The 106,445-nt window shown below is 40.8% G+C and overlaps 3 protein-coding genes and 1 long non-coding RNA gene across 7 annotated transcripts in view; 3 read left to right on the top strand and 1 right to left on the bottom strand.

Moving 5' to 3' along the window:
* Window positions 1-4,165: 4,165 nt before the first annotated feature.
* Window positions 4,166-32,476, top strand: LOC119479512 (Na(+)/H(+) exchange regulatory cofactor NHE-RF1-like). The gene is made up of 6 exons (XM_037755235.1): window positions 4,166-4,918; window positions 22,978-23,151; window positions 26,761-26,914; window positions 27,124-27,170; window positions 30,103-30,198; window positions 30,537-32,476. The coding sequence occupies exons 1-6, from the start codon at window positions 4,424-4,426 to the stop codon at window positions 30,684-30,686; spliced, it is 1,116 nt and encodes a 371-aa protein (XP_037611163.1). The 5' UTR covers window positions 4,166-4,423; the 3' UTR covers window positions 30,687-32,476.
* Window positions 32,477-34,758: 2,282 nt separating this feature from the next.
* On the bottom strand, window positions 34,759-101,499 carry si:ch211-119c20.2 (caskin-2). Of its 4 annotated transcripts, none has more exons than XM_037755228.1 (22): window positions 101,367-101,499; window positions 95,707-96,153; window positions 72,163-72,214; window positions 68,601-68,698; window positions 66,355-66,500; window positions 65,742-65,837; window positions 63,427-63,560; window positions 56,916-57,024; window positions 56,590-56,698; window positions 56,331-56,425; window positions 54,743-54,860; window positions 52,296-52,424; window positions 50,963-51,049; window positions 48,926-49,053; window positions 48,675-48,756; window positions 43,556-43,629; window positions 42,060-42,170; window positions 41,206-41,307; window positions 40,877-41,015; window positions 37,021-39,270; window positions 36,660-36,897; window positions 34,759-35,411 (listed from the first exon to the last, which is right to left on the bottom strand). In XM_037755228.1, exons 2-22 carry the CDS (start codon window positions 95,798-95,800, stop codon window positions 35,315-35,317), a joined length of 4,488 nt encoding a protein of 1,495 aa, XP_037611156.1. In that variant the 5' UTR covers window positions 95,801-96,153; window positions 101,367-101,499; the 3' UTR covers window positions 34,759-35,314. The 4 variants fall into 4 exon arrangements, with proteins under 4 accessions (XP_037611156.1, XP_037611157.1, XP_037611158.1 ...); XM_037755229.1 differs by lacking the exon at window positions 101,367-101,499 and adding an exon at window positions 101,124-101,294; XM_037755230.1 differs by lacking the exon at window positions 50,963-51,049.
* Window positions 56,919-58,860, top strand: LOC119479513. Its single transcript, XR_005204692.1, has 3 exons — window positions 56,919-57,052; window positions 57,208-57,297; window positions 57,395-58,860. It is a non-coding gene; the product is annotated as an uncharacterized LOC119479513 (long non-coding RNA).
* A 4,861-nt stretch (window positions 101,500-106,360) lies between the features above and the next one.
* The window catches only part of wu:fb74b10, a 5,662-nt gene continuing 5,577 nt past the window's right edge, over window positions 106,361-106,445 (top strand). The window contains exon 1 of the mRNA XM_037755234.1: window positions 106,361-106,445. This exon is cut by the window's right edge and continues 213 nt beyond it. The gene's annotated coding sequence lies outside the window, so the exon portion shown is untranslated.

Genomic DNA, 106,445 nt, shown 5'->3' with positions numbered 1-106,445 from the left:
GAAACACCTATGTACATTTTTCTATTTGTGAGTATGTGAGCAGATTTGCTGCATTATTTCCCTCCCAATATGTGTAATATAAAAAAATATATATTTTGCTTTTACGGCTTGACTTTAAAGCTCAGTTGCATGTTTACTGGTTTGCATGTACCAAATCTGTGCGCAGTGCCTCCAGAACATATTAAACTCTATTTATATTTGTATCAAGACAAACAAAAAGTATAAGCAAATAATTAGCATTTCTCTTCAGATTATAACTCAAGACTCAGGGTTAAATTTTAAAGTCCACTTCAACACATTAAAGCTGCATTAATGGGTTAAAAGGTTTTGGGCCACTTAGGGAGCAACGAAACGAGATTACCGCCTTGAAAAATTGTTTTGGCAAACCTGTTAGCAAGCAGTTGCCTATTTGCACATCCATTTATTTAGAGAATTATTGTAAGTCTACTCTCCTTTTAGCTCCATTTTGGTCTCCACCAATTCCCGAGGAAAATATCTGGCTATTTAGCTGCTAAATGCTACACTTTGTTCAGCAGCTAGTTACTTACTTTTTCTGACATTTCTTGTTGGGCAGGTATCGTACGTATGTTGAGTTTCAGGCCAGAAAACCAAAACAATTAAAGGGCGCTAAAACACTACATGACAACATGTGTCATTGAAAGGAACAGTGTGTAACATTTGGGGGCATCTATTGGCAGAATTGGAATATAATATTCATAACTATGTTTTCATTAGAGTATGAAAACCTGAAAATAAGAATTGTGCCCTTCATATCTACATAGGGAGCGGGTCCTCTTCACGGAGTCCTCCATGTTGCTCCACCATGTTTCTACAGTAGCCCAGAACGGACAAACCAAACACTGGCTCTAGAGAGGGCCTTGCGCTGTTACGTTACCTGATCTGCAGAGTGCTAAACCGTGTTACCGCCAGCCACCGTTCTGACTTCCGTTGCTCCTAAAGTAGTGTTATTAGGGTAAGGACGGCCTCTGAGCGAGGCGAACAGCGTTACCACGGATTTGCACTTTGCAGCTCACGTTACCGCAGTCTTGGAAAGAGAGGAGTGGGTGGAGGGGTACTCAGTTGGTTGCAATCTGCAACCACACTGCTAGGAGCCGCCAAATCCCAAACTCTGTACCTTTAATGCCACGTCGTTACCGTAAAACGGCTGCAGTTAGGTTTAGGCAACAAAACCACTTAGGTTTAGGAAAAACATCATGGTTGGGCTTAAGTACATAAACTTAGTAAAATACTTACGTAAACAATTTAACATAAGTACGGACAACACGCCACTAACGTAACTTCAAAATAACTCAACACATACTCGAACACATGCTGCATCTAAAAACGCGTGGAAAACGCCAGCTGTGCTGCTCTTTTTTTCTTTCCAATGTGCTTGGGAGGTTGCGCCGGCTGTGATTGGTGTGACATGACATGTGGTGCGCTGAAGGGTTCCAAAAGTTTAAAAAATGTTATCTCATGGCACAGCCGTCGCGGCCCAAAAAATAGGCGCTTGGGAACACTTGCGCGCTGCGACAGTGTCGCTCTCGCGTTTGACTGTGCCTGCCACGTATCTATATTGACAACAATGGATTTGAGCATGCAAAAGACACGGCATGTGTACGGCCCCTTATTCTACGTCACTAGCTCTGAGCGTAGCATATTTACGCGGATGCGTTTGCATTGCAGTCAGCACAGACTACATGGAGTACACATGACACGCAAACAGCAACAAAGCTCTTGTTATTGCACGCAGAATGACTTATAAATTACCGCATCATTCACGATTTGGTGAGACCGGTCCGAGGTTTGACAGTGCAGGCCATAACTTTTACATTAGACATAGTAATTTGATCCATTAAAAATATTTATTAGTGCAGCTTTAACTAGAACTAATGATGTCAGAACAACAGCTCCATGTTCAGGTTTTACTGTAACACAAGCAAATTTATGAACTTCTGTTTTGCAGTATGCAATGTTCTTTAGCAAATATTTCCTACTGGTAGATTACTGTATGGATGCTCAGGTCTGACACAGTTTATAATCTAAATGATTGAGATTATTGCCTTTAGACTTTGTACATATTGAACAGTTGTTTGTTGTCAGACCACGCTGCCAAAAGTTGTCTATGATGTGTTGTTGTATGCTGCATAAGAAATAAACTATTTTTAACTGAGCACACTTTATATGAACAGTAGTCTCCCCCGCAGTCACCCACAGTAGAGTTGTAGCCACAATGGTGAGAGAGTGTGTGAGAGAGAGAGTGTGACAGAGAGAGAGTGTGAGAGAGAGAGAGAGAGAGATCTATATCAAATTACCACAAACCAACTGACAAACAATGCATATTGGGTCTTCAGGGCCCCTGACTTATCTTTGCCTGTTGTTTTTTGTTTTTTATACTTCCAAAACAAAAAACATGCCATGACCAACATTTAATAAGTATGTGAAGCTGTATAGTTATAAAAACCAACAGGAATAAATACGATCAAACCTTCCTATTTGCAGGTGTAGCCTTCAAAATAAAATAAATGATATTGCCGCTTCAAAAACGTGGATTTGATTTAAAGGTCTTATTGATAACATTTTTACGTAGACAAATATTTAAAAAATCCACAGAGCCTTCAGAAAGGCGTTGAATAAAAGTATGGCTTTTCCTAAAAAATTAAAAATATTAGGATTGTGAATTAATAATTTTTTTTTTAATTTTGGTGGGTCCAAAATGAATGTTTTGTTTACCTCTGTGGAAGATATCTCATGTTTGGTTCCCACTTCTAACAAGGCTTGTGAGCCAATATTAAAACAACGTCGGTATCACGTGGTATCTCTGGGTTGTCAGTTAGTGTGGAAAAAACGAATAAATGGCTGAGATTGACGGTAAGTGTCTGGCAACGACTTGTTATTAATGTTACTAATAGCACCTTTAAATTTATTTTCATTGTTGTTCTCAACCTTGTACCAACTCCAACAAGGGAGACGTTGTTTCTCAGTGCTTTTATGGTGCACTTTTTGGAGGCCATGTTACATCCCTATTTAGCTATTTTGCTCTCTTATGTTGAAAAGCTAAGTGAAGTTGTGACCTTTAATTGACAAAATTGTGCTGCAGTTTTTGATTGTTGAAATTTGTTGAAAAAGTTAAGATGATTTTTTTTAATAATCTGCAATGTTCTATTAATTAGATTTTTTTTCCATGTTTACTTATCCACCTGTTCAATTACTTATTTTTTTCTAATTGTGTTTTTTTCATTTCAGATCACTGTTTCCAATATGAGTGTTCTCTCTCAGGACCTTGAAAAGATTGTGCAAGAAACTGCATTGTCCTCTCGCCCGTTTTGTTGGTTGCTGGTAATATGTTTTCCTAATATTACGACTTTTTTTCTCGTAAAGTTATGACTTTATTCTCGTAATATTACGACTTTTTTCTCCTAAATTTATGACTTTATTCTCATCATTTTACGCCTTTTTTTCGTAAAGTTATGACTTTATTCTCATAATATTACGACTTTTATTCTCCTAAATGTATGACTTTATTCTCCTAATATTTTGACTTTTATTCTCCTAAATATATGACTTTATTCTCGTAATATTCCGACTTTCTTTTTCGTAAAGTTACGACTTTTTTCTCATAAAGATACGACTTTATTCTTGTAATATTACGACTTTTTTCCCCGTAAAATTCCGACTTTACTCTCGTAATTTGACGACTTTTTTCTCGTAAAGTTATGACTTTATTCTCATAATTTGAAACTTTTTTCTCGTAAAGTTATGACTTTATTATCGTAATATTACGACTCTATCCTCGTAATTTCACGACTTTTTTCTTGTAAAATCACGACTTTATTCTCGTAATTTCATGACTTTTCTCTCGTAAAGTTATGACTTTATTCTCGTAATATTACGACTTTATTCTCATAATTTTACGACTTTTTTCTCGTAATATCACGACTTTATCCTCGTAATATTATGACTTTATTCTCGAAATCTCAGATTTCTTTTTTCCTCAATGTGGCCCTAATACTCCGTCGTAAAATGATACCTTATTGAAATCCAGATTTTGAAAACACACACTTATGTAACGTTTAAGTGCACACTGTAGTTTCGATATCCAAATTTTAAACTTTTATTTTGAAAAGCCGACGACAAGGGTTAATCTTATTGTGGTAGTTGTAGCACGGGACGGAGGTAGAGAAGAAGATTGCAACATTGCAGTCAGAGGAGGAGGAGGATCTGTGTGAACCGAGCAGAGCGGTGTGAGTGAAAGCGAAGTGGAAACTTTACTGTGACTCAGTTGAGCGGAAGTGGAGCTGGAGTGAAGTCAGAGTGAACAACAGGTGTGAGTTTCTGGTTGTTGTGTGACTTTAAAGGCTCTGAAGTGGTTCTCATTACGAGGAGAGAAGTTTGTTCGTCGGTTAGAAGAGCAGAAACAAACATGTCAAAGCTCCGACCCAGACTGTGTGTGCTGGAGAAGAGCTCCAGCGGCTACGGGTTCCACCTGCACGGCGAGAAGGGCAAGACCGGCCAGTTCATCCGCCTCGTGGAGTCCGACACCCCGGCCTCCGAAGCGGGGCTCCTCGCCGGAGACCGCCTGGCCTTCGTGAACGGGGAGAGCGTGGAGGGCGAGAGCCACCAGCAGGTGGTCTCCAGGATCCGGGCCACCGCCGGGGCTCTGGAGCTGGTCGTGGTGGACGCAGAGACGGCCGAGCTGCTGAAGAAACACAACCTGCAGTGCCGGAGGGAGTACGCCACGGAGGGGGTTCCCATACCCGGCGGGGACAGCGACTCTGGCAGCGGGGGGGACCCGCAGAGCAACGGGAGCAGCCCGAGAGAGGCCACCACCCCAGTCCCGGTCCCGCGGGAGAACGGGGACGCGTCCTCGGAGAGGTCGGACAGGTCGGAGAGGCTGAGTGTCAGCTCCAGCACCAAGGTACTGTAGGCCTGCTGTAAAGCACAGCTACTCACTCTGGTTAAGTTACTGCACACTTCACTTAGTGTACCTATAGAGCTGTCATTAGTTTATATTATGTTGTATTTAGGGCTGACACTTGATTCAAATATTTGTAATAATATTATTAATATAATAATAATAATAATAATATATAATCGCATGATTGCCCATAGTTAATCGCGATTAACTGCAAATTAATCGCACATTTTCATCTATGCAAAATGAACCTTAAAGGGAGATTTGTCAAGTATTTAATGATCTTATCAACATGGGACTTGACAAATATGCTGCTTTATGCAAATTTATGTTTATATTTATTACTGGCAATAAATATAATACCATAATCCTTAGGTTTTCTAGTTTCATATGATGCCAGTATCTTCACTTTAGCATTAAAACTGAGCACGCTACAACCTAAAAATCGCAAGTTGCTTTAATGCATCAAAGAAATTAGTGGCGTTAAAACAAATTTGTGTCAAGGCTATATATTATATTATATTATATTATGTTCTTGACTAAACAACTTTTAAACTGTTGAAAGGTCAAAAGGTCAGTGGTTGACCTCTTGACCTGTGAATAGAAATGGGCTTTATGGATCAAATCTTCTATCATGTAATCTTGTATCATCAGCATATCACTATATCATCATAATGTAGTAACATTTCTGAAAATCAATTAAGAAACTTGACCCTGGAAATATTTTCTTGGCCTTTTGGATCAGTGTGTTACAAAACACCCTCAACTCAAAGGCCACTTGCTTTTATGTTGCATCTAGGGCTGTCAATCCATTCAAATATTTATTCGGGATTAATCGCATGATTGTCCGTAGTTAATCGCGATTAATCCCACAATAATTGTATCTGTTCAAAATGTACCTTAAAAGGGAGATTTGTCAAGTATTTAACAGTTTTATCAACATGGGAGTGGACAAATATGCTGCTTTATGCAAATGTATGTATATATTTATTATTGAAAGTCAATTAACAACACAGAACAATGACAGATATTGTCCAGAAACCCTCACAGGTACTGCATTTAGCATAACAAATATGGTCAAATTATAGCATGGCAAACTGCAGCCCAACAGGCAACAACAGCTGTCAGTGTGCTGACTTGACAATAACTTGCCCCCAAACTGCATGTGATTATCATAAAGTGGGCATGTCTGTAAAGGGGAGACTCGTGGGTACCCATAGAACCCATTTTCATTCACATATCTTGAGGTCAGAGGTCAACGGACCCTTTGAAAATGGCCATGCCAGTTTTTCCTCGCCAAACTTTAGCGTCGGTTTGGAGCGTTATTTATCCTCCTTAGCAACAAGCTAATATGACATGGTTGGTACCAATGGATTCCTCAGGTTTTTCTACTTTCATATGAGCCCTTTACAACCTAAAAATTGCAAGTTGTTTTAATGCGTTAAAGAAATGAGTGGCGTTAAAACAAATTTGCATTATCGCGATCGCGTTAACTTTGACAGCCCTAGTTATATTCTATTCTATTATATATTCCTGACTAAATGTATCAAGCAAACATTATGAGGCAAAAGCCTCTAAACCTTTAGAACAGTCGGTCTTAAGGTCAGCTGTTAACCTCTTGACCTGTGAATATCATGCAATATTGCATCATCATATCACTGTAGTATCATAATTTAGTAGGATTTCTAAAAAATATGTAGTATTAGTATTGAAATTCAATATTACGATTTATTGCAATTTTTGTCTGTTGTCTGTTTTGGCAACGGATACGGATATGATATCATGTTACCCAGACCACAACAATAAAAGCGGTGACTTCCTTCTTCCTCCGCATAGACTCAAATGAAGCAAATATACCGAGGTGTATCTAGGTGAATTTTTTTCCAGCCCTACTATTCAGTCCATGTTATTTGCAGTGCCCCGAGCTTATATCTCTTATATCTGATCTGAGGCCAGCCTCTGAGCTGCAAAGGCTATGTAGAAATAGATCCCCTATTAAGTAGCCAGTGAAAGGCTATAAACTAAGCCAGAAAGGTGACACAGCACAGTGAAATATGCCAGGCCTCTACTCATTCCTGTTCAATAGACTCTTTGCCACAGAAACTCCCGTCAGTCTCTCAGCTTCCTGTCTCGGAATTTCCCCGTCAGGTTTGGCGAGTCGGACCAGAGGCTTTGTCATATGATGCATGTCAGCGAGACAGAGCATCATTTTTTACACTCTTATTATTATCTCATAGAGATATGAATTGCATAATAGGATAAAAATAGTGCTTCTATTGCACACGCCCAGAGCGTCTACATGTGAGTGTTGGATGAAGGTGCGCCACAATTTCAGATTTTTTTGAATGAGCTTTGGTTAATGGTAATTAGCAACAATGCTAATGGTCTGACGCCCTGTTTGGCACTCTACACTACGTCAACATTTTGCTTTGACATGCGTTTCTTTCTTGGATTACCACAATCCTGCCTCTTTGAAAGACCAGGCTTTTGTTGTCTGTTACGAAAATATTTTGCAAGGTTTTTCTTTGAAGTTGTTGTAATCTTGGTAGGATTTAGTAGTTACATAACTGTTATTAGCCAGTGCAAAGTCTGGGCCCTGATTTTTACATGTTGTGTAACAAACATGCAAAATAGCCTAATTGTGGAGGTGTTTATCTGCTCTGAGAAAGGCAGTGGTTTTTATTTGGGGCTTACAAAAACAATAGGATACTAGGTTATTTTTAGACTTGGCACCCGCAGTAAGTAGGAGTCAATGATTGGCTACAAAACAACATGAATGCACTGGTAGTGATTCAGTGTCTTTCATGGATTACATTGTAAATCCTTAAATAGCTGTAGGTTATCATTAGGGCTGGAACTAAAAGCTTTTTATACACCGGGGGCGTGATGAGTAAACTACACGAAAATGCGAAATACTCGCCTGCAAATATTTTATGTCTAGGGCTTTTATTGTGAAAGGTAAGAACGGAAGGAGCTGATCTGGTCTGCGCTGATCTTTGTCAAGATTGAAAGGAGTAATGTAATTTGCAGTCTTGGTTCGGACTACGGAGCCTCCATGTTGTAGTTTCATAAATGTAGGCGAAATCCAACCTATTTCGCAAAACGCGATTGGTTGATGCCTTTTATTCGCGGTGCGAAAGCTCTGGAAAATCGACCTCATTCTGAAAAAAGTGTTGCTTTTTCACCGCGTTATTCACGTTCTATATGAAGTACTCATGACAAAAACAACAGTTCGAAAAAATATATTGACGTGCAAATGAATCACCTTAATGGTTATTTTCATTATTGATTATTCTATCACTGTTTTGGTTAATTGATAAATCACTAAAGGTTTAAAAGTGACATGGACAGTGGCCACACATGTGGTTCTGTGATTATTGTGATGCTAAATTGGGTGTCTGCATTGGCAGTTGGCTTATTCAGTTCCATGGTCATAAATGTAGACCCTCACAAACAATGGGCGGATGACAAAGTTGACATCACACGGACCATTGCTGCCAAGCAAATGCTTTGGGGAAAATTATAATTTGTATGACATTTTCCATGTCTTTTTCATTTCAAGCACTCCTCCCAACAGGAAGTTGGATGGCACGCTAATGTGTTTATTTGCAGAAGCATAGTCACACCAGTATATAATCCAATTAAATCTCTGAGATAAATTCATTTCAGGGAAATTGCTGAGGTCAGCAGATCTGCAGTATAAATAAGAGCAAATCTTTCGTGTGAAGTTCAACCTTGGTGAAATTGGACACAAATTCACACACGGCCTATTAGCTGTGCTGCACTATCAACTTGTATATGACCCTGCTCCACCTATTGCACGTGGATGTATGGATGAACTTGTGACCGGGCCTTTACAATGATAGAAAACAGAGAAAATTACCTTTTTTGCTTGATAAGATTAGTGCGTTGCATGCAGCAGTCTTGTGGTTTCAGTGCTTAACAACCCACCCCGCTGCAACGATAAGCCGATGCACAAACAGGTTAAGTCCATCATTTATCACCAGCTGAAGCGTATGAGCAAAACAGACAACAGAGTTCCCAGTTCACCCGTCCGGAAGGGTTACTGCAGCAGCTGCTGTGAACGTAGCAGTGCAGTGTGTGTGTGCAGTTTGTCGGTGAATAAATGCTTAAACTCCTCAAGACCCAATCCAAGCTCTGCTGATTTAAAGTGACAGGGTTTAGCCCCAAAGCTAGCAACACATGTGGCGCAGACTCACTTAAGGTGGACCAGTTATTCTCCTTGAAGTGACAAGCCGCTCCTCTGAGTTTTCCTTCTCAGCTTTTTATTTAATTTGTAATATTTATTTTAACTGTTTAACCAATAGTATTAATCAATCAAACGGTTAATTATTAACATTCCTATTTAGGCTACCAAAGCTTGGATGCAAAGATTTCGATACTGCACCGACTGTGTCAAGAGTTAACTACTTAAGGCCAGCTCCTAAGTAGCTAACATTAGGCTAAGAGCTAGCTAACACTAGCCTCAACTTTCTCCTTTGTGCAACTTAAAATGTCGAACAAAGTCAGCAGTTGTTGATTCTCTGACTCGAATCCAACTGATATGACTCAAATCCACACCTAAATGTATCTCCTACATTTCACCCCTGTTCCGCTGTTATAAATGGGATGTCCAGATCTCTGTTTCATTCTATGTAGGTGGCTCATGCTCCGTCACTAATACTCTGACCTCCGGTAAAGTGAACAGCCCAGGCTGGCTGGCTGGCTGGGATGCTGCAAACCTCCAGCTACATTCCTCCCTGATGGGAAACTTGGCAGAGCCTGACTGATGGTCTTCTACTGGCCTCTGATACCGGCCTCTCAGTGGGATACACTTGAGTGGGCCGGCCAGTGATGACGTGAAACCAGCCCTGCTGAGCACAATCGTGGTTACAATAGTTCCTTTCACGTGATTGCCTTTAGTTGGACTTGGTATCGCAGTCCAAGGGCTCAGTCACCACACTTTTTTTTCACACTAAATTAAGCAAAATCCTCACGGTGGTGGTCTTGGCAAAGACTTGGATATCTAATACTTCTGAGATTGCTTTTTCCTAGAGATAAAAGCATGAAGTGAATGAGCATGTCATCATATTATGGTAACATCCTGGCCTCCGGCGACTCGGACCTCCGCCACACCGAGGGCCTTCTCTCGGTCACCATAGAGATCCCCAGCAGCAGAAAGAGGCTTTGTCCACAGTGTTTGCATGGGGAGAAAGGCTTGTGGGCCAGGGAGGAAAGGAGAGAGGACTCTCACGCCTCAACAAGGAGGCCACGCTGACCCTGAAATACCTACACCCTCACTTAACACACACTGTCAATAGGGCTGCAGGGAAGTGAGAGTATGTGTGGGTGTGTGTGTGGATGTGGGCAAGAGGGGGCCGGCCACAAGATTAAACGGCGATTTGTTCTGTACTTGTAGATGTGAAAATGTCAAACAAATGATGAAGTAATAGGGTCCTAAATGAATGGGTGGTAAAAGTGTTGAGGTAAGGTTTAATATAATGAGCTTCTTGACCACAATACATGGCAATTCACTCCCGACAATTCATTGGTTAGCGGTTACGGACTCATTGTGTTTGGACTTTTTACAACCTGTGTGCTCTCCATTAATAGCTACGAATCTTAAGACTTTGAACCTCAGTTGGAGAATGAAGGCCGCGAGGCAGCTCTCATCTTTCCAGCGGATGATTTCGTTTTCAGTGTTTCACAACGTCTCTTATCTCTCAGCTCATATAAGCCTGGGAAAGAACAATTAATCTGCGTGCTTTATTGATTCAAGAGAAGAGAAAGCTATAAATCAAGATTACCGTTGTGTTGCTCAATGTAGCTGCAGTTGCTCAAGTTTATTCCATCGATAGAATGTCTGTAGTTGTAATATAACAGCAATAGGTTTGAGACGGGCTTGGATCTGACTTCTTCAATAAAGTACAGAAGACGCAATAAAATATTTAGTCTCCGTGTAATATTGAAGCATTTGCAGTTTTTATTGTGCTGAAAGTCGATTAATCGACCAGATAGCTTAGCCAATGCTGGAGTTTTAACACCAATATTGATATTTCAGCGTTTATCATTGACAAGGGACAAGGAAGAAACATAATTATTAACAGGATATTTTACAGATGAATATAAACCTGTGAATTTTTTATATTGTACAGACTGTGATGGCAGCATTGTTTCTAAACTATCTGTAGCATTTTTGCAATGCAATTTACTTATCGGCCGGCTTATATAGCCAGTACCGATAAATGTGCTATAGCTAATATAGGCCTGGCCGATTTATCAGTCCGCTCTAGTCAATAGCCTATTTTGATAATTGATTAACAGTCATTTATCAAGCAAAAATGACAAACATATGCTGGTTCCAGCCTCTCAAATGTGAGGATTGTTGCTGTTTAATATTATAGTAAATTGAATATCTTTACATTTTGGACTGTTGGTTGGTCAAAACAAGCGATCTTTGAAGACATCACTGTGGGCTCCAGGGTAATTTGATGGGTATTTTTCAGTTACTGTTTTGACTAATACAATCTCACCTAACGGTCCACTCAGTAGCTAGTCTGGAGATTTGGCTGTAATTAGCATCATTACCATATATGTGCTGAAAGGCTGTTGGAAGTGCTAGCGAAGAGTATAAAAGCAAAGAGACGAATCTCCGCCGCTAGATGGCACTGCGGCAGCGCTGCCGCCATTTTGGACTGAATGAGCCTGTGGCCATGGATGTAGGCGGACGTTTTACTTGCGTCTGGTAGTCACTTTCAGTCCAAAATGGCGGAAGCGTATCTCTGCTGCTGGGCGCTGACGTCGCAATGGAAAGACCAATTGACTTTCACTTCTTAGCAACATACTATACGTTCTTTGGTGCTAGTACGATGCAGGCTGCTCGTAAATGCTTGGTCAAAATCAACATCATTATAGTTTTTGTATCTGAGGTGGTCATCTGATGGAGATGCTTTTTAAATAAAGTGTCACATTTTCCACTGATGACTGGACACCTGACTGTGCCAGGCCATCCACGCGTACTACAGTTGATAAACGGTGTCTATTTGGAGTTCAAGCCAAACCATTTATTTTTTTATTTCATTAACCGTGTGTGTCTTGATTACATAGCATCGACAGCACTGATTTTGTGACCTATTTTTTTGTTTGTTTATCCCTTATTGTCACTCCCAATTTTTTTATTATTATTTAATTCCCATCATCAGAAAAATCTTCACAGAAGAGTGTAATATTTTGAATGACCTTTGAATGGAGTACATTATGCTCATGTTTAAGAAATAATTTTTAACAGTTGAGTTTCAGTTTTGTTACTCAGTCCAAATATTGGTGGGAGCCTGAGGGAGCCTGAGGGAGCAACCTGCCATCACATGGTTCTTTATATTAGCTGCCATCCAAAACAAACTCCATAAAAGAGCCGTTGGCGTCATCTGACTGAGATCCACACTGTTTTCTTAGTGACGCAGTCTAAATAAACACACACGGATACAAAATAGCCTGTTGGTTGCCCAAGCTTCCCATGAAGTCCTTTTATTCTCAGCAATAGACTAAATGTGCCGTAGCCATTCATTCGTTCTTCAGCATTTTCCTCTTGAGGTTAACCAAGGACATGTCTCTGACACGGAGATGACAGGAGACTCTGAGCCATCACGCTGTGATCATGTTGTCCCCTCCTCCGGCTCGGACTGGACCGTGAAGTTAAGCCGTCCAACGAAAGCCCGCAGATCCATCAAGATTTAATGGGGGGTCTTTGGCATGACAGGGATTATAATTACATTTGGTTCGAGTAATTAGGAACGTGTCTTTGAAGTCTCTCCTCCTCTCAAACTCTTGAGTGCCTTCATACTACGTTACATATACCTCAAGCTTTGGGCTCAGCCTGCTTTCAGCTCTGATCAGTCAGCAGCTGCTAAATTGAGAATTCAGCATGACCAGACAGATTGAAATGATTATATGCGCAGAGATGAGGGAGGGGGGATGTGTCTGGGGAAATAAAAATATAATATGATCTGACAGTTGGTACAGATCATTTTTGTCACCATTCCTTTTAATACACTCTGTTATGGTGTCAAAGTTAAGCTTTGTGAAGCTAAATTTAAGGAAAAAAAAAGATGTTATAAGTAAAAAACAGATTCTGACGATGAGAGACGGCACCGACGTCATTGAACACTAACGGTGACAATATCCAACATGTAATACTGAAAAAAAAAACACAAGACTAAAATGTGGCATAAAAAAACAAAAACATTTTACCATTTCACCTTCCACCTTCTCTTCCCCTCTCGTGCTGCGGCTGCGGCGGTGGCGGCGCTCAGTCTGTCTCTGTACTTCCTCTCTAAGACCTCAGTCCTGACAATTGTGCTACTATAATGCTATAAAGTTTGCAGGTTGGGTTAGGTTCAGGTTTGTTGATTGATGAAAGCATATTTTTGCATTGTGCAAATTAAATTAAAAAACTAGAATAACTTAAAAAAAAATAGCCGTCAAAAAAGAGAAAAACCTTTGACTAAAAGTAACAAATAAAACTCGACTAAAATGTAGGGCTGTCAAAGTTAACGTGATACTAACGCGTAACGTCACTAATTTCTTTAAAGCATTAACGCAAATTGCGATTTTTAGGTTGTAGCGGGCTCAGTTTTAAAGCTACTGGCATCATATGAAACTACAAAACCTAATAAATCCGTTGGTACAACCATGTCATACTAGCTTGTCATGAAGGAGGTTGAATAATGCTCCAAACTTGCGCTAACATTTTGACGAGGAAAAACTGTCATGGCCATTTTCAAAGGGGTCCCTTGACTGACCTCAAGATATCAGGGCTGTGTATTGGGCAGATTCGGAGATACAATACATATCATGATACAGGGGTTACGATTCTATATATTGCGATACTGTAAGCAAGGCGATATATTGTGTTTTTTTAAATCTAATTTTAGGGAAACTGTCATAGTATAAAGAACACACCATCATCTGCATAAAATCTGAGTGAAAAAAGTTAACTTTTTTTATGCAATAAGAACAGAACAGTGGGATTTGCATTTGTATTCATCAGTCCCTGTAACATCCAGCATCATAGCACTGCTTTAAGAGGACACATACAGTACACTGAGAGGGCACATCTCTTTGCAAATGAAATAAAGTATTGACTCAGTTAATCTTCGCATGAAAACTATTAATTAAAAATCGATACAAGGTTTTTATGATAATCACATGCAGTTTGGGGCAAGTCATAGTCAAGTCAGCACACTGACAGCTGCTGTTGCCTGTTGGGCTGCAGTTTGCCATGTTATGATTTGAGCATATTTTTTCTGGTAATGCAGTACCTGTGAGGGTTTCTGGACAATATTTGTCATTGTTTTGTGTTGTTAATTGATTTCCACTAATGAATATATACATACATTTGCATAAAGCAGCATATAAGTCCACTCCCATGTTGATAAAAGTATTAAATACTTGACAGATCTCCCTTTTAAGGTACATTTTGAACAGATAAAAAATGTGTGATTAATTGAGATTAAATATATTAATCTTTTGACAGCCCTTGTAAAATGTAATGACATTTCGTCGACTAAAATCAGACTGAAACTATTAATGATAAAAATGATTAAAATGTGACTAAAACTAATAAACATTTTCGTCTAAAGTCTAAGACTAAATCTAAAATAGCTAACAAAATGAACACTGGATATCATATCATTCTCCTTTGTTTCTCTGTGGATGAAAAGATGATTTCTGTGGTTTAGTGCTGACTCTTATTCTCTGATCAGAGGCCTGAGTTGCTGAGTGGTATATGAAGATGAACTAATTTTTCAGTTGCATATTTTGTTGGTAGAGAGGCCTCTTCTGTAACCACAAACACTCACGCAATACAAACATACAAGTTTCATACATACACACACACACGCGCACACATCAGGTTCCTCTGTCAGCAGACGAGTTGTTAGCTGAAGGGGTGGAAGCTGTGAGGAAACCACTTCCTGTCCCTGTAGCGAGTTGCTATAGTGCCGAAGCTACATTGTTTGTTTTAATGTCTCAGCCTGTTAATGATAACCATAATGCTACATGTAGTGGCAGTTCTGTGTAGTTTGTGTTGATTATGTAAGCTAATAACTTCCTCCAGCAATAAACACATAGCTCGATGTTACCGTGTTCATGAGGCGAGCACACAGTCGGCCATTAGGGCCTACGTGGCTAAACGGTTTGGACAGATTGGACGTCACGCACCAAAATACAACTGACTGCTTTACTCAACGTGATGTATTTACTGCAACCTTTAGCTGAAACACACATGAACAGAGTTCTAGAGAGGATTATTTAGCAGAGTATTGTGCCAGCAATCTTTGTTTGTTTGTTTTTTTACTACAGAAAATGAGTCAGAATGAGGCTGGCTTGTTTGTCATGCGTTACACAATAGTTACTTTTTTATCCTAAATGTAATTAGTTTACCTTAATAGATAGATGGTGGTAGTAGTAGTTAGGGCTGCCAGACTTTATTCATGTTTTTCAATTACACGCTAATGAAAACATAGTTGTGAATATTAAATTCCATTTCTGCTAATCGATCCCCCTAAATCAATCAATATAAGTCAATCCAATGCCAACTTTCGACACCTTACCACTTTCGATACCCGTGCTACGGGCACATGTCGGTCAGTACCAAAAAACTGAGGTTTGCTAACCAGCCCCAATTCTATGTTCTGTTAGATTTAGCGAGGAACCGTTCATTGCACAAGTCCATTGCACAACTCCTGCCAAAGAGGTGGACTGTAGCAATCCCTGGACTCTTTTCAAGTTAATTAGTTCAAGAGGCTGGTGTGAGAAGGGCTCTAAGGTTCAAGAGTGTAACACAACACATGCAACCTGTAAGGGCGGTTCAACAGAAATGGCTCGATTCATTCTTCCAGTATACTTTGTGAAAACTTACAGCACGTTCTCTCTGTGGAATTGTGCCCAGAGATGGCCATAAAGGTTTCACATCGCACTGTTTAGTGTTTTCACCCTCAGTTCAAGGTCCTCCTAACAAATCAGCTCTCCTTATGTGACACCGGGTCGGAGTGCAGGATCTGATGTTTAACTACAGCAAGCCGTAAAACCATTAACCTCTGATGTTCAACAAGCTTAGGGGGATGTTTACAATGACTGCCTGCTGCCTCTTGTACCATTGCACTGAAACTAGGCTAATCCTGCGTTCACACTGTGGCTGTTTGTGGCAGATCGCAGACCAGATGTTGTTTCTGTGTTGGTACAAAGGGGCTTCCACTGAGCCTGCAGCCAGACCTGCTACTCTGGCTGACCTGTAACCTCTCTGCAGAGGTTTCACATGATTGCTCGATTGAAATTGGCATGATGCCAATTGTGATGCCACTGTTGTTGTTTTTTTTTTGCATATGCCACTGCTGACTATTGGTATACTTTCAGATCATCACCTGTAGTTTTCACTGTTCTAATGCTAATGTCTTTGTGGTAGTCGAGCTAGCTGGGCTGGCTATAGCTAGTAGGGCTGGGACGATACACCTATCTCCCGATTCGATACTATCACGATACTTGGATGCCGATTCAATATGTATTGCAATTTTTGAGTGTTGGGATTCAATATTACGATTTATTGCGATTTTTTTAGTAACTTTTTTAACAGTTGAAAAAAAAAGTTGAATCATACACTTCTAGGGACTTTTACTTTTGAAAATATCTAAATAAATTAAAAATTAAAAAATTAAAAAGAGATGTCCTGGAGTCAGATATATCAGTCATTGTCAGGCATTATTTATTTTTTTTAATTTTCCAGCAACCCAAAAATCAAAGAATAAATTAATTTCTGTCACAAATTAGTGGTATTTTCTTTTTAATTTATAAGGGACATGTAATGTTTTATACTTCTGGTGAATATAATCCAATCAATCTTATTTCCATATATGTATTTTGTATATACAGTTCCCTTTGTTAACACCTTATTTTGAAAACCGGACGTAGTCACACGTGTATACTTCCTCTAACTTCGCCAGTTTTTAGACCACAGCACCCCTTCAATTTTATTTTTTTGTCATGGTACCCCGAGCCACCCAAACCCCAGTATAACATGCATATATGTACACAGATGCTTTTAGCCAAAAGGTTCCCTGCGGATTTAAAATAATTCAATTAAATATGAATTGAATTAAATAATAAGTTAAATATATTTCTTTCATTTTCCTCAATATTAAAATTATCTTATATTTTTAAGGTGTACAAGGAGACAAACAAACAAAACAATAATGATGGATACCCATCTTCCACAAACAGCCAAACCCGTCTGTTAAGCTGTTAGCCGAGTAGAGTTGAGTCTGATTTTTAGTTTTACTGAAAATTGGTATGTGCGACTGAATTCGGACTTTACCCAGTGATGTCATTATCATATTGTACAGCACTTGCCATCACTGCACTGTTTTTCTATGCGTGGCTCTGCTGACAATGTGGTTTTCCTGTACATGCTATGCAACAGACATGAAAAAAAACAACCTGAAAATCAGAAAGTAGTACTCAAATGTCACTTGAAATGCATGGGTTATGATTTAGTGATGCTGGTGATGGAGAGATTTACGGAGACGTCTGTGCCCTGTGTCTCTCTGCCACCTGCTCCAAAAGTCTTCTTCTTCATATTGCATTGCAGAGAGACAAAGCCAAAGTATGAGTAAAAAGACAGAAATGCGCCAATCTTATCTCTGGGCACCTCTAGCTAATGGGAGAAATATGATCTCTTCTCCTGGTTCTTGTCAGTACACGTGCTGCAGCATTCTGGATCAACTGGATATGGGGCAGCCTGATGATAAGGAATTGTAATAATCCAGCCTAGAATTAACACATGCATGGACTAGCTTTTCTGCATGTTGTTTTGAGACAGGATGTGCCTTATTTTTGCAATGTTACGTAGGTGAAAAAAGGCGGTCCTTGACATTTGTTTTATGCGGGAGTAGTATGTGGTAGCTCTGTGTCGCTGTCTCTGGGTTTCCCCTCGGGTTAGAGACAGCTTTGCTCTGTTTGGAACTGTCTCTCTATTATCAGGATGCTTCCCACTGGAAAGCTGAGGGAGGTGGTGAAGTTACATACTGTATGTGTGGACAATAAGCCACACAATGATGAGATGAGATTTATGCCCGATCAGAAATGTTGTTCAGTTAGTTGCGGTTTTCCAACTCCGACGAAGAGCAGCACACAGCTGCTTCTCCAATAGGGATGCACCGATTCAACTTTTTCAGTGCCGATACTGATGGTGATACCCAGGCTTTGGGTGTCGGCTGATTACTTGACTTCAACATTACTTTCCTAACTTGTAAAACAAAATGTTACTAATGAATACATAGATATAAATTTTAGGAATGCACCGATACTGGATCGGATATCGGGCCGATACCGACTCAAATAGCTGAATCACATTTTATACTAGAATTTGAATTCCTGTTTACGTTTTGAGCAATTTGTTTCTGCATTAAAAAGGTTTACACTTGAACTGTAATTCCTGATAATTTTAAAGTTGTTTTTTTTACCAAGTTACTGGTGTATGATTTATTATTTTAATAATAAATCATTCATTAAGTGTATATTTATGTATTTATTTGTTACATTTTGTATTACAAAGTTAAGAAAGCAATGTTTAAGTCAAGCCTGATGTCTCCTTACACATAAAAGAATGATCCCAGTCACTTCCTCACAGTGAGGCATACAGCTTATTAATCAAACACTGGTATCGGATTGATACCCGGTATCGGCCGATACCCAAAGCCCAGGTATTGGTATCGATATCGGGACTGAAAAAGTCGGATCGGTGCATCCTTAATACATTTAGTGAATTGTTATTTATTATTAAAATAATAAATTGTACACCAGCAACTTGGTAAAAACAGCAACAAGTTAGTCAAAACTTAAACAGGAATTAAAATTCCAGTATATAGTATATAAACATAGAACTGAATTTAATAGATCGGCCCCATCGTCACCGATACCCGATCCTTCTTTTACATAAACATCATAAATTGATGCAGAAATTCACCAGAATGCAGAGGGGAGGACACCTCCTGCTTAACATGTGTCCTCCCCAATGTTGAAACAAAACCTACGCCCTTGAGTCATTTAATCGACTTTAGATATAAAAAATATTGCTTATTGCAGCTTATCACCAGGCTTGGTTGGAACCTGCCTTAAAAGTTAGGGGGAAAAAAGTCTTCTTCACACTAAATGCCACAGATTACATAGAAATTTGCAACATGATTGGCTGCAGTTTGCAAGATGTACCGTGATATGTATTTCTAGATATTTTTAAGTATATATACAAACATACATGGCCCAGAAGGAGGCATACATGTGTATATACTCTGTTTACAACATGAGAAAATTGTAGCGTACAGCATTCCAGTAGTGCACTTTGCACCTCACCTGCTATATCATCCTTATCATCTTCATTAACAGCCACTGGTTATGTGGGCTTTGTCATAAATGTGTGATACCATCCAAAGGTCCTCCCATGATCACACTGACTCACTCTGAATGTTTCAGCAATCATCAACCACCCGGACTTCATACAGTATAAACCCTTGGATCAATGCATAATCCACTTTTTTGAGTGGAGGAGCAGGTGCGCGTATGTCTTGAGTTAATGCTGAGGTTGCAGTGGTTGATCTTAAATGGTCACTAATCATTCACAGATAGTTGCTGATAGCTGAGGATGTTGCAGATAGCTGGGGTTTTTATCAGATGAAATGCAACGGGCGGGTGGAGAAAATTTTTTCTTATCAGAGCCTCAGATGTTCACGCCTGTCACTGTTTTATGCACACGCTAGCTGTTAAAGGGTTCGAGGCTGTGTTTTCTCACATGGATATGGAAGCCAAATTACACCAAGAAAAGACATAAATAGATGAAATGTTAGGAATGTCAAAAAGAAAGAGGGAAAAAAAGTCAATTTATATATAACTCACCCATCTGAATTATGTTAGGGATGTCATGAGAACTGATACCAAGTTGAAAAAGTCTGTACATGCAGTACCACGGCTCCCGGGTGGAGGGGGGCGACCCGTTCTATTTTGTTTCTCTGATAACCCTACTTTGTGAAATACAAATTTATGTTGACATCAGCAGGAGGAAAGCTTGTGAATATTAACTGTTAGCAGCTGGTGGGCAGCACAGTCCTGCGGAGCCAATAGCTAATCATTCATTATGATGCGTTCAAGCTCTCCTCAGTAAAAATGAGAATTAGGCGAAAGTGTCATGATGTGTTGAAATGTAATCTTGTAAAATTTTGTTTTTGGCGAGAAATCTGTTTAAATACAGTTGTTTGAAGGAGATGTTTTCACAACAATAAAAATTGATATTAGAGAGGGAATTATGACCTCTTTAACTTCCTCACACTAGGGTTTTTTTGTTTTTTATTGTTTTTTACAGTGGTATTGAATTGGGTTTCGAGAATCGTGGAATTTCATTGGTATTGGTAACTAAATTTCTGGTATCGTGACATCCCTAGATATCAAAGTTAACGCGTAATTACAGACGTACCTTGCTAACCTAGCTAGCGTTAGCTGCTAACGATACCTGGCCTCGCTCCAGCTCCACCCTCTTGTTCAAAATATGGTCACTTCTGGTTCCAAAAAACCAAGGTGGCGACAGCCAAAATGCAAAACGCGAGGCTTCAAAACGGTAGACTACAAACTAATGGTGACGTCACGATGACTACGTCCACTTTTATATACAGTGACACGAGTCAAAATTATTGTTAGATACTAATTTGATGGTTTTGATTTTTAAGTGAAAATTGATTGATAGCAAATCAAAATGTTGATTGTAAATATTTACATTTTTCCTGGCAGAAATGGGCTTCCATACATGTCTGCAACACTTCCCCAGGCTGGATCATATATAATGTGTTCACAGTTAAATTAATTATTAGTTGTGAAACTGACTAGTTATCTTGATGTTGCATGTTTAAAGTACAGTTGGCAGCATAACACTAGGAACAATTTTTATATTGACATATTGGAAAATGGCAACGCCTTTTTATGGAGCTGTCCCTTTTTTGTAATAGGAATCCCCTGAACAATATTTTCCAGGAGTCCCGTGATAAAGGCGTAGCTCATGACCTCAGAGCAGCAGTGCTCTAATGTTAAATGGTTAAATGAATATAGAGGTCCTTCACCCTCACATGGGATTAGACTCTTAACTGGGCGTACAGTAGGCCACAGCAGGATTAGCCATTGCAAGAGAGCAGCAACCTGCTACAGTTTCATTCAGTTAGGAAAGGAAGTCAGCTGCAGTGTACTATATAATCTGTTTTATGATGTGTGTCAGCATCTGTCTGAGGGCCATGTAGATCGTATTGTAACAAGACTTTTCTGCTTATGCATGTTTATGACCGCATGTTAAGTGTCATGCTTTTTTAGGTCTGACTCGATATGTAATTTGTCTAAATAAGTGCAATGCGTACAGAATGTAAATAGGGAAGTTACATGACGTACACACCTTGTCATTTAGAACAAACCTGTAACGATTGTATTGATGTGGAATGTCAGATTGACGTAGAAGAGGACTGCATTGCAGAAAAGAGAAAAGATGAATTTTACTAAAAAGGCTGGAAATTTCACTGGCTGAAGTAGCATATGTCACATCCTTCTTGTCATCACAGATGGTCACGTAATGGTCTCTCTCTCCCTGCTGTTGCTGTCAGTTGTTTTTGTGATTCACTCTGCTATATCAAACCATCGAACCATTAAGCCATGAGTATGAGATTTACATATTACAGCTGTTATATTTATAGCTGTTAGACGTGCTGTTTCTGTAGCTACGTACATTAAAAACAATGTGCTAGAACGGTTTATGAAATGTCAAAGTCTTCTATGTCTTTATTAGAATCAATATTTTCTTAATCAACTGACAAAGTCATAGTCTAGCGCTGTTTGTCAGATGTTAGAATGTGATGTTTTGGCCAGCTAAAGTTTGCTGTGTTGCAACTATGGAAAAATCTAAATTAAGAGATACTTAGTCAAAATACAATATTAGTTATTTATTATACAATTATTAGTCCAAACTTTGACTTGAAGTAAGTTATGAGATAGTATATCCAAATTCTAACTCAAGGCAAAGTTATGAAATAAATCAAAATTGTGACATACTAATTAATAACTTTGATGTACTTACTATCGCTTTATTTGTAATATGACATCACTTTAATTTGGTATGTATAATATTGACTTTCTCATAGTTATGCCTTAAAAGATGATAGATTTGACTCATCTGAACATACAGTATTTTATATTTTATCTTATAATTCTTGCTTTTTTCTCTCTCCCATAATTTTAATATTCAAAATTGACTTGCTATATTTTGACTTTCTATTCTATAATTTGTAAATATAATATTGGCTTATTCATTTAAGATTTTGAATAATTGTTACTTCAGAAGTCATAGTTTTGACTTAGAGAATCAAACTTTTGATTTTAAGTTATAAATCTGACGTAATATCTCATAATTTGACAGTCAAAAATGTGATGTTGTTCATATTTAATCAATATCTAATCATATCTTAATCAATTTGTGACTATAATATTGACTTATTGACTTAGTATTTCAAATTTATGGGATGGAGTCAAAAGTCCTATCTCATAATATTCAATTATTTCTTGATTTATTTCCTAATGTTTGACAAAAAAAGTAATAACTCTAATATAATAATATATATAATAATATAATTATTATTCTAATAATAATAATGAATTTAATAATTTTGATTTACTGTCTCATACAACATTTTATTTTTATTATTTTTATTTTCCTGGTGGAGTTGGGCTTCCGTAGCTATTTCAGAGGCTCTGGGAGCCATGACTATTCCCAGGAAATACACAGAGCCGGGCTCACTAGTAACTTTTTATAAAGTCTGAAATCTCAGCAGCTGTTGGAACACAGTAATGAGTGGCATTAATCAGCTACACAAATGAAGCCCAAGTCCTCATGATACTGTACATTATTGATATTATTGTGTACAGAGAGACAGTAAAATATGACTGATTACACCTTTTTAATGAACTCTTGATTTTCTCCCGTATGTGTTCAGGAGGAGGAGAGAGGCGGTCTGCGGCCTCGTCTCTGCCACATGAAGAAGGGAACCACAGGCTACGGCTTCAACCTGCACAGTGAAAAGTCCAAACCAGGCCAGTTCATCAGAGCCGTGGATGAAGACTCTCCAGCACACAGAGCAGGCGTCAGACCACAGGACAAGATCGTCCAGGTACACAACACACAGTCACTCATTCTCTAAGTCACATGCACAATCAGTATGGATATCACGATACCAGAAATTTAGTAGTTGATACCAATACAAGTGGAATTCAACGATTCCTCGATACCAATTCGATGCCAAGGTAAAAAAACTAAAGTAGAACAATTAATCCCATGTACTTCAACATCCACTCCTTTATTACCATTTGTATACTAGTTTTTGTTAGGAAGTTAAACAGATCAAAATTCCCTCTCTATTATCTATTTTATATCACTGTGAAATCCTCTCCTTCAAACAACTGGATTTATTCAAGTTTCTCACCCAAAACTACATTTTACAGGATTACATTTGAACACATCATGATAACGTTAGAATTTATCTTCGCCTCATTTTTACTGACTAGAGCCTGAATGCATCATAATGTAATCATCAATGGCACGTCGCCATCTTGGTTTTTGCCCGTCGCCACCTTGGTTTTTGTCCGTCGCCATCTAGGTGTTTGCCCGTTGCCATCTTGGTCTTTGGCCGTCGCCCTCTTGGTCTTTGCCCGTCGCCATCTTGGTCTTTTCCCGTCGCCATCTTGGTCTTTTCCCGTCGCCATCTTGGTCTTTGCCCGTCGCCATCTTGGTCTTTGGCCGTCGCCAAGACCTATGGAAAGGAGGCTGGGTCACGGGCGGACATGGCTCTTGGGGTATGGGGTATAACGCGTGCGCAGTGTAACTGAAGCTGCGGTCGTGCGTTGCGATTGGCTCAACTTCGGCGAGTTTAGACCAGAATTTACTGCGCATGTGTTATACCCCCACAGATATGGCGTGTTGATGACGCGTGACCCAACCTCCTTTCCATAGGCCTTGGCCGTCACCATCTTGGTCTTTGGCCGTCATCATCTTGGTTTTTGCAGTCAGAAGTGACATGAGAGGGTGGAGCTAAGTACAACCGTACGTAGAATAAGACATTTTTAGGCGAACAAAAAGGTTATAATTAACTGTCATGAAATGAAAACACACTGTGAAAGGGTTAAAGTTGTAGGATGAAAACGGGAACACGCCGTGGTAGCGACCTGTCAATCACAAAGTAGCCATGCCCTAAAGCATCCCATGCTTTATCGTCTATTTGACTCTAAATTGGACCATAATAATTTACTTTTCAGACCCTGGAGTTGCCCACGGCATTAGTCTCTAGCCTTGACTGTACCTACGGTACCTGAAGTACTGTAGAAAACGAGTACCATCACATTTTCTGAATTTTGGCATCGACTTGGTACAGAAGTATCTTTTCTCGTGACATCCCTAACAGTCACTTCTTCACATTGTTCCTGAGTGGTCAGAGTTTTGCCCAATACTGTTGTTGTTTTATTTTGTTTGTATGTGTATCAGCTGTAATCCTATTACATCAGTGGGCAAACGGGCAACTGGAATCCCATTAAGCATTAGGTTATTATTGGATGGAGGGTGTATATAGCTGTAATGTGTACATGATTTTGCACGCACGCAAGTGTGTTCATCTCTAGGCTCCTGTGTGTGTGTGTGTGTGTGTGAGTAAAGAGTGTTTAAAAGAGTGCAGAAATCAGCATTTTCTCCCTGTGTGTGTGTGTGTGTGTGTGTGAGACGACCAGGCCTTCTGGCCATGTTGAACATGGCAGGGTCAGAGTTAATCCACTTATTGCGTCTGTGGGCTGAATTAACAGCCTGCTCAAACAGTCTGCAGGGCCTCTCAAATGTAGAGGAGAAGGGGTTTTGTAAATGAAGTTAATACCGCATACCGTATTCATGACGAGATGGAAGCTTTAGACGAGGACGACGTGGAGGTTTTTAGAGGTGGATTTCGGAAAAACAATATGCTGGGAATTTAATTAATTTTCTGCAGAGGGTCACTGGAGTGGAATATAGCAGAATGTTCTGTACCACCTGTCCAATGTTCACAGCCACTGTGGGAGTCGGGTGGGGGAGATTCCTGACGGTGTTCCCGCCTCGGATCTTCCTCCCACAGGAATTCCTCAGTGATTTATCTCCCCTGGATGCTTGATTAGTTCCAACTCCGGGAGTATGCTTGTCTACCGCGCCCTGTATTAACACTGGTACCAAACGTTTTCCGTCACCGGCACCATTACTCTTCTGCAGGGTATCATTACGTTCATTACTTTTTACACTACAGCCACACAATTGGCATCCTTACAAAAACATCATCATTTACTTGATACCACCTAATTTATGTCCAATGTTCTTATCATCCTTTGGAGTGTTTCCACTGTGCAAGGCATTTTTTTATGTAAACGGGGAATGATTAGTTTTGGGTTATTGTAGCTTCAGTCTAGTGATGGCAAACGGTATTAACGATGGTATTTTTCAACCTGCAGGGTTCAGGTTTTCCCCCATGTATTTGTGTCTAAGTGACTAATGGGGGCAATATTTTCTGAAATTGGTCCAGTATTGACCGCTAAACAACATTGTCAGAAATAGTGGAGGCCATGGAAGTTCATTTTTCGGTACATAATAAGTGAATATATTGTAATTTTTTAATTTGTCTGAGAAAAATGTTCATATTCCATCTTTTCCCTCTGTCATTATGCCTTTGCATTTCTTGCATTTGTTACCCACTTGCTAACTTGCTAAATTGTTAGCCTCTATGGCTTCTAGATGCCATGATGAGGGTAGAGTTAATATTGCCGTTGCTTAACAGTGGTGTTCTCACGACTTAACCACTTGAACGCCAAGCATATTGTGTACACGACTTCCCATGTTGTAAACACGAGCTCACGAATTTCATTTCGAAGGCACCATACATTGGAGAAGTGGACGTCGACCAAAAGGTTATAAATAACTTTCATGAACTGAAAACACACTGTGAAATGGTTAAAGTTCTAAGACGAAGGCACAGACAACTCTCCACCGCCAATCGTCCACTAAAAGTGCTTGTTTTTGCTTTTTAGCTATATTTTAAAGATTATTTTGGGGCTTTTCTCCAAAAAAATCTCAGAAAGCAGCTCTTTTGGAGATTTGTGACAAAGAAATGTTTTGGTCATTTCTGCAAATCTGGAGTTTTGTTTGGTCTTACAACGAGGGCTCAATTGGAAATCATCCACCATTCATGCAGAACCTCGGCTATTTATTTGGTATCATGGCACCTGCTACTGTGAGTGCTTAACCTCTTAAAAAGAATAAAGCTGAAATAATTAGATGATTAACTGATTCCTCAAAAACACTGAAACAATGGATTGTTTATACGGCTTCAATATATCTGTATATGTATCTATAACGCATATAACATAAGAATGTGTTCTGGTTAAATGACCATACCACTGGTTTTGCATGTGTTAACCCATTTACTACAAATCACTTGTGAAAATGAAGTAACAGACTGTTGCAAACTTGCTTAATTCATCTCAATGCCACATTATCATTTGGAGCTTGAGACTTTTCAAAGGAATCTGCAATTAAACTGCAACACCATGTGACCATAATCTGTCACTGACACAATTATTGCAGACTTGGCGTTCTGGAATAGTCCCGAAGAACACACTCAATTTGTGCACGCTACAAACTAAAAACACAATAGTAAGATAGTAAAACTCCTCTCCTGTCTCCTGTCTCCTGTCTCCTGTCTCCTGTCCTCTCTCAGGTTAATAGCATGTCAGTGGTCGGCATGCAGCACTCAGAGGTGGTTGCAGCCATCAAAGCAGGAGGAGACGAGACCACGCTGCTGGTGGTGGATGCAGAGACTGACGAGTTCTTTAAGAGATGCAACGTCCTGCCCGCTGAGGAACACGTCACCGGTATGCTCTCACACACCGATCGCATTTGGCTTTGTAAAGGTTGCCTGTCAGATGTCTGGAATTTTCCAGAATTATTCTAATTGCGTTTTTACCTTAACAGTGTTAAAAGATCAAGAACAAAATGATTCGAAGTTTAGTTTTAACTGCCTGTAGAGTCAAAATGTAGATTGACGAAGTGAGGCCTTTATGTCTTCTTTTCCCCCCTGTAGGACCTCTTCCTGAGCCAGCGTCAGAGAGAGCATCAGAGGAGGAAGTGGTAAGGACCACCACACACACACACACACACACACACACACACACACACACACACACACACACACACACACACTTACTAACAGATAGTGGCTGGGAAAAGCCCCACTGATCCTCTCTGGACATTCCTGGTAGGAGATTAGGAGTTCTGGACAGCGTTGTGTGTCTTCATGTGTTTCCTGTCAAGACTGCACTGTAAAATTCCAAAACACACACAGCACACAGACACAGACCTAAGTCTGAGAGATAACGCGTTACAAAATGTTTTGATTCAACGTCAGCGGATGGATTCCAGCTCTTCGACAACAAATCTTCTGCCATTTCTCTGCCTGTCGACTCTCTCTCTCGTCCCGTATGTGAAATGTGACACCTGCTACTATGAGCTGACGGACCAATTTCGGACGGACCACACTGTCACTCTCTGTTGTTGCTGTGAGATGCGCGCGGCACGCGTCAAAAATAGGCGCGACCTCTAATCTCTAGAAGACGCGCGTCACACGCGGGCAGTGTGGCTGCTCTAACCTGTTAACAAGGACGCCGAAATAAAAAACAACAGGTAACGCAGCCGCCACGTGCTCCTGATGTTCCTGGTGTGTCCGGGCTGTTACTACCAAACTCCAACAAAGAGAGCAGAGGACAGAAGCAGCGCGCCCGTAACGTTTATCCAGTCGGTGTGGCGGATAGCCCTCTGAGATTTACCCGCCAAACGGAAAATCTACCCACATTCGCCGCTTGGCGGGTGTTAATTTCGGACCCCGGTCGAGATCCAAAAACACCGGATCCTACACTTCCCAAAACGCAGCTCGTGTTTTCGATGCTCAGTTTGTAATGCAGACCTCGAGATAACCCTCATCACTGTGGCATCATCAGGGTTAATCAGGGTTTCAGGCGTAAAACAAAGCGTCCCCCAGAGCCACAGAAGACCAAATCCAACTCTTTGAGTAGTAGTACCCTCCTCATCATCATCTTGATGTGTCAAATCGGCGGAATGCTCCTTTAATTAGCGGTCCGTATGCGTTGGTGTGACATTCCACTGGCAACCGCAGGGCGAGTTTATCAAAAGTAAACACTCTCCACCTCCTCTCTCACCACACACACACACACACACACACACACACACACACACACACACACACACACACACACACACAGTGACAACATGGGAAAAGTGGATTGGCCCCTCTAGTGACATTGTGGCTGACCCTTCACCATGGCAACAAGAGCTCACCAGTGTGCGTTTCCCTCTCTCTCTCTCTCTCTCTCTCTCTCTCTCTCTCTCTCTCTCTCTCTCTCTCTCTCTCTCTCTCTCTCTCTCTCTCTCTCTCTCTCTCCCCCCTCTGTGTCCTGGAGGATCATGGGATTGAAGTGGCTTTAACTCTCAGGGCGAGTTGGGGATTATGCTAATGAGAAAACTAACGAGCGCTGTTCACATGCAGGCAGATTCTACTCTCCGCTGCAGCGACAACAATCACTCATTCACCAGCGATTGCGTAACACAGCGCTCGCTATGACGACCTCTGACCTTAAATATGCCTGTGTGTGTGTGTGTGTACTTAATCTGTGTTATCAGTTGACCATAAAAACTGATGGGTCTGGTTTTACCCAACATCTGATTGAGTTAAAAAGAAAAAGAACTACATAACTGCATTTTAGACAACTTTTGCTGCCACTGTTCGGTTTGTTGAAATATCTCGAATAGCAGCTCCAAGTCCAACCATTGACATAAAACACTCCTTGTCAAATAAGAGTCCAATATCTTGAGAGGTTCTTAAGCTATTAGTGGAAATAGAATGTCCATTAAAAAGAAGGAGCGTCTAAATGAAAATGCAGTTGTTGTGGTTGAGTATGTGTGCATGTGTTAAAAGGCTCTCCAAGCAGTTAGGCAAACCTCACCAGAGGGCTCTTGTGTTACGCAGCATATTGTAGCATTTGTCCAAAGCCACTCACAGACGCGCCGAGTTTATTTTTAGAAAGAGCCAACTGCTTACGAATTGGATGCCAATTTTCATCCATACATGAAGTGAGTCACTCACACAGGAGGGTAACTGCAGGTCACACAGAGCAATGTGAGAATGTGGGCATGAGCAGGGATGTGTTAATATTAACACCAGTTTTTTTCAGATTAGTGCTGACACTGAGCCTCAGCTTTAATAAGTAAGTGATGAGAAGATGGTTGAGAGACACAACTGCATGTCAGGATGAATGACAGCATGGGTGTACTGCCCCCTGCTGGACACAACACCTGAAAATACAAATCACCCACATCACAATACACAGCCATGCAGAGTTTAAGTTTTGAGATGATCTGATCATGAGATTTGTGCCTTCTCCTAAATAAATTGGAGATGAATATAAGTATGTCGTCATATTATAGTATGTCGTAATGTCATAGTATATTACTATGTCATAAAAAGTCATAGTATAGTATGTCATAGTATATTATGTCATATTAAGTCATAGTACAGTAAGTCATAGTATATTATGTCATAACTCATAGTATAGTATGTCGTGAAAAAGTCAGTATTATGTCAGTATATTTTGTCATAAAAAGTCATAGTATTATGTCATATTAAGTCATGATATAGTAAGTCATAAGTCATAGTATACTATGTCGTAAAAAACTCACTTTCACTTTATTTATGAATACAGATTAAGGGGACCAATACAGTGATTATTTTCTATTAGTTTATTATTGATGAAACCTTTTTCATTGTCAAAAACTCCTACAATGTCACAGTTTTATAAACGGTGGTGTGATGTTTAGTATTACTGCGTGATATGTACATGAAGAATGAAAGGCTCAGATCAGGCCCTGGATCATCTACACCGTTCCCATGAAAACGGTTCACAATATGGACAATAAACTCTTCTGTGATTGGTTGAACTGACCCTTTAATCTCATCCAGTATGCATTTTTTTTATATCTGTTTAAATAGGTGAAGCCTAAAGTGTCGGTGAGCTCGTCAGCCTCCAGTGCCTCCTCCAACGCCTCCCTGCCGGCAGCGACCAGCAGCCCCCCACAACCTGCAAAGGTACACAGCACCAACACATGTTCACCTGTTTTTACTGATACAACTCAGAGAGAAGTAAATACAGAACCGCCAACACATAATACAGGGTGTTTCAAAGAGCTTTACACAGTTTGCCCTGAGCGCACTCGGCCTCGGGGGGGGCAGGAGGGGAGGAAAGGGAGGCTCAGGTCCAGGGAATGGCTCGTGTGCCACAGGCCCGTCCACACCTGGTTCTTGGCTTCATTATTTTTTTAATTGCTGTATCGTCTTATAGAGAAATCGTGTCATTCAAATGTACGAAATACTGATATTAGTGTGTGTGTGTGTGTGTGTGTGTGTGCGTGTGTGTGCATCTCCAGGTTACCCCGGCCCCGGCCCCGCCAGCTGACGGCCTCGGTCTGGGCATGTCACTGGCCCAGGCCAAAGAACGAGCCAAGCAGAAACGATTGGCCAAGAAAGCCCCGACCATGGACTGGAGCAAGAGGAACGAACTGTTCAGCAACTTATAAAACCCCATCAGGTCCGTGTCCTCATGACTCCCGTCTCTACTGCCCCGTGTCTCGTCTCTGGATTCGCTCTTTACTTCGACAGACGATGTTCATTTAAACTGTTAAACAGTATTATTTGTTGATTTTATTTGTTTTAATTTAGTTTTTTGCCTAGAGTTGTTCCGATACCAGTATCAGAAATGCCTCCGATACTGCCCCCAAATTTGTCAGTCTGCGCACCGATCAGATACCAGGGTTTCCGCCGGGTCTGAGATGACTCCCCCGCCAGGCCAAAACATCTGTTAGTTATGTATTTTTAAGATTTTTGTTTTAAACTAAAATGCGTTATACAAGTAGCAAACTCCTTTAAGGAGTAACTAAGTGCGTAGGTCGTGTGCTTAACGTTAGCGTGAGTGTCGGTGTTTGTGGTAAAGAAGTTGGCCGTAACTAGCGGTGAGCGTAGCAGTGCAGTGTGTACAGTTCAGGCTATAGACGGTAAATAAATGCTACAACTCCTCAAGACACGAGCCAAGTTCCCATGTCTTGTAGGGTTTTTCCACACATGACTTGGCGCGTCGGGATTTACGTCTCCGTTACTACAGAGCTACCTGCTCGAGGATGTGTGTGTAACCACGGCTGTGACTAGCGCTCAAAAGAGCGGCTGTAAAACGGTGAAAGACACATTTCATTTCCTATATATTCTTCACAATAAAAGTCCCCCGTTATATTATTATTTAAAAGCTTTTATTATGAAGCAGCAAAATCAGGAAATGTTGGTTTTCATCAGCAGCAACTTAGCACGACTCGTACAGTAGGAGATTCAGTTAGAAGCTACAAAAGTACATCATGTCACATCCACACATGGTCAGCAGTAAACAGCTGTTATAATAAAATAATAACTGTTTTTTTTTTTTTATCATGCTGGTATCGAATCGGTACTCAGTATCGGCCGATACCACAAGTTCAGCTATCGGAATCAGTATCGGGAAGGGTAAAAAGAATGGTATCGGAACATCTCTAGTTTTGCCACTTTTCTTCATGTTTTAATAATGGTTGATGTCACACACGGGAATGAATGTTAATATATTAAGAAGAATGTTTAAAAGAAAAATAGTAATGTACAGTTTCTCATATGAAAAGGACCATGTAAGGAATAATAATGGGGCACAGTCAAGATTTTAAATCTACAGTCTAAAATGAATGTCAGATTTTGATGTCTGCAATCAGCAACTAGAATAGAAAGATTATCCGTTTTCTCTCGTCAGTACCTGTGAATGATCAATGCTGAATACGTCTCCTGAGCCCTTATTGCCAACAGAACCATTCCATGACGATAGGTTTTTAGTGTTTTTAATCATCACCATCAGATCAGAATGATAAAAAGTCTTAAGATGGTTGAAGGGACTTTGTAGTTTGTAGAGCGGTGAAAGCTCCTTTAGCCTTTCTGGAAACTTCTTGGTCTGTCTTTCCCTCCAGGGTTTTCTGTCATGGTTTTATGATTCAAGGAAATTACAGATAATTTTTTTTCATGTTGCTCTTGATGGATGATTGTACATACACGAGTAAATGATTAAAGAGGACATTTTTATTTTGACTGACGTGAGAGAAATGAAGCTCCTCAGTTAAAGTTGTGTTGATTCTGCTGAAATTGCAGGAATTTTTAAGCCGCATCAGTCGGTCCGAGCATCGACGACACATTAAGACTTTTACCATGTGAAGATATAAAATGTGAAGGCTGTACTGATGCTGGCTCTGTGCTGTAGAAATGTATTGATGAGCATTGACAAATATAACATTTGGATCAAATGGAATCGAGTCTGGTTTGTATATTAACAATTTGCATCACTCGGGGTAAAACTATGGAAAGCAACGGACAAACACTTCCTCAGTACAAATTCTCCTTTTAATGATTTACAGGATGATACAGAATTCAATGGAAATATTAATAAAAAAGTAACAGGCATCCATCAACATAGAACAGAGGAATCAATAGTGCTAATACTTTGTTTCGATGTAAAAAAAAAAAAAAAAAAACACAATCTTAAAAATATGCCAACTCCCTGATTTTCTTTTACAGTGCACCCATCTCTTCTCCCTGCAAAGGTTTGGGAAGAACTTTGTAAGGGCGGTTTTAAAAAATCGGAGTGTCTTTGTAAGGACAAATGTAGGATTAATTTAGGATTAAAAGAGGATGGCCCACAGAAGGCTGCATACAACTGCACAGTAAGTGTAGTAAATGACTGATAGTGGCGTCAGATGAATTCATAATAAAAGCATTGTTTTGTGCAGTGAATACTAGGGGTGGGAAATTAGAAATCAATTCACCTATGTATCGCAATTTTTTTTAGGATTTTTGAAATAGATTTTTTAATGCCAGAATCAATATATTTGCTTAATTTGAGTCTATGCGGAGGTAGACGGAAGTTACCGCTTTTATTGTTGTAGCCTGAGTAACGTGACGTCATATCCGTTCCAACTCCGTCAACAAAAACAAACCAGCCGGCCGCCGCGAGCCGAAACTAAAAAGTATAACGACCTGCACCCTCACATTTTAAATCCAAAGTGGTAAACACTACACATACAGTAAAGTATGGAAACACTTTGGGTTTCACACATTGCCAGGAAAAGCAGAGCTAGACATCACGGCTAAAGCTGCATGCTAACTCTGTCGTGGACAGGAAACGTTATCGTAACGTGCATTCGATACGTGGTCAAATCGTCTGACGCTACAACTGTAGAGCACCCATACTCTATACTGACATTTCTGTTAAATGCATTCAAACGGCCCCGATGGAGCTGACCATGGATGTATAAAGAGAACGGAGCTAACGGGAGAACTAGAGACGGACTTGGAGAAGTTAGCGGAGTGACTACATCCGGTTTTCAAAATAAGGTGTTAACAAAAGGGAACTGTATATACAAAATACATATTTGAAAATAAGATTGATTGGATTATATTCACCAGAAGTATAAAACATTACATGTCCCTTATAAATTAAAAAGAAAAAAAGAGGAAAATGTATTATATTATATTTTTATTTATTCTTTATATTTTGGGTTGCTGGAAAAATGTAATAAATAATGCCTGACAATGACTGATATATTTGACTTCAGGACATCTCTGACTACACACAGGCTGAAAATCAAACATTCTTACTTTATTAATTTAGATCTTTTCCAAAGTAAAAGTCCCTAGAAGTGTATAATTCAACTTTTTTCCAATGGTCTAGTGTTAAAAAAGTTAACAAAAATCAATATACATATGGAATCGGCACCCTAGTATCGCGATAGTATCGAATCGGGAGATAGGTGAATCGTCCCAGCCCTAGTGAATCCTCTATATGTGCATACGAAGAGAGGGATAGGTAAATGAAAGTAACAAAACAACAGCTCTTAGTTCCCCAACGTTAAGTTAAACTTACAAACTCTTTGACATATCTGGCTTCAATAAACTTTGGTAATCCTGAATATCTTGTCTCACAAACAGCTGGTTCTGTTAACTCTGCGTTTATCAGTCCAATTATTAGTATTGATTCCCACTGGGGAAATTCATTCATTGCAGCAGTAAAGAAAGTAAGACCATAAACCAGAGTTAACCCTGTAACTGCTTTGTGAGCGCTCCCTGCTCTTCTTCAACGGAGTCTGGAATGTGCTGGGATCATTTAAATGTATTAATTGATTAGAATTAAACATGTAAAAGGCTTTAATTACACACTCCAGACTCCCGATCTCTTTACAGTGTTCAGTCACTAAATAATGAACAACTTCTTTCATAAAGGTTGACCTTTTGAAATGCTTTGTTAACAGGCCACTGTTTGAAATGTTTAAAAGCATCTCCCCATTCTTTGAAAAACAGCCACACTTACAGTAAATTCACTTCATAGCACCCTGAGGCGAGCTGTAAAAACCTTCCAAACTGTTAGTGGGAGGTGGACTGAGCTCCACAGTCTGATACACATCTCTTCTCACTGCCGAGAACGCTTTAAAGAAAGAATGTTTCCTCACTTTGTGCTGACAGAAGCCCCATAATGTGCCTCTTGAAGAGGATAAAAGACTTTGGTAAAAAAAAAAAAAAAACATGTCAAATCATATCATCAGGAATATGCTGCTTTAAATACAATAAACATTTTTTTTTTCCATGTTATAGACAATAAGCAGCAAAATATATATAACACAGTTATGCTAATATACACTTAGAACGATTTAGACAGTCAATAGGAACTCCATTTGTTAAAAAACAAACATATAGAAGTATAAATATACTCAGTATAAAGATATCTGACTACACACATACACAGTGCCACCATAGACTCATCCATATATATTTACAGGTAATGTGAATAAAATGGACCCTTATTCCCTTTTAGTGATAATATACCGAACACACACACACACAGATGTTAAGGAAGCTGATCTCGCAGCTGCTGTTTGTAGTAGCTCCAATAACATTCCCAGGTGTGTGTCCTAAGGCGAAGTGCTCGCGTTGGAAAAAAACTGGGCAATATTGGAAAAAGAAAGTTGTGCAGGAAATCCTCAAATGTGCACTTTTTGAGGGATTAAATAAAGCATCTTATTGATTCATCCAGAGTGATGATCCCTCCACTGTCTCTGTTCTTTACCAGCATCAAAGGTTCATTTTGATCTCCTTGTCACTCCAACATGGCGTCCAGCTGGTCAGCCAGGTCGTCGAACATGTTGCCGATGTCATCGAGAATATTTCCCGCAGCCTTCACTGTGCTGCCGCCACTGCGAAAACAAATAGGATTGTTACAAGCCTTCTGATTTAGAGATGTGACGGTGAGGGGAAATTTCCCACCGGTTAATAAACTCGTGACAACACCAGATGTTGCAGATTACACCGGATATTTTACAAGAATATATGACGGTCAATATGTGAAGCGTGCTTACTTCGATCTTTACCGTCGGGTGGCGGTGTGTCTGGCCTCTCCGGTAGAGCTTTTGCTGCGCCGCGCACACCGGCTATGACTCTTTTTTAACATGCTATACTATTGTTTTTTTTTTACATACTATACTGTGACTGTTTTTTCGACATAATATATTACTTTTTTTTTCAGGCATACTACACTATGACTTTTTATCATGACATTTTCGACATTATATACTATGACCTTTTTTTTATGACATTTTCGACATACTATACTATGACTATTTATCATGAAATTTTCGAAGTACTATACTATGACATTTTTTTCCATGAAACTTTCAACATACGACCTTTTTACATACGACCTATGACCTTTTTATCATGAAACTTTCGACATACTATACTATGACCTTTTTATCATGAAATTTTCGACATACGACCTTTTTACATACGACCTATGACCTTTTTATCATGAACTTTTCAACATACTATACTATGACCTTTTTATCATGAAATTTTCGACATACTAAACTGACTTTTTTTATGAAAACAATATTATGATAAATATTATGATGTTGTCTTTATGTTCATTTTAACTGTGTAAAGTGTTTGAATTTCTTGAAAAATGCTATATAATTCAAATGTATCATTATTATTATTATTATTATTATTATTATTATTATTACTACAATACTATGACTTTTTTTCGACGTACTATACTATGACTTATTTGACTCTTTTTTCAACATACTATAAAAAGACTTTCATGACTTTCTTATGACATTTTACGGTATATTATACCATGACTTTTTACGACATTTTTTATGGCATATTATATTATGACCTATTAATGATATTTTTTATAGCATACTATACTATGACTTTTTTGACATTTTTTATGGCATATTATACTGAAACTGTGGCGTACCTACCTCGACTGTAGGTAATTAATGGGAAACAGTGGATTAGCCATGGTAAAAAATGAGAACTGAACGAGTTTCCCTTTTGTATCAAGCACCAAAAAAATTGTAGCTTGACGTGTTTGGGTTGATTTGCCCTACATCACAACGATACATTGTGCAGCCCTAGTGTAGATCAGTCGTGCTTACCTGTCCACAGTGCTCCCATGTGCCAGTTGGTTCTCCACCACTTTGAGAGCAGCCTCCAGTGATGTACTGGTTTGCTCCAGCCTCTTCTGAGCCAGCACCTCCAGACCAGCCGCACCAACTAGGGGTGTCCCTGTTTTCCCTGCCTGACCCAGTGGGGCCGAGGTGGGGTACGAAGGGGCCGGAGCTGGGGAGGACGGAGCAGCGAACGCAACGCTCTGGACCATAATGATGTTCAGTCCTGAGGGACAATAAGAGATGGATTAACCTGTCATCCGAAATAAATCAAGAAATTTGGGCCAAAATATTATTTGTTAATGAGTCAGATTTAGTTTTAGTAGTTTTTTAAGTTGGTCAGTGTTACCTGCTGTTGATGCCGGGACCATGCTGGGCTGAGGGAGTCTTGATACAGACAAAACAGGTGCTTTCTGTGGACTCTCAGGCTTGGACATCACTGTCTGTGGGTTCACAGGCTTGGAGCTGGGTATACTTGAGTGTATCATGGCGCCCAGCTTTGGAGAGACAGTGTGAATCTGTACGCTGGTGAGTTTAGGAATGGCTGTTTGTGCACTAGCTTGAACTGTTTTCTGAGGGGTTGTTGGTTTGCTGTTAGGCGGTTGTTTAAGAGGACTGGAAGGTTTTGAGGACACTGGAGGCTTCGGGCCTTTTCCCATGGAGCCTACTCTCTGAAACATATTCCCCGGCCTCATAGATTCATCATCGCTCGGCACCCTGACATCATTAGGTGTGTGGAGGCTGTTGGTCTGCGGGTGGTTGTAGTCTCTGCTGGGGGAGGTGGCCTCCTCAGGTGTCAACGAGTCTTTGTCTTTGGGTTTGTGTCGTCTTTTCACCGTGTCAGACTCTTTCAAATTGAACTCTGGGAGGTCCAGGCTGTTCGGGGTCTGTGCCGGATGCTCTGGAGGAGTCCTGACGTCAGCGTCTGTGCGGGGGGCAACTGCTATCCTGGGCCGCTGTTTGATAGTGAGGTTGCCTTCATCGGCAAAAGGGAGGTGTTCACCAAAAGTGTGCTTTGGAGATGCAGTAGCACTCTTTGAAATTCTTTCGCTTTGCCTTGCTTTCTCTTTTAGTGATCCCTGTGTGCCTCCGCCTCTTTGTCTGTCAATCTCCACTTCTGTCCTCTCACTTCCTGTCCTCCTCAGGCCCCCCAGGCCCAGAGCAGGGACAGGTTTGGAGTGGTGTAGGATGATGTGGGGAGTCATTCCATGTGGAATTGGGGAGGAAATGGGGATGAAAACAGGTGAAACTTGGATGTGAGTTGGTGGTATATCTATCCTCCTGGATGGACTGCTGCTGCTGCTGCTGCTTCCCTCTAGCCTGGCTGCGATGCTCCTCACGCTGCCCGCACCCTCCGTCTCCACCCCTCCCTTCACCTCTGGCTCCACCACATTCCCGTTTCCCGGTTGGCGTGTCGGGCTGCCGCTTACCGAGCTCATCCTCTTAGGCGGCACTGGGGGTGGGCCTTTGCGTCGCGATCGCACAGCGAACGATTGGCTGCGGTTGAAGTGCCGTTGGGTCCCCGTGGCGCTCGTGTGCCCGCGTCCCGGCCTGCGCGACAGGGTGGCGTAGGAGGGCATGACCGCAGAGGAAGCTGAGGTGCAGCTGGGAGCGAGGTCGTCGTCATCGTCTGGCTCGCCGTCGGACAAAGCGTAGCGAGTCAGGCTTTGGGCGCGCTTTTTGTGCGGGCCCCTCTGGGCGACATCAGCTGGGCCCTGTCCAGGCAGGGGTCCCAGCAGAAGGACCGCTCCGGGCAGCGGTTTGGAGAGCGGCCGTGGAGCCCCGTTGACGCCTCCGGCCTGGGCGTGGAGGTAACTGAAGGCCTTCTGTGAGGGGGAAGGCTGCGGGGACGGAGAGGAAGGGGAGGTGGTCGGGTGGTGCTGAGAGAGGCGGTTAGGGGACTGGAAGTGTTTGGCCTTTGGTGGGACGGCCGGGTAGGCAAAGCGAGGCATCTTGCTGGGGGTTAGCGGAGGTGTTAGTGGAGAGAAGGGCAGTTTGTTGGGAGTAGCAGAGCGACTCAGGTGCTCCCACATCTCTGTGGGTCTCTGTCGACCTCTATCTCCAGGACTGCTCCCTCCACGCTTGGCCTCTTCTCCCGCACCACACCCCAGACTCTCCTCTGACCGGCTGGATACCCTGGTTGAAGACTGGGCGGCTTGGTGATCTTGAGAATATCCTGAATTGGAATTTCCAGAATTTCCAGAATTTCCAGAATTTCCAGAATTCCCTGATCCCCGTGATCGCATGCTAATGCTCTCCTGACTGATAGATATAGCTGCTGCAGAGGTCACGCCCCTGATGCCGAACGCCTCGGCGGCTCCTCCTCCCGCCCTGCCCATCATAGCGTTCTGCAACTCGGCGCTCAGCTCGCTGTCCTGGAAGGAGAGGAGGGCCCTGGGGGTTCGAGGGGAGGGGCAGCAGTCGTCGGCGGTAGCGTGAGCGTGCGCATTGTGCGTCGGCGTGTGCTCGATGGCCACCAGCTCCAGGGCGGTGGGGGGCTTCCGTCGGAGGGTCCCGCCTCCGGCTCTGTCGGCATGGTTACGAGAACGCTGCAGGTCGCTGAGTCTCTTCACTGCTAACATTAGCTTCTTCTGATGGCCTGAAATAGAGAGATAGCAATCACTACAATCTGCTGAATATACAACACAGAGCAGCTTCTAATGAGTCAGTTACAAAAATACTCAAGGTCCACTTACCAGTTTTTTGCTAGAGCTTTCAGACACATTTCAGGGTCTTCCTCATTGGATAGAGTTTACTCAGACTAAAACCATTAAAATGATAATAAATATAATAATAATAAAAACATCTGTGCCTATTGTTTTCTATGTAAGGCATCAGGATACATCACTGTCCTGTTCCCCAGTGTCAACGCACAGAGCTATTTCATCACATTTACATCCTGGCTACTGGACCAGGACTACTTCGTTTGTCTGTGTGGCCCATCCAGTGTGCTACAGGTGTCACATGATACGTGTCAAATGATGCGCTGCTATGAGGTGCAACCAGCATATGTTGCACTTAACAGGAGCACAAGTAATGAAAAGTTATAAAGTCAGCAAACTGACTCAGAAATGTCAGTTGTCAATAGGTTTTTAAAAACATCTTGCAAAAGGAGGATCCCTGGCCGTAAGCTAATGCTATTTTTTGGGGGCCTTAGCATGGAAAAGTTTGGGAACCTCTGAGTTACAGCAATATCTATCTAAAGTTAGCCACCATAATAAGCTACTGGTCATACAAGACCAAGGCTGCGGTGGAATAATAAAAAAAAAATGACATCCTATATCTTTTCCTAACCACTTTTCCTTGACCTCAATGGAAAACGTCATGAGGTCAAGAATTCGTCAGGACTTAGGAAAAGACAACCGCGGTGCTCAGAAAATCCGACTGCACTTACACTATGCAACGGCGGATGTTTTTTTTTTTGTTGCAACTTTTATTTATAACACAAAGAAAATGAGTACAGTGACAAACAATTAACTAATTCAATTAATTCCTGTCTAAAACAGAATCCAAAACAGAATCTATCCATAATGTACGATTAAACTGTGACGACGGATGGTGCGTCACTTTAAATGCTGCTGCCGCAAGGAATTGTGGGACGATATTATCTCCTTTCCATTCGTAAAGGATGTTCCAGTGTTCCCTATGCTAAAGAAGATAAAGGAAGCGTTGAAGCACCTTGCCTTAGCATTTAGAGAATTCCACCAGTTCTCATCATGGCTGCCACTTACAGTAGATACTGTCATTTCACTGAATCAGGAACCTTCATAAGCAAAAAAGACTATTTGACCGTAGCCCAAGTCAGGCTGGTGCAGGATAAAACTGTGCTGAACTGAGTAAGGGTGCATTTCATTGCTTATTAATTCAAATTTTCAATTGTAAGAGGAAGATTGTGTTCTTTTTGTTGTTTTAAAGCAGTCATTCCTCTTTGAGTTACTACTAATGTTCTTGTGCTACAAAGTATGTCGAAAACATTTATATGGAATATATACACGGTGTAAAATCAATCAAAGTAGAGTGGAAATTCATGAAAGGAATCTGTAAGTCCAAAGCCTCACTAGAGGCTTCCATTTTCCTCACACCAACATGATGTGTGAAGTGTAAAGTTTGTTTGGAGACACAAAAGAAAGCTTAATCCTTAGGGGGGGGGGGGAAACCACTGAAATCCACAGCAGATTTCATAGAAATCCGGTGTAATTGCTCACCCAGTTTGGTGATGCCTATCTCCTGCAGGTCCTCCCAGGTGATGTCTTTGACGATGGTTATGGAGTCATAGCCATTGTCACACAATCGCTTCTGGTACTGAGGCAGTCCGATCACACTCAGCCACTCCCCCAGGTCCGACTGAGAGCAACAAAGACAAAAAGAGACCAAAGTCACAATCATCCTGGACGTAGTGTTTTGCTGATTTTAAGTAGCAGTATCAATTGTGTAGCCATGATGGCACACAGGTATAGACATTAGTATTACAACAAATTCAACAGTAAGTAGCTGCATTTCATGAATGTTACAACATTAGAGGTGTTTTCCTCACAGGGATGTAATCAGGCAGCCACTCGGGGATGCTCAGCTTGCCGATCTCCATTGAGATCTTCTTTCTGTGGCCTGGTTTGGTGACTCCGATGGCTGTCAGGTCCTGAAGAACAAAACACACAAAGGCAGCCGGTGAATACGCAACTTTTAAAATATTGGCGATTGACTGCTACAGTAAAATGAATATTTATATTAGGGCTGTCAAAGTTAATGGGATAATAACGTGCAATCTGAACAGATCAGTGGGATTTGCATTTATCACAGTCCTTGTAACATCCAACATCATAGCTCTACTTTGAGAGGGCACACACAGTGAGATGGCGCATCTCTTTGCAAATCAAATAAAGTATTTTTAAAGTTTTTAATTTTTAAAGTTAATCTTTTATCCAATAATAAATATATACATATATTTGCATAAAGCAAGCATATTTCCCCATTCCCATATTGATAAAAGTATTAAATACTTGCCAAATTTCCCTTTAAGGTACATTTTGAACAGATAAAAAAATGTGTGATTAATTTGTGATTAATCGCGATTAACTATGGACAATCATGCTATTAATCGCGATTACATATTTTAGTCGATTGACAGCCCTAGCAAGAAGGTTAATAAAGATGCCACATTTCTTCTTAGTAAATTAACTGGTCTTGATTTACAGTACAATAATATACATCATGCGGTATACATGCAGGCATGCAAAAAATATGGAGATAGAAGGTGGCTGAAAGTGCATAGCAGAAAAAAGTGTTGCAAATGAATAAAACAAGCAAGAAACACATTCAACAAAAACAATAAATGGATTTAATTAATTAATACTAAAATACTAATTCTCACACACACACACACACACACACCTCTGGGGTCACCCTGCTGATGGTGGGTACATCGTATCCTGCGTTGATGAAGTTGGCTGTGTACTGCTCCAGCTGGAACTCATACAGCCACTGGTAGATGGCCTCAGAGTCCTGACAACAGAGAGGGATGATGTTTATGAGGCTTATGAAGCTAAAAATAGTCAACAGACTCTTTTCCCATTGCCAGTAGACAAGTAGCCTTTCTGTTTTTTTTCCTATGTTTTTGTGTTTTTGTCACGAATGCGCCGGAAAGCAGGATTAGTAAACAGTAAAAATGTTACGGAGGTCTTCTTTTTTTAAAATCTGTTACTTATTCAGTCTCTGTTTCAAACTCTCAAACCAGAGTTGGAGATGGTCGGAACAGTGGAAAGACTAACTAAGAATGTTTTGATGAGTTTTATTTTGTTTGTCGAGTTTGAATGAAGTGTGTTTTACAATGATCAACGAGGTAAAATTACTGTTTCGGTCAATGGAGTCTGGTGGCTTTGAGGAGAGCATGTAACGGCTGTTTCTTTTCACCTCTAACTCGATGAATTAAGGGTTTATATCAACCAAATCAGAGTTGGTGATTGTTGGAATAGTGGAAAGACTAACCAAGACGGTTTTGATGAGTTTTATTTTGTTTGTCGAGTTTGAATGAAGTGTGTTTTACAATGATCAGCGAGGTAAAATTACTGTTTCGGTCAATGGAGTCTGGTGGCTTTGAGGAGAGCATGTAACGGCTGTTTCTTTTCACCTCTAACTCGATGAATTAAGGGTTTATATCAACCAAATCAGAGTTGGTGATTGTTGGAATAGTGGAAAGACTAACCAAGACGGTTTTGATGAGTTTTATTTAGTTTCTGTCGAGTTTGAATGAAGTCTGTTTTACGACAATCAGCAAGATAAAATTACTGTTTCTGTCAATGGAGTCTGGTGCCTTTGAGGAGAGCATATTAATTGTATGTTTTCTACGTTAATAAATTATAATAATTGTCCAAATCCCTGTTGATTACCTTCGCCAAGGCCAATGGCCCTAAAGGAGGTTATGTTTTCACCGGCGTTGGTTTGTTTGTTTGTTTGTCTGTTAGCAGGATTACTCCAAAAGTTCGAGATGGATTTGAATGAAATCTTTAGGAGGGGTGGGGTGTGGCACAATTAACAATCCATTAGATTTTGGTGGCGATTAAGGAAATTTGTAAGAATGTTGAATGAGAGAGGCATCCGGCGTTACATTACATGGAAACACACCGTGTTAATAATAAGCCGACCACCTCACGATACCGCCAGCTGTGAGTTGTGATCTGTTTTTAAAGTCACGCACCTTGGCGGAGGTCTGTGCTCTCCGAGTGCCATTCTAGCTCATAATATATTCACTTCAACGTGGGTCACCTGGCATCGCACGAGTCATTTGTCCCGGGAATGAATGCCGATTGTAACCTTTCCCACTAAAGACAAAAGCCAGATGTTTTTGGGTTTTTTTGTGCAGTGGGAAAGGGGCGCTGAGCTCAACTCACCTTGCCCTCCAGAAGTTCTTCTGGCCTCACGAAGCCTCTTTGAAGAGTGCCGTTGACCTGCCGACGGGAACCACCTAGAAAACACACATGATCAATCTTTTAAGGACGACAACCTCCACAATGCTTTATTGTGAGTGAGTGACGGGTCAGCACGCCTTGACGGAAGCAAGAGGACACCTTTAGAACACTAAGACCCGCCCAGACAAAGACAGAACAAAGACTCGACAGTAACAAAGTGTCTGGTGAGTGAATCAAAACTGTTTGCAAACAAATGAGAAGAATAATACACCTTTGAGCAAGTTACTAATATAGTTTCTCAGTCGTGTCAAACTAAGTTAAATCCTGTCGAGTCTTGCAGCTGTCTGGGATGGGGGTTGTTGTTGGGTCTCTCCAGGTGAGTGAAGGTGTGTTATCTACCTGATCTGAAAACCCACTGAACACACTCATGACTCATCTCTCTTTGAGTCATGACACATGACCACAGATCTCTGAGGAATGCACCTTTCCTCCCATTTTCTTCATCTTTTGCCCGAGGCCAGCGTTTTAATTGTTTCTCTTTCTTCTCTTTAAGACATCCATCCTGAGGGGGCCCATGTACCTTTTAATTATCACAGTCTATAAAGCACCTTTCTACACGCACTAATACACTTAGTTATGCCCTTTTCCCATCAAAATGAACCCGAATATGTGGGGAATAGGAGATAGACTCCTTTCCCATTGCCAAGAAACAAGTAATCTTTCTGTTGTATTTCTGGTGTGTCACGTCCGACGTCACAAATGCGCCGGAAAGCAGGGTTACAGTAAAACAGGTTACGTTGATTACTGGAAAGATTAACAAAGACGGGTGCAGCGATTTCATCACCGTGAGGTTGCCAGTTTTGGCACCATCCTAAACCTGTGCTCACCGACCGCATCCAGCAACCAGTGCTACCGACACTGCAAGTATACTGGGTAGATGGATAAACTGTTGTTTGCCAAAAACTAGTATTGATTAGTACAGACTAAACAAACAAGATACAAGGTGGGCATATTTTTTAACTTTGAACAGGCCAGGCAAGCTGTTTCTAACCTGACGCGCCAGATGGTTTGAGAAGCCATCATTGGAAACTGTTTGGAAAAGGGCAGGCACTTTCAAAAAAGTACTTGACAGGTGATTGGATGAACCATCTGTCAATCAAACTCTTGCTGAAGCCAGTCGGGAGAAGAGCGAAAAAACATATTTTCCATCGAGAAAAGCCTTTAGTGATGTGCTCATAAATTTCTTCCGCATGAAAAAAAAGCATAAAATATTGCTATTCAACTTAAGAAATCTTAAGTCGACTACGACCAAAATGACCGATTAGTCGACTAATCAACTAAGAAGGTTAGGGCAGCCCTAACTGATGCTGTTGCTGCATCTACGCTAACCTCTTTAGGAGCTGCCATTGTTGTTTAGAACAAACAGTCGCCTCTCTGTGTCGCATCACAAACACCTAAACCAAGCCTGTAGATGCTAGTGGTTCCTCACAGGACGCTGATTGGTGCGAACCACATTAGTTGAAGCCTGACAAGGTGGATTTTATATTATTATATTATACGCCGATCAGCCATAACATTACGACAGCACGGACACCCTGACCGGTCTGCGGCTACGCTGCCCCATACGCAACAAACTACGATGTACTGTGTGTTCTGACACCTTTCTGTCAGAACCAGCATTAACTTTTTCAGCAATTTGAGCTCCAGTAGCTCTTCTATTGGATCGGACAACATGGTCCAGCCTTCGCTCCCCACGTGCGGCATGACCCTGTTGCTGGTTCCCCGGTTTTCCTTCCTTGGACCACTTTTGGTAGGTCCTGACCACTGCAGACCGGGAACATCCCAAAAGAGCTGCAGTTTTGGAGATGCTCTGACCCAGTCGTCTAGCCATCACTATTTGGCCCTCGTCAAAGTCGCTCACATCCTTACGCTTGCTCATTTTTTCTGCCTCCAACACATCAACTTCAAGGACAAAATGTTCACTTGCTGCCTAAAATTATCCCCCCCACTGCCAGGTGCCATTATAACGAAATAATCAATGTTATTCACTTCACCTGTCAGAGGTCATAATGTTATGACTGATCAAAGTATATTGCGAGAATCCAGCTGTTGTGCAAGGTAAAGCCATATCCCCGTTTCCAGTCTTTATGCTAAGCTAGGCTAATCATGTCCTGACTCCAGTTCTTTACTAAACGCACAGACAAGCGAGTGATCAATCTTTTCATCTTCAACCGCAGTGAGTAAAGTGTATTTCCCAAAACTTTTTAAGTATAACTTTAGGTTCATCCAAAAGTTTAGAAGCCCCGAGGCCAAATGTGAGGTATTCTTCAGTCTAGACAACATGTCACATTCCCGTTTTCTATGTTGCTTATGTTTCTGTATTTTTTTTTTATTTGCTCTGTTTTTGGAGTTTTATTTTTCTCTACTCTGCTGTGAAGCTCAGGGGCCCGTGGTCTCCCAAGAGAGTCAAACACAGCAACTAGTGGAGAGGTATTTGGCCTCAGGGAGAAAAAGCTTTTGGCTGCTCTTCACAAACCCAAATAAAATTACAAAGTCAGCACACTTCAAAAAACATTTGACTCCATATTATATTACCAATATAAGTCTAGAGGCAAATCCTTTAAAGATCTCATCTTGTTTTACAGGCATTTTCTTTGCACCTGACAGTCCTAAACACAGAAGGGATGAAAAACTACAAAACATAGGACTAATGTTAAATTTTGTTTAATTTTTCAAACTTTCAGTTCATCAGGAGCATTTCCTCTGGTTTCACCTCACTGCCTCGATATTGTCTCAATAAACAAACACTGAGGTGAGTAGACTAGGGATGCACCGATACCGATACTGGATCGATACTGGATATCGGGCCGATACTGACTCAAATAGCTGGATCGGTTATCAGTGACAATGGGCCCAGTTTATTCAATTCAGTTCTATGTTTATACACTATATACTGGAATTTTAATTATTTTTTAATTTAGCTTTTTAGTTAGTATTAATTTAGTTTTTAATTTAGTAATTTAATTCAGTTTTTAACAATTTGTTGCTGCATTAAAAAGGTTTACACTTTGAAGATTTATTTTTTTACCAAGTTGCTGGTGTACAATTTATTATTTTAATATTAAATAATTCAGTAAATGTATATCTATGTATTTATTTGTTACATTTTGTTGTACAAAGTTAGAAAAGCAATGTTTAAGTCAAGCGTGGTGTTGCCTTACACATAAAAGAATGATCCCAGTCACTTCCACACATTGAGGCATACAGCTTATTAATTAAACACTGGTATCGGATCGGTACTCGGTATTGGCCGATACCCAAAGCCCAGGTAAAACTATCGGTATCAGGACTGAAAAAGTCGGATCTGTGCATCCCTAGAGTAGAATCCTCTGGTCACATCTAGCAACTGAATCTAGCGACAGAAAGGAAAGTTAAATGTGAATAAAATGCCTGATCCCCTGCAGCGGTGACAAAACATCAAGCATGACTTCTTACCCTTCAGGACGAAGGAGAGCGGCAGAGCTCCTGATGTTTGGCACTTCATCCCTCAATTCTCACTATCCTTCACATGGAGCAGACATTTCCTCCAGTTTAGTCATCTGATCTGTTCTCTTTCTCCTTCATTTGACAAATATGTTTTGCTCTTTTTCTGCTTCTGTTCCTGTCTCCTCCCTCTGACCCCTCCCTCCTCCACTTTATGAGCCTCCTTCCTATTCAGCCTGAGGTCAACAGAGATCCACTGCTTCATCTAGCATGTCACTCCAAAACACTTTCAAAGCCCCTTTCTCAGCAAGTCCAGAGGGTTGCTGCAACATGTTTCTGCACCTGCCGCACAGATCGAACAGCGTGTGCACACCTACACACACACGCATAAATTCTGCCAGCCTCTAGTGTCTCTTCAGAGAGGTGATCGGGGGGCTTTTATGGGTTGTGTGGTTGAAAGAAGCTTGTGGTTTTTTTGGTTTCTGTGGTGAGGTGAGGTAAGCCTTTTCTCTCTCCTCCCATCTCATTTCCTCTCAGACTCACAGCAATAACAGCTCAGCCTGCAGAACAAAACTGCTATGTTTATCTTTAAACGCATTCCTGAGGTAGAAGTAGTTACGGTGATGTTACAACAGGTTACAATAATAGTATCTAGATGCTGTTTACCGTGATGTATACCTTGGGTGTGAGTCCTAAAAATTCATCTTAGTCTCAGTCTCATAGACCTGTTTTTGTCTTTTTTTTAGGGGGGTACAGGCGGTCTTTAGGGGAAGATAGCAAGTCAAGAGTAGATGTCACTAGAAGTGGTGTACATCATCTGAACGCTGGAAACCTGAAGATTAATTTGAGATGCAGCTCAGCAATGTGTGTCAAGTTGCTCTAGTCATGAAAGTGTATAAGGGCTTTGAACATTATGATAGAAGTATATGATGGCCAGCCCCATGCTCTATTATGTCTCATAAGTTGTTGCAGCATTTTTTGGGTTGGTACCATTTGTTACACAGATTTTGTGCTAAATTTAACCATTTTTAAAACTCGAGAATTGATAAAAATGATCAATAATCCCTCCAAAATACCACATTAAGACACCAAGACCTTGAGGAACACCACAGAAAAAGTCTTTGGTATCAAACACTTTTGAAATTTGGAGATTTCTGCAAGAATTGCATTTTTCGGTGATTGGATGGCGGGCACTTCTGTTCTCGAAACTGCTCAGAAACCCCCTTATTGTCAAAGTAGCTAGGAAAGTCATCCATCCTCTGAATGCTCTAGGTCTGTAGTTTGTGGCTGTAAAGTTTCATGAGGCTGTGATTATCCTAGAGGTCACCACAGGTCATTTTATAAAGTGAGGTCAAGTTTAAAAAAATGGTCTCACTACAATGAAATGGCTACTATGGGGACTAACATCATCACACATGAATACAGTTGGGCTCATTGGATCCACAAGAGTCTCAGCTTTACAGTGATACCCAAGTTATGTAATTCAAGACTGTTTAAGCTATAATGCTAAGCGAAGGGGTAACCAGAGGTGACATATGGAGAAATCTTATCATTAGAATTGATAGAATTGTTATGAAACACAGGAAGAAGACAGAAGAGGTTTTATTCCTTGACCAACCTGTGGATCCATCAGCCTGTTTGCTGTGGTCTGCTCCTGCAATGTGGAGACGGTCTCCTAATTCACCAGCAGAGGGAGCCAGCTGCACACACAAAATCATGACAGAAGATGCAATGCTGAGATAATACTGAGATTACTGAGGTGCACTGCAGACAATATCCAACATGGCAAGTCTTGTATTAAAATGCTCATTCAAATGTTCAAGCAAGTGAATCGCGATGACACTGTGTAGTACTAGGAGCAGATCTAACCTTGCCAGTGTCAGCATTGTGGCGATTTTGAATCCCGTTCTGTCTGTGGCCGCTCTCGGAGCTCTGGCCGCTGCCAGCGCTGCGGCTGCTGCCCACGCTGCCGGTACTCCCGACGCTGTTTCTGTCACCTGAGAGAAAACAGACGGAGAGAGATCACAGTGTAGAATCAGACATGCGTAGAATCTGCTAGTTCGGAAATCAGGAGAGAGAGGCAAGATTGTAGGGGGTCATTTGAGGTTTAAGTGGTCTGAATGAACTGCAAAAAAAAAAACTATTTTAACAAGTCATTAGAAATTCCTGTTCACCCTTAAAGTATTAGTTTACCATTTTAGGAAAATACACTTATTTGCTTTCTTCCCAAGAGTTAAATCAGAAGATCAAAAACCAATTTCATGTCTGTGGGCAGCATGGGGCTAGAGCTGGGAGGTGATTAGCTTAGCTTAGCATAAAGACTGGAAGCAGAGGGAAACAGCTAGCCTGGCTCTGTCCAAAGTTTAAAACATAGGCTTATTAACAAGTCTAAAGTTCACCAATTGCATATCATTTGTTTAACCCATATATTAACAGAAATGTAAAAATTACAATTTGTGATTTTAGGGGGGTTAACATTAACCTGGTTTGTTAAACAGAACCGTTTGAGACGCCGTCATTGGAAACTGCTCAAAAAAAATACTTGGCATGTGATTGGATGAACCATTTGTCAATCGAACTCTTGCAGAAGCCAGTTGGGAGAAGAGCAAAAACTTCCATCTAGAAAAGCCTTTGGTGTCGTTCTTTGCGCTTCTGTTAATGAAGAAATACTCTCCGATTCGGATAGAACTGATGATGTTGTAGCATCTACGCCAACCTCTCCAGGAGCCGCCGTTGTTGTTTAGAACAAACAGTCGCCTCTCCGTGTTGTCACACACCTAAACTACGCCCGTAGCTGCCAGTAGCTCCTCACAGGAAGCTGAGGTTCGGACACAAACGCATTACTTGAAGCCTGACAGGATGTATTTTCCGTGTGATCTTGTGATCCCACGAGAATCCAGCTGCCGTGCAAGGTAAAGCTGCCTTCACGTGATAAGAGATTTGCTCGTCACTAACCGCAAGAGCACACGAACGCCATTCACTGTTTCTAGGCAACAACGGTTGCAGCTGTTCTCATTGGCTGCGCTTTGAAAAGTCAACGGTACCCAGGTTAAAGTTGAAATAATTTGAACTTTAAGAGCAGCGTTAGGTGGTGATTTCGAGCGGTGCGCTTCCGCCTAGTCGGGCGATACCGCTCTCCCCATAAAGGAAAACAAGGGCACAGCCAGCATGTGTAGACGGCTTTAGAGTTACATGGTGTAACAAACAGTTTATCCATTCCAGAAAGACAACTACAGCATGCAACTCCCCCTAGAACATTTTTGTTTTCGTATGAATTAAACAAACAAGATAAGTGATAATTAGTGAGCTTTTATGCTAAACTAGGCTTATTATATACCGGCTCTAGCTTTGATTGATATCAATCCTCTCATCTAACTCTAAACCGAAAGTGCCTTAATGTATTTACCATAATATCAAAGTGTTCCTTTAAAATGTTTCCAATTTCAGAAATGATCTGGAATTATATATCATGTCATTATCTCTTTGCTTATGAAAAACAAAACTACAATCTTCACAACAACACTTTGAACATGAAATGACTTGTTAAGATAATTGTTTTTCATATATCCGCTGTGTACAAGCTTTCAGGGTGGAGGCAGCAGCACCAGCAAGCTGTTAAAAACAAAACAGTCAGGCTTTAAAGCAGCGCTGCTCACTTACCATTATGTCCTGCTGCGAGGTAACTCAGTGGTTATGGTTACTGGATTATTGGGGTGTGGGTGGCAGGGGGGGGGCAGAAGGCTGGGGGGGCATGGTAAGGTTAGGATTTTGGGATATAAAGGGATAAAGATGGGAATAAGCTTCCGTAAAGAGGCCCAGTTTATCAGAATGGGTGCAGTGGGATCAGGTCAACAGGATCACACAGGGTTGGTTGGCAGGCAGGGGTTTGGGAGCACACACCCTTACCGGTGGGAGAGCTCCTGAGGACCCAAATGTCCTGAGTGGAGCTAGCAGGACTAGTTGGGACAGAGAGCTGACTGTCAGGTCGAGCACCTAACAAACACACACACACACACTTTAGACACACACTCACTGTATACTGTGGCTGGGAGTGGACCTACTGTATGAAGCTGACACTGAGCACCAGAGGACTGATTGAGAGGAGACTGGGACAAGGGTGCTGTTTGGGAGGGAAATGTGAAACCTGGACGGATTATGAGACAACGGGCCCCTGGGCACAGACACGTAGAGGGCCCCCCATCCCTCCTATGTAGGAGCAAGACCCCCAGACTGACACAAAGGAAACAAGGGCCGTGGGCCGGGGTCCTACTAGGGCTGGGACGATACACCTATCTCCCGATTCGATACTATCATGATACTTGGGTGCCGATTTGATATGTATTGCTTTTTTTAAGTATTGCGATTTTACAAGTATTGTGATTCGATATTACGATTTATTGGGATTTTTGTGTAAACTTTTTTAACACTAGACCCTGGGAAAAAGTTGAATCATACACTTCTGGGGACTTTTACTTTGGAAGATCTCTAAATTAATACAGTAAAAATGTTTGAGCAAAACGACTGCTTTTATGTAAGTGCACAATCCCAATAAATAACTTGAAACAAAACGACTACAAACCTTGAATGCAAATTGCGTATAGCGTCTCTTTGAGATCATATCGTGTCTCTTTGAGATCATATCGTGTCTCTTTGAGATCATATCGTGTCTCTTTGAGGTCATATTGTGTCTCATTGTGGTCGTATTTTGTCTCTTTGTGGTCATATCGTGTCTTTGTGGTCGTATTGCGTCTCTTTGTGGTCGTATCGCGTCTCATTGTGGTCGCATCGCGTCTCACTGTGGTCGTATCGCGTCTCTTTGAGGTCATATCGTGTCTTTATGGTCGTATTGCGTCTCTTTGTGGTCGTATTGCGTCTCACTGTGGTCGTATTGCGTCTCTTTGTGGTCGTATCGCGTCTCTTTGTGGTCGTATCGCGCCTCTTTGTGGTCGTTTTGTTTGTTTTAATGTTCGTAATTGTCCTTTTGTGGTCGCTTTACGTCTCTTTGTAGTTGTTTTGCTTCTTTTTGTAGTTGTTTTGCATCTTGTTGTATTTGATTGACTTTCCAACAAGAAATGATAACAGTCATTTCCAACAGAGGGGAGCCCCCTGACCTCTTGGGCCCCCGGGCCCCTGTGCCCGGTAGGTCTGTTCAATAATCCATCCTGGGAGGACAAGAATGTGTCAGAGGTGGTCAACAGAAACCAAAGAGATGGGAAGAAGTTGGTGAGTGTGTGTATACCTGTGGGATCATAGCCGAGGGTGTATGAGTCATCAGTCTGAGGGGCGGGGCCTTGGATTGAGGGAGGAGCTCTGGACGCAAAGTGTAGTCGTTGGCAAGGCATGGAGGCATTGCGGGAGAGAGTGCCCCCTAGGGTGAGGGAGACAGGTTTGGGTTGAGGCTGGCATGCATGAGTGAGGGAAAGAAGTTCAGGTACATGCATGCGTGTTTGTCAGCTTGAACTGCATGCACAGGTACGGGAACGGGCTGTAAGACGGCAACAAAAAAAACACCCTTTTGAAGTCTGGTGAGCACATTATGAACTTCATCATGTATTCTTGTTCATTGAGTATTTGGAACAACAGCTAAAAAAGGGCAAATTCACCGTAAATCCCCTCTGGCGTTACATAAGAGGCTGCTGAAAGAGAGTGTAAGATCACCAGCGACGCTGAGAGGGCTTACTTTTCCTTTGTGTGTTGTTGGTCCACGGTTGCTGACACCATTGACATTATCACAGAGCTCAGGCACACACACACATAGACACGTGCGCACACACACATTACTGAGTTTGCCTCATAAGCAAAGAGCCTGTCACCGACTTAAAGTCAAACTCTCTTTCTCTTGTCTGTTCTCCCTCAAGCATGAGCAGACACACACACACACACACACACAATATCCCATCGCAGACTGTGAGGGCTTTAGCACTGAGCTGACACTTTGCAATCTGGCCATAGTAATCCTATTAATGTGTGTCTGTGTGTGAGTATCTTCGTCTGTGTGTGTGTATGTGTGTGTGTGTGTGTGTGTGTTTCCTGGCTTGTTGAAGACCTTGAAATGAAATGTTTTGGCTTGCGTTCACATCTATGTCTGTAGCTGTTATTTGACCCCTCACTGTGCTTGTCCCGCTGTTTGAATGTCAATGGCTTTACAGCTGCAAAACAAGCATAGGGATCATATTCCTTTTATTCACAGGGATTAAATTAGATGATTTACAAGCATGCTGAACCCCCCAGTGATCATGCATGCCAACATGATAGATCCTGCTTGTGTACAAGTGTAGATATACACCGATCAGCCAAAGACCACTGAGAGATGAAGTGAATAACATTGACCTGGCAGTGGGTGGGATATATTAGGCAGCAAGTGAACATTTTGAGCTTTGAACTTTGTGTTGGAAGCAGAAAAAAATGGGCCAGCGTAAGGATGCGAGCGACTTTGAAAAGGGCCAAATTGTGCTGGCTAGACGCCTGGGTCAGAGCATCTCCAAAACTGCAGCTCTTGTGGGATGTTCCCGGTCTGCAGTGGTCAGGACCTACCAAAAGTGGTCCAAGGAAGGGAAACCGGTGAACCGGCAACAGGGTCAGACCCGAGGCTCATTGATGCACGTGGGGAGCGAAGGCTGGCCCGTGTTGTCCGATCCAATAGAAGAGCTACTGGAGCTCAAATTGCTGAAAAAGTTAATGCTGGTTCCGATAGAAAGGTGTCAGAACACACAGTGCATCTGATGAAGCACGTTTTCTTTTACATCATGTGGATGGCAACGAGTTCGAGGTGATGACTCGGCCTCCAAATTCTCCAGACCTCAATCCAATGGAGCATCTGTGGGATGTGCTGGACAAACAAGTCCGATCCACAGAGGCCCCACCTCGTAACTTACAGGGCTTAAAGGATCTGCTACTGACGGCTTGGTGCCAGATACCACAGCATACCTTCAGAGGTCTAGTGGAGTCCATGCCTCGACAGGTCAGGGCTGTTTTGGCGGCAAAAAGGGGACCTGCTCAATATTAGGCAGGTGGTCATAATGTTATGGCTGATCGGTTTATATTCTTAGCCCAGATATATAACCAATGCCCTGGGTTAAGTTAGCCTTTTTAACACCACTTTATCTGCTCTAGCCCCGCCAGTTTGTGAAGTCCTATCCGGCACTTGGAAAAAGTTATCATAGTCAGAGTATGATATAGTAAACATTTATTATTGCTGTGCTCTCAGTGGTCTTCCATTAAAACTGAAATTGGTGATTAACTAGCTATTAAATCTTTAAAATAAATGTGGTGCAGTCAAAAGTACGATACATGCCTCTGAACTTTAGTGGAGTAGAAATGTAAAGTAGCATAAAATGGAAATACTTAAGTAAGGTACAAGTACTTAAAAATTGTACTTAAGTACAGCACTTTAGTACACGTACTTCAACTTTATATACTGTTGGGTAGTTTAACCAATAACAGTGCATCATATTTGATAAGAGTCATACATGTAAAATCTTAATCTGCCAAGTAACTAGTGACTATAGATAAAATACATGTAATAAAAATGGAGTAAAAAGTACAATATTTCCTTCTATTATGCAGCAGTAAAAAAGGAAATACTCCAGTAAAGTACCTCAAATGTGTACTTCAGTACAGTACTTTTCACCACTGAGTGTCTTTGAGTTTATACAGATGTGGTGTGCGAGTTGCTTGTGTGTCTACCTGCTCGTCTGCTGAGGACCTCCACCACTGAGGGGGGGAAGTATCCCACCCGGTCCGTCCCCCGCTGGGTGTCATGGATGTGACCTTTCCAGCGGCCGTCTGAATGCTGCTCCAGGACCTGATGCCAACAAATCATGAGCACGCTTCAGCTGAAATGTTTGTGTCACTGCAAAACGGCATTAGCCTCGCAACGATTCACAATCACATTAGACAAGAGTACGGAACATAAACAATCGCTAGCAAATGATTCAATGATGTGAAGACTTTGATTAAAGCGGGAAAAAAATAAAAGGTGGGATTTGGATCTTCTCAGGAGATGGCTTTCCAAACATTATATCACGTCAACTGTAAATCAACTCTGAGCATGCATGTCACGTTGAACTCCTCCAGGCATGCTTTTAAGACTATAATGAGAGAGCCAATGAGCTGGAAGTACGCATCTATTCATTGTGAGTGTTAACAAAATGCCTGGAGAGGACGAAAACAAACACCTCAGCCTCCTGACAGGATACCACGGCACAACAGCATACGAGTTCATACAGGAGTCTGAGATGTCACAATGGCTCGTATAAAAGGTATCAAAATACACAGCGGTGAGCACATAAACAAAAATGTGCACGCACATGAATTAGTGCAAACAGCGCATATGTGTGTGGGTCGGGGGGGAATGAGCAAACAAGTTGTTAATCAGAGAGTAGTGACAGCAGGCAGCAAGTTTGTTCCTGTTTCTCTGCTGTGGTCTCCTGCTCAGGGTTCACTAAATTACCCCGCAACATCCCACACAAATCCCAACAACAAGCCTTCACTCACACAAGTCTTCATCATGTAATCCTGACACTGCCTGTGATTTCCCCTGCCAGAGAATAGGTGGAGTGAAGCAGCTGCCGGCAGGTAAAAATGACCTGCAGCCGAATGGATTTTAAAGGAGCTCCATTCTATGGAAATTAGGGCTGTCAAAGTTAACGCGATAATAACGCGTTAACACTAATTTGTTTTAACGCCACTAATTTCTTTAACGCATTAACGCAACTTGTGATTTTTAGGTTGTAGCGGACTCAGTTTTAAAGCTAGAGTAATACCGGCATCATATGAAACTAGAAAACCTAAAGAATCCATCGGCACCAACTATGTCATACTAGCTTGTCGTGAAGAATGCTAAATAACGCTCCAAATTTACGCTAAACTTTGGCGAGAAAAACTGGCATGGCCCATTTCAAAGGGGTCTCTTGACCTCTGACCTCAAGATATGTGAATGAAAATGGGTTCTATGGGTACCCACGAGTCTCCCCTTTACAGATATGCGTACTTTATGATGACTTTTTTTTTTTTAAGTTGTCTCCTTCAATATGAGCACTAAGAACAAAAGCTTTACCCCTTCTGACATCTTCAAAGCAACGTATAAATAGGCAACCGCTTCACAAACAAAGCTAACAAAGGGTCAAATAAAGTTGTTATTGGAGCCACTGTCAATTTAGCTGGCAGACATGAAGCAGGAGTATAGCAGAATTACAAGGAGTCTGCGGAGGCACAATAACAACAACACTCATTAAAGAGAAAGTTTCTTTCTCGACACACAAAAAGCACGTACCATAATAAGATCTCCAGCCCGGAGGTTGAGAGCGGTGGGGTCGTGGAGGTTCCAGTAGTCCTTCACCGCTCGGACCTGGAGAGAGCTCGATGCCTCTGCGAAGAGATGGAAAGACACAGAATCAGGATGTTGATCTCTATTCTGACCTCTCTCTTTGCCATTTAGCGACCTCACCCTCACTATTTCCCCTGCCTCTGTCTCAACCAGAAATCCATATTTCATAAAACCCATCATTGAACTACTCAAAGGAGCTACTGACCTCTCAGCAGCTGTTTGATTTCCCTGCTGGCTGTGGAGGTGGTGAACTGGTTGACGATGTCCAAAGCTGTCTGGTTGTACGTGTTGCGCATGTTCACATTGACGCCCGCCTAGAAACACACACACAAACACACACACCCAGGGATTATTGTGGGTGAGGTGGCGCAGTTTAAAAACAAACCCTCCCTCAAATGCCTCCCTCCATTATTAAAGAATAACACTGGAGTTGTAGTGGGAAGTTGTTGGTTTTAGACATTGTCTTTTAAAAAAATATCAGTGTCTGCCTTCATCAGCTGAACTGAAATGATATTTGCTATATTTGCTTACATCAAGCAGCAGTCGCACCACTTCAGTCTTGCCATAGAGGGAAGCCTCGTGCAGAGACGTCCCCGCTTTGGTGGCTCTGTTTATGTCGATACCGGCTTTGAGCAGCAACCTGGGTAATCAAAGCAGAAAACGCTCATGTAAGGCTGCGGGCAGCACTCAGAAGACAGATTCATCCATTCAACTGTTACAGACATCTGCAACATCTCGTTAAGCCGTATACCCCCCACTCATCCACCCACACACACACACACACACACACAAGCTAACACAAATATGTCTCCGGTTCTGTCAGAGGCCCAGATAAGGGAACGCTGACAGCGTCGCATCCAGAGAGCGGTGCAGCAGGAGGAGGTCCTCAGCCTCGCAACGCTGGAGCTCTGCTGTAGGATATTAGCTGCATGGTGCATGTTAATCCAACTAACAACACATCCCTGCCACCAATGTGTCCAAAATGTTAACACTCTTCTTTGTCGTTACAGCCTATTTCCATTCAGCTGTCAAACAAGTTAGGTTTAGACAAAACAAAACAGAATTCTAATCATCATCATCATCATCATCAATTACAGGCTGAACAACTACAACAAGGAGCATGACGATAACAGTGTGACTTCTGTAAATGATTGACGTCGCCTCAAAGACAGTTCCATTATTGTGGAGTAAGGGTGTTTTCACACCTGTAGTTTGTTTACTCTGGTCAGGATCAGGGACCAAATTGTTCCAATGTTGCATATTCCCTCGAGTTTGGTTTGTGTTTACACGGCAGCGTTTACTAAGCAAAGAAACTGCTCTCTAATTGGTCAGAATTTCCATAATGGAAAACTCTTGGAAGTAAACAAAGAAGAGCAGACTTCCAGAACGCAACAATGGATGGACAACTACGCAACAATGGAGGGACAACTACACGGCTTGATCTTGGCCCTGGCCATCTTTTTTTTTACCTCGTAGCAATTTTTCACTCAAGGCAAACGATACAGTTTGAAAATGAGGCGCGGCTGCGACTGGAAAACAATGTATTGATGCACTTGAGTCGCCGAAGGCGCATATCAAGAGGTACGGAGGACGGAGGAGGAGGTGTGCATCAACTCTCCTAAACTGTGACATGCTAATCGGCCGAAAATATTTCCGAAGATCCATCAGGTATGCCCGTGGTCTTCAACACAGCCTGACGTTACACCTGTTTAGTACTGATGGCAAGCGTAGGCTCTTTTGTAGTAATGTTGTCTGGTGTCTAGTGTTGACATGCACAGCGCAGCTCGCTACCGCAGCTGGTTTAATCCAAAAAGGTGCAATGCTGTCTCCAGTTGGGCCGGATAGAAGTCACAAAAAAGTATTTTTCCTAACAGCGGCCCCATTTCTCTGTTACAAGACTGAAAGATTCCTTCGACTACAACAGAAATATGTTTACATTTGCAAAAATGAAACAAGTGCAAAGATGTTAACTCAGCCTTTTGTTTGATCTGCCTGTGTCTGTAAAAAGCAAAACGGTGACTTGTGAAATGTGAATGCTGCTGACAAACTAATTTGACTTAACAGGATCCCGCTAAGTGGGACACCCATAGAAATAGACACCACAGGGGGTTGGACAGACAGGAGAAATATCAAACCATGAAGTATGATGAAAAACGGAGCCTGAAGGGAACCTATTGTAGCATGCACCTTCTTTCTTTACTCAGCAGCAACAGTTTTAATCTTGCTATGACACCTTGAGAAGGCGGAATGTATGTCATAAAGCGTAGACTTCTCCATCTCTGTCATGCAGATAAGCAGCTGATTTACTCTTATACTCTATCTGCAATGCATGTATACATGAAGTATAGAACAGTGATTCCCAAAGTGGGGTCCAGGGACCCCAGGGGTCCATGTCAGGGGGCCCACGAAATAATTTGCTATAAATTATAAAACTGTGCTGTATCATTAAAAAGTACATATCTCCAGATGAGGACCATTTGCACCAATAAAACAAGCATATCATGTCCATTACTCCCACCCACGTTAGCTTTGGGCCAATAGAAACTCTGATATGATTGTGACTCATCACGTCAATCTGTCATGAATCAGTCACTTCACTCAGGACGCAACGAACCGTTCCTGCTGATGTTTAGCTTAGCTTATTAGCCAGAAGCTAGCTGGCAAGCATGGAGAAATATTTGAATCAGTCCACGTCGTCAAGTGTAGCTAAACCCAAACTCGCTAAATTGAGAAAGTATGACGACAGTTATATCGAGCGACGAGAGACCAAAATTCGTCATGCGTCTTCAAGTGCTAGCAAACGAAGCCATGAAGCCGGCCAAGCTACAGAGACATCTGATTACAAAACACCCGGAATATCAGCGCAAAACAAAGTGGTATTAAAGCTGATGTAGGCGAGATTGGAGCAAATCTGATTAAAAATAGTTATTTTTATAAAACGGTCGCTATATTGTGACAGTAGTGCCTGACACAGGTAACCTGAAAAAAATCATGTGCCTCTGTGTCCTCCGGTGCTTATAACGGCATCTGCAAGATTTCACAGACGGGAGGAAAATAGGCAGTAAGAGCTGATCTGGGGTCTACTGTCCATCTGCTGTCTATGAGAGCCGGCTGTCAATCACTCGCAAACTCCGACCAAACGGTCAAACTAGGCAGCGCTGATCAAATATGAATCAATATTATGTTAAGTTAATACCTATTTCTCCCCTCAAATATACTGCCTACTGCCACTTTAACATGATTCAAAATGAAATGTGTTTCTCTTTAGCATATGCTTAATCCGTGTTGCAATTATGAGGGGGTCCTTGGAAAATGTTCTCCACTTTAAGGGGTCCCTGGCCCCAAAAAGTTTGAGAAGCCCTGGTATTGAATATGCTAAGGATGCACTGATCCAACTTTTCAGTCCCGATACCGATAGCGACACCTGGGCTTTGGGAATCGGCCGATACAGAGTGCCGATCCGATACCAGTGTTTAATTAATAAGCTGTATGCCTCACTGTGTGGAAGTGACTGGGATCATTCTCTTATGTGTAAGGCAACATCAGGCTTGATTTAAACATTGCTTTCCTAACAAATGCTGTATATACGTAGATATACATTTATTGAATTGTTATTTATTATTAAAATAATTAATCGTACACCAGCAACTTGGTGAAATAAAACTTCAAAATTATCAGGAATTACAATTGAAAGGTAAACCTTTTTAATGCAGCAACAAATTGGTCAAAACTTAAACAATAATTAAAATTCCAGTATAAAATGTATATAGCATATAAACATAGAATTGAATTGAATGCATCGGCTCCATTGTCACCGATATCCGTTCCAGCTATTGACTCAACAATATCGGCCTGATATCTGATCTGGTATCGGTGCATCCCTAGAATATGCTATGGCAAAGGTTCTCAACATGGGGTCTCCTCCAGTTTTGAGGATCAAATTTCATTATGAATTATCCCAAAAGAGACCTATTTTTTTTTAATCACAACTTATACCCATCACTGTTTTCTTCCCACTTAACTAGAGTGTATAAATATATGATACTAAATCAACAACAAAGTAATATCTTCCCTAGGACAAAATCTAATCTCCTGCTTGCCTGTGTGCAAATGTCTGCAGCTCCAGTTCTAACCAGACCCAGAAAGCTTCTCCGGCTATACAAAAAGTAGGTACCATAAGACGTCTGCGGTGTAAGTATGGCAGTCTTTGAAGAGACGTAAATCCCTGAGTGGGAGATCACAGCCAAATTCTGCTGAGTAAACTCTGAATAAACTTGTGTGCTAATGCAGTGATTTTTTTTCTTCATTTCTGTCTGTGCTGAAAACTCATTTTTTCTCCTCCACGTCTACTGTTCAACTTCCCAGTTCAGGAGAAGGAAAGGGGAGGATGGAGAGGGTATTGCAAAAGAGATCTGATAATCATTAGCAGCATGCCTGAGAGGCAGGGTGGAGTTACTTGGCTAAGCGTGTACATATTTACACAGATATGCTGGCATAAAAAAACACACCGAGCCACTCTTGGGTATCTGGAAAGTGTGAAGTAACTGGGATTAATTAGTATCACTACAGTACAGAGAGTGTTCTTTTTGAATGTGGAGATTGTTTCTGCTTTTGTTTTCTGGAGCTACCTGAGGGGAAAAGATTTTGCACCTGCAGCTGCAAATTAAGGCCTGATACATATACTGTATATTCTGAGCATTATCAGTGTAGTGCAGTTGAGTGATAGTAGCAGTACTAACAGTAATAGCAGTGGTTGTAATTGTACCAGTAGTAGCACAAGCTGCACTGTTAGGGTAGTAGCAGCAATAGTAGTAGCAGTAGTAGTAGTAGTAGTAGTAGTAGTAGTAGCAGCAGCTCTGATTTCCCTAATAATGGCCATAGTTATAGTAGTAGTAAAGATAGTTGTAGGTGTAGAACTAGTAGTTGTTGTTGTAGTATTTGTGGCAGTTGTTGTTGTAATAGTGGTATAAATAGCAGTAGCAGAAATTGTAGCAGCAGTAATAGTATTAGCATTAGCAATAGCAAAGGGTGTGTAGCTGCAGCAATAGTAGTAGCATTAGCAGTAGCAGAGGGTGTAGCAGCAGTAATAATAGTAGTAGTAGTAGTAGTAGTAGTAGTAAAAATAGTGGTAGTAGTATATTCAGTGGTTGTTATTGTAGTATCTGTGACAGTTGCTATTTTAGTTGCAACAGTGGATATAGTGGCACCAACAGTAATAGTGGTAGAAGTAGCAGTACCAGAGGTTGTAGGAGCAGTAATAATAGTAGCTTTAGCAGTAGCAGAGGTTGTAGCAGCAGTGATAATAGTAGCATTAGCAGTAGTAGAGGTTGTAGCAGCAGTAACAGTAGTAGCTTTAGCAGTAGTAGAGGTTGTAGCAGCAGTAATAGTAGTAGCAGTAGCAGTAGTAGAGGTTGTAGCAGCAGTAACAGTAGTAGCTTTAGCAGTAGTAGAGGTTGTAGCAGCAGTAATAGTAGTAGCAGTAGCAGTAGTAGAGGTTGTAGCAGCAGTAATAGTAGTAGCAGTAGTAGAGGTTGTAGCAGCAGTAATAGTAGTAGCAGTAGCAGTAGTAGAGGTTGTAGCAGCAGTAATAGTAGTAGCATTAGCAGTAGTAGAGGTTGTAGCAGCAGTAATAGTAGTAGCAGTAGCAGTAGTAGAGGTTGTAGCAGCAGTAATAGTAGTAGCAGTAGTAGAGGTTGTAGCAGCACTAATAGTAGTAGCAGTAGCAGTAGTAGAGGTGGTAGCAGCAGTAATAGTAGTAGCAGCAGCAGTAGTAGAGGTTGTAGCAGCAGTAATAGTAGTAGCATTAGCAGTAGTAGAGGTTGTAGCAGCAGTAATAGTAGTAGCATTAGCAGTAGTAGAGGTTGTAGCAGCAGTAATAGTAGTAGCATTAGCAGTAGTAGAGGTTGTAGCAGCAGTAATAGTAGTAGCAGTAGTAGAGATTGTAGCAGCAGTAATAGTAGTAGCATTAGCAGTAGTAGAGGTTGTAGCAGCACTAATAGTAGTAGCATTAGCAGTAGCAGAGGTTGTAGCAGCAGTAATAGTAGTAGCAGTAGCAGTAGTAGAGGTTGTAGCAGCAGTAATAGTAGTAGCAGTAGCAGTAGTAGAGGTTGTAGCAGCAGTAATAGTAGTAGCATTAGCAGTAGTAGAGGTTGTAGCAGCAGTAATAGTAGTAGCAGTAGCAGTGGTTGTAGTGATGCAGTGATACTAGTACTAGTAGTTAGCACTGACAGCCCTAGTAGCTGGGATAGTGGTAGCAGTAAAAAAAAAAGCTGCAATTGTAGTGCTAGTAGTGAAGCAGTAATACTTGTGTTAGTAGTTAGTAGCAGCAGTAGTAACCCTACAACTAATAGTCATAGCAGTGGTTGCAATAGTAGTAGTAGTAGCAGCAGCAGTAGTGGTACTTGGATTTCTTGTAGTAGCAGTGACAGTGAAAGTAGCAGCAGCAGTAGTAGCAGTGGTACCAGTAGTGGAGGCAATAGTTGAAGTGGTAGTAGTAACATTAGTGCCAGCAAAGAGTATACAAACAAAGAAACTAAACGCTGGTACTTTTTTGACAACAGCCGCTACATACATTTTGGACTGAAAACGCCAATGAGTATGTGGCCATGGATGTATAAAGAGAAACAGTTATAATAGTATGCATATTTATAATATATTTATTGCTCAAGACAGGCCATTTCGGTAGAAACATTAAATATGACAATAGAATAGAAATCATTTTGTTTTACTTTTGTACGGCACTTTGTAGGCGGATGTTTTACTGACATCTGGTAGTCGCTTTCAGTTAAAAATGGCAGAAGCATAGCTTTGCTTCTGGGCGCTGATGTTGCAATGGAATGACTAATTGGCTTTCACTTCTTATCGATATATGTTCTTTGATGCTAGGACAGTTAGTAGCAACAGTATTAGTAGCAGCAGTAGCAGCTGTACTGGCAGCAGTAGCTGTGGTTGAAATAGACAGAAGCTGCTGGGAAGATGAGGGGGCAGATATAGGCATGTGATGCAATGCTATTACAGCATATTTCAACACTGCTTCTGTTACTTGATTATGTCTTTGTGTCCATTCCTGGCTGCCAGGTGGAGGGGAGTGGTGGATGGAGATTCCAGGCCGTCGTGCCCTCCATCCCCTTCCAACAGCGCTGTCACCATGTTACTGCTCAGCAGCAACTGAGCCACCTAAGGAGAAATCAAAGACACCAAGATGAAGTGTGAGTTGTGAGAACAAGGGAGTGGCAGAATCAGGGCAAGAATTACAGCATTAGCAATACTTAAATATATATGCAAAGCCACGCTAGCTGAGGCTAAATATATGGATTGAAATAATATATATGGTGACTTACAGTACTGTATATATAGGGTCAAGCTAGTACAGAGAGGCTTATCCACTACTCAGCAGCTGTCTAAAGATACCACAGCCTCCACTCACTCACACACACACACACACACACACACACACACACACACACACTCACAAAATCTGTGTCACAAAAAAAACAGCCCAAAGCCTTCTATTCTTTCACAGCTAAACTGCAAACTCAGACCAGACGAGAGAACATTTAACAGGCATAGGAAGTGTGTGTTTGTGTCTAATTCTGAATTACAGGGCCAGCTATACATCTCACAGCCAGGCTTATCCGCTGATGTGACAGAGAAACAGTAAAACACACTGCGATGTGCAATCCCTTTAACGTTACAGTGTGCGTGTGTCCAAAAAGAGCCACTGAAGCCTATTTTCCTCTCGCTCAAGCAAGCTTAATTTAGCTGGGTCACTTCATCTAAGCCATGGTTCGTGTTTGACATTGACCATCCCCATCCAAAAAGGGCCAAATAGGGTGTTTTCACATGCAAATAATTGGATTAGAATGACTACATGAATAAAGCAGATCACTACATGGAGATTTAGTCTCTCAATGAAAAGATCGGCAAAAGAGCAGAATTAACGAAATGGCATAACGACAACCTCCAACAGCACCAGAGCCCACCGGGTGACCCGCAAAAAAGGCAATTCGTATGTGGGATTTAGTCTTAATTTTATTTCCAAGTTCGGTTCTGGATAAAACAAAAAACATATGGGTCGGATCGTGGGTGTTTGATAATATAAGCTGTTCAAATAAATTGAAAATAATTATAATTTAATGTTTTAAAGTATACACAGTATACCACACATGGCAGGTTTGAATTAGCGTGAGATGTGGAGTTTTTTTGGGAAGTTTTTTCTTATCCGAAGAGAGGGTCTAAGGACAGAGGGTGTCGTTTTCTGTCCAGATTGTAAATTTGTGATATCGGGCTATAAACTAAATAATTTCTGTGCATTTTCAGGCGTTCTTTTATGAATACCAGTTTATGAGTACCGATATTTTTGTACTGATGATGCTAATGATGGCAGTGAGGAAAGTACAATCCCGTCATCTTGATTGGACCCTTCCTAAGCCCGGCCCCTTTTCGCTCTGTGCTCCAATAACAGTTGAGCAAGCTTGGAACCCGGCAGAGCCTTGGACAACTTTCCCCTTTCCTGTTATACTTAGATATGCAACGTCCGTCAAAGCTATGTAAGTCGCATTACATTGGTTTCACAATATTCATGGGCACATTACATTGTATGTAGTCACATCTTAAGTAAGCTAATTTTAGCAAAACGCTAGCTAACTAGCTAACGTATAGCTACATCAAGAGGGGTTAGCCTAATGTAAGATCACCGACGTCAGGAAAAGTTACCTGAGTAAAGTTTATCATCGTGAGTATATACTTCCGTCGCGTCAAAGAATGTATATTGCCAAGAAGTGAAAGTCAATTGTTCAGCAAAGCTACGCTTCCGCCATTTTGGACTGAAAGCGACTACCAGACGCCAGTAAAACCTCCGCCTACAAAGTGCTGTACAAAAGTAAAACTAAATAATTTATATTCCATTGTCATATTCTACCAAAATGGCCTGTGTTGAACAATAAAATATTATAAATGTAATAAATGTTTTCAGCCCAAAAAATGGCGCAGCGTTTCGTCTCTTTCCTTCTATACTCTTTGATCACATACCGAAGTCCTTGCTGTCGGCTTCTTGAAGCTACATTGCCTGACACACAGAAACTATAATACACACTGCGGCAACCGGCTAAACAGAACCAGCGTCGGCATGTTTATTTTTGTCAAGCTTGTCCGACCTAGCAACAGTTACTAAGAGGGGGCGGGACTTAGGAAGGGTTAATTAAACAGATTGTGCCAAATACTTTACATAATGCGGTAGGAGGGTGGATGATAATCAATGTTCCAAAACGTTATTTTCAATAAAAGATCATTATTCATATATATATATATATATATCAGTTACACACACATTAAAACTACACAAACATATTCTCATACCTTCAGTCTCCCAAACTCGCAGGCCAGATCTAGAGGAGTCTTCTTCGCCTTGTTCATCAGGCAGGGATTAGACTGATGCTGCAGCAACATCTCAGACTGGGAGAGAAAAAGGGAGAATGGATAACGTAAGGGATATCACCTCATGTATTATGCACATGCACTCACATGCCAGTCATCCCAACACTTTCGGTGTGTGTGCGCTGATGTGTTGTCTTTGAACAGAAGAGAGGAACATATGATAGCTCCACTGCTACCTCTGTTTAGGATAGTCAGTATTGTGTTTGATGGTGTTAAACTAAAGAGGTCAGGCCTCCGTATGGGTTATGTGACAGGTAGAGGTGTCTATGTGCGTCTATCCATTAAGACATTCCAGGAGCCAAACGGATGAGGCTGGAGGAAAGGAATGTGTGCGTTCACCGCCTTTAGACTCTTGTGACTAACCTGTGTCATGGCATTAATGGTATTACTGGTATTGTTGGTGGACAATACAGGCTGAGACACAAAGAGGGTGGATTTCAGTGGACTGGTGCCTTGGAGCTTCGCCTTTGGCAGGTGAGGTGTCCATGTGTGTGTTTGTGTGTGTGTGTGTGTGTGTGTGTGTGTGTGTACTCACCACCTCGTAGTGTCCATACTGAGCAGAGAGATGTAACGGCATCTGTCCGTCATGGGAAGTGGAGTTGACTGAAGCTCCAGCTCTCAGCAACAATAAGACAGAGTCTGCTTTACCCTGCCATGCTGCGTAGTGGAGGGGACGCATGCCTAGAGACAGAGACATGGGTGAGGGATGGATGGAGCCCATGCACTACTGAGAATAGAACCCAGATGGTATAATAGTAATGCCATCAGGGTTTTTTAACAGAAAGCCTGTCAGGGTTAATCAAGCAGGAAGTGTCTAACAGAAGAAATGATGAAGTTGCGTTATGGGAAGTGTAGGATCAAGGGTTTTTTTATACACCGGGAGCGTGATAAATAAACAACACAAAACTGCAAAATACTCCCCTGCAAATATTATATTTCTGGGGCTTTTATTGTGAAAGGTAAGAACGGAAGGAGTGGTTCTGGTCTGCGCTGCCTTTGTCAAGGTTGAAAGGAGTAATAAACTTTGCCGTCTCGGTTCAGAGTACGGAGCCTTCTTGTTGTTGTTTCATAAATATAGGCGTAACTCAACCCGTTCCGCAAAACATGATTAGTTGATGCCTTTATAGAGTGATCCAGGGATGACATATTTTTGTAGGCCAACCAGGAAGTTAGCATTTCCCTGGTTCCCTCGACAAAAAAAAACAATGGGATTTTTCCTTTGGGTTTTAGATTATTGCCGAAAATAAGCTCTGTGACGATCCTGAATTATAACGTTCACGAGAAGTGAGGTCACTCTGCCCTTGACCTTTGACCTCCAAAATATAATCAGTTCATCTTGGAGTCCAAGAGGATGTTTGTGCCAAATTTGAAGGAATTCCCTCCGGGGGTTCCTGAGATTGCGGTCACGAGAACGTGACGGACGTACGTACGTAAGGACAGACGGACGGACAAACCAAAACCAGCTCCGGTTGCAATTGTGCCTTGGTTTGAGAACAAGACTGACTGCTTAACCCAGTCGCTGTTTTGGAAAGAGGAGGTGGTGGTGGTCAGGGGCCGGGAGAACGCAGCTTGGTGGAAGTGATTCAGCAACAGCTGAGACAGCATATGTCAATATGTTATTTAAATGTGTACATTAACAAAATAATAATAAGTTTAACTGACTAGTATTTCTGGTGCCGACTTGCAAGGTTAGCAACGTTTAATCGACTAGTCAACTGAACATCCTTAAGTGCCTCTTCTCTTTTTCCCCAAAGGTTAATGTTTGATTTCATTAAAGTGTAATCATTTCTACTGGCATTAGTGGTGGTGATCTTTATTTCAAGGTGGGCGGCCTGCCCCCCATTGTTATTTGTTTTTGTTCCAAATTATTTTACTTGACTATTTAACTTGATCTTCTCTATTCATCAAACTTCAGTTCCTCAGTCTATGCAACAGCCAACATAAAATTGTTTTATTATTATAGGTAACGTTAGATTTAGATGCATATTGGTGGGATCATAGCCGCTTCGAAAATAATAATAGCTTGACCTTTTTTTAAGTTTTGTATATTTTAAAGAATTTATTCTTTGGCATCACAGATATGCAAATTAGCAGAGGATGAGTCTCGGCTCGTGTCATTACAGGGCGATGAGCAATGATGGACTGGGATACGACATGGTCCTTTTTCCCTGCATTGACATGCACCAATGCTTCAGAAAAGCAGCAATTTTACAACATTACAACACGCTACCCAGATTTGCTGCATCCTGACTGGCGTACCTTGTCCAGAGTGTGCTATGAGCGCCGAATGGCGTGACGCTACGTGATGCTGCGGTGCCTGTTCCACTTAGCATGCATGAGACTCTGGATTCCAAAAACTGACAAGCTGGCAGGAAGCGCCAGGAGGTAAATTCAACCTTCAAAACGGTCCTTCAGAAACCTATCGCTGACCTCAGAGGCGTCACACGCGGTTATGAGCGCTACGCACCCCCTCTGGTCTCGGCAGCCGAGCTGCCACTCCTGCGCGGATTCTGCTCCATTTGTTCCGCTTGGAGTCTGAAGATATTTGCTGTGCCGCTGCTGTCGCCGCGTGGCAGACTAACTTCAAAGTGAATCATGTTTATTCATATGGGTCAAACTCATTTTCAGCTGAGAGTGTCAGAAAGCTGTTGAGGAAGTTTCAGGCTCGATTTAACCCCGACTAACTTCTCAAACGTGAACTTTTTTTTTCATAGGTCGTAGGTTTTTTGTCTGGTGACATCTGTTCAGCTGATAAAAGCTGTTTTGCTGCTATCGTGTTACCGTTGATGTCCTTGATATCCACCGTGGCCTGGGCCTCCAGCAGCAGGGACAACAGCTCCGTGGTGCCTGTGAGAGCAGCATGGTGCAGCGCTGAGAAGCTTTGGGGTGGGGAGGTCAAAGGAGGGCAAGAGGGGGGGAGAGACAAGGAGATGAGAGGGCTTATAAATCATACTGATGACTTTACAACAGGTGAGTCCTTTTCAAAACCCCAGACTGAGATAATGTGTGTGTTCTTGTTCGTGATCCCATTTCAAACCTCAGATAAGAATTTATGAGTGTTTTACGAGTGTGTTTCCCCATTCACCCATCAACACTTCAGACTGAGAAGACAAGTGTGTGCGTGTGTGTGTGCGTGTGCGTGTGTGCGTTCATTTATGTGTGTAATTCCACATTAAACCTGCAGATTGAGATCTTCAGTGTTTGTGAATGTGAGTTGATCAGAGCTTCAGAGATGAAAGATGTGTGCGTTTGTCTCTGGGCGTGTGTCAGGTCGGCGTGTATTCCACAGAAGGTGAGATTAAAGGCATCAATTCTTGGCGACGACTTTTGCTTCCGCTCGGGGCAACGTAGAACAACAGCGAGCGTTCCATGGGAGGCGACAAACACGCGAGCAGAGGCTGAGCTGCAGCAGCAGCAGTACACACTCAGCCACATGTGGGGATGAAATAACTACAGTGCGGAGAGGGCTTTCAGGTGATCTCACACAGCCTCAGGCAGTCAGACTGGAAGCATTAAGCTCTTGGGCACCAGTGGCAATAAACAGCCGGGATACATTTGGAGAGAGAATTTACTGTAGCCTTTCTCAACAGATGTCGATAGACAATGTTGGGAAAGGCACACTGTGAAGTTTTCATGGAAAACAAATGCAGTTTATTCGCATTTAGTTTTTTTTAGCAAAACACACCAAGGCCTAACACACCTTCACCTATGTATCACGACTTTTTTTTCATGATTTTGAAATTGATTTTGTTAATGCCATAATCTATATATTTGCTTCATTTGAGTCTCTGAGGAGGTAGAAGGAAGTTACCGTTTTTATTGTTGTAGTCTTGAGTACCGTGACGTCATATTTGTTCCGTATCCGTCAACCAAAACAAACCGCAGCGAGCCAAAACGAGAATGTAGACAACGGCAGAGGGTCTGCGTGGATCCGACCTGCACCCTCACGTGTTAAATCCGAAGTGGTAAACACTACACATCCAGTAAAGTATGAAAACACTTTGGGTTGTCGTGTACTATGACACTCTACACGAGGTAAAACGATTGATTTTCGCACACGACACTCATTTATCGCTCCCGATCCGAGTCGACACCCTACGACAGCCGTGTCGGGCTATAATCGGGCTGATATTGTGTAGTCTGAACTGGGCATTAAACCACGAATTGTTGTTTTTTACATTTGTGTGTATGAATTAAACAAGAAACAGCATGGCAATTAGTGAACTTTAGAGGTGTTTTGAACTTTGGACAGAGCCAGTCTAGCTTTTTTTCCCCCTTATTCCCAGTCTTTGTGCTAAGCTAGGCTAACCACATCTGTATAGGCTGTGTATTTAATAAGTTAACGCACTTTGTCATACTCTGCGAGGCTTGACAAGCTAGACTTTATGACGTCTAGACGTCAGACTGCAGTGATATGAAATCTGAGGGATCTCCAGACTGTGAAGTGGCTTATCTTATCAGTGTCATTGTTTAGGCCTTCATAGCCCTCAGCCGCACGCACACACGTTTGTTCATCCACCCACCTACTCTTCTACCAGACCATACCTTGTCCATATCCTGAGTCACTTACAGCCACTTTCTACAGAATCTCTTTCTGGGGTGGTGTTGACTCAGTGACAAGCGACTGTTTACAGACCTCCCCCTCCCCTTTTCATCCCCTCTGCACTGATCTCATATATCACAGGTAACCCCTCCTCTGTACTACTCTCACACACACTCCCTCATGGATGGACATGTTTCATTTCAACATCTCTATTGTGTATCACCTCCCACACACTAAATTGACCCTGCATGTAGACACACGTAGCAGGCCTCAGTCAACACACACATTGAGCGTAGGCCAACACGTAAACACACACAGCGGCTTGCAGAAGAGGGCAAAGACGAAACAAATTGAATAAAGTGTGTTTCTTTGAAACAAAAAGCAACATATCTCAATCTAGGGAGGGCACAATTTGAAAATAGCCAAGAAATATTTGAGGAGTGAGTAAGAATAGGGATGAAAAAAAAGGGAAATATTGGCATACTGCCGCCACAAACCAATGGGTGATGTCAAGCTGACTACTTCCACTTCTTATATGCAGTCTATGGTACGGCGCCAGAAACAGGTTGTGATAAAAAAGGTGTTAAGAGGTGTCATAAATCGGGAGAAACACGGGGAAATTGAGTCCCTGGGAGGAAACCGGGAGAGGACAGTGAAACACGTGTGTCTCCTGGGAAAATCGGGAGGGTATGCAAGTGTGGGTAGAGCAGTGGATTCTTCTGTTCAGCCACAAACTAGAGACCTAGAGCATCCAGAGCATGGATGGCTTTCCTAGGTAGATTAACAATAACGGGTTTTTTTTGAGCAGTGTTCAGAACAGAAGTGCTCACCATCCAATCGCAGAAAAATGCAATTCTTGCAGAAATCTCCAAATGTCAAAAAAATGTTGATACCAAATCACAGCATGGCTTTTTCTATGGTGTTCCTCAAGGTCTTGGTGTCTTAATGTGGTGTTTTGGTTCGATTATGGATCATTTTTATCAATTCTCGAGTGGTCAAGAATGGTTCAATTTAGCACCATTTGTGTAACAAATGGTATCAAGCCAAAAATTGCTGTAACAGCTTATGAGATATAATAGAGCATGGGGATGACCATCATATACTTATATTATGTTCTATGCTCTTTCACAATTTATTTAAATTAATTGATTAATTAATTGATTAATTATTAATGACTAGAATAATTTGATACACAGTGCTGCATCTCAAATTAATCTTCAGGTTCCCAGCTTTCAGATGATGTACACCACTTCTATGTGACATCTACTGTTGACTTTTTATCTACCCCTGAGCATCCCCTGTACCCCACCGCTACCCATTTAAAAAAAAGAGGGCGGAATGGTAAGGGGTTAAATTGCGTGAAATTGCCTTTTCTGTGTATCATTTTTAAATACTTTTACATTTGGGCCATCAAAAATGCACTGTGGCCACCAAATTTAGGGGCTTTTAAGGCCAGGTGCTTAAAAATATTAGGGTCTATCCCTGCGCTAGCTTTGGTCCCTCTCAGCACGGAAGTGGGATGACAAATCGAATAAGGTGGCGTCACCCTTGTTGACGTGGATAATTAGGTAGATATGTCGGAACATGCGTGGGATGTGGTTAATTATGAGTCACACGGTGGTGAGGACTGAAGACAACCAGGAGGCGGCCACAGGTAGGGCTTCTTTTTTTTTTTATAAATATGCATGTCAATCAAGACATAGTGACTCCTTCATTGCATTCTTAAGGCTCAACTTCACGCTTATGTCACAGGCTGACACACGCACACACACACACAGATAAGCGCGTACACACACTTACCCGTCTGAGTCTTGGTAGTTGATGTTGAGTCTCTTGGTGGAGCCCAGCAACTCTGGAACAAGACAGAGATGGAGGGAGGGAATGGGAAAAGACCATTAGTATTTGGTGAGATATCTGTCTTTTCGTCACAGCTCTCCAGCAATCCCTCTAACCCTGCCGGACCCGTGTGTATTTTCACAGTGTTTTTTTTTTGTTTCCTGTACGTCTCCCCGTCATCACTCCTTCCCTCAAACAACCTGACAGCCCCGACAGGACGGGGAGCTTTCCTCACCTCCTCCTCCTCCTGCTGCAGCCTCACCCTTCCCCTCTTCTCAGCGTGTCTGACACCCTTGTGGCTGCCAAATGATTCATAAACAAATGATTCTGCCTCGCAGAAACGTACATGTTCCACCTCGGTTACACTGCTATCTAATCACAGCTCTTTGGAATTGAGAGCGACAGCCGCAAAAACACAAGCGTGCCAGGATAAAATATTCTTTTTCCACCACAGCAGCACTCAAAAATAGCACGAGTCAGTTAGCAAGACTGAACAAGTTTTTTTTTTTTTTTTTTTTAACTCACCTTGGAACAGACAGACTGCTACTTGTCCCATGTCTTACTCATTAATTCTGTACTCCAAGAGGCAACATACTCTATCACATAGTCACTTTCAATTAGTCCTGCTTCCACATGTGTTGCCACAATATGGAGATTCAAAAAACTGTTCACAACATCTGGAATTGAATACCAATTGCTTAAACTGGTTGACAAACTGTCTTCTTCTACATGCATAATCCTCTTTTTTTTTTCCATCATCTGACTCCAATCAAATCTGGCCATCATCCCAATGCTCATCTCAACCCATAAAGTCTCATTTGAAATGATATCAAACTAGACTTCAAATATCATCCATCCATCCGCAGCCCCCTAATGAGAGCTGGAACTCTCCTCACACAGCTAAATATCCTTGGACGTCCTACGGCGGAGATCTACTGTAAAGGCCCTACTGTCCACCAAAGACCCACACAGGAACCAGACTGCCAAGGCCTCTGAATACAGAGCCATTCATCGCGCTCAGTCTCCCTCACTGTTTTCTCCCACTTAGGTGTGGAGAATCACACAAGTGTGAGTGTGTGTGTATGGGACAGAGAGAGACAGGAAGAGAAAGAAAAGTAGAGTTAGTGAGAGGCTGAGGTTTCAAACATAACTGGTAGCTGTCTTTGATGCCACCAGTAGAGCGCTGAGACGGCTGGTCAGTTAATCGATGAGTTGATTGATCATTCATCTACCTTTTTAATGGAAGGATTCATTGTTTAAGACATTAAAGCGCTTTTACACTACATGTTATGTACAACATTCACACACACATTCATACACTGATGGCATCTGGGGTTCTGTATTAGGATCATGTGATTAAAGGACGACCTGTTCTACCCACTGAGCCACTCTCTCCACTTCAATTTATCAAGAGTTTTTTTTTCACCGTGGAGGCATGAGAGAACTCTAATGACTTGCTCCAAACTGCATGTGATTATCATAAAGTGGGCATGTCTGTAAAGGGGAGACTCGTGGGTACCCATAGAACCCATTTTCATTCACATATCTTGAGGTCAGAGGTCAAGTACCCCCTTTGAAAATGGCCATGCCAGTTTTTCGCCAAAATTTAGTGCAAGTTTGGAGCATTATTTAACCTCCTTCACGGCAAGCTAGTATGACATGGTTGGTACCAATAGGTTTCTTAGGTTTTCTAGTCACATATGATGCCAGTATCTTCACTCTAGCTTTAAAACTGACAACCTAAAAAGAAACTTAAGTTGCGTTAATGCGTTAAAGAAATTAGTGGCGTTAAAAGGAATTTGCGTTAACGCGTTATCACGTTAACTTTGACAGCCCTAATTAGAGTCAAAGGTTTTTACTGAGGGGATTTTGGATACATATATATATGTATGATTCATATAATTTGCTTCACAGCCCGGCCCTATTCCTGAGGGCTTGGTTTGTGCCAAATTTGAAGAAATTCCCTCCAGGTGTTCCTGAGTCAACGCATTCACGAGAATGGGATGGACGGACAGACAGAAACATAATCCTCTGGCCACAGCTGTTGCTAAGGCATAAAAACAAAGTTTTCTTCAGAAAAAAAGAGTTCCGGTAACACAGGGTAAGTTATTAATATGACGGATTGTTGAACAGCTTCTGAACACCCCTTCCTCCACACCTTTCTGACATTGGAATTGGGGGGGTTGGGTTGGGTGGGGGCTATGTCCGACAATTTCTGTAACTTTCCGAAACCGTCAATCCAACAAGCTTATAGCAATTGGCCAAAAACAAACAGTCAGACAAAAGTCTTTTTTTCACAGAGGACATTTTTGACATGTCACAGTAGGAAAACCATGTGTGAATACTAAAATGAACGGTAGCTAAATATAATTTATCTGCTTTTTACTTTCAGGGTCCTGGTATTTTGCATGCTGGCTTACTGTCAGTTTAGTCTTTGTTTGACTAACCTGGGGTTTGCTTATTGGTCCATCTGACTTCTTTTTGTTGCTGCTACCCAGATCTCAGATATTCAGTTGGTAGAGCAGTGGTATTTATTATCCAGCGGTATGACGGTCAAAACTATGAATGCGAGACCTAATTTGTAATAATCGCAATAATCCTTTAAGAAAAATATGAATAAAACTTGTGGGAAAAGAAAAATGGATTACATCATCAAAAGGGGATGCTTAACAGCAGCAGCTGTAGCAACAACAAAAAACAACTTATGGAGCTATAAAGCTGTGAAAAAAACTATCAGAATAAATGTTCCATATAAAACTAAATGAATAAGAGAATATGAAGCAATTTGTGAATTCATAGCATATAAATGGGTTCCCACTGGAGCATTGATTAAATATTCAATTCTTTCTTTTTGGTTTATTGATGTTATTTTTCAGCTCAGAAAAGTCATAAAAAGGGAAACATTTTCTGATTTCCAGTGCAGTCGGGGTTTTGTTGTGCATAAAAAGCATCGATAAAAGCACAAAGAAAGTTATAATGAATATTGTGCTGCATCCATTGATATTCCTGACTATCCCCAAATATACAGGCTTTCTACGATATTCAGATACTTAATACAGAATGTCTCAGATTCTACTGAAGCTTAGTGGATTAAGGGGGCATTTTCACTTCCATGGTTAGGAGATAATTTTACACTGGAGGGGTTTTGGAGTTTGTCATGCACTGGAAAATGTTGAGATTTTGGGCTATATTTCTTCCCTAACGTGTCTTCTTTCAGACTAGTGGAAAAAAAAACATCCAAAATACACATTTAGGTGTTTATTTTACTACTTTGTCTATTTGCGTCTGTAGATTTCTCCTAAATTCATCAAAAGTTAGTATTACATAATGCCTCATTTGCATATTTAAACATACAATTTTCTGAGAACTTTTAATTAAAAAAAATAATTCTCTTAACGTAAGTAATCAACTGGGGACGTTTCATGGTTGTATCTATTCATTTTTTTACCCTAGTCCCTTGTAGTGTCTTGCAAAATTGGAATTTTACAATACATATCTTTAAAGGCCATTATTTCAAAATTAGGCTTTTCTCAGACTCTGAGCCAGAAATCTCCACTTCAGCAGCACTTACTGTACATCCACCAAACTTTCCAGTTTCATTCCCATCTATATTGTGAAGGTTTTTACAGAGGGATTTGTTCATATATCATTCATAGCCTGATTGTCACAACATTTTATTGCTAAAAACATAGCAAAAATTGTTTTTTTTATGGCTGTTGACAGTATTTTCAGATTTATGGAGTAATAAAAAGAGATATCCATAAACCCCTCTGTAAAAACCTTTGACTAATATTTCAACAAAGTGAAACAAGAATATTGAACATGGCTTTATCTGAAAGTTATGCACATTAGCACATATTTGATAAGATATGCCTCATTTGCATATTTAAACATACATTTTCAGTAAAACAGAATTTTTGTAAAACAAAAATTAGGGCTGTCAATATTAATAATATATTAATCAATATATTTAATTGCGATTAATCACAAATTAATTGCACATTTTCATCTGTTCAAAATGTACCTTAAAGGGAGATTTGTCAAGTATTTAATACTCTTATCAACATGGGAGTGGACAAATATGTTGCTTTATGTAAATGTATGTGTATATTTATTATTGGAAATCAATAAACAACACAAAACAATGACAAATATTGTCCAGAAACCCTCACAGGTACTGCATTTAGCATAAACAATATGCTCAAATCATAACATGGCAAACTGCAGCCCAACAGGCAACAACAGCTGTCAGTGTGTCAGTGTGCTGACTTGACTATGACTTGCCCCAAACTGCCTGTGATTATCATAAAGTGGGCATGTTTGTAAAGGGGAGACTCGTGGGTACCCATAGAACCCATTTTCATTCACATATCTTGAGGTCAGAGGTGAAGGGACCCCTTTGAAAATGGCCATCACAGTTTTTCCTTGCAAACTTTAAGTGTACGTTTATTTAACCTCCTTGGTGACAAGCTAGTATGACATGGTTGGTACCAATGGATTCTTTAGGTTTTTTCTAGTTTCATATGATATCAGTATCTTCACTCTAGCATTAAACTGAGCCCGCTACAATATAAAAATCGCAATGCATTAAAGAAAAAAGTGGCGTTAAAATGAATTTGCTTTAACGCCTTATTATCATGTTAACTTTGACAACCCTAGTGTCAACTAAATGAAACAAGAATTTTGACCCTGGCTTTATTCGGAAATACATGCAAATTGGCACATAATTGATAAGATAACTCCTTTTTTGCATATTTAAACATACATTTCAGAAAACTTGCTTACTTACTTACTTGATGTAAGTAATCATGGTGGTATCTATTGGTTACATTTTTTTTACCCAATTCACCTGGGGTGTCTCCAACTTAATGTTGCACAAACAGGGTCCAGGCATTGCTTTATATATTTGATGTGATCATTTTACAGCAGTCCAGTGAAGTTTACATGCTGTAGCTGCTGAAGACTCACATGCATAAAAACAAGAGGCCTGAAGGCACAAAAAGGCGCATTGATAATGAGACAGATAGAGGGGTTGGGCGTTGGGCTGCTTGCCAAAACGGGGGTCTAAACTGTCCCGGCGGTATGGAAAGAACAGGGCCTTTCAGGAGTTCTAGTTACAACATGAGCCGGCATTCCTCGCATAGCACACCCACCATGCTATCCTACTCACTTGCTGTCTCTCTGACTCTGTGTGTCTATAAGACTGCCTTTTTCTCCCTTCTGCTTTCCATCCCCTCCCTCCCTCCCTCCCTCCCTCCCTCCTCCCCTCTTCGCACAAAAGTAGTAGGGGGCTCCTTCTGACAACGGGATCAATTAAAGTACCAGTGTGTTGACTCTTCAACTGCACCCCCACCCCTCACACACAGAGGACTTGGTGCAAACAGATGTGTAGTAAATCTCAAGCGTTGTTTTCTTGCAGAGACGGGGAAATTACAGACTTCTGCTCCCCGCTGAAACCCAGACATCCACAGAAAACACAAATTACTGAATGCAAAGAGCTGAAGAGTTGTCAGCGTGGAAGCCCTCTAATGTCTTCTATGGTTACATCAAACACAAAGCAAAGAAAACCACGTGACGCTGTGTTTTGATAACCTCATCAGATGCATAAAGCTCTGAACTACTGTTGCCAACGCTCCCTCTGAAACCCTTTTTCAGAGCAGCTGAAGCGTCCTGGACAGAAGAAAAAGAACCTGGCGCTTTGATGTAAAGAACGTAGTTCACTGAGGAGCGAAGGAACGCTCCAAAAGAGGAGGGGAAGAGAGAGAGAGAGAGGAAGAGGAGGAGGAGGAAAGATGAACCTCCATTCAGGTGAGATGAAGGGGAATGTTTTGTCAGGTGTGTGAACAAGGAAACATGCGAGGACTTTTTAAAAACACTCACAGAGAAGTGTGCTCAAATAGCTCTGAACCTCTTCGGAGTGAGAACATACAGAAGGACGAAAAGGCTGGAAAATGTAAATAAAAAAATAAAGAGACAACAAAAAAAGCTGGCGCGCTCGTGTTTGTCTCTTTCAACGACTGCAGCTGGCAGAGGCGTCTGTTGCTTTGGTTTGCACGGCTGCAAAACTCATTTTAAAATGTCTTTGATCACGGTCCACGCAAATACAGAACTGGATGGAAAATGCATAAAAATAAAACAAATCACATTGCATTAGTCTGTTAAGGCACGCTGCATCATTTTACATGTTGGTAAGAGATCACTAGGAAATGCAAGGATTTCTATTAACTCTGGGTTCAGACTACACAACATCAGACCAATAATGGCCCCGACAAAAGTGGGTCGTCTGGAACAAAAATGAGCACAACAATGGCTCATTTTATCCTGTTTATGTTACAGAGGAACACAACTGACACATCCATCTGGGATGCCTAACGACCTCATGTCAGACTGTTTGGCCTTCTTTTGTCTAGTTGTACAACAAATGGTTCCTGCAGGTTTACTTTAATTCATGAAACCATGATTATATATGTAAATTAGGGCCATCAAAGTTAACGCAAATTCGTTTTAACGCCACCAATTTCTTTAACGCAACTTGCAATTTTTAGGTTGTAGCGGGCTCAGTTTTAAAGATAGAGTAAAGATACTGGCATTATATAAAATAGGGATGTTAATAATTAATCGTTTAACCGTTAACCGACAGAGAATTTTACTGGGAAAGTGGCTGCATGTGTACACGCAGCACCTTGGCTGCTACAGTTACGCTCCTGAACGAATGAACTGGGGATTAATGTGTCTGTTGTGCTCATACACTGCAGCTGGCGCACCGCTACATGAGACGCACTAATCTTTTCGGTTAACGGCTAATAATTGCTTAATGATGGTCGGTTATTGGTTAAAATGTTTTTTTCAAAATTAGCATCCCTAATATGAAACTAAACCTGAGGAATTCATTGGTACCAACCATACTAGTTTGTCTAAAAGGAGGTTAAATAACACTCCAAACTTGCGCTACATTTTGGCGAGGAACAACTGGCATGGCTATAGCAGGCTCAGTTTTTGAGCTAGAGTGAAGGTATAAACTAAAAAACCTAAGGAATGAAGCATGTCGGGAAGAATGAGAAATAACGCTACGAAGTTACGCAAACTTTTGGCACAGAAAAACTATTCAAAGGGGTCCCTTGACCTCTGACCTCAAGATATGTGAATAAAAAATGGGTTTTATGGGTACCCACGAGTCTCCCCTTTACAGACATGCCAACTTTATGATAATCCCATGAAGTTTGGGGCAAGTCATAGTCAAGTCAGCACACTGACACACTGACAGCTGTTGTTGCCTGTCGGGCTGCAGTTTGCCATGTTATGATTTGGGCATATTCTTTATGCTAAATGCAGTACCTGTGAGGGTTTGTCATTGTTTTGTGTTGTTAATTGAATTCCAGTAATAAATATATACATACATTTGCATAAAGCAGCATATTTGCCCACTCCCATGTTGATAAAAGAATTAAGAATTTGACAAATCTGCCTTTAAGGTACATTTTGAACATATAAAAAATGTACGATTATTTTGCGAATAATCACAATTAACTATATACAATCATGCGCTTAATTTCAATTAAATATTTTAAATCGATTGACAGCCCTAATGTAATAATTTAATTGTTGGTGTTGTCAGGTGGAACAGCAAAGTTGATCCGTGGCACCTCCATTCCAATCACTGAATGACGTATGCCCCACCAGTCGTGAAAGACGGCAAGCTTTAAATCGATCAGGCTTCAACATGTAGTCTACCATTTCTCTCAGCCAAGTCACAGCAAGAATTTTTTGACTCTATGATAACAAGAAAACGTATACTTTATTGTCCCCGAGGGGAAACGTTGCTTGGGAAATAGAGCCGCACACAGCTGCAATCAACTTAAAACAATATGGAGGCAAACTATTGCCTGTTAGCACATATAGCAGACACGGAGCAACATTAACATTAATTTAGAGAAAAATATCTGTCTTTTTTAGCTGTGAAATGATCCACTGTGTTCACCAGCTAGTTGCTATAACTGCGTCTGCTGAGCAGGTAGTCAGCAGTAGGGGTGTAAGAAAACATTGAATATCGCAATATTATGCTTTGTGACACTCAGTTTTTAATTACCAGTTTAGATGCAAAGGTTAACTCTGTCAATAGTTTATTTCATTTGCAAAGAGATGCGGCTTCACTTTTCAGACCCGGAGGTTGCTGCCTGGACTGAATTTGACCCATTCTTAATATAAAAATACTGATTAGTGCAACTTTGAATATGTAATATTGGTGAGTCCAGCTGTCTTGGTTAATGAGGGTGGGATCTTTTCTCTACTGCAGCAATACTTTGTGACTTAGGTTGATATGAAAATGTATTTTAACATAAAAGTCTGCTCTGGTGCATCTTAAATGTTGCTTGATACAAAATGCGTCTCACATTGTACTGATGGTAAATCTAGTGGATTTGTTGAGTGCAGCTTTCTGACATTTGCCCTTTTACTTTAACATCTGAGGATATCTGAAATGCATGTTCTTACAGCATATTTTTGGCCACAATTTAATCATTCTAAAAGACTATGCAAGATTGACTTCTCTATTTCAATGTTTTAGAAAAAAAGACAGAAAAGCCTTTCCACTGCTGTTTGGCTTTTTGGAATTGTGTTAAAGTTTTCCCTCTATATCTGGAAAAAATATTCCTTTTGAGTTATTACCACTGGGAATTCAAACCCACTCCCACCCACACCGGCTTCTCATTAACAAACGCAGAAAAGGACACTTGATTCAGGAGTTGTTTGTGGGTTGGGAAGAACGCGACGAGGACAAGGTAGCCAGCACACAAACACTACAGCCACAGTGGCCTGGGGCGACACCAAAATACAGGGGAGCGGGAAGAGGGGGTAATTTAAGGTCATCATCCCTCTCTGGAGATAACTGCTTTGTGGTCAGGTAAGGACCTCATCAAGGGAAGCACTTATCTGAGGAACACATCCATCTAACTGCACTGATTACTGAGAGGGTAAACACAGTCCCCCGAACCAAACCACCGAGGCCTCCAGCTTGGCTTTAGCAGTGTCAGCGTCCTTGGGTATGAAGTACGGAATCTGCCAAAATCAAAAAGGAATAAATAAATTACTCGATAAATATAATAAATTAAATGTAGCAAAGAAATATATTAAAAATAAATGCAACCATTAATTAATTGATAACATGTGACATAAATTGATATTTCTGTTTTAATCTGCTTCTTTATTTATTTATCTTTGTATTAATTCCCTTATTTGTTTGCTCTTCTGTTTAATAGTCTCTTTTATTTATTTATGTATTTATTCTTTATTAATTTTTTAATTCATTTATTCATTTATTTTTGCATTTATTTTTTATGAAATGCAAAGGGAAAATTGTGCAGAAAAAAATAAATGTATACATTTAAAAATAAATCCAAAAATAAAAGGGAAAATCAAACAGAGGAGTAATAAATAATGGAATTAATACAAAGATAAATAGATAAAGAAAATTAAAACAAAAATATCAATTTGTCACATTTTATCAATTAATTAATGGCTACATTTATTTGTAATATTATTTTTGCTACATTTAATGACATATTTATTTATTTATCGAGTCATTTATTTATTTTAGATTTTGGCAAGTTCCGTCCTCCATACTTGGCAGGTGATAAGGTGGTGACAAAATCCCTATAGGAGTGTGCATGTGTGAGTGTTTGTGTGAGGAGTGTAAAAACAAACTGGGATGTTAAGTCTCATCAACAGGGAGCCATCATCCAGCTCTCTGTGGTGAGGAGGACATTGCCTGTGTCAGCTTGAGCTGCTGCTGCTGCTGCCACGGCTTTCCCGACAAAAAAAAAATGAGAAGAGTCACTCCAGCTTCAAAAATAGCTCCTGCAAAGTGGTGAGACTTTCAGCAAAAGGTGGGATACCGTGGTATCTGGTGATGTGGTGATGTGGTGATGTTTCAAAGGTTGCATACAAGAATTGAGTAAATGACAGGAGAGGTTTAATTTTTTTACACCACGGTTGGGCTTAAGCTTAATTGCCACAATAGTCCATTAGCTTCAATTGATTTGTTAAGACTGTATGGCAACGTCATCACTGTTTAAAGCTTGAAAATAGCAATGCCCGAGGCTGAATATAAACCAACAAAGAGCAAATCAGATGTTATTTGCAGCAATACAGTGTTTTAAAGAGTGAGTACACTCCTATAACACTGTCACAACCACGGTTTACAAAAAAGGATCAAAATCGATGGAGCAGAACCATTTTTATTCCACACATTCCTTCCTTGTCAAAACCTGCCGCCTACATTACCCAACAATGCAACCTCCTACATGCTGCCTTCAAATGGGGTCGTGTTTACCGGGTCCATATGAACGCCCCCCTTTTGTGGTATTCAAAACTTCATAGGTGGAAATTTTCTGAAAGCTCAGAATTAAGGAGTTACTACGTGTTTGCTGAAGTTTTCAGAAATGGTGGAGGCCATGGAACTTCATTTTCGGTGGATTCCAAATTAAGATGTTGACGAGTTTTTCTTCATAATCTTATCGTACAGTATGTCTGATAAAAAAAGCTGATATTCCCAATGGCCTCATCTCTTTCCTCTGTCATTATGCCTTGCTAGCTTACTAAATTGTTAGCCTCTGTGGCTTCTAGGGCGCCGACAGTAGCTTCCATGTTGCAGCTACTAGCAGCGGTGTTCTCACGACTTAACCACTTGAACGGCAAGAATATCACGTACACGGATTAGCTATGTTAACTAACGTTTGTTAAATTTGAATCATACATATCTGCAATATTGTATTGACTTTTGCCGTTATGTTTCCGACTGAGAGGTAACAGCTAATGTTAGCTAGCAACCGGCAACACGCTATTAAATATAGAGCTGTCAGGGATTTAATGTTAATGTTCACCTGCCCGACACACAAAGAGCTGCTGTGTGACTGGTTGTACTATTAACAATACCAAAATCCAAGTCTCCAGATTTATATTAACGTTATACCTGTGTCTGGCGGCAGCCAGTCAAGAGGGGCTCATCTAACTTGAACTCTGACCGGAGTTTCAACCAAACAGACGCTGGTCCCCCAAGTCAAATCACACTTATGTCTGATCTCACGTTACCTATTTCATACCAGGTGATAATAATAATCAAACCTCATAATAATACGTCATATGATAATGGTATCTGGTGGCCGGACTCTGCAGGGGTCTACTGTTGTCAACAAGAACGTACAAACAATGCAAAATCTATAAAGGGTTGACTATAATCATGTGACCGGCTGCCAGAGCAGTTTTTCCCCCTTGTATACGCACGCACCCAGTAATGTTTATATACAAGAAATCCATCTATAAAACTTACATATATGCAATATATTTACATTATGTATGAACTTGTATATGCAGTAGATGTGTGTAGCTGTCCATGCCTGCTATCTGCACCACTCTATGAAAAGCTCTTTCTGATGTAATTTCAAAACTCTTCCAAAGTCGTCTGTAAAGTCATGTTTAACCTCACATTAAATATTTGTTTCATTATGTCCTCAATCAGGTTGGCGTTGAACTTGGACTTCACAAAAAATGTCACTGTCTGTCAAATATGCTTAGAAGAGACATCTGATCGTCAGGTGCAATCGCCTGTAATCCTGCTAAGTCATAGACTCACTGCCTGATATGTGATGAATGTCAATGAGTATGACTGCCTGCCGAGACAAACGAGCCCTGAAGCAACATCAGCATCAGTCTCTACATAGGTGAGTGGGGGGGCAGCCCAATGTGGTTTACTGATACAACGCCTCTCGTTTTACCTCCGCTTCTACAGGGAGACTAGTGTTGTACATAGACTGGGAATGGAAACAGAACTGGTTTGTTTGCTTGCTTGCTTGTATGCATGATGTGTGTGTGTTTATGACATTGTGTTCAAGTAAACAGATGGCGTAGGCATGTGTGCATGTACTGTTAATGCAGCTGGAGTTTACTGGCAGAGTTTGCTAACACTACAGAGGAAGGAAAAGGACAGTAAATAGTGCACACCACGCACCCAAGGGCATACATATGCACCAAATTTGTAACTTTATCAATTCTTCATCAATTGCTCCATCACAGCATCTTTTGCTGTAAGAATAAACTGGAACTAGGTCTTGAGAAAAACCCTCAACATCAAAACAGCTCCGGGTCGTATTATCCAATAAATTTGCTCCATTGTTAAAAAATGTAGGGAGTAATCTCCCGCGGTGCCTCTGGCAACTAGGTCAGACCCATCCAATATTTCGCTGACAATGAGCCAGTGTGGAAATGAAACAGATGATCTGCAGTGTTGTGTTGCATTGTGTATATTAGTGTGTGCACGTGAACCGGCATTGCTACATGTGTATACTTCCTCCTAAACAACAAGGAGGTTAGAACACACACCTGCAGGTTTCATATTGCATAACATGTCTCAGCCTTAGGGACGAAACACTTTACATACCATTCAAATCCTCTGTTGTTTACTCTACTTACCCAACTCTCTGCAGAGCTCCTTCATGATTTCCATGCTCTGGGTTGGACCAATTTACTACCTCAAAACATTGGCCTTGGGAGAAAACTAATTTGTTGGTTATTAATATTCATCATACACCCGAGGTTGGGCAATATGATGGTATAAATTGTACAGTAAAGGCTTTAGGGTGGCACGGTGATGCAGTGGTTAGCACTGTCGCCTCACAGCAAGAGGGTCACAGGTTTGAATCCGGCGCTTCTGTGTGGAGTTTGCATGTTCTCCCAGTGTTAGTGTGGGTTTTCTCCGGGATCCCCAGTTTACTCCCACAGCCCAAAGACATGCAGGTTAGGTTCATTGTTGACTCTAAATGTCCCGTATGTGTGAATGTGAGCGTGATAGTCTGGCGACCTGTTCAGGTTGCACCCCGCCTTCACCCAATGTCAGCTGGGATCGGCTCCAGCCCCCACGCGATAAGCGGTTAAAGATGATGGATGGAGTAAAGGTTTTAACACACCAGGGGCGTGACAAATAAACAACACGAAAATGTGATATAATCGCCTGTGACTATTTAGCACCGAAACCATTCATACTGGCAGCAAAGCGAATTTGCAACAGTTGCAACGAGGATGACCAGATGCCGGGACGGTCGTGAATTGCAAGCAGTTGTCCCAAATCCTGAATCTTGTCGTGTTTGTCCTGAAAATTAGACTAAACCCAAGTTTTGATGAGTTATAGCTTAATAAAACATTATACTGATCATTGTTAAACATTATTTTGGTGTTGCCCACAGACGGGCACCTTGACGGACATATTGCCTGAACAGGATACTGCACCAACAACAAGCATTTGTCCTCCAAACAGGTACAATGAGAGTATGACACATGGAATCACATTTCAACGTGTTTACAAAGAGAAACATAACTCCACTGATATTTTAGAAGACTACATGAATCCACGATTATCCTCAACCAAATACAAACAGAAATAATACTCCATCCCCTTCCATTTTAGTCTAATGAGATATTCCCTTTCCTTTTCATTGTCTTTGCTGCGTATCAAGCAGCAAGGCGGCCGAGGAATGACAGAAACCAATCCCTATCCCAGAACCACCGGCTATTACTGAAGAGGACCGGGGTGTAATGAGAGAAATATGACACAGGTTCACAAAGAGTTCGCCAACCTGGAATTGAAAAGTATTTGTGAATGCTGGCTCATCACTGTCTCCCCTTTGATGCTGTTGAGTTGTCTACACTGTCTGCTGTGTGCAGCAGTTTACCACTGTCACTTTTTTAATAAAGAATTTTTTTTCACAAAACCAAGACTTTTCCATCTCACTAATGATGGTGGTTTCCATGCCAAGTGACTTGTTTTATACTTGTGTTACAATCTCTAAAATAAAGTTGCGCTCATTTTTCGTCGCTGTTCATTCTAACGTTAGCAGAGTATTTTTCTGTCAAGTCTCGTCCCAAATTCGTCCCAAAATTTATTTTCATCCTCCCAGATTTTTGCAGCCCCGGGACGACAGGACGTCCTTAAGCTCGAACACTGGTTTCCACCAACTCTTCGCTCATTTCCATTTTAAAATAGTGAGAATTCAGTAGCAAAGCCTTGAGGCTATTTCTGATTATGCTGCTGAGGTCAACAAACAAACAATAAAATCTATTTCACAAATGCTCCTTTGCTTAATGACCCCTCCAGCTAGTTAGTTAACCATCGTGATTATTGGACTTATGCCAAACACCAGCACGAGGTCACGCACCCCTACATGGATGGAAAAGTCATTACATTTCTCATTTAACCTAAGAGGCGAGGATCAATACGCTCTTGTCCCCACATAATGTGGACTTTTGGTTGAGTGAGATGCCAAAACATTTCCCTAAGTGTTTAGACAAGGTCTAGGACGAGGGCTAAAGATAATACACGCTCATAGACTGGTCTGATCAAACACTATGCCAGTAATTGCCTTGACAAACTATATCAAGACAATACAAAACCCACCGAATGATGCCATTTCCCCAGCCCCTCTCAAACTTAAATCGACAGTAGACAGAATGTTTTTGGCGTCATTGGGCAAAAATTCCATAGTAACCTTTCAGCATATTATAATTCAAGTGTTCTGAGAGAAAACTGGACTTCTGCACCTCCTCATGGCTCTGTTTTCAGGCTTTAAAATATCTAGCCTGTGACGGGAGACTTCGGCCAATCACAGGTCATTTCAGAGAAAGAGAGCGTTTCTATTGGCTGTTCATTCAACGGAGGCAGCTGTCAATCACTCTCAAACTCTGATCAAACGGTCAAACTAGACAGCGCTGATCAAATATGAATCAATATTCTGTTACTGTAATGACTATTTCTTGCCTCAAATGTTTTCAGTAACATCTTGTAGTGTGCTGTTTAGCTGTAAAATGAGAAAGTTTGCTTCGGCTGGTGGGCGGTGCTTAGTATTTCCTCAACTGATCTCAACATGGCTGCCGGGTCAGAAACTTTCTCATTTTACAGCTGAACAGTACACTACAAGATGTTTCTGAAAACATTTGAGGCGAGAAATTGTCATTACATTGATTCATATTTGATCGTCGAGCGTTTGATAGAAGTTCGCGAGTGATTGACAGCTGCTCCGGGATTGCAAGGCTCGAGCTTGGCTCTTATTGGTTGTTTTCCTCCGGTCCGTGAAATCTCGCAGATGCCATTAGGAGCACCGGAGGACACAGAGGAACATGATTTTTTTTTTCAGATTTTACTACTGTCAGGATATAGTGACAGTTTGAGCAAACATCATAAATTTATTTTCATAAAAATTACCAACTGCAGCTTTAAGGCGAGACAGTTTCAATCATTTGAAAGTTTGAGACTTAAAAACCTGCTTTGGTCTGCGGGGGAAAGCCAGATGATGAAAAACAAATTGGTTGCACCGCAACCTTGAATACATCAGTGAAGCAATCTCTGATTCCACCTCCCATGTCACAGAAGTGCACAAACAATGATGTTTTAACCAAAATTACATCCAAAACACTATTATCCAGGCACTTTCTCATTACGGTGTAATGTTATATCTTATACTGAGGCACGGTAGCCTATCAAACAACTACAAAGCCAGGAGATATGAACAGCCGCCGCGCACTGTGATTTCTATTTGCTTCCGATTCGGAGACGGGAAGAATCAAAACAGTGCGATAACGCAAGAAGATCAAAGCCACAAGAGCAACCCTCTCCTGCTGATTCTCATTACCGCTACCAGATACTGACACAGCCCAATTCCCATTCGGGAGACACGGTCCTTACCCACACACATACAGTATACACATTCATGTAAATAAACCGCAAGGAGACCTCCTTGTCAGACAATCACATTTTCCTTGTCTGTACAAGCACAAAAGCAATTTCACAAACTCATAATACTCCGCCGACAGGTATGTATTTTCTGTACCTTTCCACAGATTAAAATCCAAACACATAAATACAGTTGCAGGGCATGTAGAGGCAGAAACCGGTGACACAGTGCCTCGCACTCTGAATGCTGCATTCATGCACCTGTCTGAGTGACGGCTTGTTTTTTAAGTAACAGGAGAAAAGAATGGAGCTCATAGAGGATGAGTGCCAGACTCGACAATGTGCAGCCTGGAGCTAGTAATAAAAGGCTAGTTATGCTAGATTAAATGTCGCTGTCTTTTGCAACCACACACGCACTGCTTAATTCCTTTGGTAAATTCCGAAGCAATCCTAGACAAGCTGCCCCCATCTGTCAGGGGAGGAGAGGGGTCAGGATTAATGCGTGTGTGTGTGACAGTGTGTGTGTGCGTGTCTGATACAGTGCAAGAGTAGGTGAACGCCAAAGCAGTTCACACACTACTTGGCTGCAACCCAACTGTCTGGCTATTAAAGTACAGTAGAAGAGTGATTAGCCCAGTTAGCTGGTTAGCTAATGGGCTAACCGCAACACCCTGCTGCTACAGACTCAAAACAAGACTCAAAATGTGATGAGACAAGATTTGAAAAGTTGAAAGAAAATCAACTATTTGTGTGTTTTGGGCATATGCTGTATAATATGCATGGACACAACACACATGCTTTAATCCACACAAGCACATTCTTATACACATAGGCACAAAAACACCTCTTCTTACTTCTTACTTAAGTCTATCAGACTTCTAATCTGGCTCTAGTCCAGATGGGTCATCCCTAATTGAAGGTACAGGGATGAAGGAAGGAGGAAGCCAAGATAAAGGATGGGGGGGTGGAGGTGGGGGTTGTTAAAGAAAAGGCAGGTGCTGATGGAAGGAAGGAAGAACCCAAACGTAACATCTTAAAGTAAGTAGGGCTTACTTAGTAATTTAGTAGGGCTGTCAGTTGATTAAAATATTTAATTGTGATTAATCGCAAATTAATCAAATTTTTTTTATCTGTTCAAAATGTACCTTAAAAGGGAGATTTGTCAAGTGTTTAATACTCTTATCAACATGGGAGTGGACAAATATGCAACAACAGCTGTCAGTGTGTCAGTGTGCTGACTTGACTATGACTTGCCCCAAACTGCATGTGATTATCATAAAGTGGGCATGTGTGTAAAGGGGAGACTCGTGGGTACCCATAGAACCCATTTTCATTCAAATTTCTTGATGTCAGAGGTCAAGGGATCCCTTTGAAAATGGCTACACCAGTTTTTCCTCGCCAAAATTTAGCGTAATGTTGGAGCGTTATTTAGCCTTCTTTATGACAAGCTAGCATGGTTGATAGCAAAGGATTCCTGAGTGCCGTTAAAACAAATTAGCGATAACGAGTTATTATTTGCTTTCTTTCCTTCTCTCGATGAGAAGATCAAAATCTATCTCATATCTGACCATTAAGTGCGGAGCTGGAACCAGGATGTGGTTAGCCTAGAATAGCATTAAAACTGGAAGCAGGGGTAAAAGCTAGCCTGGCTCTGTCTTAAGTGAAAAACACCTCTAAAGCTCACTAATGAACATGTTGTATCTTGTGTGTTTAATCTGTACAGAAATGTAAAAATCACAGTTTGTGGCTTTAGGGCAAGTTACAGGCCGGAACTATTTCTGGACAACATAACAAACAGTTTATCCATCCACCCAGCAATTATGTGCAGCGTATCCCACTATAGCTGTGTATAGGTTGCCGGGTACATTCAGAGGCCGCAGGTTATTGTCATAATTAGCATATAGGTCACAGTGACATTGACTTTTGACCACCAAACTCTAATCATTCATCCTAAAGTCCAAGTGGACGTTTGTGCCAAATTTGGAGAAATTCGCTCCAGGCGTTGCTGAGATATCGTGTTCACGAGAATGGGACGGACGGAAGGATGGAGGGATGGATGGATGGACGGATGGACGGACAGACGGACGGACGGACGGACGGACGGGCAGACAACCCGAAAACATAATGCCTCGGGGCCACGGCTATTGCCGGTGCGGAGGCATTAAAAAAAAAAAGAAATGGCATCTTAAAGCATAATGATTTGATGATGAATGAGATCACCAGTAGAGCTTCAAATGACACTTAACACTATTAAGTTAACAGTACAGGGATATATATCTGCAAAACCAAGCTGTGAATAGAGAGATGCTTACAGTGAACAGGCCTAAGTTTTCTAAAGAATGTTAGAAAGTATAACTTATTGCAGAAAGGTCATTAATGATTCATCAATAACAGAAAAAACGCCACCAGTATGGATTGTGAATTTCTGTTTTTGAAGTGTGCACAGAATTCTTAAGTAAGTTCCCAATGGGAACTACCAATTTAAAGCAATGAGTTTCACTGGTGTTGAAGCTGATGTGAGGATTTCAGATCTTTAGAGCTGTCTCATAACAAAAAATTATCATAACAAATCTCAGCAGAGTTCCTGTGGACTTGAAACATTATTCGAATCAATACTCTTGATACTTGATTAATCAATTAGTTGATGGGCAGAAAGACTAATTGCCAACTCTTATGTCAATTGGTTAATAGTTGAAGTAGTTTTTCCAAGCATAAATGTCAAACGTTCTCTGGTTCCAGCTTCTTAAATATGAGGAATTACTACTAGTATGGGCCAGCCTGAACACATCATTTTGATATATTGTTCGCCTGCATTCAACTAGGACTCAGCTGATAATATCGTAATAGTGATGTGATTATGATGTGTTAATCACAACCACAACCTTAGCATGGCTTACTACTGTTACCTGTGTGTTTTTGTGACGTTCTGAGTCATCAATATATTGTGTACGGATCAAAATAGCTGACACAATAGATGTTCAAATATGATCTTTTTTGCCTTTTGTCTTGGCTGTTTGTCCATCTGTCCGTTGAGAATTACCTAAAGGCCTCGCATTTACCGTGACAGAGTAGAGGGTTGGGCCGTGGGTCAAGATGAAAGCAAAGCATGTGTTGCAACAAAAGACATTGTAATCACAAAGACCTTTGAAGAACCTCTAGTCTCTTGTGGTCCCCATTCAGGGAGGGGCGAACAACACCCACTTCAGTCCACTCCCAGTCAAGAGTATGTGAGCGGAGCGAGATGACTTTACACGTCAAGCTGTAACTCTAAATGCAACACAATGCATTTTAGAGCTAGCTGGACAGAGGCTGCAGCCTTCTGTGTAACCGCTCTATCTATCTACAATGAGTCCACCTGATTCGTTTGCTTGCACCACCTAAGCAAAAAGAGGCAGGCCGTGGTAAGTCCACTTAAATTGACTGAGCAGCCAACCTGATGTCAGCAGATGGCTGATCGGAGAAGAAACCTCCTATCTCAGCTCCCTGTCCATCAGCCAGCCTCAGTGCCACCGCTAATCCCCTCGGGACACTGCAAGTCTGCTCTGCCACCTCCCAGACAGCTTTAACATTAGGTGGGGGGGAAGTAGTCTTGATTTTGTCTGAGGGAGGGCCAACAGTGTCAGAATTGTCAGAAAACTCCTGTTTTAAACATATTAGTTGTTTTTGATCAATTAGTGCGAGGAACTAAGGAGACCCAGGAACTAAACTCAGGAACTAAGCGGCTCCTTTGCATAACCACTTCATTTGTAAAATTGTAAAGATTAGGTAAATTACTGATAATGGATTAAAAAGCAAAAGCTTTGTATGACAATTTCCATGAGCACAAGGTAGCATATTCTAGTTATTTATTTTGTCCGACCGTCCGAGATCCAAAAATATTTAAATTTACCACAATATAAAACGGGGATAATCAGTAATTCCTCACACAGGACAACCTGGAATCAGAGGACTTTTGGTATTTCTGTTTGATAAATGACTTTAAGGTATAATCATATTAAGGTTTGCTCAAGGTAACGGCCCGTTTCATTTTGGTCACCTGTCAATTGCGTCATATCCCTTTTATGTATACTAGGGCCGCACAATTATGGCCAAAATGATAATTATAGGGATGTTAATAATTAACCTTTTAACCGTTAACCGACATTAAGAATTTTATTGGTTAAATCGGTTAAAAGAAATATTAACAATTAATTAAAAAACTCAGAGGAGCGGCTTGTCAGTAAAATGAGAAAAGCGGCGCTTGACAGACCCTATGTGTGTGACTACGGGGAGCACAAAGCCACCACCAGCACTACAGCTGCTAAAGTAGCACAAACACACACAGTTTGATTGAACACTCGCTAAAGTTACGCCGCTCCGACAGAGTATCGTTACGCCGGGCAGACACACGGCTGACAACCTGCTAAACTAAATGTGTGGTGGAGAAAGAGACCGCATGTCCACGACACCACACGCAGCACCGTGGCTGCTACAATAACGCTCCCGGACGGGTGAACTGGGAACTCAGTTGTCTGTTGTGTTCATACACTGCAGCTGGTGCACCGCTGCATACGAGGATCCAGCCGCGCCCAGAGAGCAGACGGGAAAACAAGTAATATACAGTATATGACCCTTCTACTCTGTACTGCTGCCGCAACATTCAGGAGAGATTTTTAACGGGCTGCCGTTGTAGGGTGTGTGCGCAGCGGCATGACGGCTCCCCAAAAGTGAAGCTATAACATTTCGATCGCCAGCTGGTGGCTGGCTGTTAGTTTAGGAAGTGCTTAATGTGATATGCAGTTTTCCATGAGCGGAGCACGCATTTTAAACGTCAATATCGCAGGCAATCATGTTCATTTAATTGTGAGAAGCTAAAATCGTGATCGCTATTAATATTCGATTAATTGTGCAGCCCCAATGTATGCGTCATTATTGTGGTTGCCATTGTTACCAACAATGTCATTTTGGTGAGGAAAAACTGGCATAGCCCTTTTCAAAGGGGTCCCTTGACCTCTGACCTCAAGATATGTGATTGAAAATGGGTTTTATGGGTACCCACGAGTCTCCCTGTTACAGACACATTTGAAGTTAATGAGAGAATTCAGAGTTTTAATAAGTAAGTCATATAAATAATCAACAGGTAGTACATTACACACTCTATTTATATGTACATAACTATTTTTGGAGTGGCTGGTTTTAAAAACCTTCCAAAGCAGGTCACTACCAACCAACCGATCAATCAGCCCTTATTGACAGGGCCGCTCCGTGGATGTGAGACAGTGGAGGTCATCTGCAGAGCCCTCACTGCCAGCTGCAGCATCTGCTGCACTGCTGTCAGACACTGCAGGCTATGACTGAAGTGACAAATGATTACACCATTGACAAAGTTCTGCGAAGGTCCTCGAGGATTAGTGGTGTTGAAAGCAGCGTGTGCATGCGCGTGGGAGTCAGTATGACGGCGGGAGATTAAGAGATACACAGGCAAATGGCATTTTCTGTCCATTTGAGCAACAATTTCACACTTTCTTGCACAAATTTCATCAATATCTTTGTCAATAAAGTCAACTGAGCATGTAAACTATGGTCTTTTTGACAAACACCCCGCTTCATTTCACACAGTTAAGGCCTTTACACACCGGTGGCGTTTTTCTCGCACGTCAGTATGTTTTTTCTAACTGTTGTTTTTGTCATGAATACTTTCACACAGAATATGAATATTAAGGTCTTTTTTTAATCCGTCATCCGATAAAAAAACGTTAGGCACAGAAAAAAAAAAATGTGCAGTACAAGACAAAACTGAATTAATTACGTGGGTGCAATGGATAGCGCTAGTCCCAAACAGGGCTAATGAATGAATGATATTAGCAAGAAGCCATCGTTTAGCTGCCTAGAGCACAACACTGCCATCTAATCTCGACCATCCCCAATTCCAAACTATCATTAAATTCGGCATCTCTATATTCTTTCATTTCTTTATCGTAAAGTGCTTTGTGCTGGGATACAAAGTGAATGTTTATTAGACGCCATTCTAACGGTGGCTCTGAGTGGTCAAACAACCCTCTTTCGCCTTTAGACTGATGCGAAAAAACGCAGAAAATAGAACTTGTTCCGAGAACTTTAATGATGGACGAAAGTTTCGGAGTCAGAGTGTAAACGTGATTGACACAACGTGAGGTCGTATTTATTTTTAATCATCCGAAAAATTTGGTTTGCAAAGGCCTTTACGCTGCAAAAAAGCGGCATCATTTTTTTTTCCCGGAATGAGGTACATTTTTCTGAGCTTTCGCAATGCACATAAAGGCATCAACCAATCACATTGTGCGGAACGGATTGAGTTGCGCCTATGAAACAATACAGAGGCTGGTTGTGTCTAGAAGCTAACCCACAAGTTGCGAAACTCTCGCGAGATGGTTGAGGTTAGGCATTGACCTCAAATGGTTAAGGTCATGATAGGTCGTCGGGTAGCGAGTCTCGCAGGGTTTTTGCACATTTTCGTAACTTATGGGTTACCTTCTAGACACGACCACAGAGGCGCCGTAGTCCAAACCAAGACAGCAAACTTTATTACTCCTTTCAACCTTTACAAAGGCAGCGCATACCAGATCCAATCCCTCCCTTCTAACTTTTCACAATAAAAGCCCATATAATATTCGCAGACACGTATTCCGCATTTTCACGTCGTTCATTCCTCACGCCCCCGGAGTGTAAAGGCCTTTACAATTATTTTCCTATGGAGGACTAAAAAATTACTTAATCATAAATAAATAAATATAAGAATTAATATATAAATGCATGCTGAAATAAATACAGAATTAAATGCATAAATAATATTGGTAATTAATCTGGTAATAAATTTTCTTAAGTATTTGTTTCACTTTTTATTTCTGTATTTCTTCTTTCATTTGATTAAAATATCTATATATTTATTTTGTATATATTTAAGCATTTATCTACATATTTTTTTTAAAGCTGGGTATTTGTATTAAGACTGAGCTGCTCTTCCACAACACATGGAGTACCTCACTCAAGGGTACCTTGATGGCGGTTTATAAAACAGCAGAGGATATTACTCATTCACTTTTCCCCAGCCGCATTTTCCCAGCCAGTTTGGCAGCCATTGGCTGCTCACAAACAGAGGCGCACAGCAGTACAAAAGCAGACAATATTACTTTTTAAATATTCTCTGCCAAGTGGCGCTCGCTGTCTGTGTAGTGTGTGTGCAGTGTGTAACAGGCTTTTTCCTGACAGCCCCAGCTTTGTTCCCAGAGCTTGTCACTGAGCAGCCAGCCATACTGATGAAAGCCCAGAACAGATAACGCCACAAAGAGAGTCTTCAACTTCACAGCCTGCTTGGCCTTAACTTTCCCCAGGCTTGGATAAGGGAGAGCCCTGTCATTTGCAACAATGTTGCTGCGGAGGGCTCGCTTGTCGCCTGACTTGGAATCTACGCAGATAAGGACATGTGAGAGCAGAAGAAAAGACCCCTGCAACCCACACAGCGAGACGCACGAGCTGCAGGGGTCTGTGTTTAGGAGATTAGCTTGTGTTGTGCCGCAGTTTGAATCCACTTAGTCCCAAATTGTCCCTGACCCGACTGCTGGAGGGGGCTGTGTTTTGTGGTCGACAGCTGAACCTGATCTTGTGGTTATCGCACAGAAACTCTCTTGGTTAAAGAAGTGACATCCTCCCATGGCGGTAGCTCTGGCTCTGCTATCTATTTCATCGTGGAAACACTCCCAGGCCCAGAGCACAGAACAAACACTTAGTAATAACAGAAAACCATGTATCCCTCTGTCCCCTGTTAGCTCCATACTCACTGGTTTTGTTGCATTTGACTTTGGAGAGAAGTTTGTGCGCCAGCAGAAGATCTCCAGTCTTCACCGCCACCAGCAGATCCTGTTCTTTCCCCATGATTACACACCTAACCACTGAATTGTTTCTTGTCTTTTTCAATGCTCCTTCAGGCGAACAGTTTCAGCAAACATTTGTCAGCAAGCTAACAGGTAGCTGCCGAATCCCGGCTATGAGGTGATGTTGGTGAATAGAGTGAAGGGGCCTCAGGTGAACTGGTCCAGGATATCTTTTTCCTCTCGCTGTTGGAGTTTGGGTCCATTCTCTCCGATGGGTGCTGGCTGTTTGGTGCTGATCTTGGATCTGGAGTTACAGCAGGACTAGTAGAGGTTTAGTTGCATGCTGGGCTGAGTGTATGGTCATAGTCCGTCTCTGTCAACCTGGAGGCAGCAGCACCCCAACCTGCCATCACACTGCAAAAGACAGAAATCAATTTAAGATAATATGCAAAATACATTCCATGCAAAACGTGGCCTCTTTGTAGCACTACCATAACTATGACACTGCCGTTTTTTACCATACAGTATAATGTGTAGGGCTGGGTATTAAACCTAAATACTTCTTTGTTGCTGACAGGAGCTGTGGCACTGAACGCTTGCTCAAATTTGTACTTTTCTTTACTTATTCTTGGATCACTTAGTTTCGATTTAAATCATAGTTTTGCCAATTTTGGACTATTTTAATTGGGTAAAGATCTTGTATGGCTGCTTCTGTTAAACGGGGCTCCATCTCCAACGCTGTATCCAGTTCTCCTCCACGCTTTTTACAAGTGGGTTCCAATTTGTTTTTGGTTCTACGTTCTGTTGTTAGAGCTACTTTATCGATTACACCTGTCACTTGTTTTTTGTGATTAATCGATGAACCATTTAGTGTATAAAATGTCAGAAATGTGTGGAAAATGGCCATCACAGTTTCCAGTCGCCTATGATGACACATTCAAATGTCTTGTTTTGTCCGAACTGCATTCTAAAACACAAAGATATTCCATTTATAATGATTAAAAAACAGCAAAAAACTGCATTTCTCACATTTTGGAAACTAGAGGAATAACGGAAAGCCAGCAAATGTTTGTCATTTTTACTTATATAACAATGAATTGATGAATTTTCTGGGAACCGACTTATCGTTGCATCACTATTAGTTCCAGTTGCCCCCTTCAGCAGCATGAGTGCCAAGGTAAAGTGTTATGACTTAATATCAATCAACAAAACCCTTTTTGATAGATGAATGCCAACAGGATTAGTCCAAAAACAATGACTAGGCATGTGACTTTAACTTGACCCAACATTTGTTTGTTTACTCAGTTCCAGGAAGTCCCGTCCCTCATCAGTGTGCAGCTAATCTGTTACTCTTCCCGTGCAGGAATAAGGCCTCCGTCCATCGATAACATTCCCTGAACTTTAAGGAAGCATCGTTTCAGTCCAAACCGTGTCTGGAGTTCTGCCAGCTTACGTCTTTGGAAAAACATCTGCATTTTTCTTTCCAAGGAGGAAGATGAGGCAAAGCTGACCTGTACTGCTTCAAAACAAAACCAGTTAGCCTGAGGCCTGTACTACGAAGTGAGTTCAACATACCCAGGGTATCTTCTCGTTATCTGGCTTCACTAACCCTAACAAACCAGATCCCGCTAAGCGGTCCTACGAAGGTGGTTATCAACTCGGTAAATCAACCCAGGGTTTCTCAATCTGGATGTGAGCGCGTTCACATGAACGGGGAGTTGTTTGCAGCATCTGACCAATCACTAACATGGACAAGTCTACAGATTTGCAGACAGACAGGCAGAGCAGCACAAGTTACAAAGAGTAAACTATATTAGACAAATACGAAGAAATTAAACACATAATCCCGGCTAAAAGTAACACAGTTGAAGCTGCCAAATGCAGGAAGGACTGCTGGCAGAAGAAAAAACTCCTGATGTGTAAAACACTCAAAAGTCAGATATAGTCGTCTAGATATGAATAGCTTAAATATCGTAAATGTATTACGGATGACTGGATTACACCTAACCATGCTCAGTATTAGTTATGTAGCGTGTATGACTATTTGAACCTTCTTTCAGCTGCGTCCCCCCCTCTCCGGCGGTATGAAACGGACTCAAGAGGAAGTTAAAAAATAAGTATGAAAATATAATTAAAAGAGGAAAGCACCCCCAGCATACAGCCAAGCTGTCCTTCCTACATTAGTCAGTTTAAACTGTGTTGTTTTTAGTCTGGATTATGACTTAAACTTCTTCATATGTGTGTAATATTACCATACGATTCGAGCACTGAGCTCTGATTAGTCAGTAGGCGGTACTTTTATACGAGTTGATCTCTTATCTGGAACATAACCTGCTCCGGAGCAGGTTAGCTGTTCAGCATCAGTTACCATGGCGATGTACCCCGGTAAGAAGTGAACCACATTCGTAGGACTGAAAACCCAGGGTTAACACTGAAGTTACCTCGCTAACGCCAAATCCTACTTCATAGTACAGGCCTCTGAAATCTCAAATCGCGTGGGGCAGCAAGTGAAGAAACACTAAGAGGACACAAAATAACCAGGAGAAATGTATTAACTCTCTCTGAGACCCCGCGATCCTGACCGACTTTACTGCCTTTCAGAGGCTGTAGCAGGTTCAGTTTTAGAGCTCGGAGCTGAAGATATCATGAAACTAGAAAAACCTAAAGAATCCATCAATACCAACCATGTCATACTAGCTTGTCGGGAACGAGGTTAAATCCAAAGTTAGGCTAAATTTTGTTGAGTAAAAATTTCCATGGCCATATTCAAAAGGGTCCTTTGACCTCTGACCTCAACATATGTGAATGAAAATGGGTTCTATGGCTACCCACGAGTCTCCCCTTTACAGACATGCCCACTTTATGATAATCACATGCAGTTTGGGGCAAAAAACAAACAATTTTTTGCATGCAGTATTAATTTGTTATTTTCGCCAAATAGTGTGTTTGAATATTTCTGCATACTGGGGTCCATAAACAGTCTTGAATTACATAAATTGGGTATCACTGTAAAGCTGAGACTGTTGTGGATCCAATGAACCCAACTGTATTCATGTGTGATGATGTTAGTCTCCATAGTAGCCATTTCATTGTAGTGAGACCATTTTTTTAAACTTGACCTCACTGTAAAAAATGACCTGTGGTGACCTCTAGCATAATCACAGCCTCATGAAAGTTTACAACCACAAACTACAGACCTAGAGCATGGAAGATGGATGGCTTTCCTAGCTAGAATGACAATAAGGGGGTTTCTGAGCAGTTTCCAGAACAGAAGTGCTCGCCATTCAATCGTCAAAAAATGCAATTCTTGCAGAAATCTCCAACTGTCAAAAGCTTTTGATACCAAATCACAGCATGGCTTTTTCTATGGTGTTCCTCGAAGTGTTGATGACTTAATGTGGTATTTTGGAGGGATTATTGATCATTTTTATCAATTCTCAAGGGTAAAAAATGGTTAAATTTAGCACCAAATCTGTGTAACAAATGGTATCAACCTCAAAATGCTTATGATATATAATATACCATGGGAATGGCCATTACATACTTATATCATTATGTTGTAAGCCCTTAAACACTTTCTAAATTTATTTGAATTAATCAATTCATGTTTATATCCGATTGATGACTAGAACCACTTGACACACAGTGCTGAGCTGCATCTCAGATTACTCCTCAGGTTCCCAGCTTTCAGATGATGTGCACCACTTCTATGTGACATCTACTGTTGACCTGCTATCTCCCCCTACAGACCGCCTGTACCTCCCTAAAAAAGACAAAAACGGGTCTATTGAGGGTTAAAGTGTAAAAAAAACAGTCCCCACAGCATCCAATTAAAACAGTAGAGTCCATTCTGTGTGAAAAACAAAAGGACTATCAAGCTAAGAGGCAATCTTGGAAGAGATAGTGCAGCATCCAGAAGTTTTGAGATTTTTAAAAAGTCAGCTGTATTTGTTTAGCAGACCTCAGAAGCATTTTTATTCTCCTTGACATCCCAACAGAAATGCCAAACCCCCCTCAAGTAAATAATCTGTTTCAGCAGCAGGCTTTTGTCTTTGGTCGAGTTTGAATTCATAGTCTGTGTTGCGCTTGGGGAACACTTTGCAAGTCAAACACACGAGGTAGACTATCTTGTCTTCCAGCCTATTTAGGGCTGTTAGACGGATAGTTCCGTTATTCCTCCGGACTACTGTGTGATCACGCAGCAGCGTAGCCCAACAGCAGATGCCAATGCATGTCTTTGCACTGACACATGATCTAAAACTAGCCCGGCACCTTGCCAGGCAGTAAACCACTGCACAGCCCTTCACTGACAGGAGCCAGAATGTAAACAAGGAGTCCAAAATGGGCTTGTTAGCCTAAATGCCAATGGATAGAGAAGTAGTTAAATGGGGTTCGGTGGCAATGGGTGACTTTCTCAATGAATCATGAGTGACAGGTGCCACACATGTAAGAAAGCCCTTGATAAATCCCACAGTTCCATGAGCTGTCTGAAAATATTTACTTTAATCAACCAAGTGAAATTATTTAATAAATAAAAAAACTAAATTTCTTTTCATTGATATTTAACTTCTTAAAAATAGGATTTAAGGTCTTCATAACTGGTTAAAAAGTTCAATAGTATGTCTTGGGAGCACAAATTTCCTTTCCTCACGATTTCAGAACCAAACCCCATTCACGACTCTGACAATCTAATCCCACTTTACTTGCCAGCAAAAGGTACACATCAATTATGACAACTTTAAAGAACTTTTAAAAAAATATTACTGTTGCTTGTAAATTCGGCATACATCAAATCCACAAATCTGCAGTAACATATCAGTAACACCTCAAGGTTTCCACCAACATACACACCGATGGTAATGAGAAGGGTGAAACCATTGCTAAAAGTTGAGATTTCTTTTAATAAGGTCCTGTATGGTGGATACTAGTGTATATGCCAAATTTACTAAATTGACATTGACATTTGACTTCTTAAAAAAAGAATTTAAGGTCTTCATAACTGGTTAAAATGCTCAACAGTGGAGCACAAATTTCCTTGTAACAATTTCAGACCAAACCCCATTCTCAAATCCGACAATTTAATTCCACTTTGCTTGTCAGCAAAGGTACACATCAATTTGGACAAATTTTAAGACCTTTAAGAAATCATTAAGGTGTGCTTGTAAATTCGGCATACATCAAATTTAATCAAATCCACAACATATCCTTACACCTCAATGTTTCTAACTTATTCTTCTACATCCAACCTCCAAAATGCTCAACTTGAGTGGTTGCTAAAAGTTGAGATTGTTTTAAAATGAGGTCCTGTATGGTGAATAACGTATAAACCGAATTTACAAGAAGACACTAACGGTTCGTTAAAAGTTATTATACATTAACATTACCTTTTTATACTGTTTGCTTTATGAGTAAAACAACATGAATGTTGGATTCCCTCCAGTACATTGAGCCTCTCCTCGTTGCTAACTTGTCAGCTGTCAAAGGTGTTCCGACTCCCGGCCACGCAAAGTCCCACAAACACACGTCTTTTACGTCTTTAACGCCAACTATTTTATATAAATTGAGGTCGTATCTCTCAGTTAGCTTGTTCCGAATAAATAAGTTACTAAAGAGAGGAGAGTTCTCACCTGTTGTAGCCGATGAAGTGCAGGTGGTAACAGACGACACACACACATTCACACTGTTACTGAGTTACTGTGGGAAGAGCGCTGCTCAGCACGAGACGGAGCGGCAAGTCAACAGCGTCATGGTTACAACTTCCGTTAGTCACTTTCAAAGTAAAGCTCTTAGTGGGCATGGTTGCCACAAATATTTCAATTAAATTGAATTATTTTTTAATATATATATCTATGTATGTATGTATGTATGTATGTATGTATATGTGTGTATGTATGTATGTGTATGTATGCGTATGTGTATGTATATATATGTATATGTATATGTATATATATGCATGTGTGTATGTGTGTATATGTATGTGTGTACGTGTGTATGTGTATTTATGTGTATATATGTGTGTGTATGTGTATGTGTATCTATATATTTATATATACTGTATGTATATGTATATATGTGTATGTGTATATATGTATATGTGTATACGTGTATATATGTGTATATATGTGTGTGTATATGTAGGTATGTGTATGTGTATGTGTATATATATATATATATATATATATACTGTATGTATATGTGTCTATGTGTATATGTATATATATATATATATATATATATATATGTATATGTGTCTATGTGTGTATATGTATATGTGTGTACGTGTATATATGTGTGTGTGTGTGTGTGTGTATGTATGTAGGTATATATACACACACACACACACACACACACATTTATATACACATACACACACATATATATATATATGTATATATATGTATACATATTTTAATTTTTTTCTCTTCTTTTTATTATTATTTCATGACTTATATGTGGATACTCTCCCTGTGTTGTATTCTCTACAATTTGAATGTATGTATCCATGATTGAGAATCAGTTAGGTCCTTTGTGGCCAGCTGTGGCTGTCTGTGTGTATGTTGTTGTCAGGTATGATTGATTGATTGATGTGTTGTGTCACAGGTGAGTGTCGTTCAGAAAAACAAAATTAACTTTCCCTGTATAGTGACTGTTCTATTGATTATTGACAATAAATAAAAAGACCTTTGAAAAAAAAGAAATTTAATTATCTGTCTTTTTGCTTGTTTAGAATATCCTTTACCACTGAGTGTTCGCAAGTTTTGTACCCACAAGACATTTTACCGCACATATCTGAAACTACTGAGCAACAAACTTTGTGTAGCTCTGCCCCTCCACTTATTTATGCTTTTATTTCGAAGGCACAATGCATGACTTCCGCTATAATGGCATAATATGAGTCTTCTTAATTATGACTAACTTTACACGGTTTTATGGCTGTTTAATCCACGCCTGGGTCACACAGACATACACAAAATCAGTATTCCCAAGAAAATGTTATTGATAAATGAACTCAATGGACATTGCCTCAAACAGTTTAATATTAAGGCAAGAAGTTTTTATTATGACAGACCCTCCAATAATCGCACACTGGGGACTTTTTAGCAGGGACTCAAATGTTTTGTTGTTAAACTGAACTAACCTGTCTGTCTGGTGGGTGATTAAAAGTGACAATGAAACTAGTAATTGCTTCACGCGTTATTTATAATTTAGACAACTTCCGGACAACATTATATGGAAAATGAAACTGTGTCTTGTCCCCCTGCATCAGTCCCATATAGAAGGACCCCTGGAGACAGTGAGGAAGGGGTGGACATGGTGTGGCTGTGTGGTGGGGACATCTGCTGGATGAATACTGGTATTGAGATAAGTCATTAAATTAATTTTTCTTTGACATTAGAATTATAGATATTTTCTAATCTTCTTCTTTATAATCCAGACTCAGATGCATTTTGCTAATTCTGACCCTTTTTTAAAAATGACAAGATCATATGGCAAGACTTAATAATATGAAGACTTATAGTTTGTAAATAGACCTCTATCTCAACATGCTGTCAAGGCAAAAGACATAAATTAATAAAAAAAGAGTATGATAATGTGTATTCACCCATCTACATCAGTATGAACTTAAAGTCAAAGCCTGCTATTTCTTTTTTAAAATAATTATTATTTAATACAGGCAAAATACACATAACAAACACAGCTATATGATGAGATGACAATATAACCTCAAAAAGAAGAAGAAAAAAATATATAGACAACACTACATAAATAAATAAATAGATACATAAATAAATGAATGCTCTTATTTTATGTTTTTGTTTTACTGTATATGATCTTTGCATGTTTTTTGATTTGATTTCAAGCACATTAAGTCTACACTAGTCATATGAAATGTGCTGTATAAATAAAATTTGATTGATTGATTGATAAATAAATAAATGAATGCTCTTATTTTATGTTTTTGTTATATATGATCTTTACATGTTTTTTTTTTTATTTCAAGCACATTAAGTCTACACCAGTCGTATGAAATGTGCTATATAAAAAAGATTTGATTGATTGATAGATAAATAAACAAATAAACAAATAAATAAACAAATAAATAAATAAATATCCAGAGACAAAAGTTAGATTAATAGGATCTCTTCAGTAATTCAAATACTTAGGTTGACAGTTCCAATACATTTAGAAACTGAACTATACATATGAGAGTTAGAGCACATTTTATATTTCATATAGTCCCACTTTTTATGAACCAACAAAATGTAGCACATCACAACATGAAATAGAAAAATATTTGCTCTAGTGGAAAGCCTCCTATTTCTTTGCATCTGTTATGAGACTTCTCTTGTTTTCTCATTTAATATAATAAAATGACTAATTTTAAAATGTACTAAAAATGTAGCAGTTCCAAACTTCTGCTCTCCAGCATGATATGATTATGGATCATTTTAGCATCAGAGTGTAACGCCTGAGTTCAGATGTCTGCTACATTCATCACTGATTAACAGCAGGAGTAGTTGATCCTGAGTTGTATTGTCTTTTATTTATCTGTTTTTACAGCCTCATCAAAGAAACTAAGTTAATTTGATCACCAAAATATTAGAAGAGATGTGGAAACCAGGCTGTAGTATTTTCTTTTTAACTGTATGATTTTCATCCATTTTACCTCACAAAAATAAACTTTTGAGGATGAAACATTTTGAAGGACAAATTTGAAAAAGCTTGTTTTTGAGATGAAAAGGCTAAAAACACAACAACACATACAGCACATTCCTCTGGAGGATGATAGTTTTTATAATGCAAATCTCCTCGACTAAGAAAGTAAATATTTGGGTTCATGGAGGAACTTCTTTAACAACTTGTCCTTGTATATGATGACATCCTGTCACTCAGTATTCCTTTTTTGAAAACGCTGCAGGAGCAAAATATGAGCAGTAAAACATTTTATTCACAAGGTCAGCTATAGAGTTACAGTGTATCTAGCTAAACATGAAAATCACAGCTATCACAATTCGGCATGCTTGGAGCACTATTATTCTCAAGCAGTTTATCAATATTAAAAGTGCTGGATGGCTTGAGATGATCGAAATAACAGCAAGTGTCCCATTATTAGCTCAGCAGTTCATTTGCACCCATAGTCCCGACAACACACTGTATGTATGTAGATAGCTCCCAACACAACTAAAACCGATACAACAATAATTAGGGCGTGATATAATACTTAATAATACACTGGAGGGGTTTCAAATCATGCAAAAGGTCACATGTAAGTGTGAAAAAGAACATAGTTAATATGTTACATGACTGTAAGGCTATTGCAGATTGTATTGCTTTTACAAGTGTTCAAGTGTCCACTCCTTGCAGCAGTATGCATGTTGCACACATATACACAGTGAGTTTCAATTTCCAGTTCTTGAGATTCAGTAATAATCTTTTTTCTTGAGTGGTAAAAAAAAAAAGGTTCAATTTAGCATCAAATCTGTGTAACAGATTGTATCAACTAATGTTTTAAACCCTAATAGATGTTTTACAATTAATTTTAATTAATTAATTAATTAATGTTTATTTCTTATTAATGACTAGAACAACTTGACACACAGTGCTGAGCTGCATCTCCAATTAATCTTCAGGTTTCCAGCTTTCAGATGATGTACGCCACTTCTATGTGACATCTACTGTTGACCTGCTATCTCCCCCTACACACCTCCTGTACCCCCCTAAAAAAAAAAGACAAAAGCATATCTATTGTGGGTCTCAGGAGGGTTACGGTTTGATCACACAGGTTTAAACAAGACTATTTCTGAAGACAATGGAGTAGAAGCGCTGCTGGGTCTCTGTGGTAATCACATACAGGTGCTCTTTGCTTTGGATCCTTCAGGTGTATTGGGCTCATTCAGTCAATGAAGGCATTTTAATTTTGTTCAAACACTACAGTGTGCCTTGGATTATTTTTGAGTGAGACTTGCATTTTGTACTTTTGTTCCACCCATGCAATGAGCCCTTCACAAGACTGAAGAGGACACTATTTCTATTGGGAGAAGTAAATTCACTAGCAGGCTATGTGTACATTGTAATATAGAGGGGGGGAATTGATTTCTTAATAAACTTAAAAAAATCAAATAAAAGTAAATTTAAATTTACATAAACACAGCATTGTTTAATAGAATATCGATTGTTTATTTATTTATATAAATAAATATTATTTATTATTTATTATAATTTTTTTTCTTTTCTTTTTCTGTAGCTGCTTGCCAATTTTGTATTGATTAGTACATGGACATTTGTGATTATTTTCTTTTACTCTATTGGTGATCTATCAATTTGTAACCCCACCCTATATAATCATGCTTAAATACCAATAAAACATTTATCACAAAAAAATAAATTAAATTATATTTTATTATTTATATTCATATTTTTACAATATATTTATATATATAATATTATTTATATTTAATTAATTTATATTTAAATATATTATATAAATAAATAAATAAAATAAATAAATGACAGACTAAGGTAAACTAGATCCTGCTCTACATACTCCGGAAAGGTAAGTGGCGATAAAAAAAAAAAGAAGAAGAAGGGTGGAGGCGGAACCGGAAACTCATAAAACGGAAGTGACGAAAGCAAAGCAAAGCAAGCAAACCAAAACACCAGACACAAACACACAGAAGAAGAAGAAGAAGAAGAAGGCCCTTCTT

The sequence above is a fragment of the Sebastes umbrosus genome, chromosome 20 (genome assembly GCF_015220745.1).
Source record: "Sebastes umbrosus isolate fSebUmb1 chromosome 20, fSebUmb1.pri, whole genome shotgun sequence".
In the NCBI taxonomy this organism is placed as follows: Eukaryota; Metazoa; Chordata; class Actinopteri; order Perciformes; family Sebastidae; genus Sebastes; species Sebastes umbrosus.
Note: the sequence above shows the minus strand (reverse complement) of the source record. Positions and strands in the feature narration are given on the sequence as shown.

What these genes read in the sequence shown, in the direction of transcription:
- LOC119479512 (XM_037755235.1), top strand. Translation starts at nt 4,424, where the DNA reads ATGTCAAAGCTCCGACCCAGACTGTGTGTGCTGGAGAAGAGCTCCAGC. An exon ending in GTGTCAGCTCCAGCACCAAG is followed by an intron (nt 4,919 to 22,977) that starts GTACTGTAGGCC and finishes GTATGTGTTCAG; the next exon opens with GAGGAGGAGAGAGGCGGTCT. An exon ending in CGCTGAGGAACACGTCACCG is followed by an intron (nt 26,915 to 27,123) that starts GTATGCTCTCAC and finishes TCCCCCCTGTAG; the next exon opens with GACCTCTTCCTGAGCCAGCG.
- si:ch211-119c20.2 (XM_037755228.1), bottom strand. Translation starts at nt 95,800, where the DNA reads ATGGGGAAAGAACAGGATCTGCTGGTGGCGGTGAAGACTGGAGATCTT. An exon ending in GGGCTGGAGATCTTATTATG is followed by an intron (nt 54,861 to 56,330) that starts GTACGTGCTTTT and finishes TGTTGGCATCAG; the next exon opens with GTCCTGGAGCAGCATTCAGA. An exon ending in ACAGGCTGATGGATCCACAG is followed by an intron (nt 43,630 to 48,674) that starts GTTGGTCAAGGA and finishes TGTGTTTTCTAG; the next exon opens with GTGGTTCCCGTCGGCAGGTC.